Here is a 144,179-nt window from a genome sequence, read left to right as displayed (position 1 = left end):
CTCAGGTCCCAGCTGTTGCTGTTTCTGGTGCATCCACATGGTGTTACCGTTGAACACTGGTCGCATGCAGCCTACGTGGTTTTGCCGACTGCAGGAAGGCCTTTTGGCTGCTTGAGATCTTAGCTTTGATCAGAATGATATCCTAACCTTAGAATCCAATGGTTTAGGCCTCTTGGGTTTCAAGTGTTTGCTCCACGATTTCTGTGAAGTATCCCCACTGTGTTAGAATGATAGGATCCAAGGCCTCTCCAGCCTTAATCCCATGGTATGCCCTGGATGTTTCTCCATCAGACTTTTAGGGACTCATGTTGACTCTGGGTCACCAGCCAGGATGACCTTCTCTCTCAGTGAGCCCCCACTTTGGGGCCAATCAAGAGATCACAAACAAGAATGTCTCAGTGAGAGTATTTACCCAAAGAAAACTAACTTGAAAAGATATATGCACCCTTATGTTTATTGAAGAATTATTTACAATAGTCCAGAGATGGAAGTAACCTAAGGGCCCATTGATAGACAAATAGATAAGGAAGATGTGACTGATATATATAATGGAATATTATGCAACCATAAAAAGGATGAGATCTTGCCTTTTGCCACAACCTGGGTGGACCTAGAGTGTATTGTGGTACATGAGACAAGTAGGTGGCTCAGTCGGTTAAGTGTCTGACTTTGGCTCAGGTAATGATCTCATGGCTCGTGGGTTCGAGCTTTGTTTTGGGCTCTGTGCTGACAGCTCGGAGCCTGGAGCCTGCTTCGGATTCTGTGTCTCCCTCTCTCTCTGCCCCTTCCCTGCTAGCGCTCTTTTTCTCTCTCTCTCTCTCTCTCAAAAATAAGTAAACATTAAAAAAATAAAAAAAAAAAGAAACAAGTCATACTGAGAAAGACAAATACTCTATGATCTCCCTCAGACATGGAATGTCAAAAAACAAAACAAATGAATAAACAAACAAAAATCAGAATCAGACCTGGAAATGCAGAGAGCAAACTGATGGCTGCCAGAGGGAAGGGGGCTTGGGGGACAGGCAAAAAGGGGAGAGGGAGATACAGGCTTCCAGTTATGGCATAAATGAGTCACGGGAATGAAAGGTGTGGTGTAGGGAACATAGTCAATGTTATCACAACAGCGTTGTATGGCGACAGATGGAGGCTACGCTTACAGGGAGCACAGCTTAAGTAGAGAGAAGTTGAATCACTAGATGGTACACCTGAAACGAATGTAACGTGTGTTGACTATACTCAAATAAAAAAAAAATAATAAATTCTAATAAAAAGAAGATCTCAGTGAATCAGAGGGTCTAAACACAGCGAGTCACCAAAGGAAAGGGGTCCGGAAATTTCTTTGCGTCAGATACCTTGTTCCTTGTGTAAATTTCCCACACGTTCTTGAGAAACCAGCGCTGACGGCAAAGGGCACTGGGAGCGGCCGCCCCACACAGTCCCATCGCGTCTTTTCCCCTGGGCCAGGGACTGTCCGCTGGGCTGTAGCCTCCAGTAACTCTTCCCAGAGTAAAGAAGCTCTGTAAGTTTCCTTCTGCGTCTTCTTAGAGACCCATACCGGTAGCCTCCGGGGCGGGGGAAAAAATCAAGGCATCACGACACTGTCATCCCTCAACATGATTGTTCACCATTTCCAAACTGGAAGTTCAAGGTCCAGGATGTAGCAAGTGGGACTTAATTGTTCCGAGAGCGGGACGGCACAGCCCTAAGCAAGGACGCCTGCTTGTCATGCAGGTGTGACCTGCGCACTGAGAGCTTCTCCGGGAAGGAATAGTGACGTTGTGCCTTTTCTCCCAAAGCCGTCCAGGAGGCTGTACTAACAACTCATTGCTGATGAGGCATAACTAACCTGACAGTGGATTGTGACATGTTGAACTAGTTATTCCAATAACATTTATAGTAGTCTTTTTTTTTTTAAACGTTTATTTATTTTTGAGACAGAGAGAGACAGAGCATGAATGGGGGAGGGTCAGAGAGAGAGGGAGACACAGAATCTGAAACAGGCTCCAGGCTCTGAGCTGTCAGCACAGAGCCCGACGCGGGGCTCAAACTCACGGACCGCGAGATCATGACCTGAGCCGAAGTTGGCCGCTTAACCGACTGAGCCACCCAGGCGCCCCAGTAGTCTTTTTTTTTTTTTTAACAAAGAACAATGTTTGTTTATTTTTGAGAGAGAGAGACAGCACAAGCAAAACAGGGCAGAAAGAGAGGGGGACAGAGGATCCAAAGTGAGCTCTGTGCTGACAGCAGCGAGCCCAATGTGGGACTCGAACCCACAAACTGTGAGATCATGACCTGAGCTGAAGCTGGACTCAACCGACTGAGCCACCCAGGTGCCCCTGTAGTAGTCTTTCTTCTCATGCTGCTTTTAGTCTAGACCCTGAACAACAACAAAGGGAAAGTACAACATGCCGTGTGTGAAAGGCGGAGGTATAGCTCTAGCAGAGAACGAGGGGAGTGTGGGTTAGAGGATGGGGCCTTGAAGCTGAAGATACAGAAGGGACCAGGTAGGCCAGTGATTCTCCGCTGAGGGTGACTTTGTCCCCTTGGGGACCCTGGACAGCGTCTGGAGCCATTTTGGGTTGGCATGTTGAGGAGATGGGGAGGTTACTACTAGCATTTCATGGATGGAGCCCAGGGACACTGCTGACCATCCTCCAACGAACAGCACAGACCCTGCAGATAGTGCTGTGACTGAGTCATAGGCTCACAGCTGGGAGGTGTACTCCAGCCACGTCACGAGAGGACAGTATCGGCCAAGAAATAACCGGACGAAAACACCCTCAGAAGCAGCACCGTTTGTTCAAACGGACGATCCTGGGGTTGAGCGGAGGTGGTGACGTCTGGGAAGATGGAGGTTGTGTTTGGAGAGCAGCCGAAGCCACACTGGATAAAGGGAGAGAGTCCACTGCTTGTGCCCTGAGGGGTCAGGTGGTAAGGACAGGGAAGAATGAGACAGGTGTCGGCCTGAGGAGGCGGTGGTGGGAACGCTGGAGAGGGCCACCATAGTCACGGCCAACAGGGTCGCTAACCATCCTAAGTTTTGCAGAAAAGCCAGCGTCCTGAGATGTTACATCTTGGGCAATGATTTATTTTAATGACGTCTAACACTGTGCGATGCAAGAAGAAACTCAGGAGAGAGTTTGGTGTGTCAAACTCTGGGTCAAAGATACGCGGGACGGAGGTGTCGGGACAATATGCTTTTGCTACATTCTGTGACGGCAAAGGGCAGATCGCCCAACTCATCCTCGACTGTAGGTCTTGAATGTGCCACATTTTTAAGTCAGGAAGGTTCTCGCTTTCCACCTGCACCCCCTTTGCTCTGTCTTTCTCTGCACCTTCCAAACCCAACAGTCAAGATCCAATGCCCCATTGCCAAGACTCACTTAAACAAGATGGAAAGAAAAGACAAAAATTCTCCTTAATCCTGGTTGATATGTGACTTTGCTTAGCACTTTGAATACTATTAAGTGTTTGAATTTCTTCCTGTGTCTTTTTCACCGAGATGACTGTCTTTCTGTTTCGCTGACAGCCTCTGCAGGACCAAATTGACAGCTCTTTAAAGGCGGCTGACGAAAAGCAGCATTAATTAAGTCATTGCCGGACTGTAATTGTGTTAAGAAGTAAAAATCTAATATGAGAAAAGGTTAGTGAGTCCTCTCTTGTGTCAGATTTTCTACTCCCTATGAATATTAATGTCCTTAATGAAGACAATCTTTGCCTCATCAAGTCGTTGTTCTGCATTCAGGTGCCAAATCCCGGTGCCATTGATTTGTTTTTAAAGAACAAATATGTCAGGAGAGAGTGACTGTCCTGTTTCTTATCAACATCATAGAGGATGCTTTTGTATTCCTGGAAAGAGTTTATAGATTTTGTGTGCATGTACAAGCTCTTGCCAAGGGGAGGGGGAGATCATGATGCGCGGGCAAGGTAAATGAGTTACAGTAATTTAATATTAGTGTTGCGTTTGATTGCATTAGCTCCTTTTCTGTGTGTGTGAGCAATATTCATATATTAGCAGGGTTACAATCAGCAGTTTTAATGATAAAATAGGAATTCTCTCCAGCAAAGGAGAGGCCTGCGATGTAAGCATTGAAATGAGCTCCGCGAGAGAGTCTGATCCTCCTTTGCTGACGCCCCCCTTCCTGATGGAGTAGATAATGATGATACTGATGAAGGGGTTCTTAAGTAGGTTGGGGGCCCTGAGGAATGCAGCTGTACAGAGGAGTGCTGTGTGCCTTGCTCCTCTCCCCTTCTTTCTCTCCTATTTTTTACTCCCACCTCCTCTAATTAAAGACGAAATCTCTTTTCTCTTGGCCAATAAGTGGAATAAGCTTCCCCCCTCCATCCCTGTCCTTTGGTATCACTTGGGTTTCTCTGCTCTAGAAAGTCCAGGGTATCCTGCTCCTGCCAATAAAGTCAGCACTGTCTATTTTTTTCTGGTGAGAGTCTGATTGAGACCGTACATTGAGTCACGTACCTCAGTGATTAGAACCTGTTAACAACATTGGGTTGGGCTGGCAGTGATCCGGAAACTCCAAAAGAGTAAACTGCCTTGTGAGAGGTGGTGCTTTCTACATGTAAGTCCAGGTCAACACGGTTGTTCTGTGAGGGGCAATGACTCCGGGGTCCCTTCGACTTCTGCTCGTCATCTCCAATATGGTTCTTGTCCTCATGGGCCAAGATGGTTGTTGGAACTCTGGCTGTCATGCTCACTTTCAGGATAGTAAACAGGCAGCTTCACATTGCCCAAGGGGGAAGGGGGCCCAAATTTGCTGTGATCACATATGTGCCAGGCAGTTCTCCTATATTATTTAATTTTCATGTCATTATATGATGTATCACTGCCTATATTAGTTTTCTATTGCTACATAAAAAATTAACACAAACTCTGTAGTTTAAAACAACACACATTTATTATCTCACAGTTCCGTGGGTCAGGAGTCAGGGTTGGGACTGGCTGGGTCTTGTGCTCAGGGTCTCAGCAGGCTGAAATCACGTGTTGGTGGAGGCTGTGACTCTCATCCAAGTCCCCGGGTCATCCAAGCCCACTGGTTGTTGGTATAGTTGATTTCCTTGTGGTTGTATGACTGATGCTCCCCTTTTCTTGCTAGCTGTCATCCAGAGACTACTGTCTCTGTCATCTAGAAGTCACCTGGAGTTCCTTTCCACATGGGTCCCAGAGGCAGTTCACAACATGGTAGTTTGCTTACTTCTGGGCCAGTAGGAACTCATCCCTCTGAAGCTTCATCCTCTTGCGAAGGCTCCTCTGGTTAGGTCAGGACCCCCCAGGATAATCTCCATCTGATTAACTCCAAATCAGCTGATTAGTGACCTAATTATAGGAGTGAAATTCCATCATGTTTACAGGTTCATTCATAGTCCAGGAAACGGAATGATACAGGGTAGGAAACACCAGCAGGTAGGAATCTTGGGGGTCATCTTAGGGTCCTGCTGACCATACTTCACCTCTTCTACAAATATGGACATTGAGGCTTGTAACGACTAAGAAACTTGTCAAAGTTTGTGAAGTGGGCTAGGATTGTATCTACGTCTCCAAATCCCATGATGATTTTTTTCCAGATAATGTAATACCAACTTATCGTCAATATACATAGAGCGGTTGGCCATGCCCTTGGTTTTGCACAATGTCCTTGAACCAAGTGTCTGTCAGGTGTAACGTAGTCATTAATTCATTGAAGAAGTGTTCATTGAGAATCTTCTGTTGGCCAACCACTAACATGGAGAGACTTTGACATGAGGCAGTATAGAAATGTGGTGAAAAGGGGCTGAGTCTCTCTTAAGCTAGAAGGCCAAAGGCCAGGGTTTGAATTGTAACTCAGTCACATAGTAAGTTTATAACCCTCTGCAATTCACTTAACCTCAGTTTACTAATCTGTAAAGTGAGGATGATAATAATAGGACTTAGTTCATAGAATTGTTGAGAAATAAAACGCTCAATCAATGTTTGTCATGAAATATTTGTGTCCGTGTTGTCTGGTTTTGATGGCAAACTTTTGGAAGTAAGGAGTGAAGACAGGAATCTATTTTGCCGTACCATTATACCTCCCATCAAATACCAAGACTTATCAAACATTAATTCTTCCTACAGATCTGATAGCACATTTCTGCCATGAGGCAGATTTTCCCCCTCTTACCAAACACACTTGGGCGTTCAGAATAGAGGGGGAAAAATGCACGTTTCACTAGTTCTCGCCAAACACAGTGCAGACTGCTAAGCTGTTTCTTCAGAGGGGGAGAATCGAATTGGCTCCAGATTCCTTCTCGGCTGCCAGACCGTGGGAAGTGAGAGAGAATGTCAAAGCTGGCAGTTGACAAACAATAAGATTGTTCCAAAATGAGGAGGATTGGCCTAAGCAATATCCTTCACAAATGTTTTTCTCAGCTTTTAATGAAGAAAGAGAAGAGGGGGAAAAAAAATCCACAAACCCTACCAAGATATTCTGGAGCACGGGGGTCACAATTTGCAAACGTTTTAAGCACAGCAAGGTACCAACTTTGAGTGTATAGGAGGCAAAAACGTTTACATATGCAAGGAATACGTGTAATTAAAGAACTGTCCTTCTAAACAGAAATGAACAATGTGAATATTATCAGTCCCCTTTGATCCCATCCCCATCCTCCTTCCCTCCAAAGAAACCACCGTTAACGAGTTTGAAATATGGCCTTTGAGCATTTTTTGTTTTTAAATCAATTATGTCTATGTTATATTCCCTGAGAAAATACATAGAATTGGTTATTTTTACACAAAACATACAGAATCGCCTGAAGTTCCTTTTACTTTTATAAAAAGCATCACAATGCACAAACCAGTCTGCAACTTGCTTGTTTCGTTCAACTAACTGTCTTTCACAGATCTCCCCCCACGTCGATACATATCGATCTTGCTCATTCCTTTTAAACTGCTAAATATCCTACATTTAATTTGTCTATTCCCCTGGTGACGGTTCAGTTTGTTTCTAACTTTCCAGAATCTATTGGGAAACACATGGCAACTGTGGCTGGCCTGTCATTCTTCACTTTGGTCATATGATTTCAGGGTATTGCCTCTTAAAGGTTTTCTGTTTCTGTTTTTTTTTATTGTTTGTTTGTTTGTTTGTTTTTCTAAATGATACCAGTTGCTAGAAGGTTCCTTTGTTTCTTGCAATATTATATACTAACAATAGGTCAGGCAGTGTGTTAGGTTTTGTAGATATCACATCAAGTGTGAGAGTCTCCCCCTGCCCAAAGGCAACTCAAGTAATAAATTCTATGAGACCTGTGTGTACAAGGGAATCTGTGGCACATAGTAGGACAGTGGAGATGACAAGTTAGAGAGGGTTCCTTGGAACAGGATTGTCAGTTTGATTTCAACTCTTAGGAACCATCCTTCAAAATATAACAGGTCCTTCCTGGGAACCTTGGTAAAGACAGTCTGTAGCAGGGAATGTGATCTTGGATGATGGTTTTGACTTTCCTGTAGATATCACTAAGGGTATCCGTTGGACTATTATTTAAGATGGTGAATGGAGAGACAAGAAGAACAGGGAGAAGAGTGAGCTATGAATTATGTTGACCTAGGATGTGTCTTAGAAGTTAAAAAAAATAATATGAATGATGTATATATGTGTGCGTGTGTTATAGGGGAAAATATGCTGTTTCTGGTTACTCTGATGACACTAAAAGCTAGGTTTCTAGTATTTGGGGAGTTAACCTGCAATTTTTATGATTATGATTAATTGGGGATTTTCAGCCCCCAATTTCCTGTCTTAACCCTCGGGCCTCACTTTTTGTCTGCCACATTCTGAGGCTGCTATGTAAGTTTCTCGGCGTTGATGACCTTCTAGGTCTCATATTGTGAGCTCTGTATTTTTCTCTGACAGTCAGTAGACCCTGCCCTTTCAACAGCCAGAGGAATGGTCAAGTCCAGGTCCTGGCTAGAGAGCAGGGGCGATCAAAACACCTTCAGTGTAGGGGTTCCTTCACCATCATTGTTTCTCCCCTGTGTGCTCAAATAAAATTATTTCCTGCATGAGAAAGCATCACTATGGATCTGTTTGGAAAATCCCTTCCTGATTTTGAAAGGGCTTCAGTGATTTCTTACGTTTGTGAACTTTCTTTTAAAGAGAAAAGAAAAGGAAAAGAAAAGAAAAGAAAAAGAGAAAGCATGTTTTCACAGGAGAAATTAGAGAAAATGTATTCCATGGGGATTTTGTTTTGTTAACTGTGGCTAAACAGGATGGAAGTCAAATCCAGACAGGTCTCTCTAACTATAGGTTTTTGACCTTTCCTTTTTTATGTTCTGGAAAGTTAGTTCAAAGTAAATTATTTGTCTCTAAGAAGGGGTAGTAGGTATTGGAAAAGTAATACATCAAAATGTAAATATGTACATCTTATGCACACAAGTGAGAAAGTCAGGATGGGTAGGAATTTGTTTTTGAAATAGAAGTTATATTATGTATTAAATTGACTATGGGGTTCCCCTGACTCACAGTTAGATTTTGATTGGAACTGCTTGTAGATGGATGAGTAGCAAAATAATATTTGAATAAGTGCCCATTTACATAAAACATACACACAGTCTTTAAGAATAACAGTGAAATGTATGATAAGTCAAGGAATTTTTTTTTAATTTCCCTTTTTAAATGTAAAGTGAAGGCTTTCATTTCCAGAAGGATAGAGTATATGTAATTTTCCCTATGCCAAGTAAAGATCCTGGGTATTGTATATATAACCAAATTAAGAAGACACTAAGAGTTGAAGAGAAGAAAGCAAAGAGAAGGAGGCAGAACGGCACGAGTCTCTGGGCTCAAGGATGATGTGGTGGTGATTTCCCTGGGGTTTCTTTTTACATCCTACAGCCCACACTGGGAGCCAAAGAAGCCGGAAACCCAGCAACACCAACAGGTGCACAGAAAAGTGCCCCAACCAAAACCTGTTCTCTCTAGCCCACGGATCAAAAAAAAAAAAAAAAAAAAAAAAGGGCAGCCTAAGAAGAAAGAAAACGACGCTTAAATAGCCAGAGAAAGAAATATGGCTCCAACCTCAGTCCCACCGGGAAAGGCTAATGGGAAGCTGATCCTTCCCTTTCAGGAGGCTGTAACGAGGTGCCCCAGGACTCCCACCTGATTGGCATCAGAGGACACACCAGGGAGAGACGGGACGACCACCACCGCCCACCAGTATCCGTCCCTCCCCTCGCCCTGCGGTGTCATCATCAGAGGCCGGTGGGGAGCTAGAAATCCCCTCATCCAGAAGGAATGAAGGATCTTAGCCCTCCTGTGCTGGTGTCATCAGAGGCTGAACGGGGAATCTGGACCTCTCCCTGGAGGCAGAAAAGAAGTGGCCACGTGAGGAATCCTTGGAACGTTGAGAACATGGGAACATTCTCTAGTCGAGGGCACCAATGCCAGTGGCAATGTCAGTTGTGATACTGTGCCACAGTTTGGCAAGATGTGCCCATTAGGGGAGACTGGGTTAAGGGTGCGTGGGAGCTCTCTGAATTACTTCTTACAACTGCGTGGGAGTCCGCAGTTACCTCAAAATAAAAGTGCCAAATGAAAATAAAATGGAATACGCGGTCTTCTGGTTGTCATCGGACACCTAGTTTCACATTCATCTGTTTTTCACAAAGACATTTAGTGAGGACTGAGTAGGCATCAGGCGGTGAGGATCCTAAAATGTGTGTTTCCATTCCTGCCCTCAAGGATTTATTAATCTCTTGAGGAGAAACCAATCTGTAAAACAATAAAAAGGGAAAAAAAGTCCTTAAAAATAGAAATGGATTATTTGGAGGCTCCATGTTTTATCATCCTAATCAACTGGCTAAGGGTCCCATGGCACCAAAAAAAAAAGACTTTCTAAAATACATTAGGACTTTCCTAAAGTTCCTACTTTGAACAATTCAAGAAATGTGCTCCAGCAAGAAGTAACAACCCACCAGTCGTAGGGCAAAACCTATGCACGCGATGGATAACTGGGACGTATTGCTGTCTTACACAGCTACTCCTTAAAATCACCATAAGCATCATCAACTTCTGGCATCTTGAAATGTTTTAAATACCCTGTTTTCAAGGTTGTAGACTGCACTGGCTCATCACGTGAAGTACCACTTCTGTTTCTCTTTGTTCTGACCCCAACTGTTAAGGTCATTCACTTGACATCCTGAGCATTGCCTCATTCCCACCAACGCCAGGCCACAAAGGACAGTCCCTGCAGTGGAGGCGAGATTGTGAAACCTCCCCGGTGCAATTCCGACGTGAGCTCAGGTCAGCAAAAGGAATCCGCAGAAGCCACTCCAAGGCCAAGTCCACCCTGCTCTCCGGCTTGTTTTCTCTGCCTACTGCTTCAGTGTTTCCACATCCGCACAGCAAACCCTGCCTTGGAAGCTGACTCTCTCTCCTCTCATGTGTGAACTATTTTCACTGTGGCTTTTGAGATGGTGCTGTTGCCAGATTTAATGTAATGTAGACCAATGTTTCCCAAATTCAGTTTTGCACATTGGTGACAGTCGGTGACAAAGTTTTTACAGATCTTCAATGAAATAAAGGAAACAAGAAAAACATCGCACGCATTTTGTGAGCCAAATGTATTCAGTTTAAAAAGGGTGGTCCTTTATGGAGATACCGTTTTTCCTATTTTGGGGGTGATTAAAATGATGTCTCTTCTGTGCAAAGGTGTTTGTGTTGATGATGGTTACATTTTACTTCTTCGTGATCTTAGCGTGCAAGAGAAAAAGTTGCCCCCCCCCCCCACCATGATGGTCCAGACCTCCCTTCTCTGCAATTTATCTGTGGTTGAAAACAATTAGCAAAAAATATTGGACGCCATGAATATGCAGTTTTTTAAAGACAAGGAAATATGACCATAGAGCACAGCTTTCCAGAGTTCCGTGGCAACCTAGGACTTGCTCACATACCTGCCCCCCCTTGGAAACTCATAGAGCACATTTGCATTTTATAGGCTCTGAAAAGTACAGCTGCAGAGATTCTTAACATTGTACACTCCTGCATTTGCTTAATTCATTCAACCATAGTATTCTTCTGTTTTCTCTACACAATACAGATTGTTTCACGGTGTACATTTTGGGAAATGCTGCCGTAAGTGACATATGATACATTCGAGTGGAGAAAATGGCTGGCCTAAGAAATTTGGGTAAGATTAGTTGGGCAAATGTTTCTGAGAGCGATGCATTTGGAGAAAACGTATTTGAAAGTAAAAAGAGACTTGGCCTGGCTGCAGGAAGAGGCCAAAGAAAAAGATAAAATGAATCTATACTTGCAGCTGCAAAGCAAAACTGCCCACAGGTTCCAGGTAGCCAACCTGAGTGTGTGAAATGGGCAAGGATCCATACTGGGGGGTGGTGGGGAGTGTGGCAAACTGCTGAGCACACGCCAGGCTGTTGACCTCCCGTGGATTGTCAGCATTCAAGGAGGTGGGTGTGGTATCTTTTATATTTTGAAGAGAAGCCAGTGATCTAAATCTTTTTTCATGAGAAGTTTCCATTTATTTATTTATTTATTTATTTATTTATTTATTTATTTAGAGCAAGAGTGAGGGAGAGGGGCAAAGGGAGGGAGAGAGAGAATCCCAAGCAGGTTCCACACTTAGCAGGAAGCCTGATGCTGGGCTCAGTCCCACGACCCTGGGATCATGACCTGAGCCGAACTCAAGAGTTGGATGCTTAACCGACTGAGCTACCCAGGTGCCCTGAGAAGCTTCTCTTTTTTTAAAAAGTTGATGATTCACAGCTAAAACCAAGATATGAGTGAAATATATGTCTATGTATATGTGTTTTTGTATATGTATATGCTGTATACATATATACAATATATATTTATAGGTTGCTGGTTACAAGCTATGATTGATTCTTCATTAGGAGATCATTGCAGAAATTATTTGATATGTAATAATGAAGTGTACCATATCAAAAATTCTACTGATTTTGGGAATATACAACATCCTAAACAACCAGGAATGCTTAGGCTCATCGTCCCATTAGACCAAGATGGCCCCGGTCTGAATTTTCCTCCCCCAGGAGGTCATATTAATGCTGTTTGCTTTTTTTGTTGGAAAAACAAAACAAAACAAAAGCGGAATTCACCTAGATACCACCCTCTCTACTTCCCTGTTCCTCTCTTCCCTTCGGGGCTCACCTCCTGGGTCGTCCCTGTGTGCATCTTCTGGGCTCACCTCCTGGGTCGCCCCTGCGTGCAGCTGTCCTTGGTGTTGGAGCTTGTGGAGCACTAGCCACAGGCCGGCAGGTAGATTTAGTTCAGGTTTTATGAGAAGCAGAGAGAGAATTTAAGGATTTCTTATGCCTGATCTAGGAGCCGCGAAGGGAATCACGGCCCTCCAATTGCATTTGTGCACGAGAGTTTTTAAAACAACCGCCACAACACCGCCTCATCTCCAAAGAGGACACGCGACTCTCCGTCTCAGATTAAATTTAACAATTAAAAAACATCTATGCCCCTAGTAGAGAAAATTATTCTCCATAAAGTTTTTGTGAATTACCAACATTGTCATTTAAAAAGCATTTTTTTAAGTGTATTTATTCTGAGAGAGAGAGAGTGTGTGAGTGTGTGTATGAGCAGGGGAGGGACAGAGAGAGAGAGGGAGAGGGAGAATCCCAAGCAGGTTTCGCACCGATAGAGCCTGATGCAGGGCTTGAACTCATGAACCTGCGAGATCATGACCTGAGTTGAGATCAAGATTCAGACGCTTAACTGATTGAGCCACCCGGGCACGCCCCAACATTGTCATTTTTAACTAGCACCCACGCCCCACCTAGGTGAATGTGAAAGTTCCCAGGTGGCTTGGATTGAAAAGCTGAACATCGAACATCGAATATTACCTCTCTCTGCTCGTGCATTTTTGAGAAGATTTGCTATCAAAGTCTAAAAGTTCCCATAGAAAGAGGAGGACACTTTCAGTGGCTGCCAGTACTTCTCAGCTGAGGCTGATTTTACTCACTCCATCCCCCCATAACCCTCTGGGGCCATTTGGCATTGTCTGGAGACGTCATTGTCAAATCCGGAGGACGGGAGCTACCGTCATCCAGTGGGAACAGACCGGGGGGGGGGGGGGGGATGCTGGTTTGAATTTACATCGTGCACAGGGTGCGTTAGCTGCAAAGCTGGCGGAGAGGGCGACTTCCTTGCACCGCATCCTCGCCAGCTTGGCTGACATTCTACGGAACTGGTGCCGCGTCAGCCTGGAACCAGTCTTGGTGGGAGCACCTTGCAGGAAATTCATCGGGGGAAATAAAACTCGTGGCTCTTGTCTGAGCCACTGGCTCGTTACTGTTTCTCTGGACACGTGGGAGCCAGAGATGTTCTCCCGAAGGAAAACTGTGTGCTCTGAAGCTATCATTTCAAGAGATTTCATTTAAAATAGAGTTCTGAAAAAATTCATGCGGGTACAAAAATGTCCTGCGTTTATTACCTGTCCAGCTATTTTCTGGGATCTGCTGGTGAGATACAACTAGGGGGGAAGAAGGCGGCAGGGCAGGCAGAGTGTGGTCCTTACCCTCATGGGTCTTATGATCTAGACCAGGGATCGGTACACTTTGCTGTGAAGTGCCTGATTGTGAATACTTTAGATTGGGGGCCATCTGGGTTCTGTCACAACTACGCGACCGTGCAGCTGGAGCATGTGTGTGGTGTAGATGACACATAAAAACACGGATGCGTCTGTGTCCCAATAACCCTTATTTGCCGAAACAGACCACCGTCCCACTCTCTGGTCTACATTAGTGGGATAGACATTATTCTGATAAGTACTTGATGACTCATATTTTTTCCATATGTCTTCTATTCCCGTGTTTTTTGTTTTGTTTTGTTTTGCACGAGAATTCCTTTGTTCTATTCAGATCTCAGTGTAAAAGTCACCTTCTCAAAGAACCCTCCTTCATGATCAAAAATTGTCCGTCTATTGGTTTTCCGTCACTTCATCCTGCATTTTGAGCTTCATGGTTAACTATAAATCAAATCATCTTGTTTATATATTTGTTTTCTGTTTTTTCTTGCCTTGCAGAAAAACAGGCATCTGATCTGTCTTTATATCTCTCTCCCAACCTGGTAGAACAGTGCCTGGCACCTAGCAGGTCACACACACACACACACACACACACACACACACGCACACACACACACACGCACATGCACACGAGCCCGCGGGCGCGCAAAGCCAATAAAGGAAACTTACAAGAACGTACTTAGTGGTGAGATTTAAACAAGTTGGCGGGTGGGGGTGGGGGGGGGGCTGGGGATCTAGTTTTAGACCTGGTTACTCTGTCACTGAAGTAACAAATACTAGCAGCTCACACTCATTGATGAATGTCACGGGCCAGGCAGTATTGTAACCATTTATGCGTATTAACAATTTTATGAAGAATTAATATTATCACCCAATTTATAGACGAGAAAAGAAATTGGGAGATTAGTAATCTGAGTGAGGTTACTAATAAAATCTGGGATGGACACCCAGGGAGTGTAATTCTTGCTCCTTAACATTGTAAGAGGATGTTTCCAGTGTATTTTCCCCACCAAAAACATACTAAAAGTTAAAACAATTTAAGGAGCACCTGAGTGGCTCAGTCAGTTAAGCATCGGACTTCAGCTCTGGTCATGATCTCGTAGTTTGTGAGTTCGAGTCCCACGTCAGGCTCTGCGCTGACAGCTCAGAGCCTAGATGGAGCCTGCTTCAGGTTCTGTGTCTCCCTCTCTCTCTGCCCCTCCCTTGCCCATGCTCTGTCTCTTTCAAAAATAAAATATAAAAACATTTAAAAATTTTTTAAGTTTTTAAAAAAATTTTAAGAATAAAACAAAAAGCAAGAACCTGACTTGACTAAAAAAATTGATTTGTTTGGTTTCATGACTCCAGTACATCTGAGAAAAGAACCTAGTAAAACTCGCAAAATCTCAATATGTGAATTCCACCCCACCCCCACCCCCACCCCCAGCTCTTAGATTGATTTGGGGAAGTTAGGACCCTGAGTCTGTACATGCCCAGGGGAAATTGGGTACCGTGGGCTTCACGCTGCGGGGGAGGGAGTGCTGACACCCTTCTGCGTGGGGCTGGTTTGCAGCAGAGGCGACGGCTCCCCACCTGCCAGGGCAGTGGGGACTCCTTCACGTGAGGATTGGACCCGGTGCGAACGCGGCTTTACCTGGCAGCACGACAAAGGCATCGTATATTTGTTGCCAAGAAATCGTCATTGCCAATTACATGTACGCAAAACAAGACCTCGTCTCTGACTTAAAGAGCTCTCAAGCCTGGAAAGGGGTGAAAACAGGCTGCCTCAAGGTACAGCAAGGGGTTTGCAAGACTGGGGAGGAGATTCAGAGCTAACGGGGCTGATGCACCTATTACGGACTGTAGCAGAGAGGGGCTAGACCATGGCTTTGCAAGAGGCACATGGCATTAGGAGATGATCCTGCAGGACCGGAATGCCCCTGCTGAGGTGCCATCTGGATGAGCCTTGGGGGACCTAAAGTAGTCTTGGTGTTCATAATAACCACTGGGCACTCACTTGGACACCATCCTAAGGATTTTACATGTATGGTGCCACTATGTCCTCACAACCGACCTACTATTATTATCCCCATTTTCTAGATGAGGAAACTGAGGTGTATAGGGATTCAACAATTTTTTTCCCAAAATCACATGGGAGAGTCGTGAATGGAACTCAGGCAGATCTGCCTCCACGTCCCAGGCTCATAACTGCCTTTGCTAGTACAGCCCCAACCTGGCTTCCTGCTCATTTTGTAGATGGAGAAAACAAGGCTTGGAGAAGGACAGTCGCTTCTCTGAGATTTTAACCTGAATCTGAGCCCTTATCTTTCTGGTAGAGAAGCCCCATGGTCCTATCATTACCCTAGGACAGTAGCTGTGGACCCACTTTACAAGGTATCTCTCTCTGTGACCTCCAAATTACCTCTCTGGGGAGATGCGATGGAAACTGGTCTGGGTTGGTTGGCCTTGGGAAGGAGAGGCGTGCAGGTAGACCTTGTGGGATAAGTCCAACAAGGCTTCGAGTCTGCACTCAGATATGGACAAGGAGGCATGTAGGAAAGGCAAGGTTTTGCCCGTGGGTGGGTGCCTTGTATCTTGGAAATGATGTTTTGCAGAGATGAAGGAGACGAGTGGAATGGCTTGGAGAATGAAGACAATTTTATCAGTGTTGTTATCCATCGTAAATAATTTCAAGCAGGCATTTGCCTCCCCAGAACCAGCTAGTAACTTCTGGGAGGCTGTCCTTCTTCCGGTCACAGGTCATACACAGTATTTCAAGTCTGAGGGCATAATATTTGATCACAAACCCTGACCTCTAGTCTTGAAGACATATGCTCTGAATTTTAAAAGGCTTCTTCCGGAAATATTTAAAGCTAACCATTTCATTAAATGAGTCCCAGATATCCAGACAGTGTGACTGGATGTAAATAATATGGAATTATTTATGAGGATGACTTGTTCTGAGAAGATTATTGTACTAAAGAGATGGAAATCCCACCTTTTCTCCCCATTCACTCACTGGGATTAGAGCCGATATATTTCAGAGGTAGCCAAGAGAGATAAAAGGTAAAGTAGATTGGGGGACACAGCTACCCCGTGGTCCACACGGACTGGGTGATGGAACTTGTAGTTGCTTTTCCATGGGATCCAGCCTTTGCTTAGGCAGCAGAACATTCTCTCATGACGAATTTTTGGATTTGAACTGACCGGGCTCATCTTGCATAGCTCAGATCTCTTTTATTTGGGGCTGCTTAATTCTTGTTTTTTCTTTTCTTTTCTTTTCTTTTCTTTTCTTTTCTTTTCTTTTCTTTTCTTTTCTTTTCTTTTCTTTTCTCTTTTCTTTTCTTTTCTTTTCCTCTTTTCCTCTTTTCCTCTTTTCTTTTCTCTTTTTTTCTTTCTTTCTTTCTTTCTTTCTTTCTTTCTTTCTTTCTTTCTTTCTTTCTTTCTTTCTTTCTTTCTTTCTTTTCTTTCATCTCTACACCCAACTTGGGACTCGAACTCACAACCCCAAGATCAAGAGTTTCATGCTCCACTGACTGAGCCAGCCAGGCGCCCCTGGGCTGCTTAATTCTTACCATTTATTTGGGTGGAATTTTTAAGCATGTAAGCTTAAATAGTACTTACAGGGATTAGGATAGAATCCATTTTGTTTTCCAAACCAAGAACCCCCTTTTGTCTTACCTTGAAACTGAAAGGTTTGATCAATAGTGCTTCACACTGATGTTGGAATTAACATTCTCGTATGTATTTACTGGCTTTCCAGGCCTTAGAAGATCTGGCCCCAAAAGCTACCTCTCTAGCTTCATCTCATCTTTCTCTCTTGTTCTCTCTGGGTTCCAGTCACATGACCTTCTTCCATTTCTTTGAAATTGAAATTTCTTTCTGCAGATTCTAGTTTTGGGGGCTGGAATATCCTGATCTGATCCCCAATCATCTTTCCGGCAATCGCTTAATGTTACTTCCTCCAGGAAGACCTCCCTGACATCTTCCTCTTCCCCCCAAACTGGGTCATGTTCTCCTGTTATATATTATCACTGCAATAGTTTCTTCTCTTCTACAGTAGAACTTACATCAATTAAAACTAAGTATGGGTAGTGTGTTATTATTTACGATCATGTAGTTTCCTAATGGGCTACAAACGCCCTATGAGCAAGTTATCTATGGTCTCTCAGGGTCTACGACAGTGCTTAGCATGTTGTAGTTGCTCAATTAAATAAAAGAATGAATGAGTGAACAATGAATGAGTAAATGACTATTTGGCTAATTGCCCATGAATTATGATTTGGGAATGTTACAGAAAGGCAACTCAAGGTCTTCAGAACCCAAACTCTGAATTCTGATACTTCATTCTGAAGCTGACGTAAAATTTCCATATTATTTTATGCAAGCATATCTTCTATCATTTTTCTCAATCTTAAAAAAATGAGTTGAACCAAATGATCTGAAACCTATTGAGATTCTCCCCTATTGAATAAAATCTATTCATTAAAGGCATAATATGCCATTAAAAATCGGAAAAAAAATTAATTATGGCAACATTACCCAAAGTGTGATTTGTGGAGGGCTAGTTTTGTTGGAGAGTCACGTGATTAAGGGCAACTGGGAAATTAACAACAAAAAAATAAAATTTTGCTTGTTTTAGTGAAGGACTTCTGGAACCTTCAATATGCTAATGTGCATCAATGAAAGCCGATGAGGGTTTAAAATGAACTGTTTTCCAAACATGTTTTCAAACGACCACAGAGAATCACCTGGTCATAGACCATCTTTCATAAATGGTGATGGGCATACAGAGAGGCAAGCCGCTGTTTCGCGTTACATGAACTGCCCTCCTCCCCTGCTTCCCCCCTACTTTGGGAGAAGGAATTGCATTGATTTTTTTTTTTTTTTGAGAAATGACTTCTCCCCCAGACCAAATTTTAGGAATGCTGCTCTCTTCCTTGCATTGACAAGCAGCTCCCAGTTAAGCACCCGCTCTGTTTTACAGCTTGAACATCAATGACTCATTAGAATGGAAACCTCGAGTTCCCATTGTCCTATCCCACAGTGAACTCTCATTGGGAGTGGGGAAGGGCAGTGAGCTTAGGGATATTTAAGAAGTGAAATTAGTGCTTTAAACCACACTGTGGATGGGGAATAGAAGCAAGGAGAAGCAATATTCCTATCTGGGAAAGTAATCAGACTTGGAAATATAGCCTCAAAAATGGGCAATGGAGAAAAACTTACAGGAGTTAGCTTCCAGCAGGAGACAAATAAGTCAGAAGATCAAATTGAGAGATTTTGTTAGCATGGGTTCTGATTAAAAAAAACAAATAACTTCAACATCATTCATGCCTGAAACCCAAAAGAATATGGGCTCCACCCATATGTGCTTGTCAACCCCCTTGTCAATAATATTTTTGTTCCGTTTAATGACTGTAGGGCGTGACTCATGAATTTGATGGTAAACAGGGTAGTTTTGTAGCCTCGGGTGGTTTTCACCATCTAAGCAGAAAGGGGGGATATTTAGGGTGTAAAAAGGACATGAATTTTATAATAAAAATAGCATGAGAGTTTGGTGGATGGGGCTTAAATATCTCTGTGGAATACAAAGTTAAACAGATTACCATATGTTCCCTTCAGGAGCATTTGTGAAATGAAGACCAAATGTGTTTTATAGAATGATGTTCTTCATAATGCAGATAGCCACTGATTTGAAGCTGAAGCTAGAATAAATATGATACCTTTTGAGTGCTATTCACAGACACTAGTGACCTATCAATTTCCCTATCTTGGGAAAAGGGAACCAGAGGATGACAGCTCCCTCCCAGAAGAGTGGTTGATATACGTTAAGTGGCTACGTCTCTGCTTCTGATTATTAATTGTGGCTAATATAGAGCAAGCAGATGTCCCCAGACTAGGCAGACGCTTCTTGGAACAGGGAGGTCTTTAGGCATGGCGGAAAGACGCTCCCGGTCTGGGGTTTTGGCTGTACCTTGAGGCCAAACAAGCGTGAGCTTCAGAGACTCTCACATTTCAGGCCCTGGGAGGGGTCCTTCTAATGTGTTGTCATGGCGATATGTATGTATAACATCTGTGCAAGTAAAATGTTTGGGGCAGAATCGGTTAAGATGCTGCCTTTTTCCTCTCCAACTTCGCCTCAGCCCTACTTAACCTTTGAGTTGAGTGGCGTCAGAATGACCATTGGTATTTTAAGGTCTAGTAATAGGAAACGTGCTTGGAGGACAGATTTCCTTGGGGGTTGGTATGATATATTTTTGTGCTCCTCCAATCGGTCAAGATCCTGCTGGTATCCTGGTGTGGAGTGGCTTCTAGAAACACCCCTACACCTACTGAGTCGATGAACCCAATGCTGTGGTGGGAAGGCACAAAGCCAACGGCAGCCCTCTGATGTGAAGATAGCCTAAGGTGTCCGTACCGCCAATGGTCAGTAGAAGACACACATGGTTAGGAAAGTGAGGAGTTGAACGCTAGTCTGTGGAAAATTCTTCTGAGCATCAGATATGTGTGTGGAGAATATGATACGCGTCAACGGTCTACTTGGAGGTTCTGTTCTCTCAGGAGAACGGTCACGCACCATCCTGGGCGGAGTTCCATTGTTGGCTCTTGGTTTTGGCTCAGGTCACGATCTCGCTTTGTGGGTTCAAGCCCGTGTCGGTGTGGAGGCCGTTTGGGATTCTGTCTCTCCTTCTCTCTCTGCCCCTCCCCAGCTTGTGCTCTCTCTTTCCCAAAATAAATTTTAAAAAATAAAGAAAAAACTAATTGCACCGCACATTATTTTTTTGTCTTTTAAGGGAAATTAAAAGAAACTATCATAATGCCACTGCTTAAATTCCTTACTAATATGACACGGAATACCAGCATAAACGAGGGACAGTAAAATATGGAATACACCATGAAATAAGGACATCGGTGACAAACTGGTAACTGAGGGTTGTTCATTCAAAGAGTGTTTAGGGTTAGTCATTCCGTGGAAAACTTGGAATATCCCCGACATCCTACAGCTTACGTAGGAAAGAAACTTGACGGAGGCTTTCCCCAAGCTGAGAACTATTCTAAAAATGTATGTGACATTGCCTCTGAGATATAAAACTCCCATAAACATTTATAAACTACCAATAATAGAAGAGGTTTTGATCAACCCTGCTGGGGAAGGATGACGTTATTTTTCTATTTCCTCTATAGAAAGATATTTTATAAAATCTCTGTCAGAACAAGACAAAGAACATGACACACACAAAAAATGTAGGAAAAAATCTTTTAGAGATGTCAGGCAGTTACTAAAATATTGAGTTATTTTTCCAGATTTTGGCTCTTTAACATTTATAATTCGGCAGCCTGTATTTCCTCATTCCAAATAAAGTTACTTTCCCGTCTAATCTTGTATCAGTAATTTGGAATTCTTTTTTTAAAGGACGACCCAAATGGAAGAAGTTTTAACATCAACAAAACCACACGATGCTGAATCCTTCATCCACATTGGCCTCAGTTTCCTCACCTGTAAAATGGGTGCTAATGACACCAGGTGAGCGGCTGTAAAGGGAACATGGAGAGGCGAAGGCACTGGAAAGGGCTCACATAACAAAATTCACGGACCTAGAGTCTGCGAAAACTGGAAACAAGACCGAAGGTGCCAGGTCACCCCCCGTCCTCATGCAGCTGCTCAACACCAGTGAAGAACTTGCTGTGACATCCTTATGGTTCTTCTGGCATTAGCTCACCACAGGGTCCCATCCCCAGGGTCTTAGTGGCCCGTCCTCGAAGAGGCGGGGGGACAATTCTTTGCTAGTTGTCTGCAGGTTCACCTTTCCTCATCCTTGCACCACCTTGCATTTTTCTGGTAAACAGAAGGTGGGAAAGAGGCGGGGGCTACCTTCCTCCCGCTTCTGCGGTTTCTTCTGGAAAGCACGGCCAGGGAAGGTTGCCGTTTGCAGGCGCGTCTTAAAAGCAGTCCCCTCATCCAGAGGCTGATTTCGCGGATGTCAGAGGCGGACGGCAGAGCGTCTCCGCTGTCGCCACCGCAGACGCGGCAGGGGTGGCTCCCGAGCTGGCCGTGGTGAAGCAGCTTCTTAATCCCGAGTCAACAAGTGGGTTTGAAGCCGGTAGTTCTGGTGGCAGCTTCGTGATTCTCCATACTCCTGACGTTCGCAGGCCAGTGCCGCGGTACATTTTCAGGAGTCATTCCGAGAAGGTGACCCTCCGCTCCTCCCTCGACTGTGAAGCGCCTCAGTGCGTTAATATTTTGTGCTTCCAAATCTGGACTGATGCGGGATGATGTGCAGACAGTTCCTTATTATTTTTTTAATGTTTATTTTTGAGAGAGACGGAGACAGAGCATGAGCAGGGGAGGAGGGGCAGAGAGAAAGGGAGACACAGAAGCCAAAGCGGGCTCCAGGCTCTGAGCTGTCGGCACAGAGCCGGATGCGGGGCTCGACCCCAAGAACTGCTCAACCGACTGAGCCACCCAGGGGCCCCGACGTGCAGATAGTTCTAATGCAGCCTACAGAGCTCTCCCCTACTGTAGGGCAAAGTGGAAGGAATCGGAAAGGTACATCCATCCGAATGTGGCCTGGCAGTGACGGGGGACTGCTGACGGGGCCTTGCGTTGTGCTGAGGAGAGGCAATTTTAACTCTCCTGTTCAAGACCGAATCGGGACACATTGTTGTATATCCATATAGACAGGTAACAGTGACCGGGGACCAGAAACCCGGTCTCTGGAATTTAAGTTTCAACCTCAAGGAAAGGGAGGAGGTGAGAGCCTGAATCAATTAAGTTTCTTTCACCTGGTGGAAAAAGCCTGGACAACGAAATAAAGTGTAGAGCTGGAAAAGTAAATGTTGCTCTCGCGAGCATAGGCATTGCCATCAACCCCACTATAGGGTTCAAGCCACCGTATGTTGACTGTTAACATGCGCCAGTTACCGTGCTTTCCGTGACTTAAATTCGATCATTCCACCTCTCAGAGACCCGATAAGGGGGGGGCTGATATCGTTCCATTTAACACCTGGGGAAGGGAGCCATAGCCCAGGTACCCGGTGATGCACAGCTACTAAGGGGCCTAGATAGAATTCAGACTTAGGATTTGCATAAAGAGCTAGAGGGGGAACATATGAGGTGCAGGAGAAGTATAAGATTTGGAAAGGGAAGGGGAGTTGGTTGATTCTTGAAAAGTCATGGGCAAACATGATCCTGGTGCATGGGGAAGGATGCTGAACTCTCTAAGAGAATCATTAAGTGAGAAGAGACACGTGTTTTTCTGAGTGGGCATGGGTGGCCCTCGGGTCCTATCCCCTGGGCCATGACGGCTGCCATGAGGATCCCTCTGTTCCCATCCCCTCCCACGCGGGTGCAAGCAGGATCGTCCGGGAGCAAATGGGTCGGCCTCACATCCGCCTGTTTAGTTGGACGTCAGAGCTCAGAGGGAGGGCCCTCAGACACTAGTGGAGACACATGGGGCATTTTCCCCTTTCATGAGCCACAGGTAGATGTGGTTGGAGAACTTGGCCTCCACGTGGAGGTCTGGGGTGACTATTGCACTACTGTGGCTGCGGAAAGGCCAGAAACAGAACAAAGGTGACTCGGGGTCCCTTGTGGCATCTTTCCCGGTTCAGAGTCATGCTCAGGAAAGGCACTTGGCTCGGCGGTTAGTTATTCCCTTTCTTGTGACCCCTTAGCCCATGCTTCACTCACTGACCCTCATGTTTGCTCATTTGCTCCTTTCTGCCTTCTCTGCCAGAGTCTGAGCAGCACTGCGTGTAAGACCTCAGGCTCCACCTGGATTTGAACCCTGGTTCAAACACTTATCGGTGATACGACCCTGGTAAAGATTGCCCCTCTCTATAGCTCAGTTTCCTTATCCTCACCTGTAAAATGGCACAGTTTTTACTCAGAGGGCTATTATGAAGAGTCCCTGAGTTTAATACAGGTCAAATGCTGAAACCACCACCTGGAACAGGGGCTCCCAGCCAGTTAAGCATCTGACTTCAGCTCAGGTCATGATCTTACAGTTTGTGGGTTCAAGCCCTGCATCGGGCTCGCTGTTGTCAGTGCGGAGCCTGCTTTAGACCCTCTGTCTCCCTCTCTCTCTGCCTACCCCCTACTCACACGTGCACACTCTCTCTCTCTCTCTTTCAAAAATAAGTAAACACTTCAACAACAACAACAATAAAACACTACCTGGAGCATAGTAAAAGCTCATGAAATCTTAGGGTTTTTTTTTCCCCATTCACTTTCAAACCATATGCTCCCGACCTCACACATTTATGTACCATTTTCATGATTTTTGCCATATCCTACACTTGTAATACCACTGTATTTGCTTAATATTTTTATTTAACTTAAATCGTCCTACGTAATAGCATCAATGATATAAGGGATTTAATGTGCAGGTTAATTTTTTTTTTTGGTCACATCTCTTTCTTTGTCCCTTAGCAACTACAATCGAAACGTTCGCTTACGTATCCCTAAACATTATCTTGTGTACCGCCAGCGGGGAAGGCACTAACTCCACTTTAGGAAATACTTGTGTGAATAACTGTGTTTTCGTGTCGAGTTATTTTATTAACTCGCCAATTTACTAATCCCTCTAGTTGTTCATTCAAGGACTCCCTGCGTCATTAATGCCGGGAATTGTTTTTTTAACAGCCATGTACCTAGTACCTCCTGTGCTGGGCCCTGGAGGGACTCAGATACGCCCCAGGTAAGTCCTTGAGTGTGGGGAGCTTGCAGTCTGGTGAGGGAGGGAGGCAGCCATGCACATAAGCAATTGTAGCACACAGCGTTACAAGCCTCCGAGAGAGGTGTGCGGAGAAGGGACGGGGGCCCCAGGGGAGTCAAGGCTCCTGCAGTCAGATGATTTTCCGAGGACACAAGCTCAGCCTCCCCACTCCTGATAAAACAACAGTGGTCACGATGCAATAGTTGCTGGTCGTTGTTAAGTGCTGTGAACATCAACAAGGAAGGACGTCCAGTGCGGGCTTAGACAACACAGAAAATGGAGGCAGGAAGGATTCTGGTTAAAACGAAGATGCTTCAGCCAGTCCTCCCTCCCTCCCCCCCTTTCTTGCTCCCTCCCTCTCTCCCTCCCATACATATTTATTGAGCACCTACTATGTGCATAAGCCAGAGAACATAGTCTCTGCCATCATGGAATTTAAAAATCTCCCATGGGGACCAGATATTATGGCACAAACAATCATACAGAGGACAATCCTAATCGTGACAATGGTCAGGGAGAACACAGAGTTATGAGAACATCTAGAAAACTCCAAGTAGACGAGGGAGTTAAAAGTGTCAACTCTGAGAGCTCTGTGAAATGTGAGGGAAGGAAGATCGACAGAACAAGGAGGAATTAGCCGAGGGGTTCTGGGTAGAGGCAGCTCAGCATGTAGGATGCCTGGAGACAGATTGAGATCCATGGTTTTTTCTTTGCTGGATGTTAGTGAAAGACCTTGAAGGAGGAAAGCAGGATATGAGGCTGGGGGCACAGGGCACAGGATGTTTAAGATCACCTGGGACATCGTAGGCACTGTATTGCCCACCACTGTCCTCAGTGTAAGGAAAAAAGTACCAAGATTCTAGACAAGGGAGCTCCCGGCTCGATTTTCACTGGGAAATTCTCAGTCTCAACTGTGGGGTGGAGAATGCATTGGCCAGGGCGTGCACTTGAGCTGCGTTCTCAAGTCGAGGGTAGGAAAAGTGAAAAAGAAGGTCCTCAAAGTGATGAAGCAGAGTAGAAAAAATTCCAAACAGATTCCCTAAATGAATTAATTGCCAGGGCGATCCCCTGGAGACCCAGTGGGGCCCGGGACATGATGGAAACCAATGTCATGGCTATATTGAAAGTTGCCTTTGAACTCCATGCTGTGGGAAGAGCACGGGCTTTGGAGCAAAGCAGATGGAGGTTCCTACCCTGCCTCTATGTCTTTGGCTGTTTGACCTCAACCTGCCAAGCCCCCATTTCATCACGTACAGGATGGACACAATAACGGCATTGCCCTCATAGAGCCATTGTAAGGCTTAGACAAAGAACACACCGAATTTCTGGCACATAGTAGGTGATCAGTAAAGCAGAAGAGATCGGTAGTGCCGTGTCACATTCTGTTTTCTGTAGATGCTGAAGGGAACCAAGGTTTCATTTTGGGTTTACCAGGAATTCTGGAGAAGCAGCCACACTGTAAAAATATTCTTTCTGATATGCTGCACATTATAGTAAATGGCATTATTCATGGATGTGTCAAAGCCATAAAATAGGAGATTTTGAGGCGATCACAGCTGTGAATAATATTTTCATCCCAAGATGCCAGGGAGGTAGCAAGGCTATGTTAATTATTACATGCCTGAGCCTCGTACTGTGGGCTTCCTCCCCAAGTGCCTGTTAATTTGCTCATGTGCTGTGCAGTGAATAGGAGTAGGGAACTGTCCCCTCAGAAAACACAGCGGATCTCTGGCAGTCCTCATGTCCCCCGTAACTGCCTTATACTTCTGCAGGAGGGAAAAAAAATCCCCAAATCTGATAACAATGATGGGTTTTAAGCAGAAATGCTAAAGAAATGCTTTATCAAAGATGGCTTTGAGCTTTCCTTTTTGTTTCCTTTTTATTTACCTTTTCCTTAATTTTCTCTTGAAAATTTTAGGTGCACTGAAATCAAAAATACCTCCTATGCAAATACCGTCATCTCTTAAATTGTTTGCCGTAGGTGTTAAATTTTAAATTTCTTGAGTCATCTCCCTGTCACTATTTAAGATGTATTTGTATGTATAGACACTGTGTCCTTTTGTATTTTTGACTCAAGAAGGGCAGCTCTATCGCCCTGTAAATATTTGTTTAGCCTTCGGTGTTGTGTCTCTTTATTTGGAGGATGTTGGTTTCTTTACCTCTAAAACCCCTCTTAAAACTACAGGTAGATTTTTAAAAATTAAAAAAAAAAAGAAAAGAAAAAGCAAAGACCAAGAGCAATGCATTCATCGCCAACGGGAATGCGTGAATTTCTCTAAACCCCAGTGTGTTCTTCTACACTGAACCAATCCCTCCTGCAATTTCCGTAAATCTCTCTATTCATATGATTTCACTAGGATCCGTCTCTGTTGAAAAATCTAGTTGAGGCTGCCTGGCAGTCTGAAAGGGGAAGATCTATTAATTTCATCATTTGTATGAATCATGTCTAAATGATCTCAGCAGAGAAAATGTGTTAGCCATTTAAATCTCATCATTACATATTATATAATAATTACTGCTAATTCTAGTTTGGATGGGCCACAGTTTTGGCTTTCTGTCCCCTTTTTCAAAGTGGAGGATAGGGTGACCTCACCGAATGTAGCCCCTCCAGACTTAACGCCTTCCCTTGCCTTCCTCATTATGGACTTAATAGCCACATTCAACATCAAGCGTCTGGCCAACTTAAAGTCTGTTTTGTGCTCGTAATTAGTATTCATTTTGTGAACGTGGAGTTCACCCTCAGCACAGAACGGAGCCTCATGTTAATCACTGCTGTGTCTTCCTCGCTTTGCTTCTGATCCGTCCGCGTCGTGAGCCTCGTCCCATACCTCATGTGTTGCCCTTACCAGCCACACGGGCACCTCCACACCGCACGGTGTCAGAATTAGAAACTTTGGGCAGATCCGTAATCACGCCGTTCTCATCAACTCTGTGCGTGTTATTCATTTCATTTCCACATTCGAACCGTTAATATGCCTTAATTTCTCTCACTTTGTGAATATTTAATTCCTCCCTTTTCAACATCATTTTTAGGTTGTGTGAATCATTTTCAAAGCCTTTGCTCTTCTCCCCGCACTATCATCTGCATATTTTATGAAATGGCACGGTTGAGTCTCGGAGGGCTCTTGATAAAAATGGAACTGGCAGCCTGCTCATTAGCTGTTTACCTGGAGCTGTGTGAATCCCCGATAATGGCACGCTCCCATTTGGATTCGAATTAGGATGCTCTGACAAATAACAACCAGAAGCCTTCTCGGGGACGTCGCCTGCCTTCCAGTGCCCTCCTCTCCTCATTTGCGGAGAGTTTCTGGGAAACTTGCTCTGGGGGGCTGTCCTAGGGAATGTTCCACCCTGACTTCAGAGGCAGCTTCATTTTTGAAGTGGAAACACAAAAGCTTTAGCAAATTAGCACCTCCAAGGAGAGTGAGATTCCCCAGAAAGGACACATTCTAAAGGTCAGGTTATTTGACCTTCTGGAGTTTTGCAGATGCCAGAAGTCAGTTCTCTGCTTTGACCGGGTGGCCAAGGGCCCCACGTTGTCTGGGGCTGGGGTTTCCTGGGGCGAGGGTCCTGTGGCTTTGAAAGCAGGAAAGTTCCAGGCAAGTGAGGATGGCTTGGTCACCCTCATGACCAACTCCATGACCTGTGTGATGCTCCCGGCCTCGAAAGAAGCTAAGATGGTCAAAGTACCGTAGAGCTGAGCTTCCTGGCTTTGCACACCAAGAAGTCGAGGGAAAGGCACAGCACACACACCTGTGGACCGTGAGCTTAGCTTGCACACTTAAACTATTTTTATGAGCTGATAACCTGCATTTAAAAATCAGGAGATTCAGGGGCACCTGGGGGGCTCAGTCAGCTAAGCATCCGACTCTTGATATGGGCTCTGGTCATCATCTCACAGTTCATGAGATTGAACCCCGCATCTGGCTCTGGGCTGGCAGCGCAGAGGCTGCTTGGGATTCTCTCTCCCTCTCTCTCTGCGCCTCCCCTGCTCATGCGCACACTCTCTTTCAAAATAAACAAATAAAAAAAATAAATAAAAATCAGGAGATTCACATAGAAACATTCAGGATTTTCACTTCCCTTGAAAAGCCAAAGACATGGCTATCCTGTGTCCGCATTCTTTACGGGAATGATCGCTCAGCTGGAGCTGGACATTGACTGTCCCTTTAGGTGGGGCACCTGCTTTCCAGTTTTGTCATCCTCCCCGGCTGGCTCCATTAAGTCTGTGCAGCAATCCCGTCTCAGTTTGCATTTGACGGTGTAACCCCGCGTAAAACTGAGTGTTTTGGCAGGAGATTCAGGCCTGCGTTCTGTTGTCTCTGAGCTGACTTTGGGCAAGATAAGTAAACACACTGGGCCTCAGTTTCCCCACCTGTAACCCGAGGATAATAAAGTGTACTGGTATAGTATGTTGTAAATATTAAGTTGCATAAGATGTGCCCGCTGAGAAAATGCAAAGACACAGTTTAGCGGTGGCCCAGTCCAAGTAAATGTTTATGAAAAGCATTTGTTCTTTTACTTTGTACTGTATTATCATTCGTTTTACGGAAAAATAAACCGGAACCCAGAATTGCCTGGTGAGTTACTTAGAATATAAATAGAAACCGTGTGGCTGAAAACAATAAGAGGGGGATATTATTGGCATTGAGAGAAGTTGTTGTATAATGTCGGTAGGAACCAAACACTGAGGTGCACCCAAGCAGCCCCAGGTGACTACCTATGCAATTAATGATACCGCCGACTGTGACAGGGGAAACAGAACATTCCGTTCTCCACGTACAGGTAATCTTGCGTTCCTCCTCGCATTAGCAAATCCTGTAACACCTTTATGAGTTCAGCAAACCTATACTTTTTAAGCAAACTGAATGTCTTTGTAGTAGAATCTGTTTCCTGAAGATTTTCTCCTGTTGAAATGGTTTTATCCTGTAGTAGCCTTGTGACGCTGGGGCTTTTATCACTAGGCAAAAATGATACGCTATTAATACCTTGGATTTACATAGCGTTTTTCTTCCAAACAGTTCAAAGGTACTAGATGGTTCTCAAAGAAATGGTATTTGACATTAGTGAAGAAGATGTTACATGACAGGAAATAATTGTCTATCTTATTAAGTGTTTCCTCCCCCCCTCCCCCTTTAAAAACAGACTTGTAATACCACAGGCTCAGAGCTTTCCTAAGGAGATAATTTGGGAAGCTCTGTGGTTTGCTGGAAAGTATTTTTGATTCTGAGTTATTAGGACCTGGGCTTGAAACTCTGGTTGGTTCTTGGAGCTGTCTGGGCTTGGCACCCACAAAAATAAGGAGATTTTTGAAGAGAGTTAAATAAAGGGACTATTTACAAAACTGTGGGCAGGTATAGAGAAGCCGCCAGGATAGAGGGAGACCCAAGGAATACTCACAGAGAGGCCCTTTTGTGACCCTTGTGCCTCAGAGGCAAGAGGAAGGAGAGGTGGGTAGACTCAAGAGACCAAGGGCCATGTGGAGATGACCACCTTATCTCAAGAGGGTTCTGCTCCACACAGGGAGGGAGCTAAAGGGAAATACACTGAGATCACCCTCTCTTTTTTCCCCTCTACTTTATCGGTGGTGTTCCCTATTGGCCAAATCCAACCAGAAGCTTTGGGAAGAAGAACCCTTGATAGTAGTGTATACTGCTTAGCCTCCCAAGACACTGCAAATGAGGGGCTGGTATAGAAGGAACCAGAAAGGGACAGCATAATCAGCTATGATTCTGAGTCAGTCTTTTTATCATGTCCAAATTTCCTTCTTAGCAAGCTGAAGCTACGTGTGTAATACCTACCTCAAAGTGTTATTTGAGGACAAAGTGACGTAGCACGCACACTCTCCTGGCAAGTAATGGGTCCTCACTTGAAGGATGAAATAGACCGGTGCTTTGCATATGGCCATTTCATCTATGAAGCAACACAAGCTGAGGGCTGGGGGGCTAAAAGTTTTCTGATACTCTATGAAAATATTTGAGCCCTGAAAATACAAATCATGGCTTTAAAATATAAAATGTAACTCAATAACAATAGATAAATCCTTTATCAATTTTAGATGAAGCATAATGATATTATGCATTATTCAGCTTTGTCAATGAATCAAGCTGTAACCAACTCTTATTTAGTTCTATATAAGCTTATTTAAAGTGGGATGTGTTCGATACGTCTATCTAGGACTCACTGAGTTCTCGATTAATCTGTTTCACCTACTGGTTTTCCTGGGGAAGGTTATATTTTAAGAGGTTTACGTTTATGATCATCTCAGTGTTTTGACTGAGTAGTTGAATAACAGAGCAAGAAGGGACACTGGAGAACATGGAGACTAGGCAGAAGTCAAACAACAACGACGACAATAGCAACAGCTGGTGACCCAAAGGTCATACTCAGCCCCATGATCCTTTTACATCGAAATTATGTCTTACAAAATTTTAAATTAAATTTCAAAATTCTAAGTAAAATTAATTTTAAAAGAAAATGATTAAAAACTTCTAGGAAACATTTTTTTTTTTACCTCTTAATTCCTCAGAAATTACGATGCATTTTGAACGATGTCATCTGAGACTTGATGAATACAGGGTAACCCACATTTAAACATGACGTTTTGCACAGAAGCTGGGATTTCCAGTTTCTATCTAAAGTTTGGGAGGTCTCTCAATCTGGTTCTAGGTATCCCACACCAATGGCAATTGTAGTGAAACAGAATAGCTCTGAGCTGTTGAGAGGACCAAGGCTCTCAGATCAGCCCTGTCCTTTCTCACCTCTTCTTCGTTCATTGGAGTTGGAGGAACCTAGTCTGGTGGCTCCCGACTTGGGGTTCCTGAACCTGTAGAAGACCTATAGGGAGGAATGGAGAGGCATGGACCCATTTTAATATTCTACAGTATTAATGTACATCTTACCCAGAATAAAGCAACAGATCAAGTTGTTGGTTCACTTGAGTATAATAATAACGGTTGCCTTCTAATCAGGTTCTTATTGGCAGGTGATGAGCAAATAGCAATAATAATAATAATAATAATAATAATAATAATAATAAATAAGGGGTTGGGATGGTTGGTCTGATACATAGTAAATGCAGTGCAATTGATAAGTGTGCATTTCTTGGGATGGAAGAGAAAGGGGAGAGAGGAAGGGAGTCCTTGGCAGTGGAAACTTTAAGGAAATGTCACTCCAGAGACGTTTAGTGACCTGTCCAAAAAATCACATGCCTAGTCAGGAAGTGGCAGGCCTCTTGGCTCTCAGTCCTATATCCTTTGCTTTCAAACTGCATTCTAACTTGGCAGTCAAACTGATGGAAAAACCATATTCAAACTGCATAAGCAAATCCTCTCTAACAAACTGACTTTCAGAGAGAAGATTCTCCTGCTTTTGTCCAGCTACATGCCAGCAAGGGTTTGAACAAAAATAGCTACGCTATATGGTGTATGTGCAATATTCCTCATATATAAGAGGGAACATTAGGGTTTTGTACCAGGACTATTATTTCTCATTTAAGATATTTCGTATATTGTATTTTACTTTACGTATGATAATATATATGGTTTTTTTAGAGATAATAGATCACTCTTGGCTTAATTTCCACATCTGCAAATTTGGGATTATAATAAATTATTTTGTGGTGGCGACTAGAGATATACACATAATATATGTGAATATTTTTTAACTCCTTAAGTGAGAGGCACATCATAAATGTGAGCCATTCTTCACTATTACTCTTGAAAAGAAATAGCCCATGGAATCTTGCAAATAAAAGATAATTCTGCAGAAAATGTCTCTGTGTCACCTTTCTAGTGTTAAGCACTTCAAGTGAAGAAGCTTCTGGGCCTCTGCTTGTATGACTGTTCACAATCTAATTGATCTCACTGTCTGAATTGTCCTTTCTTAATTTCACTGCATTACTCATTTACTGCGCTCGCTGTTGAGATATCTGCGAGAGGTAGCAGGGCTCCCCCCAACCTTAGTCAATTAGACAAGCTATTGTTTCTGATTAAGACATCACATCCCAGAGAATAATAGCAATTCGAGTTGGAACAGAGACCCTGTGGGTCATGCTGTCCACTCCCCTGCCAGCTCAGGAGAATGTTTTACATTACAGTGTAGTTTTGCGTGGGTTTCCTGATGTTGGTTTTAAAAAAATCCAAGCACTCATCAGTGTTAATTACACCCCTGTCCTGCATCCCTGCCATGACTTAATCTTACTACAGTACATTGCTGATTCTCATGAATTGGCACTGAATGATGGCTTCTTGATATCATCTCATCAAAGGACAGGGACATGGGACATTTTCTTTTGAGCAGAGAAAGCAACTGTTGTCGTTTTATTTGCTTTCGTTTTTGTAAGGAGTTGGAAGTGAATTTTATCCAAATATATTCATCTGCCAGAGTTTCTGAGCTTCAAAATTCTTAGAACGTGGTAGGTCAATTTTTCATTAACTATTCTTTTTTAAATCAGGTATCTCCATTATCAGAAGGGTTAAGCTCTCCATGTAGAGAATGGTGTCCATAAGAAAGAAGCTCAAATTTCTTAGAAACTTCTTTGAATCAGTTCTTCCTTTGCATGGGGTTCAGTAGAATGGCCTCAGTGGGGGAAAATGACCTTGAGTATGGTTAATATAAGAAGAGGTGTCGGGCGCCTGGGTGGTTCAGTCAGTTAAGTGTCCGACTTTGGCTCAGGTCATGATCTCATGGTTTGTGAGTTCAAGCCCCGCATCAGGCTCTGTGCTGACAGCTCAGAGCCTGGAGCCTGCTTCGGATTCTGTGTCTCCCTCTCTCTCTGTTTGTGCTCTGTCTCTCTCTCTTTCTCAAAAAGAAATAAACATTAAAAAATTTTAAATATATATAAGAAGAGGTGATTTATTATTATTATTATTATTATTATTATTATTATGCATTTTGAGCCCTTACTCTATGCTAACCACTTTGCAAAGTGCCTTACATGCATTATCTCATTTAATCCTCACTGCTACCTGGGGCCAAGGACCATTATTATACTCAAAGGAAAAAGAAGCCAGAGAAGTTATAAAACCTGCCAAGGTCACTATGCTAGTACATTATGAAGCTAAGATAATAATGATAATGATGATTATATTGACATAATATTTAATAATTATAGTTAATATTTGATAGTAATGATAATAATAATTGGAAGCCTTTTCTTTCCACCTCCAAGGTGGCACTTTGAATGGAACACAGGGCCATGGTCATTTTGTTTTGAGCTGGAGAATTTCCAAACCTGTTACAGCATCCTAATGACCGGGACATTTATTGTATGCCACCGTTTTCCATTAAATATTGTATTTGTTGAAATTATCTCATGTAGATCTACCTCAGGTGGTTTAGTAAATACATATTTTGAACATCATCCCTAATTTGGTTGGTTTTTTTTTTTTTTTGGTCATTTTACAAGTAATGCAAGCATATTATTTGTTTAAAACATTTTTTAAATCTTTTTAATGTTTATTTGTTTTTGAGAGAGGGAGAGAGAACAGGGGAGGAACAGAGAGAAGGAGACACTGAATCCAAAGCAGGCTCCAGGCTCTGAGCTGTCAGCACAGAGCCCAACACGGGGCTCGAACCCACCAGTTGTGAGATCATGACCTGAGACAAAGCCGGATGCTTAACCAGCTGAGCCACCTAGGTGCTCCCATATTATGTGTTTTAAATGAAAAACAGTACAGGAGGGAATAAAATGATAAAATGGCCCCCTTCCCCTGCCAGTCTTGAGCATCTGTTCCAACTCCTAGATATATCACCTGCCAACAGTTCCATTGGCCTTCTTTCAGAAAGGTATTATAGGGGCATCTGGGTGGCTTAGTCAGTTAAGCATCTGACTCTTGATCTCAGCTCAGGTCTTGATCTCAGAGTTGTGAATTCAGGCTCCACCTTGGGCTCTGTGTTAGGTGTGAAACCTACTTAAAAAAAAAAGGTATTAGAAATACTTCAGTCACTTAAGTTTCATATGTTTTTTTAAATGTTTATTTATTTTGAGAGGGAGACACAGTGCATGTAGGGTGGGCAGAGAGAGTAGGGGGCGGGCAGAGGATCTGAAGTGGGCTCTGTGCTGATAGCAGAGAGCCTCATATGGGGTTCTAATTCACTACCTGTGAAATCATGACCTGAGCTGAAGTCGGTTGCTTAACCAACTGAGCCACCCAGGTGCCCCCACCCAGGTGCCCTCCTATGTCTTTTTAACCCAAACGAGATGACACTATGCATATTGTGCTATGCTATTTTTCTATCTTAATACATAATAACAATAATGCATAGTGTGTCTAATATTCATTAGATATTTTTCTAAGCCCTTTATACGTATTAACTCATTTAATCTTCGTGATGACTCTATGAGATATGCATATTCCTATCCCTGTTCTGCACAGGAGAAAACAGGCACATAGAGGTTAAAGTAATTGCTCAAGAACATACGTTATTAAAGGGATGAAGCTGGAATTTGATTATACCTTGGATATCTTTCAATTTCAGGAATAATGAATCTTACGCCTTTTAACTTTTGTATAATATTTCACCAGTCACTATATCAGAGTCCCCTACAATGAACATTGGGGCTACCTGCTTTTTTTTTTCTATTTTAAACACTGTTGCAGTAATCATCTTTAGGCACACACAGCTTTGTGGACATGGGCAAGCTAACATTTCTAATTCAGATTCCTAGAACAGAATTCCTTGGTCAAAGTCATGTGCATTTAAGGCAGAGAAAAAGCCAAATTATCCTTTAGAGAAGTGATTCCCATTTCCCTCCCATTGTGGAAAACTCTGACAACTTCGTTCTCTTCTTAAAAACTTCCATTTTCAGAGGCTGCAGGATTGAGCATATTTTCCTTAACTTAGCTTCACCCCAACTTCCCAGACTCATTCTTTTAGAAACGCTGATGTTTTCTAGCTACTCTGACCTTCTTTCTGCTCCCTGACTGGGCCGTGTTCTTCTGTGCCCCTTTCCCTGAGTACCCGCTACTCCCTCTGCCTGGAATTCACTTCCGACCACCTTCAGTGGATACATTCTTACTTAGGTTTCATGACCCAACTCAAATTCCTTCCCTCTATTCACTGACAGACAGACCTGGTCATTCCTTTCATTAGCTCTTGGCAACCTGCATTGTAGCAGGTTCAACATGTTGATAGTCACATAATCTGTGCTGCAGAAACGTAGACTTATCTTCCTACAACTAAAATAAAATTTTAACTCAAGTGCCTTGATTTCCACCAATGGCTGAAAACTCTTAATCTCATCACCTCTGTCACCACCAAAATAATTTCCAGTAATGTCTAAGATTCTCTACCTATCCTCCTCCCTCCTGGGTTTTATAATTTTTGAAGCATTGCTGTTGACGAGACAGTCATCCTGGCATCGAAGAAGAAACTGTCCAGGGCTCATACCATCCTCTGGCTCTGCTGGTCTCCACTACTAATAGGTTATTTCATCTGGTGTTTGGGGATCGTGTTCTGGAATCTCCTTCTCATAGTTAGCATTTCTGCATTCTTTGTCTATTCTCTACATCTTAGCGTATACCCTGTGCTCCTTGGGAGCCCAGGAACTCTTGACTGGTTTCCTCATACCATACTGGCACAGTCGGTGCTCTGTGACACTGTTCTTGGAACTCTGCATCTGGACACATCTCTCAGCCCTTGCTAATAGACTGCGTGGGCGCCATATTGGTTTTGCTGGTCCCATGTTTTTGTAGTAGTGTGTTGAATGGGAGAGAACCTTTTCTAAGTGGCTTACAGGCTGACTGGGCTATGCCAGAGGAAGTGACTTACAAGTACTCATGACCCAGGATTTTCCAAACCTATCTGAGAATTTGTCCGACACCCGACTTCTCCCACTAAACGTTGTTCTTTATGAGGGGAGAAAGGCTGGGGCTGCTTCTTAGATACTGTTCTCCAAAACTTGTCTCTCACCCAGTGTAATTTTTTAAAGAAAATTTCTTTACCAGATGATAATAAGACTACAACATCATCATATATCTGCTCCTCTTGTTTTGCTTTCCTTATGAAACAGCATTTCCACAGTCTTTTAAGCTCTTCCATTGATATTTGGAATTCTGATAAAACCACTTCTTTTCCTCTGAACCAAGCCTGGTTCTTGAAAATCAAGAGCACTTAGGCTTTCACAGTATTATTTGTTTGACAAGTTCAATGAATTGAAAATTGGCTTTAAAAAAAAAATCTGTATCTGTATCTACCTTCCCCTCAAAGGTGTTAGTGAGGGTTATAGCAATGTGGTAAAGGGTATTGGAAATCTACGTATTTTAATACCAACCTTTTACCCATTGCAGGACCTGCAATGTATTATAGTATTTTCTACACCGATTTCCAGCCTTTGTTTGTTTTCCCTTCATGCCTTACCTGTGAGCTCCTCCAGGAACACTTCTCCCAACACTTCAGCAGCAGCCCTCCTGGAGACACATGTAAGTGCTCAGTGTATCAATAAACAAATATTTATTGAGCATCACTTCGGGCAAGACACTGGGCTAGGCATCGAGGATCAGCATCAATCAAAACAGAGTCACGACTTTCACGAAGCTTACGTGCTGGCGAGGGAGGTTAATATTTAATAAGTCATCAGCACAGTTTCTTAATTACAACTGTGATCATTGTTTTTATTCTTTGCTTCTACTTCTTGTTGTGAAGGCAGACCATGGGATTTCCCTTTTACTTTCTGAGGAAGGGACCCTTGAGTTGAGATGTGAAAACGAATCAAAGGTAAGCAGGCAAGCTACGGTCAAATACAATGGAGAAGGGAGACATTGAATTAAGAAACAGGGCAGAAGTCTCCCTGGGGAGGAAGGACCTCAGCTTGTCCAAAGCTCAAAGGGAAGGCCCACTGGACTGCAGGATGAAGAGGAATAGTGGCATGATGACAGGATGGAGCCAGAGCAAGCATTTTAATGCTTACTGAATAAATGAACGGATGAATGAGCTCAGCGCAGTCAGAGGCTTTGACTTCTGCTCTAGACTGAAAAGCTGCACAGAGTCTGTAGTTATATGATATCGACTAGCACAGCTATTCATGATGTAACCACAAAACAAACCGGAGACTGGACCAAAGGCAGAAGTGTTGGAAGTCTCCAGCACCTTCGGTACAAACGTCAACCGGTCGCCTCTCATCTACAGCAACGTCTTTAGAGCTAAACGGACTCAGAGCATTTCCCCTCAAGCCTTCTGCTTGGTGGTTTCAGTTGAGTGAAGAAGCACTTGAGAAGTAAATCATTCAACACCCTGTGTCCAGCGTCAAATGGTGGCAAGGTGTCTGTTGAGAGAATTGGAATATTTACTGGAGCCCCAGATGGGCAGAGGTTGACAAGCACTCTGATCTGTCCTCATCAGCGAGAGTCAGAACAGAAGAAAGGTCCAGGCCAATCAGGCATCCTCCACGGATGGAGAACCGGGATAAACGTGGGCAGAATTGACTCAGGGTGGGTAGGTGCCAGGATGAAAGGCAAAACTCCAGGAGGATCGATCCAGTGACCACCGCTTTGAGTTAGTAACCTGGAGATGTCAAGGGAAATGTGGCAGATACCCTGTGGGGGTCTGGTTTGTGGCAACTAGCCAGTTGGAGCAAGGATTTTGCCCTCACTGTATTATCTGATAGCTCTAATAAAAGTCAGATGGGAGAGCTAATCAGATCGTTCCTTGGCCTGGACCCTTTTAAATCAAAGAGAGGTCTATTTTGGCTCTCCATGTTAAGTAGACCCAGAGACCTGACATTTTGTGTTTATTTGAAATGATAAACTTAATCATGAGCGAAATGTTAAGAGATGACAGAACTGGCCACAGTAAGGTCACATCGTGTCCCGGCCAAACATAATACAAGCTCTCGCCTTCACCGGGTTGCCAATCTCTGCCACAGGGGGACCAAGCTGCTTGCAAATGGGGACTGGAGTCTGTCTATGTGATAATTAATCCATGGCACTCAGGAAAGACTGCCAAATCTGCCATATGGTAGTTTTATGACCTGGACTGCTGTTATCTCTGGAGAAAGCTAACATCATAATCTCATTTACTTCTTATCTGTGATTTGAACTTGTACTTTACGGGGTAAAATGGAAGCACAGTGATGAGGCCCAGGATTCCAGAGCCCTGAGATGTACCCTCTGAGCTTCTATCGCAAAAGTGTGCAGGAAAAGCCACGAAACTCTGACCTGGGCACCTGCAGGTGTCCTGAACTCACACTGCTTGAGTCCCGTGAAGGTATCCGATAGATGTTTTATAAGGCTTCTATCATACATGTGATAGAAACGCCTGACTTGAAAAAGGAAGAGGGACTGCCTTCCAGAAACATCATGAGGGTAGAATCACATTTCCCCCCCTCTTGTGTTTCTTTGGAATGTGCAGACCAGGTGTTCAGGATCAATTTTTTTACCATGGTAACATCTGGTTTGGGCGATGGAGTCACCTGTAGGATTTCCAGAGGGGGCATCTGGACTTTGGTGAAGTCTAAAAAGAGTTTTACTGAGAGGTAACTCTGAAAGTAATTCATAACTGTTAAAACTGCACATTGTGATAGTTACTGGGGCTCCACCATGGAAAAGAAAGTCTGTGTGCTTTTCCCAAATCCATGAGCTCTGTCTGTGGCCACATCCTTGTCTCTCCCACTCAAGGAGTTACGTTATAAAAGATGAAGCTAGGGGCCTGGGTGCCTCAGTCGGTTAAGCATCCGGCTCTTAGTTTCCGCTCAGGTCATGATCTCATGGTTCGTGGGTTCAAGCCCCCTGCGTCAGGCTCTGGGCTGACAGCTCAGAGCCTGGAACCCGCTTCGGATTCTGTGTCTCCCTCTCTCTCTGCCCCTCCCCTGCTCGTGCTCTGTCTCACTCTCAGAATAAATAAATACACATGAAAAAAAATTAAAAAAAAAAAAGATGAAGCTGGTGCAGATCTCAGGCCATATATTCCAATTTGCAAGAAGAAACATAGTATCTCTGATGCTCTTGAAGTCAACTTAGTTTCTACTATGAACCTTGGTGTGGAGACGGCTCCTCCTCTGCTTATCGCATGGCACCGCTTTCCTAACATCTAATCTTCCCTTACTTCCTTTGATACAAGTATCCAATATCATTCAGGTTGTGAGCCAGGGGAAGAGGCAGCATCTCCCAACCATACTGGATCCCAGCAGGGGGCCATGTAACACCTGGTGGCCAATGAGCCGAAAGCGCAGGTCTGTATGTGGAAGATGAAAATGGAACATCTAACTCTTCTTTGCTTTTCTCCTGCTTCCTGGCCTTTCCCCCCACCCCCCCCCCCTTTGGAATGTTGACACAATGGCTGCAGCTCCAGCATGTTTATTATATGCTGTGTATTTTGAGAACCATTTTGAGAACAAGAAGCAGGAGAATGTGGAGGGTCATAGACTGTGCGTATATGTATACGCACGCACATGCGTACAAATGTATATACCTTTATATACACACGTACATATATTTACATATACATATATCTCATGCTGATGATGATAATGATGTTAGAGACATAGATACATAGCTGTTTTAATTCTCTTCTTATTTCCTCTAAGCTCTTTTTTTTGCAACATGTAAACTGAGGTCAAATTGATATACAGTGAAATGCACAGATCTTAAGGGCACGAGCCCATGCTTTTGTCTAACATATGCCCTGAGGTAACCCCACAGTCAAGACAGAGAGTATCTCCATGGCTGTAGGTGATTTTCTCATGGTATTTCATTTTATTTTATTTTTATGTTTTTTTAAAATTTATTTTAATTTTAATTTTTTTTTTTTTTTTTGGCACGATACTTTAAAGGAGTGGTTCAGAAGCCTTAAAACCGCATGTGTGCCTGCAGCCTTTGGGATGGGCTATGTCCCATTATTGACAGGGACTCCGACTGGGCGTGTCTGGGAAAGGAGGTCCGGGAATCACAGCTCACAGGAGGTTCTCAGACCCCTGGCCTTTCTCCCGTTGATCTTCTGTGTGGTCACTCTTATCAAGAAAGCATGTCAGGATGTTTTCTGCAGAAATATTCTGATTATGTGAACTAGATCACGTGGCCTGCGATAAATCACCCTCTCTGTCCCCTGGTATTTTGAAAGCTGATGAAGCTGCTGGCTCTTGGCTCCTTACTTTGTATGCAAATGATGAATTATAGATGGGAAATAGGAAAAAGAAGGTTTTCCCTGGTTTGTGGGTTTGAAGCAAAGTGGCTTAGAGAAAGAACACTGTTCCTCTCGACTATTTATTGTGACATTGCTTAGAAACATTCAAACTCCAAAGCCTCCAAGTCTCCGGGGACATTGTTAGCCTTCTGCAGGAATTATTAAAATGTACAGAAATGTAGGCACCACACTTTATAATAATTAATCAGGGTCTGTTGATTAATAAAGCTCATTTTTTAGTCTCGATGATTCCAAGTATCATACAAAGGACAGTGTCCTTGTCATTTTGATTAAGAAACCAGACTTTGCAGTGGAAAGAAGTACAGGAATAGTTGTGCTTCTGCCGTCTCCCCATAAAATAAATATTGAATGAGAATATTAACTCGTTAACCTTGACAACAATTTGTAATTTTCATAAGGGGGGAAAACTCGCATATTCAGCAAATAAATCGCTGCGGGGATTTCAGGAAAACAAATTGGAGAGAATGAAGAATGCTACCATATGAATTCTGTCATTTTTATGGGCCAGGGTGATTAATTTGTTTGCTTAGGTCCCTCAATTAAGGCCACAAATAGTGTAAGGTGTCGAGAGCAAGTTAACCGTTAGGTCTGGTATGGAACCGTCAACTCCGCGTAAGAAAAGAAAGGTCATTTGGGAGAAGTGAGCAACTTGGCCCCCAACCCGGAGTCTTAATACCCTACCACAACCATGTTACCTGGGGTTAGCTGCTGAAGCTGTAATTTTACTCTATTAATAGTTTAAAGCTTGTTTTCACAGATAACCCCTTTCACTGGGCAACTACACGGGAAAATCATTAGGTGGAATTAGCAGTACCAGTCGCGGCTTTTCCAGGGTTATCTAATTATTTTGAACTCAATTTAACTAGGAATAGAGATAAAATAAATAACCCGTGAGCTATTTACCTCGCTGGTTAGAAGGCTTCTTTCGTCCATTAAAAAAAAAAGAAAGAAAGAAAGAAAAAAAAAGAAAGGTAAGAAAAGAAATCAAAAGCATTTGAGGCTAACATCAAAGCCCTGTTTTCTTAACTTTGCATTCATCCTGGGGACCCAAGATACATATCTTCCCTCCTCTGACCTTTCACACTCTTACCCCTGACGATGTCATTTGTTGAGATACTTGTCATTATGCATGTGTTAAGCATACCGTTTTCTCCCACCTAGCCTGGCTTAAAACTTACCGCCTAGTGACTTTGGATAATCCACATTTTTGTTTGCAAAGTTTATTTGTTGTTCTTGCTGCCTCCTCTGCCGTCCCCTCTGGAGAGGATTGAGGATTTAATATGGTTGTTTTTAAATTTACTTGAACATTGACTCTTTGAAGGAGAGGTACGAATTAGTATGTTTGTGGTATGGTGGAGGGGAAAATTGTGCGAAGTGTATTTTATATTTTGCTCAGAACAAAGTCAGTGAGAGGCAGAGAAAACAATCCTTTGAGTCAATGGGAAGATCAGAGCATTTCTGCAGAACCTTGCTGTAAGGTCCTCCTTGGCTTTGCCACTTTCCAGTGACAAGATATTGGTCAAATCCCTTTATCTCATAGAGCCTATTTCCTGTTTTGTAAAACGAGGCTAATGATATTGCTTACATTATGGGGTTGACGTTAGGATTAAATGGAACACTTATAAAGTGCTCATCACAATATCTGGCACATAGTTAAGAACTGAAAAAAATGTTAGCATTGATAACAATGATGAAAGTAGATGTGTTTGCAGGTTGAGAATGACAGAAGATTAAAAGAGCAGGAATTGGATATTTAATGGAGTTAGTCTCCAGGGAAATAGGCGAGGAACAAGAACAGAGGTGAGGAAACTGGCTTTGGATTATGGGAGGCATAATGAAAGAGAGTGGTGGGGGAAGTCGGTATGTGTAAGTTTGGAAATGAAAGAGAAGAAAGATGAACGAGTCCATGCGTTAGAATCTTCTTTCCAATTACGCGTTATTCAGAAGAACAATGTCAATGCTGAATGGGGAGACATTTAAGGAGCCGGTGAAAGATAAGAAATCTGCATGGTGAAGAATGAGAGAGGCTGCTGACCTAGAGTACTGGATGGGAGACTAGGGAAAGCTTTTGATCCCACTAACACACCAGTGAATGAATGTGTGTTAGAGACATTTCCACAAGGAAGCCTTTAAAGGAAGGGCCACGGAAGCCGGTCGTTGGACAGATTGGCTCCATGCTGAGATTAAAGACCTGATCTTGGACAAAGGATAATAATAATAATAATAAAAAGGTTGATGGTCAACTGCATTATTATCTGCTGCAGAAAGCCATGTGATTTTGGTGCACGGTAGGTGCTCAATAAATATTTGTTGGATATTGGCTCTTAACTGCCTTCAGGTATCTCAGGGTTTGGGTTGGACAATGGTTTTATCCAGTGTTGTTACTGATATTTAAGAGCAAACAATATGAGCAAAAAAAAAAAAAAAAAAAAAAGTAGTTTTGGCCCAAAGTGTAATACGAATATTCATGAGTCTTGCTGATATAAATGACTGAATAAACAAATGAATGGGAAAGAATAGACAAATATCCCATGTGAGAGAACTCCAGATAATTTATGTAGATCCTATGCTTTCAAGGAGAGGGGCCATAACTCCCCTCTTCTCAGATGTAGGGCTGCATAGTGACTTCCTTCCAAAGAGCACAGTATGGAAAACGGAGGGTCCCCTTGTATTGGAAACACCTCACCAACACTACCTGAGCCAGGTGATCTAGGTTAATATTAATGGTGATAAGTTGTGTTGATAGTATGTACAATCACGTGATGAAAATGGCACTTTTTGGTCTTCCTCCCCAAAATCTCTGACGCTAGTCTAATCAAGAGAAAAACATCAGACAAATCCTCGTTGGGGAACATTCTACAAAATCCTTGACCGGTGTTCCTCGAAACTGGTTGTCAAAAATATGGTAAGTGACTAATTATCCCAGCCAGGAGGAGCCCAAGGAGACATGATGGCTAAGTGTTATGTGACATCTTGGGTTAGCTCCTGGAACAGAAAAAGGACATTAGGTAAAAACTAAGGAAAACTGAAAAATAGTATTGACGTTAGTTAATAATAGTGTATTGGTATTGGTTTATTCATTGTGAAAAATGTCTAAGGTCAGGTGTTCTAATGTCTGTTCTAACGTCAGGTGTTCAACTGGGTGTGGGGTAGACAGGAACTCTATACTGTTGTTGCAATTGTTCTGTAAATATAAAACCATTTTAAAATAAAATAGATTTTTTTTTAAGGCAAACAGTTCATCTTTATAGAGTGATGAATGAGGAGTGAGGCTGGGGATTAAAAGAAACATTATCTGGTTGGCATATGGGAAGGAAAGAGTCCAGCTCCAAAAGGGAGATCAGAAATGTTAGTGTTTAGAGGGCACCTGGGTGGTTCAGTCAGTTGTGTCTGATTTTGTCTCAGGTCATGATCCCATGGTTTGCGTTCGGGTCCTGCAGCAGATTCTGTGCTGACAGTGCGGAGCCTGCCTGGGATTCTCTCTCCCTTTCCCCACTCGTTCTCTCTCTCTCTCTCTCTCTCTCTCTCTCTCTCTGTCCCTGTCTCTCTGTCTCTCTCAATAAACAAATAAGTAAATAAGCTGAAAAATAAAAAAAGAAATGTCACTGCTTCACTGCCATGGACCCTGACAATCTGCTTCCTATTGCTGAAACAAAGGTACACGTTGGGGAGATTCTCAAACAAAGAGAAGTGTACCCACCACCTTGAACAACTCTGCGGCTATTCAACAGGTACTTCTACAAGCCCTGTTCCTTTCCTCTCTCCTCTTCCCTTGAGGCGATTTACTTCAATTCCCTTTGAAAATAGCACTTAACTTCTGTGCCTCAGAAAATAGCACTTAACACGTGCCAGTTTGGTGACAATGTGCCATTGGGTTGGACAATGGGGAGCTCTTAAAACAGCATCCAGCACAAAATCGCATTGGAAATGTGAGCTTTCCCGGTTCCTACTTTTCCCCTTAGTTTAAATAATATTTAAAATGATAGACCTAACATTGTTGGATCATCCTCTAATTGTTAAAAAATTTAGGGATTGTCAACTTGTTTGGATCAAGATACGAAGTTCTCAAGGGAACGTCCTTGTACATAAGTATTTGCTTCTCTGATAACTTCTTTTGGATAAATGACCAGAAGTGGGATTATTAGAAAGTCAAAGGATCTGAACGATTTTAAGCCTCTTGAAGCATATTGCAAAATTGCTTTCAGATAAAGAATAAACCACGCTATACTCTCATGGGTAATATAAAACGCTGTCCTTCAATGGTGCAAATATATTTTCCCCTTTATACTATAGACTCTTTTTTATGTTGAAAGAATCCCCTCGGTTTTGCGGTGGAGGCTGCCTTCCCCTATAGCTGCTGAAATGGTCGTGTTTATGTCTCCATGTTGCTTTGAAGCCAAGGTGTTGTGTCAGCTCTTGCGCTGAGATGCCCAGACCTGCCCAATATTAGAATGGGAGCTGGTGAGGCAAAGAAGCAAAATGCTGCAGGGACATCCTCCCAGTAGCTGTCGGGTTCTGAGCCTCAGAGCAGGTTCTTAGAGGAACACTGGCAGGGAGCTGAGACAGCACTCAATGTCATGGAGTATTGACAGGCCACATGGCAGCACCTAGTGCTGGGGGGTACTTGTGTATGTCGCCTGAGGCCATGTGGCTGGCCACTAGTCCTGGACTTCATTCCCAGCTTTCCCAGAAATGCTGTGAGTGACCCAATAACATTATGACAAATTACCATCTTGCTAAAATCAGTTGAAATAGGCCACTGCTACATGCAAGGAAGGCCCCTATGGTTATAAATATATCATCTCAGCACCCCTCCACAGCAACGCGTATTGACATAGTTTTCATCTCTGTTCACCTGCCGGGTAAAAATCTGATACTCCTTGGTTTTAAAGATCACTGTTGGGGTGCCTGGGTGGCTCAGTAGGTCAAGTGTCCAACTTTGGCTCAGGTCGTGGTCTTGTGGTTTGTGAGTTCGAGCCCCACGTCGGGCTCTGTGCTGACAGCTCGGAGCCTGGACCCTGCTTCAGATTCTGTGTCTCTCTCTCTCTCTCTGCCCCAACCCCATTCACGCTCTGTCTGCCTCTCTCGAGAATAAGTAAACATTGACAAAAATTTTAAAGATCACTATTGAGTTTAAGAACCTTTTTACATGTTTCCTTGTCAACTGGCTTTTACACTCTGCTTCCCCCCCCCTCCCCCCATAGAACACGCTCCACCTTCCTCATAGAAAATGAACTTGAATGAACTTGGAGGATCTTAAAGGAAGAACGCACAACGGGAGCGTTACGTTTCTTTCTTCCACTTCTCTGAATTTTCCTTTTCTTTTCTTAATCGCTAGAATAGGTACTATTTCTTGTCTATTTTCTATGAGCTAACAAATTTCCCAAGGGCTTTCCATGCATTATTTCATTGAATCCTTCAAAAATCCCCTGAGATAGATAACATCGCTGTCCCCATTTCATGGATGAGAAAACGAAACCAGAGAGGGGTTATTAACTCATCTATGGTCACCAACTGGCAAGAAGACTATAACCCACAAAGCCTTATTTACAGAGATGGAAACCTTTTCCACCTCACTAGGCCCTGTGTTATTTCTCTGTTGATTAAAAATCACCAACTATCATAAAACCCTAAGAAGAACGGACATACGAGGAGATCATCAAAATTACTAACAAGTCATTACTACAACCTGTCTGTTGTGGGGGGTTCCTGTTTTAACATATCTATTGGCAGAGGATTTCAGGTTCTGCATTTTAGTTGAAATTCAAGGTTTTCTGAAGATCGATGGGATCTGCAACTTTCTATATGAATCCTTGCAATAGCTTATTAAAATGAGGCAGTGGGGAAAATGCTGGGGGAGGTAGTCATTCATTTACGGCAGGTTTCATTGACTAATACCAGCGAAGGTTTCTGTTCTGCTTTTGTTTCTCAAAGTGCTAATAGCAAGATTCTGTCCCTGCAATCCTATTACTGGTGGCAATGGAATATAATCAGGCAGTACCTGCAGGATAAGTCAAAAGATTAAATTAAGTTGGGATTTGAATCCCCACTAAACACAGAATCAAACAAAGATTAGATTTCTGGACCTCAGTCTCAGAATGGCTTTCAAGGGCTTCTCTTAAACAACAACAAAAACATCATTATTCACTTTGACCACTGGCATGTTAAAAGGAAATGCAGACAAAGAGAGACGAGGGAGAGAAGGGACTGCCATAGGACGGAGTCCTGTTCTTTATTCCCTAAGTACCTTCCAGCTTCACAGAGCTTGTTCATTTCCTGACCGACCGCAGAAGTCCCGTGTTGAATTCACATTTGACGCCACGAAGGAATCCAAGTGGAAGAAGGTGTATTTCCAAAACTAGAATCCTGAAAATCTCACCTTAATCCATCGTCCTGCTTCCGGATACGAAGCCAGATTAGCACAAGACTCATCTGGGTTTGGAAAAGCTACTTGGAAGAAATTCTGGAAAAGCTGTAATGTAGGTAAGTATGGGCACTAAAGATGTGAAAACGCAAAAAACCCACCAAAAACCAAAACCAAACAACCCAAAAACTGGAGGGGAGTGCAGGGGATGGTTTTTCCTTCCTTGACTTCTCCATCATCCATTTTCTGTTTTTGCTGAAGGTAGACTTCCTGTTCCTAACTGTGCTACATGATCACCTTTTTTAAGCAGATCAAATTATACGAAATCAAGTTTTAACAGTGATTCTTGACAATGGAATTTTTTCCGGGCTCCTGCATTTCTCTTTGATGCACTTCCATCAAGAGCCACTTCCTGAAGACAACCTGACTCCAAATTACCTTTTACAGTTCTTCGAGAGATTTCACTCTTCTTATGGTCTTTTTCATAAAGAAACAAAGGTTTAACCGCTTTCTGGGATGAGAGAGCAAGGAAACCATACCACAGTGAAGGTGCCAGTTTGTGCCTCAGAATATACACAAATCTCTGCACGTCAATAATCTTCAGAACCACATTTTAATCCGACAATGCCAAAATTCTACCTATTGCATTAAATATAGAACTCAATAATATCAATTATTGTAAGAATAACTAAAATTTATTGATTTCTTATCACATGTTGGGCATCTCCTCAGAACTTTGTATACATGAGCTCATTTAATTCTTTTTTTTTAACGTTTTATTTATTTTTGAGAGAGAGAGAGACAGAGTATGATTAGGGGAGGGGCAGAGAGAGAGGGAGACAGAATCAGCACACAGCCCGACGTGGGGCCTGAACCCGTGAACCACGAGATCATGACCTGAGCCGAAGTTGAACACTTAACCTACTGAGGCACCGAGGCGCCCCAAAGAGCTCATTTAATTCTAATAACAATGTTATAAAGCAAGTACGATGATTAGATGAGGCCTTGGGAACTGATATGGAGAGGTCACTTACCCAAATTCACAGAGCTGGCAAGCAGAGGAGTTTGGGTTCAAACCCCAATGGTTGGAAACCAGATCTCATGCCGCTCATGATAATACAGGACTTCCTCTGCAAAGGATACTAAAAACCAATTTAGAGTATATTTTTTTTTCATTTTCTGCCCTTGTCCATTATTTACAATTTAAAACGGTTTCCTTCCTTGGCCATCGATGTTTGCATCTGCCCATTGTAGTGGCCATTAATGCTTTCTGCCTGCCCAGAATCATAACTACTGCTGTTCTGTATTTGGGATGCCATACCTTTGCCTTTGATTACAGAGCTAGAGGGATAGCCAACCAAACTTCTCTAGCATGCCTCGGCCAGCAGATAGGCATGTGACCCAAGCTAAACCAAATGGTTTCATTCCCTTGTGATTTGAATCTGGAAAAAAATGACTCCAATATTGGTTTAACTGGCGCTGCCCTTCAGGGCATCAGTCTCTTCTCTGCAGGTGTGTGGAGAAGTCCCCTTTCCTATACTTTCTGAGACCTGGTTCTCCAGCTTTCCTTTTGATTTTGTGGCCCATTATCTAAACTCTTCCATTAAATTTGCTCTCTTTCTCTCTCTCTGGCTTAACATAGCCAAGTGGATTTCTGTTGTTATCAGCCAAAGAATCTTAACAAGAATCTTAACGGATATACCTATCGAGACAGACAAATGTTAAAGAGAAAAGAACATTTCCCCACAGGAATCCTTTTCATGTGTTCCCCAAATTAAATACAATGGCAAAGAATTATTTATGGAGTGCTTGTTGTATGCAGGCACCATGCAAAGTGCTTTATGTGCATTCTTTACCCATGAGGAAACTGGCTTACAGAAGTCAAATGCAACAAAAGGAAATGGTGTTTGAAGACCTCAAAACAAGCCAAGCCTTATTTCCGGAGCCTCAGCCCTATGTAGAGTTTTAGGAATGGGGGAAGGGGGGGTCACTGATGTTTGACTCAAAATGAAGATCAAAAATGAGCAATGGTATGGGGACCCTGGGTGGTTCCGTCCGTTAGGCATCTGACTCTTGATTTTGGCTCACCTCATAATCTCAAGGTTTGTGATCGAGCCTCGCATGGGACTCTGCACTGGCAGTGCTGAGCCTGCTTGGGATTCTCTCTCTCCATCTCTCTCTGCCCCTCCCCACCCCGTGCACTCTCTTTCTCTCTCTTTTGAACATAAATAAACGTTAAAAAAAAGTGAGCAACTGTATAACATTTGTAATTTACCAAGGGCTTTCCTGTAAAGGCTTTCTTTTGCCCCATGAGACTGCTCTGTGGGTAGGTAGCATGCCCCCTGCCAGGAGCACTCCACAACCCCTCCCCTCCGTCCTTGCTTCAGTCCTCCCCGCCCCCCACAGCACTCAGGTCTCCATACACACATCACCTTCTAAGAGAGGCTATCCTGACAAACTCCTGGAAGTGGTCGCCCCTCTACAGACACTCACAATCCCCTTCATTTTCCTCCTGGCTCTTATAACGGCCAGAAATTATATTCCCGTGGCTTCTTGTGCATTATGTCCCCCCATTAGAATGCAAATCCCCGCGACTATCTTGTTCACCTCAGTATTTTCAGCACATTATAACTGTTTCTGACACAGAGCAGACACTTACTAACATTTGTTTAATATATAAATAAAAGAACACATTTTTATTATTTTATGCTTCCTCTCCCTTTATAGTTCTGGGACTGCTGGCTATGTAGTGGTGATTCAGTTACTTCACCTTAGTGAGCTTCTGGTTTTCATCTGTTAAATGGGGACAATAAGAATACCTCCTGCTGGGGCTGTTGTTTGACTTCTACACGAAGTGATACATAGAAAGCCTGTGACTTTGTGTCTCGTTGCAGTAAGAGTTCAGTGGGAAGGGGATGGGGGCAGATACTACTCTTTACCATCCCCTGTTGAACATGCTACATTTGGCTCCTAAGTATAAAATGCAAAACTGTATTATCATGGGTAGAAAAGATTTTTTTAATATTAGAAACTTAAAGCAGATTGAGAAACTAGGAAGTGAAATATATAAAATCTGATTTTTAATATCTTGTACTGATGTGAATTTGCTGTGTTGGGACTCCTTGGTCCCAAGTTTGGTTTCACATCAGATGCACTGAAACACAAGAGTCTATGTTTATTACTAAGATCTCCAGGGCTAATCTGCCAGGGCTTGGTCCAATGGCTCAAAGATATTGGCAGGATGTGTGTCTCTCCATCTCTCAGATTTGCTTCTCTCTGGGTTGGTTTCACACTCAAGGAGACCATTCCCTGACATGGCTGTCCCCTATGACATCAGACCTCTAGCCTATCAGCTGAAAGCCCTGAGGAAGCAAGAACACATCTCCCTCTGAATTTCTAGCAAAGCTCTGAGAATTGTGTCTCCTTGACCTAACTTGGGTCACATGATCATCTACAAACTAATTAATCGTGGCAGCCAAGGGGATAGATGGCTCCAATTGGCCATTGGGTTATGTGTCCAAGCTTAGAGTCAAGGGTGGAGGCAACCATTCAGACTAAGCTTGGAGAAGGAATGGCCCCCTAAAGGAGATCTGGGTGCTGTTACCAGAAGGGAAAAATGGAAGACTGGACAGACACAGTCAATAGACGGCTACTCCATTTGTTTGGGCGGCACTAAATGATAGCTCTGAAGATGATGGTTCTGATGATAAAAGTGAAGAAAGTGTTATTTGGAGTGATCTGACAGCTTACGCAAGATTCCTCATCGAGAAGTAGAGTGACTAATAATCCCAGTTTGCCTAGGATTCTCACTGCTAAAACAGGAATTCCCTGGCAAACTGAGATGAGTTAGTCACCCTATCCAGAAAATACTAGTAGGAATCATGCCTCAAACTCTGCTTGACATTCTCTTTCCTTCTTCCTCTGATGCTCATTCCACAGTCACCCACCAAGCTTTTCCTGAGCACTGGCTGGGCAGTGGGGATTCACAGAGTCTCTTCTGCCAAAGACAATAGCAAAACAGTAAAAGCTTGAATGCAATAGGTCCATCACAACATGCAATTGAATTGTAAAGTGACCTAACCCTGATGAAGGTTATATGTGAGATTGGGCGTGAGAACATTTCCAGGGAAAGTCACCTCTGATGTCAGTCTTGAAGGAGAAATAGGATCGAGTTCATGGTTCATGATTTCAAATAAATGGTCTTTCCATTAACCTGGACTATAAAGTGTGGGTTCCATCAACAGAAGTAAAGAAAGATACTTGGTTCTCCCCAGGATTGACCTTATACTGACGGACAGCTTAACATATGGAATAGGAATGGGCTTGCACACAGATGTGAACATAACCTCATAAGGATGTTGTGTGTTCAGCTGAATTTTAGAATACTGGTGTCTGGTTATGTCTGATTTTCCACAAGAAAGATAACAAATGTCTGAAAATTTGAGTCTTATTTGCCTCTTGTTCCACCTTCCATATAGCTCTGTAGCACCCACACCATAAGGGCTCAGAAGCTCTCCTGCTGCCAAGAACCCCCCCGCCCCCCACCACCATGGTCTTGGCTTCTATCCTAGAACAGATAAAAAATGGCACTCAAGACAAGCCCCAAATATCAACTTAGCCCTGAAACAAACACATAAACACACACACACACACACACACACACACACACACACACACACAAACACACGCCCGCACACACACACACATTGTGTGTGTGAAGATTATTCTAAACACCTTGCTGTTTCAAAGAGACTGTACGATTTGAGTAGAAAAAAAAACAAAGCATTTCGTTTCATAAATAGAATTGGTGTGGGAGTTGATTGTTTTCTCTCCGGAGGGATAAACATTTTAATTTAATAACAGTCAGAAAGTACCTAAATGTTCTTGAAGAAAAAATATGGTGTTCCTAAGAGGGCAGAATCTATTCACTTGCCGAATACTCAGAATGAGACATTTCATTGCAGTGTTACTCAAAAGCACCAACCACAATTTTTCAAAGTATTGCATTTTACTAAACAAAACAAAGCGAAACAGAACTGGAGTTCTCACCTATTGAGAACTGTTTACATGTGGACAAGTGTAGCGCATACGTTATCTGACCGACTTCCCGTGTTGCGCTATGAAGCAGGGATCATTCTACTCCCCATTTTGCAGGTGGTTAAACAGGGGCTGAGAAAAGTTAGCCTGCAGGTAAGGGGCAGAACAGGAATTCAAACTCAGGTCTTTCTGTCTGACTTCAGCACTGTGCTTGTGTTCATCTCTTACACAGCAGATCTGTTTACGCCACCTTCCAAAAGAGCCATGTTAAGGTAGGACACAGATTTGTAAGATGCGAGAGGACTGAAAACAGGAATCAAGAGAAGAAAAATGAGTGTGCACAGGATTTATTAAGAGAATGCCACCACAGCTGAGGCAACAGACAGGGAGGTAGCCAGGCCAACGAAATAAAATTCTATGTGTGAAAAAAAAAAATAAATAAAAGGGTATCTTCACATACATGGAATCAGATCATGTTTGGGGTAGACTGCTTATCTGTTGCCAGACCTTTGTGAAGGGTCTAGTTGACTTTTCATGCATATATATATATATATATATATATATATATGAAATAATACTCAGAAGGGCACAATCAGAGCTGTTTAGGTTACTAAGTCCTTCACTTTGTCTGTTAGTCAGTCTGTCCTACCTTCATCTTCTTGGCTCAGAATATCTAGAGATACCCTATTCTAGCCAGTTTTAAGTCAGTCAATAAAGACCTATTCTTTACTACTAATAATACTGTCTAATATTTATAGAGTGCTTATTTTATGCCAGGCTCTCATCTAAGGACTTTGGCTGTGTTAACTAATTAGAAACCTCACAACACCACCACAAGGAAGGTATCTTTATTATTCCTAGTTTTTAGAAAAAGAAATTGTGACACAAAGAGGTTAAGTCACTTACCCAGGGTCCCACAGTTAGTAAGTGTCAAAGCTGGGATTCAAACTCAAGAAGTCTGGCTCCAGAGCCCATGCCCGTAAGCATCATGTCATACTGCCTCTAGAGCAGGCTTCAACATATTTTTTTCTATAAAGGACCAGATAGTAAATATTTCAGGCTTTGCAAGCCATATGGTCTCTGTCACAACTTCTCATCTCTGTTGTACGACAACTGCCATTGTCGTGCCAAAGCCGTTATAGGCAATACATAAATGAATGGGCAAGGCTGTGTGCCAATAAAACTTTATTTACAAAAAGAGGCAGTGGTTCAGATTTCGGCCATTGGCTTAGACTACATCACACTGTATATAATGGCTGGGATTCTTGGTCTCTCATGTAGGTCATTACAGCCATAGGTACAGTAAATTTTATCACATGCCTTTGGCTTTTCTACATTTTGTTTCTTCTGCTTGTAACATTCCCCTTTTCTTTGTTAGGTTAATGATAACGTTGATGATGGTGATACTTGCTAATGTTGGCTGAGTGTTTCTATATAGGTCAGGGAGCTGAGGTAAAAGAGGGAATGAAATTTTACCATACATCCATAGTATGCAAGCAGAGATGAGACTCAAAACCAAAAGTGTTTAATGTCAAAGAACTTCATCCTACTCATTAAGAATAGATCCTTAAAGTGTGATGTATGGACCACTTGCATCAAGATCTTGGGGAGGGGTTACAAATCTGCATCTTAATAAGCTGACTAGGTGATTCTTCAGTGCATTAATGTGGTGAGCACAGCACTAACACTATGGGGTGAACCACTTCTTCTGGGGTGCTCTCTTAGACCCTCAAGTCTGGATGAGGCCTTCTGGGGCTCTCCAATCCCTGTGATTACCCATCCTACTACTGTTCATCCCAGATCATAATTACCTGAACACTTGTCTGTCCCCTTCATTAGTCAGTCATCCTCCAAGGTCATACATAGCATCAATAGGTCACTATCCTCCAGATAAAGCCCATCATGTAGTTTGACATCTCTGTATATTTTCCGAATGAGTAAATAAAGTAATTAACAATCCTGACTTCATGGGTTGGTTTACAATGATCTTCAGAATTGCATTTTCTACGTTTGGTGGATGATTTGTTTGGTTTCCCCCGGATTCCTTTGTTTTCTTCTCTTTTGCTACCAATCCCCCTGTTAAATTTTCAATGTATTTGAATATATATCAGCTCTCCCATAAACACAGTTTTATTTTTATTTTCAGTGTGCCTCTTGTTGAGTATAACTGAAGAGAGCTAGGAAATATAACTGTCTTTTGGGAAGAATATCTTAAAAGGTGGTATTATTTCTATCTCATTTTATTAATGAGGATTTATTAGTACTTAAATGATCCTAGTGAGGAATTATCTGAGTCCTTACCTTCAAAGAGCTTTTAATTTGGTTGAGGAAGACCCGACACTCTTTTAACTGGCAAAGAATATATGTAATTCTGTAGTAAATTGCACATGTACACCCATTTGTTTAGCAAATAAGTATTTGTTAAGCGCTTAAGCCTTCTAGTTGCCGGTTCACATGTCAGAGATACAGAAGTGAGCAAGACAGTGTCCGTGGAACTTCCATTTTAGCTCCAAGAGACAAGACTGTAAACCAGAAAGACAATACATGAACAGGACAATTGCAGATAGTGGTAAGTGATGGAAGAAATCAAAACAGGGTAACATGATAGTGACTAGGGATGGAGTACTCTGGGTAGGGTAGTCAGGAATCTCTGAGGTAAAGCTTGAGGTACAAGGAGGAGCAGGATATATAAAGACTGCTTACAGAACATTCCAGGCTAAGAAAAAAAAAAAAGGAAACAAATTCAGGAGCCCTTACGAGCAACAATCTGGGCAGGCTCTAGAACATCTCTAGGACATCTCTAGAACATTGTGGGGGAAGGGAAATAATAGGAAGTGGAAATGGAGGGGTAAGCATGGCCCAGTCCTGCAAGGTGACATGGTAAGGAATTGAGGTTTTGTCCTATGTGTGTTGTGAAGCCATTGATAGGGCTTGATGGGAAATTAACATGGTCTGCTATTTTTTTTTCTGTCATTCCTCACTGTCCTCCCTGGAAGCAGTTATGTTGCCTTTTTCTAAGCATTCACCAGTCAGAATCTTCCTTTCTATTGTTTCTTTTTCTAAATTTGTATTTCAGTTCTAGTTAACATATAGTGTAATATTGGTTTCGGGAGTAGAACCCAGTGATGCATCACTTACCCACAATACCCAGTGCTCATCACAAGCGCTCTCCTTAGTATCCATCACTCACCTAGCCCATCCCTCACCCACGTCCCTCCATCAACCGTCGGTTTGTTCTCTATTGTTAAGAGTCTCTAATGGCTTGCTTCCCTCTTTTTTTCCCTTCCCCTATGTTCATCTGGTTTATTTCTTAAGTTCCACATATAAGTGAAATCATATGGTATTTGTCTTTCTTTGGCTGACTTGTTTTGCTTAGCATAATACACTCTAGTTCCATCTACTTTGTTGCAAATGGCAAAATTTAATTCTTCATGATGGCTACTATTCCATTGTATACCTATGCACCACATCTTCTGTATCCATCCATCAGTCAACGGACCTTTGGGCTCTTTCCATAATTTGACTATTGTTGATAACACTGCTATACATATCAGGGTGCATGTGCCCCTTCAAGCCAGCATTTTTGTATCCTTTGGGAAAATACCTGATAGCACAATTGCTGGGTCATATGGTAGTTCTATTGTTAACTTTTTGAGGAACTTCTATATTGTTTTCCAGAGTGGCTGCACCATTTTGCATTCCCACCAACAGTGTAAGAGGGTTCCCCTTTCTCCACATCCTTACCACTACCTATTGTTTCCTGAGTTAATTTTAGTTATTCTGACAGGTGTGAGGTGGTATCTCATGGTGGTTTTGATTTGTATTTCCCTGATGATGAGTCATATTGAGCATCCTTCCATGTGTCTGTGGGCCATCTGGGTGTCTTCTTTAGACAAGTGTCTATTCATGTCTTCTGCCCATTTCTTCACTGGATTTTTTGTTTTTTTGGGTGTTGAGTTTGGTAAGTTCTTTATAGATTTTGGATACTAACCCTTTATCAGAGATGTCATTTACAAATATCTTCTCCCATTCCATAGGCTGCCTTTTAGTTTTGTTGATTGTTTCCTTCACTGTGCAGAAGCTTTTTGTCTTGATAAAGTCCCAACAGTTCATTTTTGCTTTTGTTTCCCTTGCCTCTGAAGATGTGTCTAATAAGAAGTTGCTCTGGCCGAGGACAAAGAGCTTGCTGTCTGCGTTCTCCTTTCGGGTTTTGATGGCTTCCTTTCTCACATTTTGAATTTTCTTTTTGAACATAACTTTTGATGCTATGAAGAGTGAGTTGTGGAGGGACAAGAGTAAAAGGACAGAAATAAGTTAGGAGGCCAGGTGCAAAAGTCCACGGTGAAATTTTGGCTGGTGGTAGCAGACATGGAGAGGAGTAAACAGATGAGGGATATTTTGTCGGCAGAAGATTTGCAGATGGGTGGCTTGTGGGGAACGAGGCCAAGAGACGATTCAGGGATGGCCCACAGTCCTTCAGCTTGAGAAACTGGTTAGATGACGCTGCCATTTACCAAGACATGGGAGCCTGTAGGAGAAACATTTTTGCTGAACACTTAGAAAGTCTTTATGAAGACATGTTAAGATTGAGATGCATATCATCCAGATAGAAAAATCAAATATGTAGCTGGACATATGAATGGAACTCAGTGAAAAAAAAAATGAAAACCTGGGATACAATTTGGAAGTCATAGACCACAGATGATATTTAAAACCATAACACAAGATGAAGCTGCCTAAGGAAACAGTACAGCTAAGGAAGAGTAGACAAGTTGAGAACCACACCATGGAACAAGTCAGCATAGTAAAGTCAGTAGATAATGGAACAGTGGCAAAAAAAAAAAAAAAGACTGAAAAAGTAAGACAGGAGACAATGGAGATGCCCAGAGGCTGCCACACGAACCATAGGAAGAGAGATTTAGGAGGGTGGATGGGATGAGCATCAACATATGCAATGCTACTGATGTGTTAAGTAACATGAGATTTGAGTAATAGATCTGAAACATGGTGGGAATTAGCAAAGAAAACCAGCTTTAATCGGGTGATAGGAATGGGAGCCTCTGTGGAAAGTTGAGTTGAGAACACAGAAGGGTAGGTGGGGAGAGGGCTTACAAGAGCCTAACAGCCTGCACAGGAGGTAAGGAAGGAGGGAGCCCTCATAGAACGCTACTGAGAAGTTTTGCTGTGAAGGAGAGCAGAGGAGGGAGGGGCCCATTTTGGAGGGTCCCAGGGGGAAAAAGCATTTTTGGTTGCCTCTCATCCACAGGAAGTGGTTAAATCTTTGCAAAATATCTTTCGTTTGAGTGCCACATGTCACACTCTAAAGAGAAATGTTACAGCCCTCAGAAGCCATGATGCTGAAAAGTACTTGATGCAGTATTTCTAAGGAGTTTGAACTTTCAATTGCCATCAGCTACATAATGTCCTAACTACTGTTAAACTTTCCTGAATTTATATTTTTATGAGAAATGATGCAGCACAGTTTCTACTCTCAGCTAAGTAGATGAGAAGATATTGCCAATGCCCACCATGTATGCTTATTCATACACATTCCTGATAGCCATGGACAGATAGCCCTTAAAACACCCGTGAATTAATTCAGATCTTTTAAAAGAAAATAGAAACAAAGGGCCACCCAATTTTGTACATAAATCAGCCCAAAGAATACTCACTTGATGTGCTAAGAGACCCTAATGAGGACAGCAGCCATCTGGCAAACAACCCATTACATTGAAACAAAAATGTCAACACAAGCAAAATATGTGAAGTTGTTGACCATTGACAGCCTGTTGATGGGCATCTATTTAGCTTTCAAAGCAGTCTGGCAGATAGATTAAAAAAATCCATCAGACCTGAAAAGCCTTAACAGGCCAAATTTCCCTGGGGGGCCTTTCTATATGGTACTTATCATTTTCAGAGCAGTGATAGCTCTGATTATCTCAGGCGTCATTAGCCTAAATAGAGTAATGATGCCAATGTGGGGAGTCTTCTTAAACACATAATCTGGGGCAGGCGTGTGTGTGCGCGGCTGCGTGGGCATATCACATGGCTTGGGCCCTGCAACTTGTAAGGTTGTGCTAATTTCCTTGGCTTCATTAGAGCCTTGCACTTGATAATTACCTTTCTGCCATCACCGAGCCCCTTCGTGTGATCACGCAGAGGGAATGAGGGACCTCGGTGTCCATTTGCAAGGCATGCGCTCATCCTCCAGAATCTTACCCCAGCCTCCATCAGTGGCCACCCTCTGCTAAGAAAGTGATCTTTGTGCACTTTCTTTGCCTGATGAAACCGTTTCCATATTCACTTGGCTTCCTAATTGGGCCTCGTACCTCTCGGAGAAAAAAAAAAAATCTGAGTTGCCTCCAGCTTGGCAGAAGCTCAAGTGAGTAAGCCATACAGATGTGGTTTCTGAAGGAGCAATTGATTTGTTTCACACACCACCTACCTTCCTTGAAAATTAAAAAAGCTCACCGACAAAGTGGCAATTGGTCAGGACCTCAGGAGGGCGAAAATACAGAAAAAAAATTAATTTCAAACTGTGAAACTCAGCCAGCGAGAGCTAATAGCCCCTTTTCCGACACACAGCATTCACCTTCTGGTAAATGCAACAGAGTCTGGGTGTGTGTCTGTGTACGTTTGCTGATTTTTTTTTTAATGGGGGAAATCTGTGAAGGCATATGTCTCTTACCCTGATTTCAGCACTCTTGCTGCATGTACTGAATGTCACCGCCATCTTCCTAAAGGAGGGTTTGCAAAGCCCGTGCCTCATTATTCCTGTAGGTCTACCATGGGGCAAGCAATGGTCGCTCCCACAGTTTTCTCTAATGGCGGAAACATAGCAATTAACCACATCCCCCTAAATGCTGGCTGAATGGCTGGCCCCTAATTTGTATACTTTCGGCAGAGGGTTCCGTGTCTCGTGAAATTTATTGCCGTACTAAAGTCACCTTTTAAATTATGGATCATGATATTGGTATGCTGCTAAAAATGTTCACAGCATTGTAATTTTATGCACTGGCAATAAACATGAAAAATGCATTTTGGGGTTGTTTAACATTAAAAATAATGTTTTGGAAAATAAATTTTAGGAGAAATTTAGTGCTGGGGAAAAGGACCATATTCACAGTCCTGGAGACACAGATCCATAATCCGAGGAGTGCATTGGACAGGGACCAAATTTGCAGCCCAGATGGGTCAACATCCAGGCACCACAAGGACGATTAACTTCACATAGGTTGGATTTAGACGGTGGTGGATCCACGTTTTCCTGTCAACTCTCAGCCATCAAGGGCTCCCCTTTTACTGCTCTCCAAACAATAGCAGGGTTTATTTCCAGAGCTGGCGGTTGATTGCTAGGCAATTGGCAGCATTACAACAAATCACCTTGTTCAGGAACAAAAATGATACAGCACAAGCCGCCTTTCTGAAGAGCGCTTCAACCTGGTCAACGAGGGGCAGCTGTTCATGGAATTAACTTCACCCGAAGAGTTCGTTCAGGGACTGGTGTCACAACCATGGCCCTGCCAATAGATGTGTGTCTCATTAACGGGGCCAGTGATTCAGGAAGAACAAGTCATTTTGAGAGACATCACGTGTCCATATACATAGGTCTGAATCCCATCATGTGTCTTACGGGCTGTGTGACCTTGGGCAAGTTACCTACCCTTCTGTTCCACTCTTTCCCCATCTGTAAAATAGGGGTGATGATAGAACATAATCCAAGGGTGGTTTTGGGGATCAAACTAGAAAATACATATAGGAGGATGTGTGCAAGGTACATAGTAAGAAACTAACAATATTGTTGAGGGAGATGTTAATGATGACGGCAATAGAATGAGCCCACCCATACTGCATGATATGAAAACTATGTAAAACAGATATGAGAAGCAGCAGGAGTCGAGGCTAGAAATAATGAATTTCCTTTCTGTTTCATCCCTCCTTTCTTTACCAGTGAAATTCCATTCATCCTTCAAGCTTAGCCTAGCAAGTGCCAGGTGGCCTTCCTTCCCCCACCCCAACCTTGCCGAGGAAGAAGGAATTCCTCTCTCATTGACTATTCCCATAGGTTTTTGCCTTAAATTAATTTTATTTTCATTTTACACATTGTAATATATTTAACTGGTTATGTGACTTTCATACCGCACTTCAATGCACCTTACTTATCTGTGTGCGTCCAGTGCACAGTGGGAGCACATGAAGAGTTGGCTTACGATATGCATGCTCGTTAAATTTGGTGGGAAATAGGTACACCTGGGTGGCTCAGTGGGTAAGCGTCCAACTTCGGCTCGGGTCATGATCTCATGGTCCGTGAGTTCGAGCCTCGTGTTGGGCTGTATGCCGGCAGCTTGGAGTCTGGATCCTGCTTCAGATTCTGTGTCTCCCTCTCTCTGCCCCTACCCCCCCCCCCAAAATGAATAAAGATTTCAAAAAATTTAAATTTCGTGGGAAACAAATGAGAAAATCAGGAGTGTGTTGAGGGGTATGTGACTTTGGCTAAAATTATTTCTTGGGCCTCCCTGCAAATAAGGGATGGGGTTAGAGTTAACTTCAAATTTAAGGCACCTGTAGAATCCACACGTGGTCCCTCACTACAGTGGAGAAGAATGTTAAGAAATGATACCTGTGTGAATAACCTCCTGACCACTGTTGGTTTCTGAGTTCCTATCGGTCTTGGCTATCGTCTCTGTCAGTCTTGGAGGATGGAAGGAAAGTTCACAAACGCTGATATCAACTAATTCTAGAGAAAGAAGGTATGTAGAGATATTCTTGTGGGGTTTTGTTGTTGTTGTTGTTGATGACATATATCTAAAGAGCCTAAAACATATTCTAAGATCATAGCAGCAGTATTTTTTATTAAATGGCTTAATGACACAATATAAAGATATACAAATGATATAAGTGTCATAAAAAGATAATTAAAATCTTGGTGGTGGGGTGTCAGGTGAAGTAAAAAACAATGGATGGGGTAATTAAGTTTGGGGAGCAAATAAACATCATCTAACATCACACTCCAACGGGGGTCTAACGCGATGGTTCTCAAATTTTGGTACAAAGTAGAATTGTCAGTGAAAATTGCTTGGAATGCGATTTTGTTTCAAACTTTATTTTTTGTTTTTGTTTTTAAAGTTTTTTTTTTTTAATTTGAGAGTGAGCACGGGTGGGGGAGGGGCAGAGAGTAAGAGGCAGAGAGAACCCCAAGAAGACTCTTCACTCCCCAACGTGGGGCTCAAACTGAACTCACGAACCATGAGATCACGACCTGAGCCGAAGTCGGATGCTTAACCAACTGAACCCCCAGGGGCCCCTGGAATGTGATTTTTGATGCCCACCCCACAGAGATAGTTTCAGTGAGTCCAGCTGGAGCCCAGGGATCTAAATGGTTGATTTGCACCCTTCAGACGATCCTCATGAAGGAAGGTAGTCTGCAGACCACGCTCCAGGGAAGACTAGTACAAGGTAAGCATTTTGATTATAATAGCAAATTTTGAGCATGTGGAGCCAAGATGTGTTATTTATGAGGCTAATTCATGTTCTACTCTACAATATTACACACATTACTAAAATTCACAAAATAGAGGTTATACTAGTTTACAAAGATAAATACATTCTTACATTGTTTATATTCCCCAGTGAATCTTCTTGGACATCTCTTGGGGTAAATGCTCCAAACTAGTGCTTTTCAAGTTTTGACGTGCTTATGGTAACATGGAGATCTTGTTCAAACGTAGATTCTGATTCCGTATGTCTGGGATGAGGTTTGAGATTGTGTTCTTCTAACAAGCTTTCAGGTGATTCCAATGCTGCTGGTCTGGGTACCCCCCATTAAGTATTGAGCGTCCATACAGCAGCAGCTGCTCTATGGCTGGCCTTCAGGTTGAAGTTTGAACTGGTCAGGGCTACGTGTAGATGCTGTGGAGAGGTTGAAGATGATCAGCCAGCTCCCCCTGAAACTTCAATCTAGAACAGTTTCTATAATTCTGCCTTGAAGTTTCACTGATGTGGAACTAGTGAAAAGCAGCCTAAATAAGCAGTCCCCAGCCCTTCGAGTTCTTTTCTAGAAGGGTTCTCTTTCAGCTTATCTCTTGAATTAACCAGAGAGTAGTCCCTGAAGTCACATGGAATGACTTTCCCGGATGCAACAGTGAGCAAGATTATTCTCCCTGATTAAGCCCTTGACAGGAAGCATCTTTGCAGCAATCATCATGCCAAGTTTTATTAGTAAATTGGCCCTACGAAGTTTTTTCTTACCTACAGAGGCCCTAGCCCAGCAATCCTTCCCACAGATTGGAATGAACACATTGAAGAATGTGATGCTTGGTGTTACCAAGAACGATAATTAGACACATTTGCAAATCTTCACTAATGCACTAATCTGTAGAGATTATGAAGTAGAAACAAAACCTAAATAATTAATTCTTAAAATCATCCTGAGAAAGCTCGGTTCTTCCTGATGCACAGACACTGAAATTAGTTTACCATGACAAGCCCCGTTCAGACAAAAAGGGAGTTCATCAATATGCTTATTTAATACACCTGAAACATCTTAGCAGCAATGATTGCAGGAGAGCCTGGCTGGCTCAGTCGGCAGAGCGTGCGACTCTTGAGCTCGGGGTCGTGAGTTCGAGCCCCATGATGGGCATAGAAGAGACTAAAAAAGAAAACAAAAAAAGAAAAGATTTCATTACCACATCCTTCCGATTGGAGTGAAATCAGAACTCCAGAATGTGCTGTCTTTTGAGCCCTTCCGCAGCAGGCCACGAACCAAAGTCTCAGAGGATGGTAGTCCAGAAGATCTGATGGGCATAGAAAATCAACGCCAGAAATCCTCTTAATGTGCTTTAGTAAATCAGGGAAGTGCTGTAATTTTGCATTGGTCACCGGCATGTCACTTAGAAATCAGTCCCAAGAAGCAGCAACATACTTTGAGAACACTGGAAATCAGAGAGTAATAAAGTGATCGTGTTGTCAGTGTTTAGATATTTATGTATTCCCTCATTTATGTTTCTCATTTAAAGCTGAATGCATTTTCTTATTTATTTATTTTATATACAATTGATCATCAAGTTAGCTAACATACAGTGTCTATAAACGTGTGCTCTTGGTTTTGGGGGTAGGTTCCCATGATTCATCACTTACATACCACACCCAGTGCTCACCCCAACAGGTGCCCTCCTCAATGCCCATGGGGGAGGGGAAGGGGAAAAATAGTATGTATTCCTTTAAAAAAGAACCACAAAATATGTATTAATTGTCCCCACCCAGTTTGAAAGGGGCTGTTCTATGAAGCATGCTGTTTGCCAGAACCCCCAGAGAGGCATACAAAAGCACCTATAGGGAGGCAGCTATTTAAAAAAAAATGTTCTTTAATTTTAAAGTTTAGGTATAATGAACATATACTGGTATGTTAGTTTCAGGTGTGCAATATAGTGATTCAACAGTTCTAAACGTGACTCACTGCTCATCAAAAGTGCACTGTTAATACATGAGTATTAAATGAGTGACATCAAATAATGATTTGTCTTTCTCTGATGGACTGATTTCACTTAGCACCAAAGCCTCTAGAGCCATCCATGTTGTTGCAAATGGCAAGATTTCATTCTCTTTCATAGCGGAATAATATTTCATTGTGTGTGTGCGCGCGCGTGTTAGTATACACACTCACACGCGCGCACACACACACACTGTCTGCCTTATCCATTTGTCTATTGATGGACACTTGGGTTGCTTCCATATATTGGCTATTATAAATATGGCTGCAATAAAAATAGAATTGCATGTATTTTTTTGAATTAGTGTTTTTGTTTTATTTAGATAAATATCCAGTAGTGACATTACTGGATCGTATGGTTCTATTTTTAATTTTTTGAGGAACCTCCATAATGTTTTCCACAGTGGCTACACCAGCTTGCATTCCCACCAGTAGCACACGGGGTTCCTTTTTCTCCACGTCCTTACCAACACTTGTCGTTTCTTGTCTTTTTGCTAATAGCCATTCTGACAGGTGTGAGGTGGTATCTCATTGTTGTTTTGATTTGCATTTCCCCATGATGAGTGATGTTGAGCATCCTTTCATGTGTCTGTTGGCCATCTGGATGTCTTCTTTGGAGAAGTGTCTATTCGTGTCTTCTTCCCCCTTTTCAAATGGATTATTTGGTTTTTTGGTGTTGAGTTGTATAAGTTCTTTACAGATTTTGAATATTAACGCTTTATCAGATGTGTGATTTGCAGGTATCTTCTCTCATTCAGAAGGTTGTCTTTTTTGTTTTGTTGATGGTTTCCTTCACAGGGCAATGACTTTTGTTTTGTTGTAATCCCAATAGTTTAAATTTGCTTTTGTATCCCTTGCTAAAGAAGACACATCTAGAAAGATGTGTCTACAGCTGATGTCCAAGATATTACTATCTATGTTTTCTTCTAGAAATGTTATGATTCCAGGTCTCACATTTAGGTCTCTGATCCATTTTGAGTTTATTTTTGTGTATGGTGTGAGAAAGTGGTCTAGTTTCTTCTTCCAATTTCATCTTCGTACAGGTAGCCATCCAGTTTTCCCAGCACAATTTGTTGAAGTCACTGTTTTGGGGAGGCAGCCATGTTTGAGGTTCAATGAGCGAAGTCTAAAACAGCTGGATCACACTGGCGAGTCTCATAGACTTTTTGTAGACTCCCTTCTTTCTGCACAATGGGGGAAAATAATCATTATTGTCCTAAAAGACGAGATTCCAATCCAATTTATTTTAAAGGGTTTAAAGGGCCTGCGGTAAAATAGTAATTTATTAGTTTACGTCTAGATTCTGCCTTAGATTTCCCTATATGATTAATATAGAGAAGTATTTCTATTCTCTCTTGTGCCTAGATAGTATTGAGAATGCAGTGTCAATCAAAAGGGAAATCGCTTTGTTAGACAAAGTTTCCAATGTCCGTTAGGAAGCACAAATTGAGTTAACTTAGTAAACGTAAGTAAAACGAAGCCCTTGGAAATGGTTGGGGGTGGCGCGAGGGGAGGAAGGCCAAGCAGAAAGATGGTGTATCACAGAACATTTGCCGTCTTACGTTCACAGCCCTTAAGGGCATCAGAAGTACAGCTGGTCCCTGACTAAGCCGAGAGAGCAAAGGTGTCAGTCGCGGTGAGGCTTCGCAGCAGTCTACTTAACCACGTCTGCTTTCACGGGCCGTGGGTCCCCTCTCTAAGCTTTGGACGTAAATATTGGAACATCCACTTGCAAATGAGGTACAGAACTGAGTAGAGGAGCCAGGGCACATTGGAGGAGGCCAGCTGCACGTTGGACAGGAAAGGGCCAAGAAGCATTAGGAAAACTGCAACAATGGACAGGAAGGTGCTTTCGGGGATTTAACTGCACCTTTTCTATCTCCAGCTGACTTCCGTGATAAAGTGAAGACAACTAAGTAATTTGTGCACGGGCTTTGCCTGACCTGACCCTTAGAATATCTACCCTTCACGGGAGGAATTGGAGCAAGGCGGGAGAATCCACTTCCGTGGCTCCTGAGAAGCAGGCTTACGCCTGTGCCATGGTCTTACACGTGACTTACATTCAAATATTTGGTGATGATATTGTAACTGGGACACAGGGTCATTTATGCCTCTAAGACAGTGCTTTTGAAACTCTCTTTTGTTAAACCTCATGATGCTAATAGGTATGTCGCCCCACCTCCACCAACAAAAAAATCCATAATTAAATAAGTTTAGGAACTGTTGCCTTCTATATCTCCATATTAGATATTCCTTGTATCAGCATATCAAAAGATCTGAGAAGTTCTGCCCTAAAGAAACATGTTTAGGCTTTTATTTTTTGTTGAGAATGTCCAAAGTATAAATGGGCACAGAACACCATCATGGAAACTACCAGCCTTGCCTTACGGGAAACTGGTTTCCCCACTCCCACCCCCCTCCCCTCCACCCCCACCCTCCTTTCTTCCTTTCCCTCAGCAATTTTTTTTGAGGGTTGGGAGAGTCGGCCCTCTAATGTCCATGCTCCCCAACACAGCTTCGACTGGAAAACTGCATTTCAGAAGGATTACTGGACTTGGAGCCTTAATAAATCAGATACGCTGCACCTCACTGTGCTAATAATCATTTTAAGTGTCTTCTTCCGCACAGAATGCTGATGGAGAGCTGGGGGGAGACATCAGACCAGACATCCCCAAATATAGAGGAAGTAGAATCTTCTGTCTGTCCTAGGTGCCTCCTTCCTTGAACCATAAACAAAAGACAGAACTAGGGTCAGGAGCTGGAGTCTGCAGAAAGAACCAGAAAATGGGCAATGAGGTAGGATATGATGAGAAGCCCAGTTGTGCCTGGTACTGTAAGACACTTGCTTTTAGCAGATATTGGCTGCTGATTCTAGGGTAAAGGGAGTGTTGTGTGTTTTTTTTTTTTTTTTTAAATAAGCTTTTTTATTTTAGAATAAAATTACCTTTTCTGGAAAAGTTGTAAAGATAGTACAGAGTGTTCCCATATAGACCCTACACCAGTTTCTCTTCTTATCATCTTACATTAGTGTATTTGTCACAATTAATGAACCGTTATTGATACAGTATTGTTAACTACAGTACTGTAGTTTTGTTAGTTTATCCAGCTTATTCAGGTTCCCTTGTTTTGTTTTTTTGTTTGTTTTGTTTTGTTTTTTACCTAATGTCCTTCTCTACTCCAGAATCCTAGCTGGGATTCCATGTACACCTCGTTGCCGTGTCTCCTTCGGTTTCTCTTAGCTGTGACAGTTTCTCAGACTTGGCTGGCTGTCGATCACCCTGGCAGTTTCGAGAAAGACAGGTTGGGTAACTTTGCAGAATGTCCTCCCGTTGAGATTTGTTTAATGTTTTTCTCGGGATGAGACGTGTTTTGTGTGCGGGGGAGGAAGAGCCACGGAGGTGAAGTGCTACATTTATCTCAAGTCAAGGGTACGCACCACCGGCCTGACTTAATGCCACTGATGTTAACCTTGCACCCTTGGCTGAGGTAGTGTTGGCCAGGTTTCTTGGGTCCAAGGTTATTCCCTCCCTGCTTTCCGTACTGTATTCTTCGGAGAGAAGTTGCTGTGCGTAGCCCATGCCCAAGGAGTGAGGAGCTTCGCTTTACCTCCTTGAGGGCAGAGTATCTATCTACTTAAGTGAGTTGGAGTTGTTCTGCACACGAGGCAGGTTAATTCTTCCCCATGAATGTGTGGATGTGGGTATGTATGTGTATACTAATCCACCCAATCATGTATTTATCAGAATGGATATTATTTTATCCTTGGGGTTATAATCCAATATTACTTGACTCATTTTGTCACTCAAATCATTCCAATTTTGTCAGCGGGCTGGAGCAGGCTCAAGCAGGAGGGATTCCCAGTCCCTTGCTGGGACAGGGTTCTGGCCAATCTTTTCTCCTGGAGAGAAAGCCATTGTTATGAAGGACTTCCTGGGCTTGTTTCACAGTGATTGTTGTTCTCCTCCCCCTGCCAGGGCCAGGAGACATCTTGATTTCATGTTTAGAAGTAAAGCCCATGACAGTGTGGCCTTCCCGCTAGGGCTGGAACCCCAGGATGTCTCACCCTCTATACTCAGCCTCTGGCAAATCATCAAAAGTACCATTTAAGGTTTCCTACCAGTTTGGGGCTCCCACAGCTTTTGCTTGGGGGGTGAGCAGGTTTCATCTTTGACTCTGCATTTGCCTGTCTCTGCAGATTTTATGGTGGTAGGTTTGTCCTGTGAAGTCAGTTCTCTGATGGGTCCAAAACATTGGTAGGTTTTCAATTTGTCCATTTCTTTCTTGCCGTAAGGGTGGGGATGGTGATTTCCAAGCTCTTTACACATTAAAGCTGAAGCTGGAGTCAAGCTGAGTGCTTTTTTCCCCCTTTTTTTAAAGTATTTGGTTTTGCTAAACATGAAAAAGATCATGTTAGAGGATATGGGTTTGTCAGAACAAACTTACACTCATTAGCACGGGATAAAGTGCCTTTCCCTGTGCCACCCAGAGATGTTGGATCAGTAGCATGTCCTGAAAAACCACAGAAATGACAAGGGAGAGGGCCTATCTCGATACCCATAGCTCTTTCAGAAGAAAATGGATAATCATGTGTCCTGGATGGGTTTTAAATATGCATGAAGGGAGGTGATACAACTTGATGACCTTTTATAGCCCCGCTGATTTATACCTGAGCCTGGCATTTTGGGAAAAGATACCAGCCTCGGGCCAGTCAAGAGGTTGCAGAGAAAAAAAAAATACCATCTGTAGAGGGGCAAATGCTGCTCATCTGAATTTGCTCTGACTGTTGCATGGGACAGAGTCATATATTTTGGATAAAACAAGGACTCTAGAAACGTCCCAGAGAAAAAATATTACTTTGTAGTTGGGAAGTGTATGGCATTAAGTGGTGAGATCATTTTATTATGGCAACATGATTAGTGAGGTATTTCCAAGGCTCCAGTCCTTTGAAAACTACTTTCCAATTTTTTTCCCTGTATGCACATGACTCTTATAGTAGCCATCCCTAAATATTTTTGTCTAAGTTTCTTCTACGGCTATTTAAAGTCAAATAAACTTACTTGAATTTGAAGCCATACCTTAAGGGGTTGATGCTCCAGTGATACGGCTGGTTATGCATTCTGTCATCATATAAATGTGTTCCTTTTAAGGTAAATTGCATCCACAAATTTACTGCCTAGATATCATCCAGTGTTGCAACACTGATTCACAATCTAGGAAAACATGAGATTAGTGTTAGAGGATTATTTAGCTGAGAACAGACGCTCAAGAGAATGGAATACAAGACAAGTTTTGAAGGGTGGATGTGAAGATGGGGGGAAATAGTGTTGTCAGTATTAACATGCTTCCTTGGGGCTTCAATGTGTATCTTGGGGAGAGTTGAGTTGGTTTGTCACTGATTGAAACGGGATCAACATAAGGATATTCACACTACTATAAAGTCATGGGAAAGTCATGAAAGGGGGACATGACTAGACCTTTACTTCCCTCATGGTTTTACCTAAAGATTGTCATTCAATTGCTTACTGGTACTTGAACACCTGTTAAAAGCCAGAGACCCTCTTCCTGTTACAACAAAGATAGACATGGATGGGAATTGAAAGCATAAGGAGATTTTTGTTAAGAATCTTTGCTCCTTCCTGATCTTGTAAAACTGGGCTCTAGGCTCAGTAGTGTTGTGGGTGGCTGATTCTTCTGATAATGAGCACAAGGTACCAATAATCTGCCACTCTCCTTTTTTTTCATTCAATAAATATTTATTGAGCACCTGCCATCTTTTAGATTTTGTAATAGCTGCCAATTCTACAATGGTATAAAGGACAGATGTGGTGGTTCACACCTTTATGGAGGTTATAATCTAGCAGGAAAGACATGATAAACAATATCTTCTCTTTCAGGTTGACAGGCTGAGGAAATGCTACAGGCCCTATCCTTTTGCATTAAATTTCTAGAAATGGTAGAAAACTTTTTTTTTTTTTTTTTTTTTAAGAAAGGGACTATGTAATCTCACTTAAGGATAAGAAATAGTCTGTTCTTGGTACTGGATTTCCATTAGAATGCTCCATGCCCCGAGATGGGAAAGGCAGAGGTGGGAGAGTGAAAGATAATTCACTGGCATGCCAGGCCAGAATGGTTGACTCGTACAGCCCGCCATTTTGAACCAGGCAGCAGCCAGGGAGGTATCTACATGCAGCCGAGAGCAGAAAATGGAGGCACTTGGTTCAGAGCAGCAGTGGAAAATATGGAGTGTCTGTGCTCACAAGAGCAGCTGCCCAAATGCTTCCACTCCCAATTCTCACCAAAAATAAATCCACAGCTCCACAGTCACCACTCAAGGAACATTCAATCCGCAAGACAGGGTCAAGCAGAACTCATACCTGAATAAATAGAGGGAATAGAGCAATTTAAGACCTTGCCAGCCCAGAAAACAAAAACAAAACCAAACAAAAAAACCATAACAACCTTGGTAAAGAAAGTGAGGGAAGGTGGGGAAGAATGTTCTAGGTAGAAGAAAGAGCATATACAAAGGGACAGGAGTGAAGGTTTCTCAGAGGAACTGGAAGTCTCGTGTATCTGGAGTAGAAAGCATTAAGGGGTGGGAGAGGGATGATGAAGTGAACTTGGTAGAGAGACGGTAGTTTGTAGGTCTTTCCGACCATGCTTACAATTTAGACTTATTCCAGAGGCACCATTATGTCAGGTAAGGACTTCATACAAAGAAAAGGGAATGACCTTGATCGTCCTATGACAACAGATCAGGGGTCAGTGAGCATTTTCTGTGAAGGGCCAGACGGAAACACGTTAGGCTTTGTTAGTCTTAAGTTCTCGGCACGACCGTTCAAGTCCGCCATGGTCGCACAAAAGCAGGTGTGGACAACACATAAAAGAATGAGCCCGGGCGTGTTCCCAAAACCTGATTTATAAAAAACAGGCTTGATTTGGCCCACAGGCCATAATGGGCTAACCCCTGATATAGACGTAATAAAACCAGAAGGAAAACAAACAAACAAAAAAAAACAAAAAACAAAACAGAGGAAACCTTCCTAACTCAGTTGCTTTACTTCAGTTAAACTGATGGGACAGAAGGCTTTTTTTTTTTTTTTTTTTTTTTTAACTGAATCTGAAGAGACGAGCATCAAAAAGGTTGGGATTGTGTTTGTAATTTTTCTTTATTTCCTATGCTGACAGGTTGACAACGGGGGAAATCTTACATTCACATTTTAGCCTCCTTGTCTCTTGTCACCTGAGTAACCCCTTTCTCTCGCTGTTGCCAAAATGGCTACTTTCACTACTGGGTCAGACCAGGTATTTGCCAAATGGTCTGTGTTCACCTACACTTCGGATGCTCTGTTCTGAGGTGCGAGGGTGGGAGAAATAACAGTGCCTGGTGCTCATTGTATGCAGCACGTCCATTATGCGAGCAGCACGTCAGTCTGTTCAAGTAAAGAGTCCATGACTATGAAGCGACTGTATATCGTGCGTATCACCGCTCGGCCACAGATACTATTCAAATATCTGGCATTGAGAGTCATTTTCTGCTTAGCTAAGTGCTTTATCCTAGTTTAAAAATAAATTACAAAAAGCGTCAACAATATCCTTCAAGTAAATCTTTCCTTGCACACTCATATCACTACTTCGTAGAAAATGTTTTGAAATAACTTTTCTCTCTCCCTCTCAAGGTTCATTTTTAAATTACCATGGAGACCTTTGAGTGTTAGGATGATAGTCAGATCTGGGGAAAACTGGCACAGTTAGTTTTAGAGACTGCCTCTGGAAACTCCCCTCATGTCTCCCCATCCTTCTAGAAAGTATCAAAATGATTATAAAAATGCTAATAATAATGACAGTTAAGATTTACTGAATGTTTACTCAGAGCTTTTCTTGAAATATCTCACCTAATGCTCACTGCAAGGCTATCAGGGAGTTACTATTAAGATCCCTATTTGGGCACCTGGTGGCTCAGTTGGTTGAGCATCTGACTCTTGGTTTCAGCTCAGGTCATGATCTCACGGTTCATGAGTTCGAGCCCCACGTCAGGGCACTTTCCGTGCAGAGCCTCCTTGGGATTCTCTCTCCCTCTCTCTCAAAATAAATAAAGAAACTTAAAAAACAATCCCTGTTTTATGCCTAAAGAAAAGGAGGCATTGGCAAAGCCAGGCATTGGCCCCTGGGTCTCTCAGTCCAAAATTCCTGCCCCGTTGACAGCATGAGCCCTAGGCCCCAACTGACACTCTCCTAACCTGTCTGCCTCACCCCTCAGGAAAACTTGGTTGTTGATGGGACATTAGATAATGATTACAAAAGAGATAGTTTGTTTCCCTATCGGATCTTTCAGGATCACACACATTTTGCATTCAATCAGATGAGGCAGGCTAAAACAGAAGTGAAAAGAAACTGAGAAGAAAATCACAATTTTTGAACATGAGAAACATAGCCTCACAGTGTTCATAGCCTCACAGGTTGAAGCCAGTAGAGCTTGGACCTCGGTCCAGGCTTTCTTTTTTCTTTCTTTCTTTCTTTCTTTCTTTCTTTAAAAAAATTTTAATGTTTATTTTTGAGAGAGAGAGAGAGAGAGAGAGAGAGAGACGCTGAGTGTGAGTGGGGGAAGGGCAGAGAGAGAGGGAGACACAGAATCCAAAGCAGGCTCCAGGCTCTGAGCTGTCAGCACAAAGCCCGATGACGGCTTCCAAATCATGAACCATGAGATCATGATCTGAGCCAAAGTTGGATGCCTAACTGACTGAGCCACTCAGGCGCCCTGGTCCAGGCTTTCTAACACCAGGTAGAATGTTCTTTCCAGATGTCACTGCTCCTAACATAGTTTTCCTCAGGATTGCCCTTTCTGCAGGACATTTGATGCCTTCCCATGATTAAAACACAAATGATTTCCAAATACACACATATATACATACAAACCACAAATGACTTCAGAAAGTCCTTGACAGTGAGTCTAATGGTGGGTATCCCTGGGGTAGGAGTTTGGGGCTGTGAGAACCTGCATGCCAGACCACACAGCCTATTTATCTGAAGAGCTGACCCTAGTTTGAACAAAATTGAATATACTGTCTGAATATTCAAAGGCAATATATGGAAGATTTTGGTATATATGGAATAATAATATATGATGGGATATATATTCCATATGGAATTTATTGCTTTTATATAATAAATATGAATCTATATATGTCAAGTCTACCTAAGATTTATTTTTGGAACTCTTTAAAAAGTTATTCCATCACAGTAAGAGGGATGGACAAATTAAAACCACTGATTTATAAATATAATATATTGTATATATTGTATTACATTGTTATTATATCGTATTACAGTAGAGTATAGTATATTAGTTGGGACTATGTTATCCATGTAACAATCCTGTTGTGGTCATCTCACAGAATGGCTGAAACTGCCACCCATAATTTGATTCAGATAAAGAGACTGGTCATGGCACACAGGTGCACCTGTGACACATTATGGAAAGGGTTATTGACCACACAATGAGGTTTTGGGGGAGAGCAGCAGAGCCTTGCAAGCAGATGGGGGGACCGGCATAGGATGTTATGGTGATTAGGGGCAGGATTGGGTTTACATGGTTTGGATTTCCTGCCTATGCCCAGTGAGGGAGATCCCAAGCTTTTGTGGGGTAGAGAGAAATGGAGAAGGGCAGAATTGTGGAGCTTCAAAGCTGTCAGTGGCCTAACATCAAAAATAAAGTCAGACTTCTTATTATCAACCCCCTTCTGTGTCCTGTTTAGTTCCTTTATAGCACTAGTCCGAGTTTGTCATTATATGATGTTTCATTCATTGCTTGTTACTTCTCTCTCCACTCAACTCTGATTTCCATGGGACCGTTACTTTGTCAGTTTTATTCATTAGTAGATACCCAGACTGATCAAAATACCTGGCACGTAATAGACGATCAAAAAGAGTCATTGGAGGCCAACAGGAACATGAAAAGGTGCTCAACATTAGTAATCATTAGGGAAATGCAAATCAAAACCATAATGAGATATTGTCTCACACCCGTTGGAATGGCTATCATCAAAAAGACAAGAAATAACAAGTGTTGATGAGGAATGTGGAGAGAGGGGAACCCTCGGGCACTGTTGGTGGGGATGTAAATTGGTGCAGCCACTATGGAAAACAGTATGGGGGTTCCTCAAAAAATTGAAAATAGAACTACCCTATGGCCCAGCAATCCCCACTTCTGAGTATATAGCCAAAGGAAATGAAAACAGCATATTGAGGAGATATTTGCACTCCCGTGTTTATTGCAGCATTATTCACAAGAGTTGAGGTATGGAAACAACCTGTGTCTTCCACGGATGAGTGGATAAAGAAGCTATGGTGTATATATACCATGGAATGTTATTCAACCATGAGAAAGAAGGAAATCCTGTCATTAGTGACAACGTGGATGGACCTTGAGTGCATTATGCTAAGTGAAATAAGCCAGACAGAGGAAGACAAATACTGGGTGGTATCAGTTATATGTGGAATCTTTAAACAAACAAACAAACAAACAAACAAACAAACACAAAGTCAAACTCCTAGAAATAGAAATAGAGTAGAAAAATGGTTGCCAAAGGCTAAGGGGTAGGGGAAATCAGGGGAGGTTGGTAAAAGGGCACCAACATTCAGCTCTAAGATGATGAAGGTCTGAGGATCTAATGTAAAGCATGGTCGCTATAGCTGATAACACTCTTGTTGTGTAATTAAACTTTGTTAAGAGAGTAGAATTTCAGCGTCCTCTCCCACACACCCAAAGATAAGGATGTGAGGTGACGGGTGTGTTAATTCACTAGATGTGGGGAATCCTTCTACAATGTACACATGTACCAAATCTCCGTAATGTACACTTTAAATATCTTACCATTTTTATAGGTCGATCATAGTTCATCAAAGCTAAAGTTAAAAACAAACAAAAAAACCACCACAAAAATAGACATTGGATAAATAAAGTTCAGGGCAGCTCTGTGCCAGATGCCAGATACATGGAGATGTCAAGTCGTGGTTCTTCATTGGCGTGCCCACATTTGTCAACCGTGAGGTTAAGTAGTTTAGCAACGTTACATTGCCAGGGGACAGAAGGAAGAGAGGCGGGAGTAAAAAGGGCATGCCAAGTGCTATAAAAGTATAGACGTTCCCTTCCAGTGTGGGGCACAGGAGACCACTTCCGTGTCCCAGGAGCTGAGGTCCTGCAGAGGACGGGAAGCAGAGTGCGGTCCATGTGTGATGGAACCCTCAGTGAGTGGATTCCAGAAGTGAGTGCGAGTCTACTTTGGCGTCTCTCTATTGGGAAAACAAACCAGCAGACCGACAGACTTCAACAGGAATGTCTGAAACTTTGCAAGAGGAGAAAAGGAGGAAAAGCTTCCCCCACCGTTTCACACAACCTCTTATCAGACACCTTCCACAAATAGCAGGTGTGAAACAGTACAGCAACCCAGAAAAAAAAAAAAAAGGAAACTGCTGACAAAAAATCAGATTTTTATGCCAAATTCTATTTTCTAAAAGTGACTGTCATCATTTCTCACTCCCCATTTCAAATCATTTAAAACTGCCCCCTACGGCAGCATTTCTGGAACTGGTGTTCTCTGGGCTATTGGTTCCGCCTACATTGTGGGAGGACACAGATTCGTTGGGCAGGTGTGTTTGGGGAACTGTTGTGTGTTCCACCAAATCCTTGAGAGTCCCGATGTGCGCAGCGGTCCAAGCTCTGGGGTTCCCGGCATTTCTGAATCTTCATAACCACTGTACACATTCAAGGAACACTTGGCAAATTCCCAAGGAACTAGTGTGGGCAGAACATGCTTTGAGATACTGGGGTGAAGGATGAAGTCTAGGCCATTGAAGGTAGGCCTTACATGGTTTACTTATCTGGGATCTTCCAGACCCTCCAGCCTCATTATTTGACTGACTTTCCCTTCCTTCCATGAACGTCCTTTGGTAGAAAGCTGCTTATGGATTCCAAGGACACCAGATTCTATCTTATGCCTCTGGCGCTGGAGGCCTCTTCTGCCTTGTGATGATAGAAGTCATGTATGGCTAGCCTTGTGGGCATCCTTTGGCTCATCTGTAAAGTGGAGGGTCAGGTGAACAAATGACCTCTAAAATCTCTTCATCGTCCATCTTTTACCTGTGTTGTGACTTTATTCTCCCCAGTGGTCCCCAAGTATGTTGATTCCTTTCTCTGAGCTTCATTTTTTTTTATCTGCAAAATGCAGGAAATAACAGAACATACCTCCTAGGATTCTGAAAGAATTAGAGGGAATGAGGAACATGAAGACTGACTAGTATGGTGTTATTAGTATGACTCAATGAAAATTAATAATAAGCTCTATCAACCACTTAGAAGAAAATTGTCTCCGCATTATACCTAGGGTTGGTCTTGCTTGAGAATGATACATTCTGTGTGCTCTCTGGCTCCAAAAGCCTTTTACTGATGTAAAAATAACCCTTAAAATGTTCTTAACATGTAGTTCAAAGAATGTTAATGTGCTCTGAAGCCAAATAAAGGGAAGTTCGATTGCTGTAAACTTAATTTTTAAACACCCTGAGTAAATATGCATTTTTACCTGATGGCAGAGAGTCAACTCTCATCAGAATCTTGAAGGGCAGAATGTGACAGGACATACATTATGGCTTCCCAGGAATTGGCTAGAGGAACTCAAAGCCGTATTAACTGATACAACTTTGAAGATAACTTTTGTATGTAAGAGACTTTAACTTTTCAATATGGTTTCCCTCCATGACTTTAGTTGATGTTCAAAGAGACAGGTGAGGGTTATGGAATAGATGTTGTCCTTCCTTTGGATGTGCCCTGACTAAGTATGACCAAAGCCAAAACCCACCATCTTCCAGGTACAGACAAAACCCTGTCCTTGTCTCCATTCATGACTCTACTATCTGCCCCATGGCACAGCCCATATACTTGAGGTCATTCTCCACTGATCTTTCTTCTCTTCGCACTTTCAAGCCCTCTTGAGTCTGTCTCTAAAATCTCTACCACCCAGGCTCCTAACCTTCTTCCGCAACCTCCTTTTGAGCTCTTCCCCAATCTTGCTTCATGGAAATTCCATCTTGCCAGCTGCTTAGACCCCGATCCCTGGCATCAGCCCTGGCCCTCCCCTCTTTCTCCATGCATGTCCATCACCAAACCATGGCAACTCCCCATCTTCAGAGTCTGGACAGAATCTGCCTACTGATCTGCACCTCTACCACTCCCATCTGGGTCCAAAACACCCCACTCCAAGCCTAGATTTTTCTTTTCAACAATTTCTTAGTCTGGTCTTCTGATTACTGTTCTTGTCTTCCTACAGAGCCAGATTTCTCGACCTCAACACTATTGTCACTTGGGCACAGATAGTCCTTTGTTGTTAGGGGCCGTTCGTGACATTGCAAAATATCTAGCAGCATCCCTGGTCTCTGTCTATGAGAGAACAGTACTGCCCTCCCACCCCACCACCACCACTTGGGACACTGAAAACCCTACAGTGGCTTCCCTCACCCCTCAGATCCCACAGTCACTGCATAATCGCCCCAACCTCATTTTCTGCCTTTTTCTGCCTTGCGCATTCATCTTCAGTCATGCTGGCGTGTGGGACTTGTTCCTACCTCTGAGATTTTGCGCTTACTGTCTCCTCCACTGGGAGCAATCTTCTCCCAGATATCCACTTGGCTGGCTCCTTCATGTCCTCAAGGTGGTGCTTCGTGTGGTCTTATGATGCCATATGTTGTATCCAGCAAGATAACCTTTGATAACTTGAGGGTGTGTTCCTCAAATATTGTTAAATAACAAAGGGTAACTTGAAAAAAGAGGACACATCATGACCCCCATTTTGCTAAAGGGAGAGCCAAATGTGTATTTATACACATACTGTTACTCATAAATAGAGAAAATACACCAGAAGGGGAGACACAGAAATGTTAACTGTGTTTATCTCTGTGTAGTAGCTACACAAGCAATTTGTTTGCTGAGTACTCTTCTTTATTGTACACATTTTCTATTATGAAGGTATTTTATTTTATAATCAAAGAAAAACACTGAACACTAGTTTTAAAGGGGAACAGCATCACAATCCTAAATGTCTCTAAGATCCAAGGACCTATTGGGGAAATGTGGAAAAGTGGAGCATGGTAAATTTGGGTGGGTCCTGGCATTAAAACACTGTTCATGAGAATCAAGGGAATATGTTTAGATGCTTTAAGTGGGGAGGGGGGGGCAGGTACTGAATTAAGTGACCTGGAATGTTCCCATTTATGGGGACCTTGGCAATCATGGAATATGACATCCTCCTCTTTAATAAGGTAGGAGCTCCAGAGAAATCAACTAGCCCAAAGTCACACAGTTAAATAGTGGTGGAGATGAGATTGTTCAGTTATTTTTCATCACACATTTATTAGGTTTCCACTATGTACTTGGCACTAGGAGTACAATGGTGAGAGATAAATGTAATCCCCACTCTTGAGCGCAACGTGAAGGAAACACACATGGACATACAAATTCAAATACCATAGAAAGTGCCATTCAGCATAGAAATCCTTAGCCACATGTGACCATAGAGCACTTGAAACATGGCTGGTCTGAACTGAGTGGTGCCATAAGTCTGAAACGCACATGGAATTTACATAAAGGCTGTATAATATCCCACTAATATTTTTATATTGATTGCATGTCAAAATGATAGTACAGTAGTCCCCCCTTATCAGTGGTTTTGCTTTCTGTGGTTTCTGTTGCCCATAGTCAACTGTGGTCCTGAAGCAGACGATCCCCCTTCTGACTAGCGTCAAAAGGTCAGTGAGCCTGACGCGCTGGCACATGCCTACGTCACTTACCTCACTTTGTCTCCTCATGTAGGCATTTTATCATCACATTTCATCACAGGAAGGGTGAGTACAGTACAGTAAGATATTGAGAGAGACGGAGAGGGAGAGAGACCACATTCACATAAGTTGTACTACAGTATATTATAATTGTTCTCTTTTATGATCGATTATTATTAATCTCTTTAGTGTGCCTAATTAATGAAATAAACTGTCTCATGGGTATGAAAACATAGTATATAGAGGGTTCAGTGCTATTCATGGTTTCAGGCATCCACTGGGAATCTTGGAAAGTATCCCCCACAGATAAGGGCAGCGGGGAACAACTGTATTTGGGGCATATTTGGTTAAATAAAATATATTATTAAAATTAGGCTTGTCTGTTTCTTTTTACTTTTTTTTAAATAAACATGGCTACTATTAAAAAATTCCAAATTACGTATGTGGCTGGTATCCTATTACTTTTGGACAGCATTTCATATGCATTATGATGTGTACTTGGTAGGAGGTTAGAAACGTGAGTAGAGGGCTAGGCAGTTCAAGTTCCTTTCTCAGTCTTGGGGACAGAGAAAGGCAAGAGACACGTCAACTGTGACCTGGGTAGTCAGCAAGATTCAGGCTGGGAGCAGGCTGAGGGCGTTGGGGGATAGAACTAAAGGAAAACGAAATATTTAGAGAAGGCCATGTTTTGCCAAGTCAGTGGCATGATATAAAAAAATTAAGTAGCATGTTGTGATCCTTTTTTTAAAACCCAGATTTCAGCCTCTAATGGAAGGTATTGACAGCCTCTTAATCCCGGGCCTGGGAATGGATGTGTGGACCTCAGTGAGTTCACCACCACCAGTTCAGTCCTTCTTCCTCCAATATCTTATTACGAGATAAGCTCATTTCAGGGAAGGGTAAATTCTGCCTAGACCCAAGAAAAATAATGACACTGAATTAGCTAGATAGATGGCAATGAGTAATCCGCATGAAATTCTTAAATTTGGGCCGGGAAGGGAGACTCAGCATTGGTTAGAGTGTCTCTGATCATACAATTTATTCTTGGCCAAGAGAATGAATGTGCACTATAAAATATTTCTGGAATAACCTTTTAGTGGAAAACAATAGAAGTTGTAAGACAGATTAAGGTTTAGTGTCGCAAAAGATTATGGTGTGAACAGACTGTCCTCATAGGGTCTGTTTAACTGGTGACAAGCTGGAGGAGGGGAGCTCTGTAAGGATATTTGACATGAAAAATGTGAATTCGCTCTCTGAGTGTTTACTAGCGTTCACAAGTAGCAGGAAATGAGCTGTGAAATGTATTGTCAAACATTCAGTGTTGAAAATATAATGCATTACTTCAAGTTGGGCTTTTGGCTTTCTGAAATCCTCCTTCTCAATTTGTCCGGCTCTAGGGTAGATGAATTGGCCCTTTCTGGTGTTCTTCCTGAGCTATAATGGTAAACTGCGGCAGAAATTGGGACTTGGTTTTCCAGAAGTCATTTACAGTTCCCTTTTCCCTTGCCTGCCTTGATTACAGAGGTTTGGAAAACTCAAATATTTGCCCCTTGCAGTTGGTGGTGGTGGTCACGTGACTCATTTTTGTCCATTGAGAGTTGGGTATTTGTCTCTCGGGAGAATGTTCCTTCCCAAATGAGAAAACCACAAAGCCCTGCTAAAAGAGGGTCCCATGCCCTTCTGCTTTCCTCCTCCTTCTGCCTAGGGGCAGGACTTCTGCCTAGGGGCAGGATTTCTAGGGGCAGGACTGATATTTGTCTGCTATCACAGATACGGTGATACAGCTGTGCCGATGCTGAAATACTCCCATGAAGTATTCCCATGAAATACTCCATGTTGGTAAATGGCAACTTTCCTAAGTCCCCACATGCCGCTGCCTTGGTCTAGTGCGTTGCCCAAGCTCACTGGACCTCCCTATGGTTCCAAAAGGAGAAAGCCTGGGCCAGCAGGGGTCTCCAGACCTGTGTCATCTGTTGAATATTTTGGATGTCACCTCTACCGGAAGGGCAATGGCCACCTTGTAACCATGAGGTCTCAAGCTACACACAAGGACGGGAATAGAATATTCCAAGAAATTGGTTCACATCAATCGGTAAAGCGGCAGCACCAGACAGGACATTATTTTTGCAAATTTTTTATTATGGCAAAATACACATATTTTGGTGAAATTTACCATCTTAACCATTTTAACTGTACAGTTCAGTGGTATGAAATACATTCATGATGTGCAACCATCCACCCAACACCATCCGTCTCCAGAGCTCTTTTCATCTGTAAAACAAATGCCGTACTCATGAAACACTAATTTCCCACTTTCCAGCCCCTGGCAATCGCCATTCTACTTTCTGTATTTGTGAATTTGGTTACTCTAAGTATCTCATACAGGAGAAATCTATGGTATTTGTCTCTTTGTGACCAGCTTATTTAATTTGGCATAATGTCCTCAGGTGTCATTGGTGTCATAGCATGTTGCAAAATCTCCTTCCTTTTCGAGGCTGAATAATATTCCATTGCATGGATATACCACATTTTGCTTATCTATTCGTCCATCAGTGGACACTGGGGTCGCTTGGACATGTTAGTATCGTGAGTAATGCCGCCATGAACATGGGTGTACAAACATCTCTCTGAGACTCAATTTTCAATTTTGGGGGGTATACACATACCCAGAAGTGGAATTGCTGGGTCATATGTTAATTCTATTTTGATTTTTTGAGGAACTACCTTCCTGTGTCCCACAGTGTCTATACCATCCCAAGACGTAATATTACTTGACATAAGCCACTGTGGTATGGCCGTCCCTTCCTCTGTTTCTTGCATCTGAAAATATACTGTAGGTTTTGATTCATGGAAACAAAATGTTTCCCACCCCAGCTGCACTCAGACATGCCTGATGTGTGAAAGTTCTCTATAGATTCCTATTGTGGATCTTTTCCTTTGATCTAACTATCCCCTCTTTGGGTCTTCACCTTTAAGATCCAGCTTTCTCTGGTCATGTCTGAAGGTGACCTGGTTGTTCAGGTGATAAATATTTATCAGAGGAATAAGTGAGTGAATGAAACAGACCAAAGAGGTCAACTTTAAAGGTAAGGCACACAGATTTTTCTAATATATGTTCGGTTTTTATACTCCATATTTGCTCCTTTAATTAGAGACCCTAAAATATTTTATTCCCCTACCCTCCTCTTTTTCTTTCTCCATTACTCTTTTCTTCATTCATTGGCTTATTCGTTCATTGACACGCTAATGAGGTTAATATTTATGGAGTAGCCCCTGTTTCCTAGGAGCTAGTGTAGGCTCTGAGAATGCAGGGCTTCACGAACTGAACAAAGTCCTTACTTCATGTTCTGGCGCAGGTACAGGAAGACAAAGAAACTTCAGTCAATCGATTTTTGTGTCAGATAGTGATAAGTGCTTTAGAGAAAAAAAAAACAGTTTTAGGAAGTGAAAGGTGGTAGAACTGCCATTCTGGATGAGATCATTGGAAAAGCCCCTTGGAAGAGGTGATCTTTGATCAGAGATTTGAATAAACGAGGACGTAAGTCACACAAGGGCTGGAGGGGAGAGCAGTTCAGGCACAGGACCCAAGGTGTGGACTTATCTGGCAACAGAAAAAAGAGACTAGGGGGTGTGGGGGGGGAGGGGATGAACTTGGAGAGAGAATCAAAGGCTTCCCTGTCTTCTTCCTCTTCCCACCTGTTATCATTCTTGTTACACGATAGAAATTTCTGGCAGGGAACATGCCAGCAGTTTGTCTAAGGGATAGACCACACTGCTCACTTTTCTTGTTGTCTAGCTCCTACTCCTGTGTTGGGCTCTTTGGCTTTTGCTACTGATACTTTCCAGGCTCAAACTCTTGTCCCAACACTGAGCCTTCAGGATATCTTCAGATGTCCTCTTGTGGGCAGTGGCACTCATCTTTCCCGTGTCTCTACTTACCTTGTCACCAACCCTCACCATCTCTCATTGTTTGACAGTGTCCCACTTTGAGATCTATTTTTGGTTTGTTAATTAGGATGCAAGCAACAGAAATTGCTCAGTCTATTGGGTGAAATAAAGAGAGGGGTTTATTTATAGTAAGAATATAGGGTGGTTTGTTTGGAGTCTGGATCCTCGTTAAAAACCTACATGTAATCTTTCAGACCTGACCGTAGACACTTAGTTACAAAGGCTTTTTCTGGCAGACCTCAGAGGAGGAAGCTGCCCTCTGCACTCCAGGTTTGGGGCACAGCCAAGGCATTAGAGTCTCTGAAGGTAGTTGCAATAAAGGATCAGCCCCTGCTGGTCATGCTTTCATGCAGGGCTCTATGGCTAGCGTAGGAGCCTCCCTTTGGAGGTCTCTTTAGTGAAGGACTTCAGCAGAGGCTTTCCAGAGGCACCTCTGCCCAGACCATCTACTCGAGGGAAAGGAGGGGGGGGGTTGGGATCTTGAAGACCTAGTTCTCCAATCCGACTCAGCCCTAGTAATTTCCTACTCACGGGCCATTCCCTATCCCTGTCCATGAAGGTCCATGAAAAGCCAAGTCACAGAGAAAGAAACCATTGGTTCTTGGATGGGGAGAAACCATATTCGTGGAGGGTAAGGTGTCTATGACGTTAGACAAAATTAGCTGTGTCAGTATTTCTAAAAGAGCTGTTAACTGGATTCCAGAAAGATGAATAAACACACTTTGTGAAAATTAGAGCTAGAAGGTTCATTTTTACATTGCCCTCCCAACCCAACTGCAGACAGCACCTGCTCAACAGAACAGGATTGATACGCAGTTTGCACACAGTGTTGAAAGGTGTGAGATTTCCACAATTAGTTCTTCCAATTTCACTTATTTAAGCAGAAGCTTCCTTGAAAGTTGACTACTTCTCTCTCCCATTCTTCTGCATTAAAAAATCAGTTATTCAGGTAGAAATGCTAATATTTTAATAGTCATCACTTTTTTTGGTAAAAATTAAAAAATGACTTGTTAAGTGAGTTTAGCAAAATCCATAGTCAGATTGGATTAGATTAGATAAGATTGCTTGGTTGGGTGGGACTTAGACCAGAAAACCTGAAATTGAAATACCAGAGTTTTAATAATCATCTGTAATGTTTTTCGTTGAAATATGAAAACCATTCCACTGGATTGCCCTTTATGGAAACTATACCCATTGCTGACTTCTGCCTGCTCTTGAGTTTGTATCTGGCAACTGTTGATTCAAATATATGTATGTATGTAACATAGATAATATACGTATATATTTTTGGATATAAATGGATATATATACATGGACAAATATGCATATGTATACATATGTGTGTGTGTGTGTTTCCTACATACCATCTCACATATGCTATGCTATATATATATGTGTATATACATATACACACCAATAATTCATAATTCTATATCTTGAATTCCCAACCTCACAAAGGATTTCTCTTCTGTGAATGGAAATTGCTGACAGCCTCACCTACGTTTTGTTGGTCATCCTTGGTCAGTATTTACAGTTCCACGTCTTAAGTGTCTCACATGTACGAGTGATTTGTGCTTGATATTAAGGGTGCCTCCAACTCCCAACCACTTCAGGGGTTATGGTGCCCCCCACCCCCTTGCCAAGCAGCTTTCACTCATTGTCCCTGAAAACCGATCTCTTTCCTAAGTCATTGCCTTGCTACTGTGGTAGGTAATTTGGGGATGTGGGGACAACGGGGCAGAGAGCCTTGATGGGATAACACCCCTCCATCTTTCCTTTGTGAAGGCAATACATATTCTTGTTGCCCTGTGGTCTTCCTCTCTGAGGAATTATGAAGCCAGGAATGAAAAATAAATAAAATATAAGCTACTGATAATAATTTGTGTTAGTATAATGCTTTTTGACTCACAAAGCAATTTCCTATGCATGAATTCACTGGATCCTCACAAAAACTCTGTGATGTAGGCAGAATGGCAATCGTAATTGTTGCATCACAGATGTGTGAGGGAGATTCGGAGAAGCGAAGCAACTTGCCTAAGGTCACACAGCTGGCAACTTGCAGAGCCAGGAAGAGAAACTCACCCTTTTTGAAGCTCCTCATCCAGCAAGTTTTTCATTATACCCTTCACTATGGTTTTTGTGTAAGCTAAAGTCACATCAGTCTTTCCATAATCACCTTAATAGCAAATTTCTTAGCCTAGTAATGCATTCTGAAACCTGATAAAATGGCTTGTCTTCAGGGGGTGTGGAAGTTTAGCTTCTAGGAGTTATGTAGCCCTTCCTGCTTTGTGTAGGTCTTAAAAGTCCAGGGTGGGAGAGGAGATACAGTCTGTTCATCATGCTCCCTTTTACAGGGATGCCAGCCCCAAAATGAAGCTGCAAATGAGAAATGAAGCATCGGCTTCCATCTCATTCTGATTCTATGAAGATCTGGGTGAGACCCAACTGACCGCATTACTTAGCCACATTCCCTGCCGCCCCCACCCCCCCGTACAGTACCCATCATCAGGTACTCGTGCCTCTCTTTAGCAGGACCCTGTTTGGATTATTGCAAATGCATTTCCTTCTCTTTCTCTGGGAGGCCACTGGGTGTGAGGGGATGTCTGTATGTAGCTAGCTCCTGGCTTTCCCTGTTTCCAGATTTTTTCACGTATTTCTTTCCTGCTTAGTCTTAGTGCCAAACATCCAACTTGGGAAAGAGAACTCAGTGTGAAGTTAGGGAGACATGAGAAGGAAGAGCATGAACTAGGAGGCAGGGAGAGCAGAATTCTTTGAGGGCTGTAGTAGTGACCAGTACAATTTTAAACACTTAAAAAAATCCATGTCAACTGGATATCAGAAATGAATTTTAAAAACCTCACCCTGCCCACGGCTGCCAATAGCAAAGAGTCCCTCGGGGCCAAAGCAGTTTAGCCTACAGTGTTCCCTAAGCTAAGAAAATCAAGTGTCTAAATCCATATCTTCACCTTCCCTAAAAATGGCAAGATACGTAAGCCAATTTCTATTTTTGGTCAACCCACCGAAGTCGGCCAAATACGAGCTCCAGTTTTAATGTAACATTTCTCCCGGTAGAAAAGTACTTCTATTGTTACCAGCTTTGTCTGAACGTGGTAATGTTAATAATATTGAGAATTACTTGTTTGAGGCCTCTCTCTTCCAAAATAAATTTTGGAAAGTCAGGCTCTATCTAGTATTTTGGGAGAGTAGTCATTAAAATGACTTTCAAAAGTGAAGGGAGCCATGCTTCTTTAGAAAGAAAATTGAAGATGTTAAGATAATACGTGTCAACTTCATCCCTTGGTGAGGGTTTTGTGAATCAGCCACTCCCTGGCATTTTCCTTATGAAGGAGGGATTGTAAGTCCCTGGCCTCCTGCTTTGCGGAGATTCTTTGATGCAGGAAAATGGTTGGGAATGGACAGGTTTGTGTTGATGCCATTGACTGCTTCATCCCAAACAGGAGTTCACGTGTGCATGGTTGAGATTGGGTTAGGGTTCCCAGTTCCTTTTTCTTTTCTTTTTCTTTTTTTTAAAGTGTGTTTGTTTGTTTATTTATTGAGACAGCACGCACACATGAGTGCGAGTGGGGGAGGGACAGAGAGAGAGAGAATCCCAAGCAGGCTCTGCACTGTCAGTGCAGAGCCTGAGTTAGGACTGGAACCCACGAACCGCAAGATCATGACCTGAGCCAAAACCAAGAGTCAGACACTTAGCCAACCAACTGAGCCACCCAGGTGCCCCACCCCCCACCCCCAGTTCATTTTATAGCCAGAAGAGGGAACAATGTAAGGTTTCTTCATTTGTGTGCGAGGCAGACCTGGCTTCTGGTCTTCTGTGGTTTAAATATTTCCTGACCTTCTTGCCTCGTACCCTCACCACCCCTATCAATTCCTTATTTGTCTTTTGTCCTATGTTCTCAAGACCTTGCCCTCTGGTGCGACTAACTCTGATCAGCGAACTGGCGACAGTTTTATGAACTGTCCCTTTTATGAACACTCCCTTCCTCGGCTATCCTGCATGCCCCACCCAGGCACAGGGCAGGTCTCCGCCATATGATTGGAATTCAGTTGCCCTGCTCTCATCCGTCCAGTGATGGGGACTCTCCAGGTCCAGTCTCTGTTGCCCAACTATCAACTCAAGAGGCAGCGCATCATCTCAATCGCTTGTTTGTGAACTGGGGAGCTGCTTGATGACGCCATGTTCGTTGTATTGCAAGTTGCTTCATTTCACAGCATCGACCTCGTGGTAATCATAAAAGTTTGGCAACATGAAGAGAATTATCCCATCAGGAAAAGGAAAGGAATAGCTGTTTTAATCCAATGAATGACTAATGGTGGAAATTTCGAACCAATTCCAGATTTTTTTTTTTTTTTTTGGCAAATGCCTAGTTGTCTCTGGCTGCAGAATCACTGTCTCTCCCCTCCCTCTTTCCCTGCCTTCTCCTCTTTCCCCTGCTCTTCTACATCTCCCTGGGGTCCCTCTCCCTCTTTCCTCCCCTGCCCTCCTTCTCCGCTCCCTGTTTTTCTCAAGACTCGCGTCTCTTCTGAATCTGTAGCAGGATATTCTTGTCGTTTAAAGAATAAGAGGACTTAGGATTTGAAACCCAAAGCCCCTGGATGATGAACGACCTTGAGTGGGTGGTTTAAACTCTCTGAGTATCCTTGGGGATTATTCCCAACTCATGGATATGGAGCTAAAACTCGAAGAGATTGAACAGATTGCCGAATGTGGCCCACTGGGAAGTGGACACACTAGACCTTGAACACAGCCCTTGTGGGACCAGATTCCATCTCTCAGGCAGCATTCTATAATGAAGATGAGGTGAGGGTGATGCATACTGAAGACCTGGACCCTCCACAGACAGTACCTAATCCACGTCGGAACCAGGTACCTTCTCCACCGTGGCGTGTTTGCAGGTGTGCTTCCAAGCCACCCATCTTGTCCTTCCCATACTTGGTGTTTCCTGAGCCTCTTTATTCCTTCCTGAAAGTCCTCTTGATCGGGTGAATCTCTACCGCATGGGCACGGTCCTCAAGGACTGCTGGCAGAGCACAGGAGATGGGGTCCGTGGGGCTGTAAGACCACCACTTTGTTTTCACTGTGATGTTTCCACTTTACTCTATGATCTAGTGGGTTTCCTTATAAAATTTTACTCAAAGAAAGCCATCTGCTTCTCATACAGCCCTCACCCCCACCCATGCATATTTGCAAATCATTATCTTTAGCCAGCCCTTCCAAACTACTCAGTACAAATCTGAGGACGTAGAGGTAAGGAGAGGAAGACAGTAGGATTTGAGAAATAGAAGGCATGTCCCATGATGTAGGCAGGGAGCTCAAACCAGGGCCTGGCACTGATGCTGGGCAGGAGTGGACAGGCAGAAGCAGGCTGAATAAATTGTCCTCAGTGGCAGGATGGCGATTCCAGAAGGATCTTGATACTAATACCTGTCACCTGCCAGACAGAGGTTATCATTTTGCTTCTTGGGAAGTGTCTTTCCTCTCTGCTAATCTGGCTGTGTCAGTGGGTAACACTTTTTTGTTGTTGTTGTTGTTATTCTTTACACACTGGAATGTGGGTTGTATTTTGACCAAAAAAACAAAGCAAAAACCTCTAAGCTGTGCTGAAATAGTAGTAATTACAACTAAACCATCACTGTAGTGGTCCCTTACCTCACCACCATTGTTCTCCATGCCCTCAGGCCATCTTGGTTTTGGACAATTGCTTGAGTAGGGCTCTTTGTGGCCCCCACTGAGCTCTCTCACATACTCATGAGACAAAGTGCTCACATTTTTAACCAATACTTGCTCTTCCTTTGGCAAGCTGAGCTCAATTCTAGGCTCTTACTTACCATGTTAATTTAAACAAGTCAGATTTCCCCCTCTCACATGACAAGAAGTCTGGACCTAGGTGGTTGCTGACCCTGGCTCAGTATTCAAGGATATCTGGGGTTGGGCTCAGAATTTCTGAGATGATCTTCCCTTTACCAGTCTTGATGTGAAGACAGTGGCCACGGCTCTAGGCAGGACACCCTCATTCAAGGCAGCAAGAGGGAGAAAGGCCTCTCCTATTATCCGTGTAAACTGTACTCTGTTCCACTAGATAGTGGGCATCCTTTATACTCCCTTGTTGCAGCTGACAGAGTTGCCGTAAGTATATGTATCCCTCGGTGTAGCAAAGCTCAATTTTACACTTTGGTCAACATTTAGCAGCCTATTTATGCCCAGAACATCACTGGAGAACCACTTGTTTATATTGGCGGTAGTATTTCTTATTGTCCAGAAAGTGGAAGTGGAGTGATATATATATATATACACACACATATACACACACACACACACACACACATATGTATGTATATATATATATATATATATATATATATATATATATATATATACATATATATGTATATATACACACACACACACCAAACCAAAATGCACAAACAAAAGACCAGGGAAGGCCAGGCAAGCCTGGGGTTGCATCCTAAGTTTGAAAGTCTTTGCACAAGTGGGTCCCTGTTGACTGCTGTGGTCTCAGTTCTTATGTTCCTGCAGTTCAGTGCTATCTTGCCACACTGACTGCCTCCTGCCCAAGCTCGTTCCTAATGTACAGTCTTTCTTTATACCTGCATCCCCATTGCCGGGAAGGTGCTTCCCTAGACTAATGTGACTGCCACTCCAGCGTTCATTCTCAACTGAAATGTCACCTCCTCTTGGAAGCCTTCTGTGACTATACCAGCTGTATTTGCCCAGTCCTAACTCTCTCTCAGTTCCACTGCTCTGTGTGATCACCTTCCCGTGACACTTTCACCATCTGAAATTGTCTTCCTTATTTGCTCCTTTTCTCTCAGTCATTCCTGGGACCTCAGCTCAATGACCCCGGGGACAGTATCTGTCCTTTTCACCACTTACCTAGAGCACTTTGACGAACAACTAAGCAGGTGTTGAATACATGAGAAAATGAAAAAAACAGGTGTCATTAGGGAGAAGGCCCGGGTTTTCGGTGATTTCAGGGAGAGCGAATGACTTACTGGAGAACAGAATTTCTTCATGAAAATATGCAATACCCACAAGCCATGAGAATGTGACAGAGGTCTTAGGTTAACCCATTCTTCTATGTGTGCCAGTCAGAACACGCATAATATGATCTCTTTTGCAGATGTGGGTGGTACCAGCCTATTATTTCAGGGTCCTTGATGCAGCCATTTGAGCTGTTCTTGGCAGCTACTTTATGCATTCATGATTTAGGACAGAATGACAAAGCCATCTATATATAAAGGGGAAAAAAATCCTCCAATGCTCTTCCGTGTATTGTCTTCCAAGAGAACCTTCAGTTCTCGCTATCTGCCAAATACGAGCCGGAGCCAGAGAGACGTAGAAAGCGAAACCTCAAAAGAAGCAATGGACAGAAAGATCAGGAGAGGTAGCATTTCCTGGGCACGGTGCTGTAGGCACAAGCTTGTGCCCACTTTACACTTTTTGATGAACGCAACACAGGGCTTTTCATTGAAAATCCAAATGAAATGGCAAGCCATCTTATCTCCAGAGGGGACTGTCTGACAGAGTGATATTTTTCCAATCACTAAACCTTTAAGTATCTGCCACAAGTCAAATGGCCTCCTGACAGTTTTGTTACCTGAACCACTGTCCACTTCAGTCCACTTCCATGAAGAATGTGTTCTTTGTGCCCCTGCCAATGTGCCAGAAACAAGGCGACATGTCCCCTGCATTGGAGCAACGGCAAAGATTGTTGGCCACCTTGGCAGGCCTGAAGTTATTGTCTATAAATCTAGGAGCTCATTAGCGTTTGGTGTCCTTCCTGTTTTAAAATGAGCGTGCCACAGGTGAGTAGCCTTGCGAGTGTCCACAGGTAGTAAGAAGATGAAGCAAAATAACACTGTGTACCTTGATTTCATTTGCCACGTCAAGGCAGAGAGTTCCTAGGGCAAGAGCATTGCTTAGGTAGAAGACCCAGTGGGACACGTGGCCAGGTTGAGACCTATGGCTTTTCTCTCGTCTCCTCAGAGACTAGGAATATATAATTGCCCAGAGGAGAGAAAACGAAAGGAAACAAAAGGCAGTCACTCGACTGTGGTTGCAAGAACATTCTACTGAAGTTGCCTGATAAATGGGTTCCTAGAATGAGAGCATAAATGATAGAAATGGCAGGTGTGAACACATTTCTTCACAGATCCTCAAACACGAGGTCATACAGATTTGAACTCTAAAAGCTTAAAAAACATATAGTTCTGAGAATGTGATTTTTGAACCCTCCTTCAAAGATCTCCATGTGTGATTTTATAGCCTAGGGGGAGAAAAAAGGAGAAGTTGTTATTTTACCAACTGCAGAGTCTTCTGGTGATCTGATGACGGAAACGAAACGCTATTTGTAGGCTCTCCCCCCTCTCCCCGCCCCCTTAAAAGAGAAAAAAGTATAAAACTCAATTTCCCAATAAGCACCAGTGGAGACACAGTGGTGAAGGAGGGGGCAGAACACAGAGAGGCCATTTTATTTTCTTAGCCACCTGTTCTCAGTTCCCATTTTTCTTCCAATAAAAACTCCAGTCAGGTTGTATTTTGATGCCTGTCACTCCACATTCATCAGGTGACAGGACTGTTCTAAACTAATACGTTTGGCTCTGGACGTGTAGCCTGAAGAAGGTGCCAGAACCGGAGAGCTCTTTCTGTTTACGCTGGCACTGGGGCTCAGGACCTCACCTAATGGCACCCCGATTCTGTATGCACCATTTTGCTTGCTTCATTTCATCTGGCAAAGTCAATATGAGAATTAATAATAGCTTTCCAATCTACAAATAAAAGTATGCCACTTTAAATTTTTGGCAGTGAGCTGGCATTTTGTCATTTAATCATTTCACATCATTACACTGCAATATGGAATGTAATGACATGACACTCGTAAATGACAAACACTTGGTCTCTCCTGTACGGGAAGAAATAATGTAATAGGAAGCAAATTATATCCTTAAAGGTTGCCGGAGTTTCACTCCCACAATTTGGGATTAAGATACTGAGCAGATGCAAGGTGAAGAAAAGGAGAATCTCTCCTACAGATGTCCTGGGCGAGACGTAACATGACAAGTGGCTTGTCTCCGGCCAGAAGTGGATGGGGCATTCCTAATATTGTCAGCATCCTCTCCTTGCACCAGGTGCCCATGCAGCAAGCTGTGCACAGGATGTGTTTTGGGTTTTCAAGGACTAGCTGAAATGGGGACGAGGAAGGAAACCGTGGTTGACAAATGTCACTTTTTCATTTTTACAATTCTGTTGCCATCCGCTGATACTAATCAGCCCCTGCTTAGCAGTTGTCCAAATATCACATTAGGTACTACGTGGCTAATGCATGTCCTACAAAATGACCACCCCCAGTTAATACGTCTCATCCTTGGGAAAGTTCCCCTCCTTGCAGGGCAGCAAACCAGATTTCTTCTTCCCGTAATATCGGAAAGGCACCTCAACAAAGCTCATGATGTCCTAGCACAAACTTGTTTCTTCCCTAGTGTTCACTCGCTGGACCAATGACCCCAACCTTCCAATACTGTATGCCGAAACCTTAGGAGGCAGCCTGAACCATTTTCTCCCCCTGAATTCCCTCTCTGAGCCTCCTAGGGATGAGAGGCAGCATGTCGAACACTGGTTCAACAAGGACTTCAACCCACCAGGAGAGATACCAGCTGTAACTGGTCTGCCCCCAGTGGGACCTACTGGTCCAATCCTTCACCTTACCTGTTTGGTTCAGCTTCCAAGTAACACTCCTTCTTGTACCTCTCTCGGTCTTCAGGAGACCCTCCTGGCCTGAGTTCTTTCCTCTCTAACCGGGACAGCCACCTGAGTTTATTCTCTCCCACCGCATTGCATACAACCTCCCAATTCATTCTCCAAACTGCAGCGTGAGACCTCTGCACAGGGCAGATATAATCTTTCACTTGGCTGCTCAAAGCACAGCAGTGAGCTTCTGCTGATAGAGTAAAGAGCAGCCGGCTTCATGGGATCTACGCACAGCATGTAAATTTTATCAACATGGCCTCCCCATGCACATCCCGCCCTGTGTTTTCTGTGTTCCAAACCCGCTGCCTTGTGGGTTTTCCCCAGAATCTTTAACTTATCATAATCCCTCTCCAATAGGTCCATTTTTCTGGGACTCTCTCCCCCCTACTTCATCTAGTTGACTTGCATTTATGTTTCAGTTCTCAGTTCAAGTGTCATCCTCGGGGAGGCAGAGCATGGTATGGGTCATGTCCCATGGTTGTCACTCTCTTAGAACCTTTGAAGCATATAATCTCAGTTTGTAGCTACACATTCAATGATGTAGTTATTTAGTTAGCGTCATCCTATAGTTAGACACATTCCAAGATGGCAGGGGCCATACTTATTTTTGCTCATTATTATATTTCCAGCTTTAGCAGAAAACCTGGCCTATAGCTTATCCATTCAGTCAACAAAACCTGGCCTATTGCTTATCCATTCAGTCAACAAATATGAAATGTCTGTTAAAGGAATAAATCAGCAGAGGGTCTGAGGTCTTTTCCAGACCATTTGGGCACTACCCTTGCTGTGCAGCTCCCCAGTCTTGCTCTTCTGCTGGAAAATGTGATTTGCAAACTAATTTTAAACTGAAAATGGATTCTTCTATCATAAAGAGAGGTCGGAGCCATGACACTAAATCCATCATCCTGTTAAGGAAAGTTTGTGATCATCTCACCTCTAATCTTTGTTATTAAAAACTTCACGCCAGGGTCAAGTGAATTCTATGAAGGCATAGGAGCTAAGGACCCTTTGTGTGTGATGAGGAGAGGAAACTAACCCAAAAAGTATTGCTGAACTCTGAAAATATAAGGCAATTCTCAAAGCAAGTTACTTAGAGGAAAACCTTCACTGGGTCCTTGCCATGTGCATCACAGTGATAATTCAGGACCAGGGGCGATGGTCATTGATGAACAGGTAGCTACAAACTGAGAGTATATGCTTCAAAGGTCCTAAGAGAGTGACAACCACAGACATGACCCATATCCTGATCCCCTGGGGATAACACGTGAGCTGACAACTAAAACAGGTGTCACCTGGATGAAGCAGAGGGAGAGTGTTGCCCCCCAGGGGATATTTGGCAACGTCGGAAGACATTTTGGTTGACATGACTGGGTGGGGGGATGCTCCTGGCATCCTAACCCCTCAAAGCTGGGGATGCTGCTAAACATCCTACAAAGCACAAGACAGTCCCCTGAACACAATTATGTGGCCCCAAATGCTAAATCTGCTGAGGCCGAGAAACCCTGGTGTAGAGCATTTAGAAACCTGGTATCTGAGTCCTAATGATTCAGTGAGGAGCTCCTCCGCAGGGAGGCCACAGAAAACCCTCTCTGTCAGTATAGACGTGGCCTCTTCCAATCTCCATATGACAGACCTATGAAAAGTCAGGAACCACGGGAAAGGGACATACAAGAAAAAGACTGGGAGCAGAGAATGCTTTGTAAATATTAACCCAGCTGTAGAGGCCACATGTATCTTTGCGTTAGGACCTGATAAGGGTTTTGAGAGCTTGCCAACTATACATTCAAGAAAAACACAGAAAAAAGGGAGCTGATGACATCCCTGATGCAATTTCCCTCTAAGCACAGCCTCATAAATACCGACCATAGAGTCCCACGGAACTTACTGGAAATTTCCCCAAAACCTTGGAAAATAGACAAGCGCAGGTGGTAAGATATTTACTGAAATGAACTGTCTGTGAATGAAAAATATGTGAGCAAAATAGATATTTTATCTGTCATTTTGTTCACAGAAAGAGATCCATTAAGTTTCTCCGTTTCATTCTGTTCCTGTTTGGTCTGAAAGAAGCACTTAAAACTAGGTCTTCATTTTCCTTTTTAAAAAAATCAGTATGGAAAATGAGGGACTCAGTACTCCCCGCCCCCCCCCCAAAAAAAAAACAGTAATTTTTTTTTAAAACCTTGGAAGCAACTTCTGAAAATACCAAAAGATGTCTCATTGCTGATGCTAATCTTGTAGGTGAAATGAAAAGAAGAAGCAAGTTGCTGGTCAGAGAGAGCTTTAAAGTCCATTGACCCTTTCTAGGCAAGTAGAGTGGGTCACTGTAAATCCGCATTCTTAATAAGCCAGAAAGTTGTGCAGTGGATTAATATTAAGAAATAATCTATAAATATTTACTGAGCAATCTTTATCTGCAAAGCACTCTGCCTAACCTAAAGGAGATAATGAGATGAGTAAATTATGATCTCTGACCTCAAAGAACTTCACTCTATATTTAACGTTTATTTATTTTTGAGACAGAGAGAGACAGAGCATGAATGGGGGAGGGTCAGAGAGAGGGAGACACAGAATCTGAAACAGGTTCCAGGCTCTGAGCTGTCAGCACAGAGCCCGACGCGGGGCTCGAACTCACGGACCGAGAGATCGTGACCTGAGCCAAAGCCCGCCACTTAACCGACTGAGCCACCCAGGTGCCCCGAACTTCACTCTATATTTAAAGAAGGAGCAGTTAAACGTGGAAAGTTAAATTATAATACTATCAATTCAATTTTTTAAAATCTCCATGCAACTGAAATTGAAATTAAAATTTTAGTCCCTTGGTCACACTGGTCACGTTTCAAGTGCTCAGTGCCCACATGTGGCTCCTGGCTACTGTATTGGATCACACAGATGCAGTGACATTTCCATCTTTGCACAAAGTTCTACCGAAGTTCCATTCTAGAGTGCAACTTTATTTTTTTCTTAAAAAAATAAAATCTGATGTTTAACCAGTCCTAACAAAGCTTTGATATTGGTCAGACCCGAGTTCAATCTCTGGCTTTGCCATCTGCTATGCACTTGACCTGAGCCATGTCTCTTAACCCATCTAAGCTCCTCTGTGCTCATCTTTAAGAGAGAGAATAGTAGCACTTACCTCCCATCTGTAGTAAGAATTAAATGAGATATTACACACAGAGCATTCGATCACAGGCACGTACTCAATCAAGTATTGCCATTTTTGTTATTGTCAACCTTTTGCGGTCACCAGTGTGGCAAAGATAAGCATGACCACCCACCAGTCCTTTCCCTCCCCTACCATTCTCTGTGCCTTGTCAGTGAGGCAGATGATGTGACTGAAATTGCTGTTGGGAGTGAAACATGTCAAGGAGTCACTCTGGACTGAGAGATGCAAAGTCCCTGTGGGATTCCCCACGCTCTCTCGTTCCTTTAGCTGGTGAGCAGAAAGGCCACGGGTTAGGTGGCCAGAGTCACAGGGTCGGGATGATTTGTACCCACAGAGTCACGCAGCCGGGAGGTGCTCTACCTTCAGGGGACTTTGTATGAATAAGAAATGAACTGTATGGGCTAAGCCACTGAGAGTTAAAGGTGATTGTCTACACTGGAAGGGCTGAACTCATTTGAGGCAATGGGGTCGGTGAAGACCTACCTTCATCTACCCAGTCCTTCTCACTTAGACCTATGGAGTGTGGGTAATATTTTGTTATATTAATTGATGTGCTTTTTATTCGGGGACTTGCCTTTCTGTCTTCAGCCAAGCTAGGTGGGGAGGCCGTCACTCCTCAGAGAAATGTGAAAATAGGAGAAATAAAGAGAATAATCTTTGAGTTTCACAATTCTGGACATTTGAGTATCTGAAAACCTTAGTGTTTATTTATTTTTGAGAGAGAGAGTCCAAGCGGATGGGGGGTACAGAGAGAGGGGGAGACGTAGAATCTGAAACGGGTCACCCAGGTGCCCCTGAGTATCTGAAAATCTTAATTTAAGATGGCATGAAGTTTATGTGATAACTAATTCATGGGAAGCATGGCTCAAGAGGCAGGTTACCTCATTCTATGATTAGTTTTAGACTCCCCCCCATCCCAGGCTTGTGATGGGAAAGAGAAGGGAGTGGTGAAAGAATTATGGGTCCCCCAGGAAGAAGTTTGAGTCGCAGTGTTGCTACCTAGAATCTGAGGGACCATTGGCAAATTCCATAAGCTCTCTGGATCTCAGCCTCCTTGGCTGAAAAGCAGAGAGTGAGGGCAGCTCAGAAAATTCTTTAAGATGCTAGATGATGTCAGTGTAGACCATCATGGAAATGTTATGGTGGAAATGTTCTGCGTGGTCCAGTGTGACAGCCACCAGCCAGACGTGCTTATTGAACACCTGAAACGTGGCTCGTGCAACTGAGGAACTGAATTTCAAATTTCAGTTAATTCTAATTCAGTTTCGTGGCTGCACACGGCTACTGGCTACCGTGTTAAGACTGCGCAGGTCTGAGACATCCTGGTGTCTTTGCCCTGGGAATATCTCGGAACGTAGACCCGCAATTATAACTTGATTGAGGAACCATGAACTGACAAAGATTCTTCCAGCCAGCAGCAAAAAGGCTTGATGTAAAAGTTAATTTGTTATTGAAACCTAACATTCCTTTCACACTTGGGTTGTGAATCTTCTGCAGCGCCTTGAGATAGGGACCTGTTTCTTTCTGAGAGCGATCTGGAGCCTGAATAAATTAACCTGCTGGCTGTATTCCTCCGTATCAGGCTTCACACGGGTAGCTTCCACATGAGTCAGGAAATCTGTTCATAAGGCCGCCTGGCTGGTTGTTAAGGAGGGGTCACTTCTGGTGATAACATATGGCCTCATCGGTCACAGCATGGAGCCATTTGCTCACATCCACCACCAGGTGCCCAGTGGGGTTCTGGCTCTTTGATTTAATTGTTGCCCTCTTCCTGCATTTGAATCCTCCTTCCGTTGGCTCACTCCCTTAGACAGACCTGGGGCTGAGAGTATCCGTCTACTAGGCGTCCCTCTTACAGGAAAGGAAGAATGAGACAGTGACAAAGAGAGAGACGCACATGTGCTTATGCTTCTGAGTCCCCCCAACCATTTGATGAAAATGGTTCACACAATGGAGAGGAAGTGTCACCTCCACTCACTGTCACCATTCAGTGTGTCTGTCTTGACACAGACACATTAGAGCAGGCAGGGAAATGGCCTCCTCCCTCGGAGGCCCCCAATTCCCTGTGTCTCCAGACTGGGCACTCTCTTCCCCTGTCATCAGTCACATGGTTCCCGAGGCCCCGCCCCTTCCAGGAAGTCTTTCCGCAACAGAGGAGCAAAGCAGCAGCCGCCTTCCCCATCCCACCCCCCTGTTTGTGTTTATGGCAGATAACAGCAATTAATTCTCTTATCTACCAAATAAATTAGATCCTTATATTTGTCTCCATCCATGCTCTTTGAGAGCTCCCAGAGAGAAGGAGTCTATTTGTAAAGTCTCTGTGTGCAGCACTCCATTAGATAAGTGGATCACATCGTCATTTTTCTTACCCCAGCACTCCTGACGGATTATGTCCGTTTACAATGATACACTCTGATTTCTGATGCCCATCCCTCCACCCTCCCCCTCCCCCAAATAGATAATCTGCAGCTGAATAAAAAAGGCTGTTTTTTAACATGGTGTTTGTAAAGGTGCATTAGAACAAGTAAGGATACGGCCCAAGCATGGAAGGCTTAGGGTCATAAATCATTTCCCTGTGCCAGCTCTTTAACTACTTACCCTTTTCTACCGATGAAGAAAGTGTATCAGGCTAATTGTATGATATGTAGATTTCTATTTCAATAAAGCTGTGAGAGAGAGAGAGAGAGAGAGAGGAAGAAAAGGAGAGGGAGGGAGGAAAGAAGAGAGGGAGAGACAAGAAGGAAAGAGAAAGAAGAAAGAAAGAAAGAAAGAAAGAAAGAAAGAAAGAAAGAAAGAGAAAGAAAGAAAAGAAAGAGAGAGAGAAAAAGAAAGAGGGAGGGAGGAAGGAAGGGGTAAAGAAAGAAAGAGTTGATCATGTCATGTGTATGAACTTATAAACTCAAATTTATAAAAATTGCAAACTACAAAATTGACATGGACAATTTATAAAACTTGAAATGTACAAACTTCAGGATTTTGGTAGCAGTAATGCATTATTTGCCACAGGCTTTATGAATGTGTTATGGTAGTATGTCTCAGAAAATAAAGAACTATAACTGAAGACAATAAATCCCTCCTTCTACATTATAAGATCTTGAGGTCTGAGGTGGATTTTTATAACTCTTTCATCCTCCCAAACCTGGTAAAGTTCATGGTGCGAACATAACTATTTAGTAAATGTCTGTTGAGCGGGTATAAACTCCACTAAGTTTCTAACACTGTTCCTTGCCTATTGTATGAAACACGATGCATTTGTCTCATTCCAAGAGAGATGGGTACTGTTCCCATTTTAAAGATAAGGAAACTGAGTTGCAGAGAGATTAAGGCCCTTGTCCTTTGTTTTAAAACTTGTTTTTGGGGGAATTGAGATTGATTCCAGTATTAACGACACTCAAATCTATATACTTCCGCTGTGCCTCAAAAGCTCCGTGAGAGCTTTGCTCTGAGTTTGCATACAAGTCTTTCTGGGGCTTTCTGGCCCCTAATGCCCATTCTAGGTATTTGCGTGTTTAGGGAAGTAAGAGCTTTCAAGAAGAGTCCTGATACCCCACAGAGGGGATTTTGTTGATCCTGTTTTCATCAAAATGAGTTCTGTGTTTACCCAAAGGCTGTCGCCTTTGTAGACTGTTGGCCTATAAAAATGAGTGTGTCGACCTCTCAAAGTACTTAATTTTACCTCAGTTACTTGCTCCTTTATTTCCGAGACTCCTTTTATATATTTAATCACCGTTTCGATGTGTCAAATGCCCTGGATAAAAAATAATTAATCAGGCAAATGAAGAAAATAAAATTATTTCATCGCTATTGGTGGTAATTAAACGGCTGAGGTCTCACGGCTGCACAACGTGTGTGTGTGTGGTACGCCTTGCCTCCCTTTTCCTCCCAGGTGTACATAACTTTATCCGGGGGAAGCTGGTTACACAATCAATACATGCTTATTAGTTTTTAAAAAATACAGAAATACATAGAGTAGAAAGATGACGTCTTTGCCCATAAATTCCCCTCCCTGCCCCCATCTGGGGGGAAAAAAAAAAACAAACCAAAAAAACTGTGAGCAATTTTATGTATATACATGTCCATCTTGGGTTTTCATTCGTAGGTACTGTAAGGATATGGAAATAGCATTTTGATAAACTTGGCCTTTTCATCGAAAATGTATCTTGAATATGTTAAATATACCTCCGGCATCATATAGATACGTGCACACACATGTGTACCCATGTGCTTGTGTATATACACGTGTGTACGTATGTGCATGCGGATGTGTATGTATTTACAAATGTGCACACATAGACATACTTGGTTACACACACATGAACACACATATACTTACAGATACCCACATATCCTTAATTGATGGGCATTTAGGTTATTTTTCAATTTTTCTAAGTTGTAAATTTTGCTGCAGTTCTCATCCTATGCGTCTGTCTTTATGCAGTTGTTTGATTGCTCTCTTAGGAAAAGTCCCTGAGAGTAGAATTACAGGGTTGCGTTTTATTAATTTTGATATTTAAAAATCAAGTATCTACCTTTATGGAGCGCGGTAGAAAAATAAACCACGAGGGCTGGCTTCAAATATTTAAATCGTAACGTTCACACATTAAGAGAAAATCCTTTTGCACACTGGAGATAACATATAGAAAAGGCACAGCATAGGGCCTGGCATATAGGAAGTCCTCAAAAAATGTTAGTTGTAAATACAAATGAGCGATTGACGGAATGTAATGGAACTCCTTGTTCTCTTTATTGCAAATTAACTCTGGGGGAGGGCTCACCAGGCAGCCTGGATCAGTGGAAGCCAGGAGATAAACTGGATCCCATCCATCACAGCCCCACCCCTGCCCAGGAGCTGTTGGTGTCGCTGGACCCCACCCACCCCCAAGCAGATGCATCCATCAAGAGCCATGCAGAGTTTATCTTCAGTGCCAGGGTAGCAGTCATGGGGGGGGGGGGGGCAGAGTCTTTGGATGAGAGGCCTTGCGTTTACGTCTGTGTGTGCTGACAGTGGACTGGAAGCTTGGGGTGGCTTTGTCTTGCTTCTCCCAGCAGTCATAAGGAAAATACGCCCAAGGTGACACTTTGGACGTAAGGGTATCCGGCACGTGTCATCCAAGGCTACGCTCCAAGAGCTGCCTACCCCGTTATCTCAGATCCAGGGAGAGTAGAGTCACCTCTTGCCCCCAGTGAAATAGGAAGGTGTTTATCTCTACCAATCCTTCATCTCCTGTTTCGCTTCCTATCTTTGCCTTCAGCGACACCGCAACACCCGCAGTGCGCACTCCAGACCCTCTGCGGCCCCGGATGCAACAGAACCATGCTCCCTCTGCATGGGATTCTGTAGGGATCAGGCTACTCTAACCAATCAACTGGAGATTGGGTCCTCTGAGAGAGGACTGTAACTTGATGGCTTTGGCCTCATTCTCAATTCCATAAAGGCAGAAACACTGTGGTGGGGCTCACAGAGGGTGCTCCTTAGAAAAGAAGTCCATTTTCTTGGCATCCCTAAAACCCTGTAGTCCGCCCGATGTCACGGTCTGTCCCGGCTCCCAGTGGCCTTGGAATGGGAATGTTCCACGGCCTCTGTGGGACTGAAACATAGACAGAAAAGTCTCCGATTCACACATCCTGGTTCCCTGTTGCGATTTCGGACGCAGTTTATCTCAAACCTTTCCTGGAGTCGAGATGTGGAAATAATTTTCATGACAAACCAGGATGGAATCTCAGAGACAGGCACGAGGGTCCTGATCACTGAAATGACCTTTGAGCATCCCCCACACCGTTCTCTCGGTTTTCTCCCTCATGGCTCCGTGGGTGGCTCTCCCTGGTGGAACCAGCTGGTGGGTGGGTTGGTGGTGCTTCCTCGTCCTGTTTTCACCGGGACCTTAGGCAACCCACCAGCTTTATTTGGGCCTCCGTGTCTTCTTTCCTACTCCTGTGTGGTCGAGGTGGCGGGACAGGGGTGGCTCAAATGAGAGAACAAGAGTGCAGTTGGGTGGCTAACAGAGAATAATTGAGGAGTGTTCACTTTATCATTGTTATTATTAAGATGATGATGATGGTGATGATCGGGCGCCTCGGAGGCTCAGTCGGTTAAGCATCCCATGATCTTGCAGTTTGTGAGTTCAAGCCCCACATCGGGCTCTCTGCTATCGGCACAGAGCCTGCTTTGGATCCTCTATTCCCCTCTCTTTCTGTCCCTCTCCTGCATGCTTGCTCACCCTCTTGCTCTCTCCAAAGTAAATAAACATTTTTTTTTATAAATATGACGATGATGATGATGATGATGATGATGATTACATTACTGGTTTAAAAAACCCAGTAACCCATGCTGGCAAGATGATTCTTTGACCTATTTCAAGAAAACAGTGGTAAATCAACATCTGGAACATCAGTCTGTGAAGAAGAGTGAGATCCATAAGTGAGCATGGCATGAGGAACAGACTAGATGTTAGGGCATGCTATTCCTTTCCTGGGTCTTTAAAGCAACACTTAATGAAATCTTTCACATGTTTCAGGCACTGTCATGAGTTATTTGCATGCATTTGCCACTGAGTCCCCTCATCAGCCTTATTAAATGGATGAGCACATTATCTCCATCTTACAGATGAGGACAGAGGGCTGAAATACCTGATCCCGGGTCCCTCAATTTGTGGATGGTCTACAGAAACGATGAGGGGCTCTTGCGAGAATGCAGATGTTTGGTGTGACGTCACTGCCATGATTTATGTATTCGTGTCACACGGGTTGTGGGGAGGGCTTTGTGCCCGGCATGGGTACCGACGCCATATTTGCTTTTGGGTCTCCCAGGAAGTTCCGGTTTCTAGAACGAGCAATACCTATCTCCCCTCTGCTGCAGAGTTGGGAAGAATGCCCGTCCTGAGCAAATGAATGAATGGGCTTATCTTACTGGGCTCTGATTTCATTCCCGGCTGTGAAACGGAGAGAGTGCGTGTGGTTCCCTCCCATCGGTCTTGTAGAATAGCAACATTAAGCAGAGCTGACACTATAGAGACAATAATTGGCATAATATTCACAAGGAGAAAAAGACGGTCATTTCCTCGGGCACCAAAAAAGCATAACCCAGTTCTGAGGTTCCAGAAAATGATGGCTGGAATGGCCCTGAAGTCTGCACCAGCATAGCACAAATGCAGCCCCATTGCTCTCCTTTGAGAGCTATAAATCTCCACATGAAAGCAGGCAGAACTCTTAACTATTATTTTAGATGACATCCCCTTTTTAACTTTAAGCAGTGTTCTTTAAACATTTCTAAACTTTCCCAATCCCTCCCCAATACCATGCTATGAATTTGCTTGTCACTGCAAAGCTGTACACAAAGAGAGACACATACAGCAAGCACAAAGATATCAGGAAGTGGTTTTCCTAGCAACAGTAATCATCTGCAAGATCCCAGAACATCCTTTCTATTCATACAGCATTCTGTGTTTTGAATAGTGCTGACAGGTGAAGTAGATTCATAGTATTTAATACAAAAAAATATTGCTAAGGATTGGTACCACACAAAAGCTCAAATATCCATACTATTCACGAGCAGCTGAATTCACTGTTTTTATATCTCTCTGGATTATTTAGGGAGGCACAATTGCAAAAGCAAATATTCACCTGCTTGCCGAATGACTAATCCGGGGTGTATTATGGAAAGTCTGATTCCCTAGACCTCACTCAGGCAACTGGGACACAGCCCTAAATCAAGCCCCGCTCTGTCTATGCAAGCCTGTCTCGTGGATCGTCTCGAATGATAAAGAGACATCCCCCCTGCCGGGTCCCTCAGCAGATGTGTCCAGTTTAAAATAAAAATGAGTCAATACAGTTGACGAAATCATCCCCCCCAAGGAACTCTATCTGGTTATTGCCTTCACTCTATCAGAAACACTCTCATATCACCCCTCCAGTCCTCACAATAGTGATATACAAAGCAAATTCGTTCCTGAAGGTCAAAAAAGGAAACAAAAAAAAAAGTTTAGTTCCATCAGACATCGAGAAAGAGAAAAGAGGCAACAAGAGAGACAGAGAGAGACAGACAGAGAGAAGGCCTGAGATTGAGGGATGGGAAGAAAAGGAGGAGGAAAAGGGTAAGAGAGTCCCAGCTTCCAAGGAAGACTCTAGGAGAATGGAGAATCATTGCATTCACAAGATTCTAACCTGTATGGAGCTTAATTCCACAAAGAGAGAAAGCATTTAAGCCACACCACCTTATCATGTCTGTGAAATTCACTGGGGTTTTATTACCACCATTATTGTCTTTGTTATAAAAGTCACAGACTGTGGCGAACCTACTGTGTGTATAGACCTGTACTTGGCCCTGGGGTTGTGAAGAGAGGCTCACTGGGTTTTTAAGTTGGCGACAGTGATGGGGCACGGAGAGAAAGTGCTAAGTGACAACCACAGTGGCATATACTGAGTTTCAATCTTTAGCAATGATCGACTGTCTACCTGTTGGTAATAGAGGGAGGGAGTGGCTATAATACAGGGTAGTTAAGTATATGCTTTAAAATAGCTAGGATTTGGGGCACCTGGGTGGCTCAGTCGGTTGAGTGTCCAACTTTGGCTCAGGTCACGATCTCACGGTCTGTGGGTTCAAGTCCCACATCAGGCTCTATGCTGACAGCTCAGAACCTGCAGCTTGCTTCAGATTCTGTATTTCCCCCTCTCTGTCTCTGCCCCTACCCCACTTGTGCGCTCGCTCGTGCTCTCTCTCTCTCTCAAAAATAAATAAATAAATAAATAAATAAATAAATAAATAAATAAACATTTAAAAAATAAGTAAATAAAATAGCCGGGATTTGAATTCTAGCTGTGGGGTTGAAAGCAAATTTGTAAAATATGGCAGAGTCATACTTACCTTACAGGGCTGTTATATTAATTACAACCAGGTCCTTAATGCATCAGAAGCACTTGTGGGTAGCTACAGTTCCCAGAAGATACCAGTCAGAGACGTGCACACGAAAATTACAATTGTCTACCAGCTTGCACCCCTAAAATCGCTCAAATGAGAAAGTCCGATAATATCGCGTTTTGGAACAGTAGCCACTTTCTCCTGTATTGCTAATGGTAGCATAAATTGTACAAGCATTTTGAGGAGAATTTGGCTATCTCTGATGCGGTTTAAGATATGCACACTCCATGACCTAGAAATTCTATTCTAGTGTGTATCATTAGAGAAATTCTCAAAAAACGTACCCAAGGAGGCTCTTGCAAAAATGAATATGCTCTGTCTGTAATACTGAGAGGCTAGAAAAACCTAAATGCCTGTGCACAGGGGAATGGATAAACCCAAAGTGGTATATTCATGCAGCAATTAAAGTGAGTGAGCAAGGTTTGTGTTTGTTTAGATTGGGAAATCTTCTGTCCATAAGCAACCCTTTGCCCACAGCAGCTGCTTTAATTTCACACGTGTTCCAAAGTATTTTGTTCTTCCTCCTCTTCCTCTGGCCACCAAAGGGACTCGTCAAACAAATCTGTGGACAAATAGAATAAGCCTAAGTCCCAATCGGCCAGTGTCCATCCCTCTGGCAAACTCCAGGGTGACAGAAGGAGCAGGGGGTTAGAGGCTGTGCCCGTCTTGCTGATCCCAGCCATTCAAGCTGGGGACTTCTGGGGGCCACTGAATCTTGGCTCTCTTCTGCTGGGTGGGATAAATGCAAGTAGATATGCTGCTTTGGGATTCTTAGGAAAGTTATTCACATTTCAAAGAACATACGTGTCCCTGGTTTCCCAGTGACTGATGAAAAGAAAGCAAATTCTGTGGTTTATGAAATGCATACTATTGTTCCCGCTCATGGAGTGTGTTTCTGAGTCCAATGCATGAATGTAGGATTGCCTGACCCATGACCCGTGGGCCCACGGAGGAGGAATCACAGGACTGTGGAAGGCAAGGGGAGCGAGTCACAGAGCAGCCTGGGTCCCATGCGACATGAGAGGAGGAACAGAGAGGGCACTTCTGTGGGGGGGAGGGGGGGAAGAGAGAACCGAATTTGATTTCATTTTACGAATTCATTGAGTACAAAACCGCATCCCGATCCCGGCGTTGGTAAAGGCCGGTGACACAGAGCGTGAAATCAGACACAACTCTTACCCTTGATAAAGCTCCCGTTCAAAAGGTATGAGTGAGAAGACAGATAATGAAATCAACAATTTCCGGAAGAGCGAGGTGGAAAGGAAGTACTTCATGATAGGAGCGTTCAGAGGACGAACAGCCAACCCAGTGGGTTTGCAGAGAGCGAGCACGAGCACGGAAGATTGTTTGCAAGAGATAAAAATGGACTTGAGCTGTAAAACACTGGCTGAAAGGCTGCTCAGCCGAGCATACCCAGCATACCGTGGAGTCCCTTTCTTCCTTCCATTTTGCCCTCCAGCAGCTTTTTACTAAGTGTTTACTATGCCCTAAGTACTTGCGTACAATGGTGAGCAAAATCACACAGGACTGCCTTTCAGAGCTTCAGGATCCAGTAGAGAATTCAGACACAAATCTGGACTTTCTAATCCAGAGAACACATATGGAATTCAGCAGGGGGTAGGGAATCTGTGAAGCTGGATAAAAAAAAAATAAATGTTATCTTTACTTTCAAAACTGTTTACCATTCCTTTCCATTATGAATTTAAGCAACAATCTGATAGAGTTAGCAATCTCTGTGGCTTTGTTCACTTTGCTCCCTAAATTCCATATTTTGTATCTTATTACAATTGTTGCAGATGCTATAAAATATCACTTGTACTTATCGCCGCTCAAAAGTACAGTGGTTATTAGACCTTCCACTAGATCTTGTAATTTAATGTCTTAATAAGAAAGCACATCTGTTAGCATGCGGCATTTAAGAAAATATTTTGATAACCAATTATATTGAAACGCAAGTTTCTTTGTGATCTTCTGTATTTCATATCGCGCACTTGAAAACAGTATTCTGGTTTTCCCAAACTGCCAGAAGGATCCATGGAACAGAAGCGTTAAGAAAATTATTAAGAACTGACTGAATACTAGCGGAAGATGACAAAAGTGAGAGTCGTGCCAAGTACCGTAGAGGAAAGGTAAACAGCAAAGAGAACCTAGCGAGGGAGGCCCAGGAAGTCTTCCTTGAGTCAGGAAGTGGGAGCCGGGTTGTGGAAGAAAAGTGTTAACTAGAAAAGATGGGGTAAGAGAACATTCTAGGGAGAGGAATCATGGACCAACATGTCTTGAGATGGGCTGGGCTATCACCAGGGATGCTGGCACAGGACTGAGGGGGCAGGGATGCCGGAACAGGGCTGAGGTTGCAGAAATATTGGCCCAGGGATGCTGGCCCAGGGCAAGTGAGACTCAGATGGTTGTGGAATGTGGCTGAAGCCGCGAGTAGAGGTTTGACAGTCGAAAGCCAGAAAGCAGGGGACTCAGAGACGGGCAAAGACAATGGGGTCGTGTGGACGGGGACTGTGGTTGAGGTCAGCTGAAGGCCAGACCCAGGCCAGAGGGAGGAGAGGCTCAGTAGGTCTGTAGGGCTCAGATCACCGCTGGCTTCAATGGTCTGTCATGATCTGGTTTCTCAGGTTTTATCCCGAGAGGGAGAGAAGGCATTGTTCTCTGATGAACCTGCCCTTGGGGAGCCCACACTTGATGAGCTGGTGTTATCAGGGTTCTCCAGAAAAATATGTGTGTGTATGTACATAAGACATATGCAAGGATATATTCCAAGACCCCCGGTGGATGCCTGAATCCACTGATGGTACCAGACCCTATCCATACTGTATGTTTTCTTATACATACACCCCTGTGTTAAGGCTTGACTTAGAAATCAGGCCGAGTAGGGACACCTGGGTGGCTCAGTGGGTCGAGCGTCCGCCTTCAGCTCAGGCCATGATCTTGTGGTGTGTGAGTTCAGACCCTGTGTCGGGCTCTGTGCTGACAGCTCGGAGCCTGGAGTCTGCTTCGGATTCTGTCTCCTCCTTTCTCTGCCCCTCCCCTGCTCACGATCTGTCTGTCTGTCTGTCTCTCTCTCAATAATAAATGTTAAAAAAATTTAAAAAAGAAAAGAAATCAGGCACAGTAGCAGATTAACAATAACTAATAATAAACTAGGATAATTATAACAACATGCTGTAAGAAAGTTATGTGAATGTGGTCCCTGTCTCTCTCTCTCTCTCTCTCTCTCCCTCTCCCTCTCTCCCTCTCCCTCTCTCCCTCTCTCCCTCTCTCCCTCTCTCTCTCCCTCTCAAAATATCGTATGGGTACTGTCCTCACCCTTCTTCCCCTGATGACATGAGAGGATACAATGCCCTAAGGGCTAAGATGAAGTGAGGTGGGTGACACGAGCGTGTGACACTGTATTAAGTTACCACTGATCTTCTGACAAGACAGGAGAAGGGGGATCACCTGGTTCCAGAGCAGGGGTGACCATGAGAAAGTAAAACCATGGGTAAGGCGGCGGCAGTCGGGGGTGGGGGGGCGCTATAGAGTAGTATATATACTACTGTATATATGTGTTCCTCAGATTCTATTTGTGGTAGGTATATTCTATAAAGTTGCCACAAACGCTGCATTAGTGACATCGATCCTGGGGGAGATACAGAGTTAGGTTCCTGTGCACCTCTGGTCACAATAGTTTCGTGGACCGATCAATACATAACCTTGTTTTATGGGTGTTTGTGTTTAAAGGCACCTTATTTACAACACATTGTTGATTCATTAACACCGAAATCACGGCCGAGAGCACTATAATTCACGCTCAAACAAAGGTTATTTAACATGCACAATTTCTCCGCAAGCCCCCCCCCCCCCCCCCCCCCCCCCCCCCCCCCCCCCCGCACAGCTTTTTGCCCTTGGGAACAACCAGACAGCATTTCGGCTCTATGCTTGGGGGTCATTTTAAACAGCGAAGCCGCCTACAGAATGCTCGATACATGCAAAAAGCGTGGCACTGAATAGATTGCCAAAGGACACTTATTTCCAGCACGAGGGCAGTATGAAACAAGAAGGCGGAACACCGCCTTGTTGGACCTCAGCTGGGGACGTGTGCATCAGGGGACTCCAGTCTTTTGCCATCTGTGCATGTCGCGATTGACTGAAAGCAGCATGAGTGTTAAGTTTGAGGTCACAAACACATTTCAGGAAGTAGGCAAACTTGTAAATATTGAACCCACGAATAATGAGCTTCAAGTGTACTTCTGTGATTTCTTTCGAGGAGTGAGCTCCGTGATTGTGGAGGCTAGCAAGGTCACGATTCAGAAGGGAGGCCAGCAGGCTGGAGCTTAGGCAGGAACAGATGCTGCAGTGTGGGGGCAGAATTTCTCCTTCCCTTAGGGAAACCTCAAGTTTTGCCCTTGGAGACTTTCCACTGATAAGGGGCGGGCCACCCACATGATTGCACATAGTCTCTTTCATTTAAAGTCAACTGATTGCAAATACTAACCAGCCTACGGAATATGTCCAGAGCAACCCCTCAGTGAGTGTTTGCTTGAGCCTCACCAAGCTGACACATGAAATTAACCATAACTGACGGTGTGGAAGGGGGTGAGATGCCAGCTGCAACCCGTATAAATCATTCGGCTGGGGGGGAACACTGGTACTTGGGCTCTGCTCTTAAGAGTTTCTCGCCTCCTTGGGGCGCCTGGGTGGCTCAGGTAGTTAAGCATCGGGCTCTTGATTTCAGTGTAGGTCATGATCTCATGGTTCACTGAGCCCGTAGTGGGCTGTGTGCTGAGCACAGAGCCTGCTTGGGATTCTCTCTCTCTCTCTCTCTCTCTCTCTCTCTCTCTCTCTCTCCCTCTCTGCACTTGCCCTGCTCACACACTCGCTCTCAAAATAAAGAAATAAGCATGAGAAAAAAGTCCTCATACACTTTTGGCATATTCCCCTGTGGCCTCTCAGATACTTCTACCCCTATTGTTCATTTTTCTTTAAGGTGCCACATCTTCAAGTCTGAGAACGTAGGTCCATTGCAGTATCATGGGGGTGTTGTTTAGTAAGAAAATATCCGGCTTAAAGTAGCCTAAAAACAGCAGGTTTGTCTTTTAAGTCATATTCCTTAATAAGAACTCAAGAGATAGGTGGTTGCTGGGTTGGCCTAGAGAAAGAGAACACTATGGCTGGTTTGTCAAATACACCCCATCGTCTGTTTTTGTACAGCCTCCAAACTAAGAACGATGGTGGAAGAAGGAGGAGAGGAAAAGGAAGAGGGGGGAGGAGGAGAAGGAGGAAGAGGAAGAGGAGGAGGAGAAGGAAGAGGAGGAGGAGGGGGAGGAGGAGGGGGAGGGGAGGGGGAGAAAAGAGGAAGGAGGAGGAGAAGAGGAAAAATCAGGAGAGGAAGAGGAAGGAAAAGAAAAAGAGGGGAGGAGAATATGAAATAAAGACTGTGTGTGGCCCCAAATATTTTTTATCCGACCCTTCACTACACAAGTTTCCTGATCCCTGGTTCCAAGATTGGACCATATCCTCAAGGGCTGGCCCTCCCTCTTCCTGCTGTCCTCAGCATACTGCCCTCGCCTTCCCTTGTGAACAGCTGCCCCAGCTGGAAGCACCATGTCTACAGATGCCTGGCTGAAGACAGAGCTTTCTCTTCAGGTATCTCTCTTTTACCAGAAGACTCTGGGAGACCTCCTCAGCCCACACTGCAGGGAACATAGTCCCATGGCTAGCTGCGAGGAGGCCCCCATTGGCTGGAACGTAGTCGCATAAGTGCAAGGAAGGCCCCCATTGGCTGGAACAGTCACATGGGCTAGCTGCAAAGGAGGCCAGGAAAGGGCTGGCTGGTGTTTTCAGACTCTCCTGTGGGAGGAACCCCTTCCCATCAGGAGGCAGGGGATGGAATTACCGGTTGGGTTGACATCTGCCAGCGTTTGGTCACTGGGAATTTTCCACCTCCCAGAGCGATTTGTAATAACACCAACCATTTAGGGTGTGAAATTAGGGGCGCTGGTCAGTGCTAATGGTATTGCTCTCCTCTCTGTGGGATGCAGCTGCTCAATTGGGGTTAATTCTCAGCCCTGAGAGCGCTTTCTATCTCAATCTACGTGATGGTTAGCCAGGCATAGACTTCTAAAACATTACCTTATACACCTGAAGTTCACTTTACTGTATGTATGTGATGCCCTTAATATAGGAGAAAAAGATTTAAAATTGCCAAAAAAAAAAAAAGTACAGAGGTCTTTACACACTCATTTAGATTGCTAAATAAATAGAGACACGTTTATATATATATATATTTATGTACATAGCTATGCATATATATGTATATGTCCTATATCCTGTATGTGAAGAGATATGTATGCAAATACACAGCAATGTTAATAAGCATGTATTGCGTCCTATTAAGAGCCAGTGGTATGTCGTGAGGGTCAGTAAAGCATATTAGGGACTTCCAATCTCTTTCCCAGGCAGCCATGTTCTAAAAGAAGTTTCCCTTTGATCTCACATTTACTCCTTATCAGCACATCTCCTGTAGCTCCTGGATTTGCAAGGTCCTAGATAAAGACACAGAATTAGTCTCCACCACAGAGCATATGGGAACTCGGAGAAAAGGAAATGCCCCCTTCTTTGTGACATCTTTTAATAATCAGTAGAACTAAAAAATTTAAAATCCTTGCAACAGTGACTTTCAATAAGAGACTTTTTCTGACATTCCCCTTTGCTTTTCTTCTCAGAACACAAGGGGCTAATTAAACGTGGAAAAGTTCTTGTTTGATCAGAAATTCTTATGTTTTGGAAAAAAAAAGCAGAGAAAACTACTCTAATATTCAGGATGGGCTTAATTGACTTAAAAGTCACCAAATTCCCTTTCCCTATTTGGGACAGTACACATGAGCCTTCTTTTCTGAACCCGTGAAGAAAAGCTAAGGTGAGGACCATAAAAATTAGGGCTCCCACTTGAAAGATGATCTCTTGATTTGAATATATGGGATTCTCTTTCAACCCAACTTGGTATGATTCCTCTCTGAGAACCTCCCATAAGTCCTGGTCTTTTGGCTGACTTCTCTCCATAAATGACTTTATTACTTGAGCAGTAAGCTTGTTTATTGAGGAAGATGTGTGTGGTGGTCCCTAATGGAGCATGTCAGCATAAAATCTCCATTATACTGAGTCAGGACTGGGTCCATCCATTTCGTGCCACACTCTCTCCTGGATTTATTGGAATTAGTGCAGGGAAAGTGAGTGCTCGATGTAGCACAGCCTTTTTGAAACTGATGCGTTTCTACCACTAGAGTAGACTAGAAAAAGAATTCCCTGGGCTCCTAGGTGCTCCTACCAAGAGGAACCATGGAGTTCATCAAAAGATGAATGTCCCTGGAAGTGGATACAAAAGAGCAAAATGTTGTATCAATGGAAAATTCACAAATGGTCCTTCCATGGCATGTTGTTGGTCAGCAGACTGTCTTCCGTTCTGATTTGTTAGGAGGGAGGATGAAAATGATGGAGTCCAAAGAAAGCGACACACAATTCGGTTCAGTATTGGGAATATTTCATGTCTTACAGAGTGCCTATCCGTTGACTCTTGCCAATTCTTGTTCAGTAATTAAAGCGGGAACTCATTTACCCACTAACTGGGACAGGCTTGCACGGAGGTGTTTGTTGATCTGCGTGTCCTTGCACATAGTACATTCCTGCTATCTTCTCATCGTTTAGTTCCTGATATTGTCACCGAACAGTGAGACTGGTGGGAAAGCCGGAAGGGGTGACTTTAGAGTAGAGGTGGGGACAGTGATGGTGGGGTGTGAGAGGAAGGAAGGCACACATGACAAAGAATGAACGACAGTCGAAGTAAACCACTGGCTCTACGTGATATTTGCACTGACCCGGGGTACATCTTTGGAAGATCAGTTTGATCACCTACTGAATCTTTGGAACTATCTGTGAATAATAGATGAGGCATTTGGTTTGTCTTAGATGTATGTTGTCTTGTGCTCTCTTTAAAAGAGCTGGGGTGTGTTACTTATTACCCATCAACACACTATGTACTCCCCAGTCTCGCCTAAGGTGTATCAGTATTTTTGCCATGTTGTTGCCCGATGCAAAGATTATGAAGCATCACCTTCATAACTAAGATTTCTGGGTTAAGTGTGAGAGGTACGTGGTCATAAGTGCTGGTGGACGGTTACCTAAATAATTCAGGAAGATCTTATGGCTCCATAAAATGAATGCCTGCAACTCTTGTGTCTTTGTCCTTTCTGTTGACCATCAGGAGTGTATAAATAAGGATTCTACTTGGTTGCAAATGATAAAAATCTGCTGGATGTGGCTTAAGCAAAACAAAAGGGATTCGTTTTTTTCTTTAATGTTTTTATTTTATTTTTAAGAGAGAGAGAGAGACAGAGCACGAGTGGGGGAGGGACAGAGAGAGAGGGAGACACAGAATCCAAAGCGGGCTCCAGGCTCTGAGCTGTCAGCACAGAGCCCGACGCAGGGCTCGAACTCCTGAGTGGCGAGATCATGGCCTGAGCAGAAGTTGGATACTTAACGAACTGAGCCACCCAGGTGCCCCCAAAGAGATTCGTTTTAAAGATATTCCATGTTTGATGGGGTGCAAAGGTGGTAAAGCCACAGGGTCTTGGGATAGGTTTGGAACTAGGTGCTAAAATGTCAATGAGTATTTTGTTCCAGCTCTCAGTTTTGCCCCTCTCAGGATATCTGCTACAAGGTGTCTAAGCAAATTGGGCTTTCCCCAATTAAGTCCTGATAGTCATTATCATTAACTCCCAACAGTTAGAGGAATGTGTTAGCTCTGAGTCTCCTCCCACAATTCACAATCAGGTTCCAATGAAAATGAATCTCAGGCCAGATTTTTATTTCTTTTTTCTTTTCTTTTTTTTTCCTTCCTTTTTTCGTTCTTTCTTTCTTTTTAAGAGATAGAGCACACATGCAGGGGAGTGGGCAGAAGGGGAGAGAAAATCACAAGCAGGCTCCACACCATCAACACAGAGCCCAACGTCGAGCTCAATCCCACAACTCTGGAATCATGAATGACCTAAGCCAAAATCAAGAGTCATATGCTCAACTGATTGAGCCACCCCAGCACCCCAGATTTTTGTTATTTATTTCTTAACAAGCAGGCACAGAACAGGCATAGCCTCTTCCTTATCGATGAAGACCCAGTGTTCTCCTTTGAGTTACCCCCACCATATCCTGCTCGAAAAGTCCTCCAGAAGCAAAGGCTATGGTACTCAAAGGCTATGGTACTCTAGCACAGAGATGGACACACTTTTTTTTTTTTTTAATGTAAAGAGCCAGTAAGTTTCTTAGGTTTTGCAAGCAGTACAGTCTCTCTTGTAACCACTCAATTCTGTCTTAGCAATGAATGCAGCCACAGACAACATGTAAACAAATTAGTGTTGGCATATTCCAATCCACTTTACCTATGAACTGAAATTGTAATTTCATATAATGTTCATATGTCAAGAAATATTGTTCTTTTGATTATTTTCCACCACTTAAAAGTGTAACAATGATTCTCAGCTCCTGGGCTGTGCAAAATCAGGTGGTGGGCTGAAATTGGCTGGTAGGCTAGGTTTCCCAACCGTAGCTCTAACAGCATATTCCTAATGATGGTGACATGATCAAGAGTCTGCCAAAGCAGCAGGATCCCAGAACCAGTTACAAATCAAGCTTGGGAAAACTCTGTGACAAGATGATTCTGTGGTTATTTTTCACAGAGCCTTCAAAAGGAGAGCTGCATTATGCTTTCTATAGACCACCATGTAAAAACCAGAACATTCTTTGATCATAACGATGACTTTCTAACATGGCTGAAGGCCACCTCAACTTCCAGCCAGCGTCCAGATCTCTTTCAATTGCCTACCAGTATCCATTTGTTGTCATAGATTTATTGTCATATTTTCCTTCAAAAAGAGGTCTCTGCCATTTTGAATCTTAAGCAGTAAGCATGCGCGCAAGTGTATCTCCATCCGTTGGTGTGGCTGTCCAGTGTGTCACCTTCCCGGTTTTACCCAGCTCCTGAGAAACTATCTCCACGGAGACTCTTAAATACGCTGAAGGGCCTCACACTGTGGTTTAAAGGTTGGCTTTTCGCATGGCTTCTACTCGATCTTCACCTAAAATGTGTCTGGCCCTCCCTTCAGGCCCACTTTTCAGGTTCAGTAACCAACAACAGAAGTTTTAAACCACCACACAGAGTAGGTGTGGGCTAGCAAAGCCCTCTCCCAAGGCCAGACTGTTGTTTCCGCTTGCTCAGGTATGCCGTAAGGATTCGCAGTATGTGTGACGATACCGTAATATTTAGTTCTGCGGGGAAAAGAAACAATAACAAAACAAATCAATTATCAGATAACACGGAAGAGGATGACACCACCGTGAATCACAGCACAGCTAGAAATATACTTCATGTCAGTTTTATCCAGTGTGGTCAATTTTCAAATGGTCAAATATTGGCAATTTCATCTGGTTCAGTATAATTTGGAGTAAATTATAGACGGCTTAATGGCATCAGATAGATTCTTTTCTTTGATTGCAGGCGGCCATGTTCAGCTTCCCAATTTCTAGACCAGACAGTATGGCGGCTGCTGCACAAGTTTTCGCATTACAAAGAGAGAGAGAGAAAGAGAGAGAGGGGGGAAGAAAAAAAAAACAAAAAACCAGAGTGAGACCAAATAAGAGAGACAGAGAGACTTAATTTCTTTTGGGTCCAAACCTAGTTCTTAGAGATAGGACTTTGAGCAGCCCTGGCTCCTGAACCCATCAATGTGGCTCGGATGGGGGTGAGGCGAAAGTCATTGCATAAAGGGGTTCCCGTGAGTCCAGCAGTGTGGGTCAGAGTAGGGTGGTAACCAGGACAGTGATCACGACAAGCCTGGAAGGCAACCCAATAATTGTCCTCCAAGAATGTGAGTCTTAAAACAGCTATTCCATTGCTATATTAGGGCTCTGTACGAGCCCTGAGAAAAAAGTAGTAACATTACATGTATTTACCTCAAGATGCCACTCAATCAGAATAGACTCAGGCTGTAAACAGGTGGCTGAGCCATACCAATGCCTACCCTGCTTAGATAGTATACGCTCCTCTAATAAGCACATCACTTCTGTCCGGAGTCCGTTCTGTTGCGGACATGGGCAATGAATGGTCAAGGACTCTCACAGAAGAAAGGTCCATAGAGACAGGGTGAAGAGACAGGCAGCCAGCGCATCTTCTCACAATTTTGCAATTTGTTGCTCTGGTCTTTTGGTATTTGTTGCCTGGTGAGCTGCTAAGTGTGTTCATTGAGCATTCTTGCCCATTTCTGGAAAGGACCAAGCATGAAGAAGCATACAGTCTGAACGTGGTCTTACATATAGGTTTGAAAAGGGGTTTCCACAAATACCTTCGGGCTAAATTGCAGTGTGGAGGTTTAAAACCTTTCACTGTGTGAATGACATCACTTGGTCAATTTGCTTCTCAACCCGCAGAACGTGAGGAAGTGTGTCTACAGTGACTCTGCCACGTCCATCTGCCTTAGCAGTCCCCATCCCCAGCAACAGCAGTGGCTGACACTCCCTGCTAATCAGAACGAGATCTCACCTCAACAGGTAAGGCTTATGAGACAGCCTCAAAATTTGCTGAATGAATCATGGCGACTCTTGTCTTCTCCACCTCAAAATGTCTTGAGCATTTGGGTCTCTTCGGTACCGGTGCATTCTGTTATTCTCCCCTGGGAGGAAAGCAGAACCGAGGCTCTGCTGGGGAAGGGGGCAGGTGTTCAAATCTGTCCCAGGGTTGACATTGCATATGGAAGGCAGGTGGGAATGTAAGCGTCCTGGGACAGAAGAAAATGCCAGGGGTCACTGAACTAGCTAATCTAACAGACAAATGTGTGCTTCATGTTAAAGCATACCTGTGTTCTACTTTTATGGCTTCCTGCTAGGTCTGCAGTAGATATTTATCAAACCATACTAGGAACTGGTGATATTCAGAAGAGAAGACAGGGGGAAGGAGTGGGGGATGCTGGGAGCAGCATACAATGGCTGCTTTCAAATACTGGAGAGGGCAGGCTGCGAAGGAGCAGAGCTTCCACATGAACTAAGATACCCAGTAGCTTCCCTATTGCTTAAAGAATACATTCCCAACTACCCACCAGGCCTACGAAGCTCTATATAAGTTCTCAGAATCACTTGGTGATCTGGTTCTCAGAATCACTTGGAGAGCTTTTAAAAATATTGATGCTTGGACCCACCATGGGCCAATACCTGGGATGGGGGCCTGGGCATCTGCATTTTTTGCCTACAGAAGGCTGGGAACCTCTGCTGCCATCATCTGGCACCAGCCTACCTGCCGAGGTTTGTTCAGTGCTCTTGTCCCGTTGGCCTCGTTTCTGGAATAGTCCAAGCTCATTCCAACATCAGGGATTTTGCTTTTCCTGGCTCCTGTGCTTAGAAGAGTCTTCTTCCTGATTAAAGCTGGCTCATCAGCTCAAAATGTTGCCTCTTGGTGAGGACCCCCTGGCCCCCCTGTACTTATTTCTTAGGGTGGCCACAACAAAGTACCACAGACTGGATGGCTTAAAACTCTCACAGTTCTGGAAGCAAGAAGTTCAAAGTCAAAGGGTTGGCAGGGCCATGCTCTGTCTGGAAGCTCTAAGGGAGGATCTATTCCATATCTTTCTCGTAGCTTCAGTGGTTGACATCCTTCACATTGTCCCCTCTCAGCAAATATCTCTTCTCTTTTTATGAGGACGCCAGTCACATCCCTGTAAGAACATCCTTTTAGCTTGATTACGTCCACAAACGCCAAATTCCAAATAAGATCATACCCATAGGTACCAGGACTTTATATTAGGACCTTAATATCATTTCAAGGGGGACACAATTTCACCCACAATACTCTCCATCCAAAGTAGCTTCGCCCCACATTTCTCTGGTCATTATTGCTGTACTTTGTCTTGACCGTGTCTGAAGCTATCCTGCCTATTTATTGGTTTATTCGTGTGTTAGCTGTCTTCGTCACTGAACATAAGCCCTGTGAGATGAGAAAACCTTGATTATCTGGAATGCCACTATGTCGACCATGTCTGAAAGGATGTATATTAAATATTTGTTTGGGTGAATGAAGCAGCACTAATGCTCAAAGAATAAAAAATTACAGAGGAGGGGCATGTGGGTGGCTCAGTCCATTAAGTGTCTGACTCTGGGTTTCGGCTCAACTCATGATCTCACTGTTTCATGGGTCCAAGCCCCGCATCAGGCTCTATGCTAATGGTGTGGAACCTCCTTGGGATTCTCTCTCTCCCTCTCTCTTTCTCTGCCCCTGCCCTGCTCACGCTGTCTCTATCTCAAAAGATAAATAAACTTAAAAAAAAATACAGAGAAGCAGATTTTAGTTCACCATGTGGAAGACTTTGACATAATTAAAGCCCACTCAAAATGAAGTACCTGCTGTTTTTTGTTTTGTTTTGTTTTTTTTAAGTAATGACTTCCCTGTCTTGGGAGAAGTTCTTTCCAAGGCTGGGTAATGTCTTAGCAGGGATGCTGGAGAGAGGATTCACATGTCAGTTCAGGAATGGATTTATGACCTCTAAGGACCTTTTAAATCCAGAAGTTCAATAATTCTATATTTGAGCAGAGACTTTTAAAACACACCGTGTCTCAACAAAATGTCTCTAATGGTGAAAACTTCAGGCAGGCATAAGTTTCCCAGCACAGCCTCTGCCACGTGAAATCTTGTGACAGGCTTCAAATCACATTACGTTTGTAGCCTCGCTTACGTCTCATGAGTCTGTTCTTTGCATAGTTTGAATTTCTTCTTCTTTTATTTATTTATGATATTGGGGGGGGGCGGGGCTGGACCCTTTCTATCTAAGAGAAAACAACGGAAGGAGATTGAACATTTCTGTTTGGGATCCCTTTAATGTCCTCAACTGAGGCTGTTACAATGAGATCTTGTATTAAGTTGGCCCTGTCTTAAGAAAGAACACCTTCTCTGTTGTAAGCGCTTGCTGCCAGGGGACTCAATGTTACCAGAGCAGTCAGCTTTGATTTGTGTATCAATAATGTCGTGTCAGTAGCCAGAGGGGATGGCATCAGGGCGTTCCAGATGCTTTTATTGGTGCTTTTGCTGGAGGATGATTTCAAATTAACTTCAGTCTCTTGGAAGACACCGAACAGGAGAATGCTATTTCCCATTTGTAAACAAAATGGTGAATAATTACGGGAGAACCCAAGACAGGCTGATTTCTAGGAAATGTCACGTCTGCAGATCTTAATTTTCTCCAAGCACTGGTGCCCTGTTCCTCCTTCTCCTGTTGCTTATATCCTCCCAGGTAGAATACTGAACAGGACCTGGTTACAGGGCGATCGGTAGCCTCACAGTCACTCAACAAAATAACTAGACTCTTCTGCTGCCGTTGTAACCACGGGGCAAGGATGGGAGGCTGGAGAAAATGGAGTGGGGGTTTTCAATGGTATTCTTTCAATGCAAAAGAAAAAAAAAAGTGCGTTTGTATGCGATGGCAAAAGTAATAGTAGATAAATTTTGAAGAATACTGAAAAGCAAAGGGATAAAACCACCAATTACCTGCGATTCTAGCTACTGTTTACCATTTCAGTGTATTTTGACTATTCTCTTCCTTCTTCCCTCCCTCCCTCCTTCTCTCTGTGAAATAACACTATTTTCTCACTTAATGATATAAAAGAGAGGCTGGCAAGCCTGTTCTATAAAACCAGCCATCAACGGCAAGAAAATGAAAGGGTGTGGCCATGTTCCAACCAAATCATTCACAAAAACGAGTGATGGGGCAGGATCTGTCCCCCGGCCATAGTTTGCAGACTCTTGGTACAGGATGATATTTTTTGCTCATCACTCATATTTTTCAACACCCTTTTTAAAGGTGCCACAGTATACCATTGGGTTGACACACTATTCTCTTTTAGACGGTCTATTGTTGCTGAACGTATAAATGGTTTCAGTTTTTCATTGTTATAAGTAATGCAGTAATGAACATTCTTGTGGCTAGATCTTTCAACACATTCTTGATTATTTCCTCAGTATACATTCATTAAAATGCCATTGATAAACCTGAGGTATGTACAAAGCCCTCACCGATTTGTTTCACCAAAGGCGTGCAGTTACACAGTCTGCTCCACACACGTAGGCAATTTTCTCGATGTTTTCCTAGTGTTGAGTGTAAATTCCACACATCGTGTTATTAGGGACTCTGAAATTAGTCCCAGTGATTATTGTCCTACGGAGACAGGAGAGCAATAGCTAAAGAGGTGTTTCCTGTATCTTTGGGGTCATGAATATTTTGGGAATCTGCAAAAAACAAAGGCTAGTCTATGAAGGAAAGTGCACACCCCACAAAATTCTACCTGGCATTTCAGCGGGTTTCAAAGAAACCTAGGACAGTAAAGTTACAGTAAAACTTAGTCACCATGAAACTATCTACTTTCCTGGAAACACAAACCCACATGGGGTGAGGACTTATGCCTGTTTATCTCCTCTTTTTAGCCGAGTCTGTTGGATCTTTAGTTTTCCCGTTATGAATTCTTTAAATCTAATTTTAAACATTCTTATTTTTGTTTCCTAAATGCTATAATCCCAGTTGTGCAAAAAAGTGGAAAAAGAAAGAAGCGGGGGGTGTAGAGAGGTAGAGGAAGGGAGGGAGAGCAAAACAAATTATGACCAAAGTGAAAAGAACAAGAAAGGAAACAGAAGCAGGGGACAGGACGATGAAGACGATGTCACTGGTTTTGCTCCCATTTCTGAAGACTTGAGGACTATGTGACCAAGGCCCCAAGTCCCTGAACCAACTTGAGGCCTTTCCATTGGTGTTGACAGCCAAGTATCTGGCCACATCGTTCACCGGCATTTATTGAGTGTCAGGCCAAGCATGGCACCAAGAAGATTTTATGGGGGACAAATTCGCAAGCTCCATGGTCTGTCTGGTGACACAAATAAGGCATGCCACCTCATGGGGCCCTGGGCAGCAGTATGTTGGAGCACACAGGTCTCGATGTAAGTAGTCAGCTCAGCTCAATGTGCCGTGAAAGAACGTGGGCTCAACTGTACCAGCTAAATCCAAAATGCAGAGTTTTGTGTAAATCTCCCAGTATTAGAATGTTGGCAATGATCTTTTTTTAAAATTTAGATTCTAAAGAGCAAAAGGGGCACCCATCTGGGCTTCCACGGACCTACACGTAGCCCATAGGGAGAGATTTTGTGATTTCTGCAGTAAATAGACATACTGTCTTTCTCCGACTGACTTATTTCGCTCAGCATAATACCCTCCAGTTCCACCCACATTGTTGTAAATGGCAAGATTTCATTCTTTCTCACCACCAAGTAGTATCCCATCGCATATATTAACCACATCTTCCTTATCTATTCATCAGTTGATGGACATCTGGGCTCTTTCCATAATTTGGCTATTGTTGAAAATGCTGCTATAAACATTGGGGTGCATGTGCCCCTGTGCATCAGCACTCCTGTATCCTTTGGGTAAATTCCTAGTAGTCACTCGTACGTAGAACTTGAGAAACTTAGCAGAAGACCATGGGGGAAGGGAAAGGGAAAAAATAGTTTCAAACAGAGAGGGAGGCAAACCATAAGAGACTCTTAGATGCAGAGAACAAACTGAGGATTGATGGGGGGAGGGGCGGAGGATAGGGGAAAATGGGTGATGGGCTTGGAGGAGGGCACTTGTTGGGATGAGCACTGGGTGTTGTACGTAAGTGATGAATCACAGGAATCTACCCCCCCCCCTCAAACCAAGAGCACACTCTATACACTGTATGTTAGCCAACTTACAATACATTATATTTAAATAAATAGACCTTTTGTGACATCATAGCCGACCCTCACTTTTAGTGCCATATTGGTATATTCTTGGGTAGGCATCCCTCAAGTTCTATATATTCTCTTGAATATGGTTATATCCTAGTGGACCATCTTTTTCTTGGTCATTTTCTTCAAGCAGCTAAAAATATAATGTGCCAAGAGAAAACACAGAGAAAATCGGAGCAAGTTGGCTTCTCTCCGAAGCACCTTCTCCTTCTACATCAACTTTACTGGGACATAATACATATACAGTCAAATGTACCCATTTTAAGTGTACAGTTTTATGAGTTTTCAAGAACGTATATGCCTCTGCAACAGCAAAGGCATAGAACACTTGGAGCACACCAAGAAATTCCTGGTGCCTCTTTATAATTAATTCCCTTTACTCCGAGCTCTTTCCACAACCCTAGGCAAACACTGAACTGCTTTCTGTCACTTTACTTTTGTCTGTTCTGAAAATTAACTTCATGGAATCATTCAGCATGTATTTTTTTTTGTTCTGACTTTTTCACTTAGCATAATGTTTTTGAGATCTATCTGTGTCTAATAAGTTTCTTCCTTTTTATTCCTGAGTGGTATGGATTTGTTCGTTACGTGGATATACCGCCATGCTTTTATCCATTCATTTGTGGATGGACAGCAGGATTGTTTCTAGTTTGTAGGTGATCGTAAGTAAAGGTGCTGGGAGCATTTGTATATACGTCTTTGTATGGACGTACACGTTCCTCTCTGTTAGGTAAATACTTGGAAGTAGGAGTCCTGGATCACCTACTAAGCTAAATTTAATGGGAAATTGCCAAAATGTTCTTCAAAGTGGTTGCACCATTTTAAACTCCTGGCATTAACATTTGAGAGTTCCAATTGTTCCACATCCTTATCAACACTTATTGTTGTCAGTCACTGTATTTTAGTGATTCTTGTGATGCAGCACTATAGAGTTGTGGTTTCGGATTGCATTTAAGTCCATCTGATCTGTATGTGTATTCTTATGTGAATACCGTGCTGTCTTGATCATAGTATTTGTACACACAGTCCTCAAAGCAGATAGTGTAAGACTTCCAAGTTTGTTCTTCATTTTCTTTTTTTTTTAAGTTTGTTTATTTTGTGTGTGTGTTTGTGTGTGTGTGTGTGTGTGTGTGTGTGTGTGTGTGAGAGAGAGAGAGAGAGAGAGAGAGAGAGCACCAGGGAGGCACAGAGAGAGAGGGAGAGCGAATCCTAAGCAGGCTGCATGCTGTCAGCACAGAGCCCAATGTGGGACTCAATCTCACAAACCGCGAGATCATGATCTAAGCCCAAGCCAAGAGCTTAACCAACTGAGCCACCCAAGCACCCCTGTTCTTCATTTTCAAAATTATTTTGGCTATTCTAGGTTATTTAGGCTGTTCTCCATATTTCCATATGGATTTTTAAATCAGTTTATCAATTTCTGCAAAAGCCTGGTGAGATTGTGAATGGGATTGCATCGACTCTGTGGGCCATTTTAGGGAGAACTGACATCTTAACAATATTGAATCATCTGATCCATGATCCTGTGTGCCTTTCCATGTATTTAGGGCTTTTTTTTTAAAATATTCTCTGCAATATTTTGTATTTGCAGCATACAGTTCTTGCAAATATTATTTTAAATATACTCCTACATATTTCATAGGTTGTGATGCTATCGTAAATCATACTTTTAAATATCATTTACCAATTCTGCGTTGATCGTATCTAGAAATGCAACTGTTTTTGAATATCAACCTTGTTGCCTGTGACATTGATAAATTCATCAATTAGTTCTAGCAGCTTTTTTGTAAAGTTCTTAGGATTTTCTCTGTTCATGATTATACCATCTACAAATAAAGACAGTTCAAAATTGTCCTTCCTAGGAAAGGCTTTTATTACTTTTCTTTGACTTATTGCACTAAGACTCCAGGACAACTAGGATGGAACTGGTAGATCAGACCTCATTGCTTTATTCTTGATCTTGGGGGGAAAGTTTTCAGCCCTTCCCCACTTGGCACGAATGGTGGAAGTTTTCGGTTGTTCTTGGTACCCTTTTCAGGTGGAGAAAGTTCTTCCTATTGATATTTTGCTGGAAATGTTTATCATGCACTCGTATTGATTTTAGTCAAATACTCTTTCTGCATCTGTTTTGCTGGCAGTATTTTCCCCCTTTATTCGGTTACACGGTGAATTCTATCAATTTTCAAATAGTAAACCAACTTTGCTTTTCTGGGATTAAGTGCTCCTTGGTCATGATGTTTTTCTTCTTCTACATCTAACAATGGATTCTATTTACAAGTACCGGTTAAGAATTTTTGTGCTTGTGTTCATGAGGTATTCATTTGTAGTTATTTTCTCGTGTTGTAACTGTCTGCTCTTGGCATTATGTTATTGATGTCCTCAAAAAATGAGGTAGCAAATGTTCTCTGTTTTCTGAGCGTGTATAATATTAGTAGTATTTATTCTCAAAATATCTTATGGAATTTATGAGTGAAACCATCTGGGCCTGGAATTGACTTTATGAGAAGAGCTGTAATTATAAAATCAAGTTTTTTTAAAATAGATTTAGGGTTATTTTGAATTTCTAGTTCTTTTTATGCCATTGTTGGTAATTTGTGTCTTTCAAGTATCCAGCTCTTGATTTCTAATATCATTCTCTAATAAGAAAAATGAAGACCCTGTAGAGAAATATTTAAAAATCTTTAAAAAATATATATATGTAATATATATAAGTTTTATTTATTTTATATATAAGATGTATAATATATAATTTTTATTTATTATATATAATTTTTATTTTATATATGTTATATACATAATTTTTATTTATTTTTATATAAAATATATTTGTATATTTTTATTTATTTACATGTATATATATATATAGATTAGCAAATTTCAAAACTAGAAAATTTGGGTGAATCTGACAGGAATGGGTCCATATTTTTCCTTAGCCACAATCAGCTGGAGGTGAGTAGAGACTCCCCCCCCCCCCCCCTTTAGAAGAAGCAACATCTTCTGTGTGAACCAGGCACCATGGCTCACAGACTATAAGTATGAGCCTCATTCATTTACATCAGTAATTTCCAACTGGGGACAACTCCACCCTTTGGGGGGACATTGGCGGTATCTGGAAATATTTTTGATCGTCCCATAGGGCTCTGGGGGGTACTACTGACATCTAGTGGGTAGAGGCCAGGGATGCTGTTAAACATCCTACGATGTACACCATAGCCCCACAAACAAGTCTTACTTGTCCCAAGACATCAGTGGTACTAAAAATCAGAAATCCTGAACCTGGCCCCTCTAAGAATGTGGGTTAGCATTTCCAGCAATTTCTGTAAACCCAGGCAAGAAGACTAATATAAGTAGTTTCCAAAAAGCTAGTCTTTACTCCTCTATGCTTCTCTGAGAAGATCGGGCAGTGAGACCCCATGCCAAAGTGCAGCAGCAGCATCTAATATTGGGACACATGTTCTGTGCCAGGCACTAACCAAGTGAGGTGACATAGCCAAACTCCCGTAAGGCTCTCAACAACTTTTCAAAGTAAGTATCATGATGATGGAATTAAAGTTACATTGTTATTGTTGCAGATGACAGAAACACTTCTCAAACAGACTTGGAGCAGAAACTTCTTTTATTAGCACAAGTATAGATCTTCCTCAACTTCTGATGGGGTGACCTCCTGATAAACCCATTGGAAGTTCGAAATGTAGTCAGGCCGATGTGCATTTACTACACTTAACCTACCATCCATCTCAGCTCCGCCTAGCCTGCCTTGAATGTGCTCGGAACACATACATTAGCCTCCAGTTGGGCAAAATCATCTAACACAAAGCCTGTTTGATAATCAAGTGTTGACTGTCTCACTTGATGTCCTGAATACTGTACCGAAAGTGAAAGACAGAATGGCGAATGGGTGTGGGATGGCTGTCGGTGTATCGGTTGTTGACTCCGGGGACCATGGGGCTGATGGGGAGCTGTCACTGCCCAGTATCACAGGAGAGGATCAGCTCACATACCGCTAGCCCAGGGAAAGGTCCAAATTCAGACTCCCAAAACTGGTTTCTGCTGAATGCGTATCGCTTTCGCACCATTGTAAGGTCGAAAAATTGTTAGTCAAACCATCATAATTCGGAGACTGTATTTAGATGCTGGAACAAGACAGCCAGGGTTTAAACACTAGCACTGTTCTTACTAGCCCTGTGACATGGAACAAGTCACTACTACTCTTCGGACCTCTGTTTTCTCATCTGAAAATGGAATACTAAGAACATGCTCCTCACTGTATTATTTTGAAGACTTTTTTAAAAAGTCAATGCCTGGAAAGTGCTCACAACAGTATCTGGTGCATAGTAAGAGCTCAGTAAATGTTAGTTATTGTTATGGTATTAATTATTATTATTATTATTATTATTAGTTATTGTTCTTCCTCCTCTTCCTCTCCTCCCCTCTCCTCCTCTTCTTCTCTCTTCCTCCTCCCCTACCACCTCCCCCTCCTCCTCCTCCTTCCCCTTCTCGTTTGAGTAAAAACTCAGGCGATCAACAGGAGTGATAGTTCTGAGTGTTCAAGGCATTTCATCAAATCTCTTGCTGTCACCCTCTCATTTGTTCTCAGCTTTTACTTCCTCTGTTTCTTAAGCCCTCTCCCAAGTGTTGACAGCCACGAACATGTTCATACTCTAGAAGCTCAGCAAAAGCTATAAGTTCCAGAAAAAGGCCAGAGCTACTCCCGTTGGCCCAGCTTGCGTTATCCTTAAACAAATCCATGTCACTGGGGTGGGGGAAGTGCCTGGGTTAAGTGTCCACCCCTGGGCTTGGTGAAGGAGTCGGCCTCTCTCGTGCCACATGCACTGAGAGTGGGGAAGGCTGACTTCCCAAAGGAAGATGATCCGTTTTTGGTTTCACGAAGGAGAAGGAATCTAAGCAGGCAAAAATGATAGCACTACAACTATTTCCAGTTTACGGAAAACTGTCTCTGTAAGACGAAGGAATTTTCGCAAGGAGACAAAGCTAGTAAGTGTAGGAAGAATGCAATTCCTGCCTTCTTAACATTCAGGAACAATTCAGTATTAGGAAAACCTGTATTAATAGATCAAAAGAAAAATGTGTCACCATAGATGCTGAAAGGCTTTTGATAGAAGTCAATATCCTTTCTTGATAGATAATCCCTTCTAGCATTAAACTTAAAAAGCAGTGGGACAGACTGTGAAGAAAATGACTTTAAATTGTTTCTAAGGGACTTAGAAGAAGACTTTTAAAAAATGGATATTGGCATGATTTTCATTTTCACAAGCAAACCTATATATTTAACATGGCTTCAGTAGAAATGCTATCACTTTTTTTTGAGCTGGAAGATCTAATTGTAAAGTTCAATAAAAAGTGTATGAATAAAAAGTGTCAGGGAAATTCAGCAACATATTCTAACACTACAATGATGAAACCATGGTTCTGGTGCAGAAAAAACACATCAATGCAACGGAATAAAGTTAGAAAATAGGCACAAATAGCTATGGAAATTTATGGCGTAAAAGAGCAACGCTAACTTCATTTTGGAAAAGATTGATTCTTCAATAGGTGATGCGAAGACATCTGGATAGCTATTTGAAAACAAACAAACAAAAGGAATCCTACCTCACTCCATTAAAACTTACACTAGATGTTCAAGCATTTAAATGTAACTTACTAAGTGGAACCTGTTATGTCCTAGAAAATATGGAAGAATTTTTTGCCACAGAATAAAAAATCTCTTGCTCTTGGCCAATGTAATCACATCGAGGTGAGGTTGTGAGAGATTAAGATGGGCCCTAACTCAATGACTAGTGTCCTCGCAAGAAGAGGGAAATTTGGATGCACAGACGCTCAAGGAAGAAGGCTGTATGAAGGCAAAGTCAGGCATTGGAGATGCTACCACACCAAAGTTCGCCAAGGATTGCTGGTAACCATCAGAAGCTGGAAGAAGAAGGGAGGATTTTCCCAAGAGCCAATGGAGAGAGCATGACCCTGCCACCATCTTGATTTGGAACTTCTACCCTCCAGACTGTAAGGGAATAAATTTGGTTGTTTGAAGCCACCCAATTGTGGTTAATTTGTTACGTCAGCCCTAGCAAACTAATACAAATATTTATAAAGAATTGGCATGGGGAGAAAGATGCCAAAAACAAAACTAAGGCAAATGGGAAACATAGTTGTAACTCATGTGACAAAGGACAAGTTTCCTTACCAAGAAATCCTGTAAATCAGTATTTTTCAGAAAATCAGCCACTTCATAGGAAATGAGCACATGAAGTTATGTAATGAAGTTATTATAGCTTTGTCGAGAGAAATAAATCATTTACGTGGGACTCACATAAAGTGATACTCTAGTGAGTGGCCTCAGATCTCCCCTTTCACCCTCCTCAAGACCACACATGGCATCTTATCATATTCTTCCTGATTGCTTTAGTGACTAAGTAGCTTTTGCTGAAGCATTTTTAAGGAAAAGAAGGAATCACATCCACATACCATGTACTGAAACATCATTTTAAAAATCTCTCTTCAAATCTTTCTTTCCTCAAAGTTCTACTCAGGGGACCATGTTTTCTAGTCTTCCTGGCCTTTTCTTCTGGCCTATGTAATTCCCAATGCTGCCTTTCAACTATTTTCTATTTCCCCTAGTAACCTAGCTCTCAGCTTGCATAACAGCCAGCAAAATAAGCTTAGCAGTTAGCTGGTCCATCCTTCGAAAACCTTCAGGGGCCAACCACTGTCATACTCATGGGGTTTCATTGATCCAGTCACGTTGCCTTTTCTTGGAGCAGAGAAGCAGGGGAGGACTCTGCTGCTAAGAAACGATATCTTCCCCCAGACGGCCACCAATCAAGGCTGGCTTCCTGGGTGCATAACCCGGGCAGCTGTACTGGGCCCACACTCAGAAAGGCCCCACACTTGGTTTTAATGCTCTGTTGTCACTATTTTGAAATTTTTGATCAAGGGGCACCACATTTTCACTTGCACTGGGCCGCACAAAGCATATAGCCAGTCCTGACAAAGAAACTATTCAGTAGGTGTGCCTGGCTGGCTCAGTCGGTAGATCGTAAGACTCTTGATCTTGGGGTCATGAGTTCGAGTCCCATGCCGGGTGTAGAGATTACTTAAAAAAATTTTTTTTTAAAAAGAAACTATGGAATAAATGGATATTATTATTCTTACTCAAAGCACAAATGTTTTATCCTCTGAATGGCCAAGAGATAGAGCCTCTCAGATCTTGGTGTTAAAAAAAAAAAAAAAAAGCAAGAGGCAAGTGGGGAGAAGAGAAAAAAAAATTAGCTTCATGAACTCAGAAGCCAGGAAAGCTGGCACCATTGCCTTTAGCAAGATGCTATCTGACATCTTTTGGCTGAATGCATCCTTTCATGGGGTGATTAAACAGCAAATATCTCTGAGTAGCATAATGTTTATTAGACATTGCTCTGTTAGGGCAGCTTGTGTTTTCCTTGTATTCTGTTTCCGTGTTCAAGTGTGTACAATTTGTTGATTTAAATAAAATTTAAAATAAGCCGTGCTGCTTGAAGACCTGCTGACAGGGCCTCGTGGAAAACTTTGAGAGATTTTTTATTAGGAAACAATTCTGTTTCTGTGTCATGATTTTCTGCACCGTGCCTCCCCTCCAGCCGCTCCCCTGCTCTTAGCCGTGCAGTTCAGCAGCCCCCAAACCACTATTTCTACTTTTTGGAATGTTCTTCTGGCTCTCTGAAATATTTCTATCCATGAGGCAAGGGTTCTGTTTGTCCTCCCCCCCCGCCACCGTCCCCCAGGTTACTGGAGAAAAGGGACACGCTTGCCCAGGACAAGGACCATGAGTAACACATACGAGACGTTTTAGATTTTTCTGTGATGCTAATCATCCATTCATTCAATATTTTGATTAAAAAAAATTAATAGATGGCAAAGTATGGAGAAATGAATGCTCTTTCAGGCACTGGATAGAATACTGATGTTGCTTTAACATAAAATCACCTATGATCTTGACGAAGCCATTCGCTCCTCTGCTTGGAGCCTAGAGAAACCTTCACACAAGGCACAAGGGCACTTGTGTAAGGATGTAAGTCACATTCCTCGGGGGAAGTACAGTGACTGGGAGAAACCTGTATGTCCATCAGAAAGCGACGGCTACATAAAGTATGAAGGAGAAAATGGGGCGCAGTGGTTTTAAAACCAGTAAGAACAGGGCACTTGGGTGGTGTAGTCAGTCAAACGTCCGACTCTTCCTTTCGGCTCAGGTCACGATCTCGCTGTTCCGTGAGTTTGAGCCCCGCGTTGGGCTCTGTGCTGACGGCGTGCAGTCTGCTTGGGATTCTGTCTCTGCTTCTCTCTGCCTCTTCCCTGCTTGTGCCCTCCCTCCCTCTCAAAATAAATAAATAACTTGAAACAAGTTTTCTGAAAAGAATAAGAAGGATCCCTGTGGGCCCCCATATACAAGTCCTCAAGACATATTTTTGAGGGGGAAGAGAAGCAAGTTGCAGAAACAGGACTTAACCAAAGGAGGCCTTTTTTAACCACCACAAGGTTCTAAAAGCACAAAACAGTATTTCGTACGTTGCACGCGCACAGACATGTGCATGAAAATCTTCGGAAAATCCCAAGAGAAAGCAAAGTGATGCAGAGGTTACCACACTAAGGGGGAGGCATCATGGAGAGGAAGGTGCTAAATGGAATTTCATTTGTATCTGTGACACCATACTTTGCAGGAGATTTTATGCCTTTGTTATTACGTAACGACCAATTAATATTTTTAACTGGCACAAAAACGTGTCCGTTATAAAATTCAAGGAATTCTGTTCAAGGAGTCCAAATTCAAGGAGTTAATGTTACCTACGTAGTTCCTAAATTAAATACTTTACGTATCGAATACACGTTATAGGCACATAGGCTTTATATGTGACACAGTATCCCTGTATTTCTTCATATGGAATTTCGAAGATTCTTGATTCCAAAAGTACATTTGAAACTGTTGAAATGAATGTCTACCCTGGGACAAAATCTGCCCTGGGCTGCAGGGCATGGCCGTGACCAAGCAGGGGTGGGGGCCCCGGCCCTAAAGAGCTTTTAGTCCTGTGCAACCCTCGACAGAACGGTGGCAGAGAGACCACTGCATGAGCCCCAGGGAAGCAGAACTTGCAAACACGAGGCACGGGAATCGGCAATTTTCTTGAGCTTCCTTGAAACTTGGTACACGCACCAGCTCTCAAGCGCTCCCGGTGGCTAGTCAAAGCTTCTGGTCGTTTCCCCACCCCCTAACACATGATCCTAGGTGGCTTCTTCACAGAATTGCCCTTTTCTTACTCATTGCTTCACTTGCTCATCTTTCTGCCCCACCGGACGCCTCGTGGGGAGAGTCCAGGTGCCTCTTTGTTGGCATCGCCCCGCACCCAGCCATACGCCTGGCACTTCGCTATCTCGTAAACCTCCAGCTATCACTCACGTGGGTGCGTGAGTGAGTGAAAGCTGAATGGATTCATTCCCTTCCATCTCCTAGAGATGGAGGTCCCTTAGTGCTATTTTACCACCTCCTGTCATACCTAACGTTTAATTTAGAGAAGAAAATGATGTAAATGCTTAGAATTGCCATTCATTAAGAGCCCTACTGTGTACTTCCTGCTGTATAGGATTTGGTTTTCCCGTTACCCTTGCTACAGAGCGAATCACCCCAAATTTGGTGGCCTAACACAACCATTCTCCTATGCTCTCAGACAGTGTGGGTGAGGCAGCTGGATAGGGCCCAAGGGGGGACTGGTCTCTGTCTCACAGTGCCTAGGGGATCCACTAGGAAGGCTGGAACACTAGGGGTGACTGGTGGTTAGGAGCTGAAATCATCTGGGTGTCTTGTCTCCCATGGCTGATGGTCAATGCTGGTTGCTGGCTGGGACTTCAGCTGGGTTTATGGATAGTAACAACCACACGTGGCTTCTCCACGGGGCTGCATGGGCTTCCTCATGGCATGGCAGACTCAGGGTATTTGGACTTCTTACTTAGGGTCTAGGTGTGAATGCCAAGTGTGATGCAGAAACTGCAAACTTTTACGACCCATACTCAAAAGGCATACGGATTCACTCTTGCCACCTTCCGTTGGTTACAAGTGAGCCGGAAATCTGCCCAGACTCAAGGGAAGGAAAATTAGACTCTACTTCTGGATAAGGCAGTGGGTATGTTCTAGAAATCATGGCACGGGAGATGGTTTCACAGCCGTCTTCAGAAAACACAATCTGCCATACCTTCCTAAAATCCCTCAAATAGGTGTGAATAATCCATTTTGTAGATGAGGGAGCAGGTGCAGAGAATACATAATTTGCTCAGAGTCAAACAGCTAGACAATAAGTGTCTGAGCAGGGATTCAAACTCAGGTCTGCTCGTCCCCAGAGCTCCCTCTCCCCAAACCTCAGTGCTGTCACATCAGGTGGAGATTATATTTATGTGTTTCATCCTTTCCTGATTGTTTGTCAGGGAGACATACCCAACTCCCCGGTGTTGCCTTACGTAGAGGTTGTGTCTTCTTGCAATTTACAAACGGTATTAACTGGTCCAGTAACCTGAGCTTCAGTAGTTAATAGGCAGGCATTGAAATGAGTCCCCTCTGAAGGTCCAGAGCAATTGCTATTAAGAGACCAGACTTGGAGCAGAGTTTGCAACTTCAGGATAGCAGCTCATCCACAGCGATCGTTGACCCTGGTGAAAAATGATCCTCCCCCTTTGTGACACAATTATTTGGGTATTTGCCACAAAGGGCCTTAACTGGGCCTTTTTCGATCAGAAAAGAAGAAATAAGCTGAGATGGGGGGGGAGGGGCAGAAATAGCTAAATTTAAATGTAACTGCTCACATTGTTTTGTCCTTAGATGGATGGTAGGTCTTTCTCATTATTCACCAAGCACAGACACGCTACCAAGAGCGATCTGGCAACTTGTGAAGATAAATCACAACCAGGATGGCTGCCGTCACTGTCACAGTTGAGAGCGTGGCTCTGGGGGCTGAGTGTGGGAGGAAATACGTGCACTGGCCCCACTGGGGCAGAGGCAGAGAGAAAAAGGAGGACCCGGAGAAAGGAAAACAGAAGAAAAGCAATAAAAATTCCATGTCTCCCTCTATGTTGCTCCCAAGTGCCACGCTTTTGAGAGAACTAATGTTTTTGTGAGTCCTCAACAGGTCAGGGAGAAGACAGATGGCAGGTTGCTGAGGCAGGCTGGGAGGGAGGTTATGGATGTAACCATCCAACAAGAAGAAAACACAGATTCAATATGTAGCTCAGGAGACACTGGACGCTCAAGAGCGTCCAGACACTCTAAGAATCTGAAGGGAGTTGTATTTTCAAGATATTTTTAGACACAATCTTTTACACAAGGCACAAAGCTGAGATCCTCCCAAATTGTCTTTGTCTATTCTATTTTTACAACCTACATTTTTTTGCACTGATAAAAGCAACATCTTCTAATAATATAAATTTTAGCAAATATAGAAAAATGCATAAACCCCTTAATCTTTTCATCCAGGAGCCACCAATATAAATATTTTGTTACGCAGCTTTCTGGTGCTTTCTTGCGTGTTTAGGCACGTAACTATGTGTATTGCAAAAGTGGGCTCGCATGAAATCTGATATTTTGTGACCTACATTTTGCCCTTCATATATCATCAGTGACTTTATGTGTCGCTGAGTAGACATTTACCTGATCATTTTTAAAAGATGCACGATTTTCCCTGGTAATATTATCTAACCAATCTGCTATTCACTGCATGGTGAAGGTTGCGAACTGTTTTATTGTAAATAAAAGTATATGAACATCTTGGCATATATACTTTGGGGTGTTTATTTGCCCGTTTGCTCTGGATACGTCTCAAAGTGGATTTTTGCTAAGAAAAGTGAGGCACATTATTAATGCGTTTTATACATACTGTTAAATTGTTATCTTGATGAGGGGCGCCTGGGTGGCTCAGCTGGCTAAGCGCCTGACTTGATTTCGGCTCAGGTCATGATCTCACAGTTCGTGAGTTCGAGCTGCGCGTCCGGTTCTGTGCTGACCACACGGAGCCTACTTGAGATTCTCCCTCTGCCCTCCCCCTCTCTGTGCCTCTACCCCACTCACTCTCTCTCTTTCTCAAAATACGTAAATAAGCATAAATAAGCAATAAGAAAATTGTTATCTTGATGAGCTGTACCAAGAGTTATCCAAGTCGAAGCTAGAAGTTAATGCAATTTGCATCTTTTTCTTTCTTTGTTTCTCCTTCCTGTCTCTTCCTCTCATCCCTCCCCTTGCCTCTTTCTCTTCTCAGTGGTGAATCAGTACCTACTATTGGTGAAGCAGTTATATCATGTGCTTTCGGATGAGGGCGCGGGTCCAGCAACTGTGGCCTGTGGGCCAATCTAGCCCACCATCAGCTTTCGTTCAACCCATGAGCTAAGAATACTGTTTATATTTTTCATGTTTGATTTAAAAAACAAGAATAATACATCATGATACATAAAATTATAAAAAGTTTAAATTTCAGGGTCCATAAATAAAGTTTTACCGAAACACAGCCACTCCCCTTTGGTTTACATATTTTCTATGGGTGCTTTGGCCCTAAAACAGCAAAGCTGAGTAGTTGGGACAGAGACCGTATTTGGCCCACCAAGCATCAGAAGTTCAACGGTGGCGGGCCATCTGGGTGGCTCGGTCAGCTAAGCGTCTGACTTCAGCTCAGGTCATGATCTCATGGTTCATGGGTTTGTGCCCTGCGTTGGGCTCTGTGCTGACGGCTCGGAGCCTGGAGCCTGCTTCACATTGTGTCTCCTGCTCGCTCTCTCTCTCTCTCTCTCGAATAAATAAACATTAAAAAAAAGAGAAAAGAAGTTCAACAGTAGCCCGACACTACGTCACAATGCCTCTGTCATGCATCCTCACTTCATCTCATCATGTAGGCTTTGTACCGTCTCCCGGCATCACAGGAAGGGTGAGTACCGTACAATAAGATATTTTGAGAGACAAAGAGAGAGGCCATATTCACATAACTTTTATTACAGCATATCGTTCTATTTTATAATTATTAGTTATTGATGTTAAGCCCTTACCGCGCTTGATTTACAAATTAAACTTTATCATAGGCATGTAGGCGTCTATATATCTATATATTTATATCTCTATCTCTATATCTATATCTCTATATCTATATATCTCTATCTCTATCTCTAATCTCTATATCTCTATCTCTATTATCTCTATCTCTATCTCTATCTCTATCTCTACCTATGACAAGATATTCAATACCTGACTCAAGAGGAACGCAAGTTAAAATTTTACCAGGACGTCATTTTTCCTTTCCCAGTTTGCACACGTCACAGAGTTTGACAAAACCCTCTGGGGGTGAGAGTATGGGTAATAGGCCTTCTCATTTATGACGGATGGCCATCCAAATTCTGCAACCTCTGTGGAGGACAATTTGGCAATATTTATCAAAGTTATAAATGCACTGACCCTTTGCCCCAGCCAGCCCCCTTCTAGGCATTTATTCCACAGACACCCTCCCACGTGTGGGGGATGACTTGTATTGAAGGTTATTTAGTGCAGGGTTGTTGGGAAATTCCCTAAATGCCTCCAGGTTCGGAAAACTTAATGAATAATTTATGCTGTGACCACATACTGGAGCGTATTACATTTGTTTTTGTTTTTTTGAAAGACCAAGTTCTTTATTAGCTGATCTGGAATGATCTCCACGATAAAAGACTTTAGGATTAAAAAAAAAAAAAGGTGAAAAACGGTGTGTATGATATGTTACTGTTTGTGTAGAAAAGAAGAAAAAAGAGCGTTTGTGTACATGCACGCACTTAGATGTGGGTGCGTTTGTTTGTATAGGAAATCATATCCGGTGACCGCGAGATTTGAGAGAGGGGTTGCAGGACAGCCAAGAGGGGAGGTAGGAGGAAGCCTTCTGCTCCAAATGACTCAACTTTGAGTGTAGAACAACTGGGTGGCTATGTTATCAATCCCAACACTGAGAAGAAAGAAAGAGAAAGAAAAGGTCAGGAGAGGAAGAGAGAGAGAGAGAGAGAGAGAGAAGTCAGTCCTGGACCAGATCGAATAAACAAAGCTGCTCATGGTAACAAGGCTAAGTATCTCCAACTTCCCCAGTGGTTATAACAAAGTAAGAAAATTAGAGAGACAAGCCGCAGCCTCTTGCTTCTTTCATGAGGCTCCCGGTTTCTCTGATGATTCTGCAGTAATTAGAGAGAGCCGATCCAAGCCTCTAAGCCTCTTCTCTCTGCCTACCCAAGGGACGGATCCCACCACCTGCACGGCCATCTAGAGAGAACCCGCCAGATTCTTCTTCCTGGCAGAAGGGAAGACACAGCCCTGTTCCTGGGGAGGGCTCTGTGATGTTGATTGCTGTAGCAGCTACTGTCATAGCTCACTTCAGCAGAAAGGATTAGACTGTCCTGAATATGTCAATCAGATATCAAAGATAAATGAAGTTTGAAAAAATAAAATGTGCGATTTATTTTTAAAAAATAGTCTTTGGGAGACACCCAGAATGCACTTTGAAAAATCTAAGGGAAATATGTCAGGAAAACAAATCTGAGCTCTGCTGTCCAACTTTAATTTTTCACTGATAACACTCAAGCAGGCTGCAGCCCAGCCAATAAATAAAGATTCTCTCTTTCTTAATGGTCTCCAATTTCCATCTGCGGGGACGGAGGGCCTGAACGTGCTCTTGCCCCCTCCTCTCAGCCCGGCCCACCTCCCCGTTCCAGGTGCCCTGGGTGCTAATGAGCTGGCACTGGTCCCCAGTGCTCTGCCCCAAGGACATCCTATCCCTGCAGCTCCAGAAAAGGCATTCACCAAGGCATCTGCTAAGCTGCCTTGGCATTGCTCACCGGTTGGGCTTGGTGATGTTTGGGGTTTTAATTCACTTTACTAAAATTGCCTTTCATTCACTTGGTGACAGGTAGTTATTTGTTTTCAGGGTTCCGTTTGACATTTATTGTTAGCGCAAAACACTAATAATAATAATTAGCGCCTTTTTAGAGTTGTCTGGGGTTTTCGTGCTGCCGCATTGTTACTGTAAAACATCCCGATGCTTTGCTGTATATAAGATAGTATGATGGTATTTAAATGTAACAAAGGGGTTTATTATACTCAGGCCAGATTGCAGTATCTCTGAGCCCCCCTCCCCCATGAGTAAGCCAAGACTTAATATCCTCTAAACTTGTCTGTAATGCTAATACCTATCTTTTTTTTTTTTTTTTTTTTTTTTTTTTTTTTTTTTTTAAGTAGGAAGAAAACCTCACCCAGCCATGCATGGTCTGTTTGTTTGTTTGTTTGTTTTTAGACACAAGCAGACAAATCTACAAATTATTCTCTAGAACTAGGTAGCCGCAGGCTACATGTGGCCCGTGGTACATCATTAGCTGACTTCTGTTCTAGAATATTCTTTGGATGTCTCTGTGAATACTACATGTATTATTTAATTCTCACTGCTGGATAGATCTCAAAGACCAGCTCTCTGGTCACACATCTAGGTCTGTAATCCTGGGAAAGGCACTCTCCTGGAATGTCTCTGTCATGTCTCTGTCCCCTGTTTCCAAAGAAAGCTGACAGATCTGAGCCAATGGAGGTTAGTAATAAAAAAGAATAAGCATGTTGGACAAAGCAACCAAATTAATAAGGAAAGGACGAGGGTGAATCTGCTTTTCCTTTCCACTAAATCTACCCTCATTAAATGATACGGGGAGAGTTTCTTGGGCTTTGAAGTGGGACTTCCATGGCAATGTCATGGTGAAGTGCAAATCACATGGTGACCAGTGTCAGGGTCGAATCCTAGTTCTGACGTGCACCTCGCCCATCTAAGTGAGTCCAAGAAATCAGAGGTGGGCAGGCCTCAAGGTCTGGACTGGGCGCATCCCAGGTTTGCTTTCTACTTAGAAGATGTGTCCACGTAACAGAGACTATACCCTCCAAGGTCCAGGCTGACCAGCTCAGAAGTGGCTCGTGCTTCTGTAATCACACCATTCAGATAAGTGGCTCCCTCCATATATGGGATGGAAGAAAGGGCAGAAGTTCTCTTGGCTTTTCCGAAAGGCCTGAAATTCCTTTTCTGTGAGTCAAAGTGGGAAGGCTGGAGAAGAGGAAACATCTCTGAATCATTGACCATAATCCAATGGATTATCTCAAATCTCCCACCAGATACAGACCCCCTGCCACGACTGTATGGTTACCTCTAACTGATCATTTTAAATTTGAGTTCCATAAGCCAGGAACATCTGAGCAGGAAGCAGATAGTGCGGTTAGGTAAAATCAAGGACAAAGGCAATTTTCTCTGTGGCTATTTCTACCCAGTTCCGGATGAAAGATGAGCCTCCAATATGTCCCCTGCCAGAGTCCGTCAAGGCTAGAATTGAGACTGAGTACCAAGAATGTGCTTGGGACGGGTTGGTTCTTTGCAATCAGACACCCGGAGTTCATGCTCCGGAGTTACCACTTGTTAGCTCTGTGACTTTTACTCTCCTCATCTGAAATACGAGATAAAAATATCATCCACGCTGATGTTACCATGAGAAATATATGAGATCACAGATAATAGATATCAAGCAATGGGTGCATAAATTGACACATAGCATGTGCACAGTAGACCGTTGTGGCAAAAAGTACGTCCTACGTCCTGAGTTTAACTTGTTCGACAAACACCCTTATATTGGTTAACCACACAAGGTAGGAGTCAAAGTCTTGTTTGTTAGCTCATGAGAGTGAGGACCAGAGTAGTGAAATCACCTAGACAAGAGCACAGAGCTAGTAAGGGCCAGTGCTCAGATCTGGATGCAGACATACATTCTTTCTCTTTAGCTGCACTAGTTATTCTGGAGAACCACTTAAAAGGAGTTTTTGTGGGGCGCCTGGGTAGCTTGGTGGGTTCAGCGTCTCGCTTCGGCTCAGGTCATGATCTTGCGGCTCGTGAGTTCAAGCCCCACATCGGGCTCTGTGCTGACAGCTCGGAGCCTGGAGCCTGGAGCCTGCTTCGGATTCTGCTTCTCCCTCTCTCTCTGCCCCTTCCTCACTCACACTCTGTCTCTGTCTCTCTCTCTCAAAAATAAGTAAACATTAAAAAAAATTTTTTTAAAGGAGTTTTTGCAAGTATCCCTTTCCCATTTTCCCCCCAAAAAAATCCCTCCTGTCCTTCTAAGCTGGACCTGATGCTGCCTCTGTGATGCTCATTCCACCTCAAGGACCACTGTGCAAACTGGTGTTGCACAAGGACGCTTGCTTTGAGCAGCAGCTTGGTGGCCAAGAGTGACCCAAAGTCAGGTGGTGAGGAAATCCTGGCTTCCTGTGCTAGAGGGAAAGCTTCCAAGCCAGAGATCGTCTTCTCTCCACAATCACTCAGAAAATGTCCTTCTTTCTACCAGCTGTACCAATGCACCATTTTATCTAGAAAGACCATTGCGTAGTGGAATGGGCAAGCCCAAATTGCATCCGCTGCTAAAACGTGAAACGGAGTCTTCACGTCACAGGATTGCCTTAAAGTGGAGAACGGAGGGTCGAGTAGTGTGCCAAATTTTAAAGGTGAATAACTCTTTGATCTAACAATTCGGTTTTCAGCAACGTCTTTTGGAAGTGATCAGATATGTGTAGTTATAGGTACGAGAATGTCATTTCAGTGTTTCCAAATAAAAAAAAAGTCTGAGTTTTTCTCTTCTGGAGATTGGAGAAATAAACTCGGAGATGGCTGTTTATTGACTACCATCTGGTCAGGAAGAAGTTTAGGGAGACCTCGATTGCTGGCTGGACTACAGTCTGTCCAGTAAAAGAAGTGATGTTATAATAGCTTCATAGATGAATGTCTTTACCTCCTTCCCTACATGCAAAGCACCGTCAAATCCTGTCATCCAGAGCTCTACAATAATCCACCAATTGACCACTTGTCATGGCGGCCATTGCTTCCACCCCAATCCGTACATATGTACCCATTGTGTGGCCAATTGCACACATTCCCTAACTAGTCCTCCCGCTTCCTTTACTGCTCCTCTAAAGTCTTCACGCAGCAACCAAACTAACCTAGGAAAAATCCAAGTCAGATTGGAATAAAATCCAGACCACTTCCTGCGATACCCAATCTGAACTGGCCTCTGACTCTCACATAACTCCATCCCTTCCTACTCTCTGTGCCCCACACTAGCTGTCTTGCTTTTCCTTGAACTGCCATTGCAATCTCCTTATTACTGCCTTTTCACTTGCTGTCTGCCAGAGTGGCTTTTCCTAGCTCTTGACACAGCCTAAGAGCTTCGTCTTTTCTAGTTTCTATTCAAATGCCCCCTCTTCAAAAGAGTCCTTTTGAGCTGAAAATCGCTCTCCCACCACTCTACCATCATTTTCTATGTTATGAACTTTTTTTGAGAGAGAGAGAAAGAGAGAATGGGAGAGAGAAAGAACTGGGAGGAGGGGCAGAGGGAGAGGGAGAAAGAGGATCTCAAGTGGATTCCACGTTCAGTGCAGAGCCCAATGTGGGGCTCGATCTCAAGACCACGAGATCATGACCTGATCTGAAATCAAGAGTTGGACACTTGACTGACTGAGCCACCCCCAGGAGCTATTTTTTAATGGCACTTATCACTCCCTGCCTCGATTTCATATATCAGAGTATTTACTTGTTTACTTGTCTTTGTCTCTAGAATGTAAGCTCCATGAAGACAGCATCTTATAGTTGCCTCTATCTCCAACACCTAGAAATGCACCTGCCACAGAAAATCAATGAATCAATCAATCTTTTATTAAATAAACAAATATAAATCTGCAAAGTGACACCCTGAATTAATTTTGCTTATCCACAGGCAGGTGGAATTGTAAACATTTTCTCCTCTCTTTTCTGTTGCCTAAATTTTCCACCCTCAGAAGAGCAAAAGTTACTCTTGTGATTATGCAAAGCAATTAAATTCATTTTATATTAAATGAATAATAATAAATTAAGGAACAAAAATAGAATATAGCCCTTGAAGGAGCCAGTAATTACCTTTCACTGGAAACTCTGCCACTGGAATTTCACTGGATGATGAGTCTTTCCCTTCCCTTTAAGTCACTTTTGGACCCCTCCCCTAAAGGTATCATAATTCAAAGTTTAGAAAAAGACAATAATGTTTACAAGAATCAGATGCATAACCTCTTATTCTGGAGTTCACCAGAAGGACTTGGAACAAAAATTCACTGTCTTTGCCATGCCAGGATTTGGTATATATTAATCTTTTTCTTTTTTCTTCTCTTCTCTTCTCTTCTCTTCTCTTCTCTTCTCTTCTCTTTTCTTTTCTTTCCTTTTCTTTTCTTTCATTTTTTTTAACTAAAAAATCTTGATCTTAAAGAAATCTCGTACAGTATAGGCTCCTTCTCTTAGTAAGCTGCCATGTTAAGTCCACTGTTGAAGTTTAAACTTCTGTTTACCTCCAAAGTAATATTGTCTGCAAGACAAAAAAAAAAATGACTTTGGCATTTGCAAGTATTTCTGAATATGTAAATCCTTGCAGGAACGAGATGTCTGAGAAATAGTCCTTTGTACTTGGCTGGACCTAAAGGATCCTCTTAGAAGGACCGCAAAGCCCAGGGGGGAAGAAATGATGATGACGTCACTTTGACAACATCACTTAGGAGCAGCAATTTATGTAGAACTTTGACCAAAAGTGCGAGAAATCCCCATGTAAGCCTCAAATGGTTCTTCACTAAGTCTGACCTACATCAGAATCGGTGACACTAAAGTCCTGTATTTTACCCACAAGACCACATCTTTTTTTCAAAGCCATCCAAACTTGTAAGGATTAGTGGCAAATATTACATCTGCTTATTTTCAGAACAAGATGTCAATTTAAGAAAATTTTTAAAGCCAGGTCTGGTGAATATCACTCTCATGAAAGATTATGATTCTATGGAACCACTTCATGTGGAAAATGGACAATTTTACAGAGACATCAGAAATCATCTTCTACATCCTTTTGAGGATTTTCCAGAAGAAAATATGTATAATGTCCTAATTGACATGTTGGTGGAAGCATTGTAGACTTTGTGGGTAACTTGGAAAATACACTTTTAAACATATCTTGGAAAGCTTAGCGGCACTGAAGTTAAAGAATGAATTCAAATGCTCCAAAAGTACTCATTTGTTTTCTTCCTAAGTTTCCTGAAACAGAGTTCTCAGATGAAATATTTGACTACACAAAACCATTTATTTTGGTAGCATTTCCACCATTAACCTTAGATCATCTCCTAAAGACAGCCAGGAAAGAAACAAATAAACACAGCTCATTCATCACGAGCATGATAATAGGACATTTTATAAACAGAGTGTTTTCCATCCAGAAAGAACCATGTAATTTTAGCAAGGCACACAGTGGGTATTACTCAGACAAGTACAAAACACTTGCTTTGCAATATTAAGTGATATTATTGATACTATAATTATTTAAAAAGAAGAAGGAGGAGGAGAAGGGGGGGGAGGGGAGGAGGAGGAGGATGAGGAGAAACAGAAGCAGCAGCACCAGCGTGAGACTCTTATATTTGACCCAGAACAGAAGGAGGCTTGCCTGACCTTTATGATGATTCTTTAGTCCCGAAATTTACCAAAGTACAAATGGGAATGTTGGGAATCAAGAAACCCACAAGACTTTATTGAATACCTACTATGTTCCTAGCTGTTCTAGGCAAGTCAGTTGATTTAAATACTAGACGTCATTTCTGCCATTTTATAGAAAATAAAAAATCTATTCCCTCCCTTCTTGTCTCCATAGGGAGTTACTGTTCCCTGGAAGAAATGGTATTAGAATAATGTTTCCAGAATCTTTTTCTATGCCTTTAATTATATCAACATCTAAATTGATTAAAATTAAGGCAAAGATCTTCATAAATGTGGCTTATACTTTATCCTTCTCTATGATAGACCAACTAGCCCCCAGGATGGATGTACTCTCTTCTTTCTCCTCTTCCATGAAGTTTTAACCCGTGGGTAAAGAGGTAGGCCTGGCCTTCTGGGGTCAGATCTAGAAACTCATCTTTCTTTCCCCACCAGTGGTGTTCAACAGGTGCAAGGCAATCTTTCTCTCAGATAGCTGAGTGAGTTCCACTAAAAACCCATTTTCCAGTATAGGTGGGTTCTAAGCTATAGATTGAAGATGTACTGAGAATCTAGATTCCATTAGAATATAAGCTCCTGGAGGCAGGGTTTTAGTCCCTTTTCCACTCCTGTATTCTCAGGTTCTAGAACAAGACCTGTCAAATAGTAGGTGCTTAGTAATTATTAGTTGAACAAATTACCTGTTGTTGCAACTATAACCAAATTCTTCGATACATTCTATCATGATCTTCATGTCTCTAAGTCTAGTGTCAACATCTTAATTGGTTGTGAGTTTGGTGGGAGATAGACATGATTCGTTGGTCCCTTAAATGCCACCATTATTAATGGATCATGAACTGACTGGAAAGCAGAATTTAACGTAAAGCAATCTTGAGACCAAGAAGTGCCATTTTCTATAATACCGATCATTAGTACAATAGGGAGTCAATCAAAAAGGAGAGATATCAGTGAAAATTATAATAGTCCATAACTTTCAGATGACAGATTCAGATATTCAGATAAGCAAACACATCAAAACCCCAATGTCACTGGCTAAGGAGAGGGTTTCCCCTTGTATCTTACTTCTTGCTGTATCATAATATCGAGCACCTAGCAAATATTTACTAAACAGTAGTTGAATGAATGAATGAATGAATGAACAGATGGCATCAGATGGTAGAATTAAGCCAGCTGAATAGGAGGGTATAGAATCTTTTGGGGCCGTGACACATCTGTGTTTGGTCATTGGCTTGACTACTTGTTATCTTCATAACTTAGGACAAAATAGATATAACACTTTTAATCTCAGTTTTCTGATCTGAAAAATGGTCGTAATAAGAGCCTCTTCCTTTAAGGATGCTGCAGGAATTTTAATGAATGCAATGCTGGGCACACTGCCAGCTTCAAGCTCCAGCTCTCAGCCCTATCCAGGAACTGACCTCAGCCAACGCGGTGTGCTACAGTTGGCTCGTGTTGGCTCATGAGGGCCAGCGGTGGGCAACAGTCCCCAACTCTGAGTTCAGTTGGTAGCTTGAAATCAAACATGGTGGGAGTATTTACACAAGGAGTCAGCAAATTTTTTTAAGAGGCAGATAGTAATAATTTCTGACTTTGCAATTCTCTCTGTGGCAATTAGTCACCTCTGCCTACTGTAGAAAAAGTGAATAGACAATATGCAAACAAATGGATGTGGCCACCTTCCAATAAAACTTTATTTACAAAATCAGTTGGTGGGCCAGCGGGCTGTAGTTCTCCGACCCCTTATCTACATCATAAACGTCGGCAAACACTACTCATCAGGCTTTTTCTTATCTGCAGATTGTCAATTGCTAAACACTTACCAATTCACCACTTGAAACCACCTTACCCAAGGTCATACTTTCTTTTTGAGGGCAACTTGAAACCAATGCTTGTTCGATGTAGAATATAAAGCACCCCCCACCCTTGCCATCTACAACTCTGAAGGGTCATCCCAGCTTCAGAGCCCCCACTATATAATAACAGCCATCAGAGAGCATCCATTACGGAGGGAGCATTAAACAACTAAGTAGAGAGAATGCCCCAGCCATTTGATGTCTGCCAGCCTGTTACTGGTCCCACTACTGACACATGAGCTCATGCACAGAGTAGCCATGGTGGCAGGGATGGAGAACATTCATAGTGCCAACTATTGTTCTCCTCACAAAGGCAAATTTACCCTTTACCACTGCTGAATGGCCAAGCTGTCAAGAAGAGAGGTCAATTCTGAGCCATCTTTTATAGAAGTCCAGCGGACATTTTGTGGTAATTTGACTACATTAGAGCCTTTCTACCCTGTGTAAGAATTCACTTTTGGAGAGCATAGGTGGCTCAGTTGGTTGAGCATCCAACTCTTGATTTTGGCTGAAGTCATGATCTCATGATCGTTGCATCAAGCCCTGTGTCAGCCTTCACATTGAACATGGAGTCTGCTTGGGATTCTCTCTCTCTCTCTCTCTGTCTCTCTCTCTCTCTCTCTCTCTCTCCCCCCCCCCACCTCCCTCTGACCTATCCCCCACTCATGCCTTCTCTCTATTTATAAACAATAAAATAAAATAAAAGTAAAATTTCACTTTCACTAGAACAGACAGATATTCTAGTTATGGTTTTGCCTTTCCCACCTACAGGGCCTTAGCCAAGAACACTAACTGAGGGCTTATATGGTGTTTGATGCACTGATACACAATCCTACCAGAAGACATAGCAAGAGTCCCTTGAACTTTAAGTTGTGATTTCCACTTGGGCGCTTTGAGCTTCTTATATCAAGGATCTGACAAGAAAAAGCGGAGTCACTGTCCTGGCTGAGAAGGTCATGATGACCATGGGCTTGGACCCTTCAAATGTGAAGTCTGAGTCACGACAC

The sequence above is a fragment of the Panthera tigris genome, chromosome A3 (assembly GCF_018350195.1).
Source record: "Panthera tigris isolate Pti1 chromosome A3, P.tigris_Pti1_mat1.1, whole genome shotgun sequence".
In the NCBI taxonomy this organism is placed as follows: domain Eukaryota; kingdom Metazoa; phylum Chordata; class Mammalia; order Carnivora; family Felidae; genus Panthera; species Panthera tigris.
This window is presented reverse-complemented; position numbering follows the sequence as displayed.